This window comes from Primulina tabacum, chromosome 7 (genome assembly GCF_025594145.1).
Source record: "Primulina tabacum isolate GXHZ01 chromosome 7, ASM2559414v2, whole genome shotgun sequence".
NCBI lineage: Eukaryota > Viridiplantae > Streptophyta > Magnoliopsida > Lamiales > Gesneriaceae > Primulina > Primulina tabacum.
In genome coordinates, this window is record NC_134556.1 from 7341700 (window position 1) to 7485878 (window position 144179).

The 144179-nt window shown below is 37.1% G+C and overlaps 6 protein-coding genes and 3 long non-coding RNA genes across 13 annotated transcripts; 4 read left to right on the plus strand and 5 right to left on the minus strand.

Annotated features, from left to right (window-relative positions):
- The first annotated feature begins 43295 nt into the window (after window positions 1-43295).
- On the plus strand, window positions 43296-45655 carry LOC142551088 (mavicyanin-like). The gene is made up of 2 exons (XM_075660137.1): window positions 43296-43616; window positions 45137-45655. The coding sequence occupies exons 1-2, from the start codon at window positions 43433-43435 to the stop codon at window positions 45484-45486; spliced, it is 534 nt and encodes a 177-aa protein (XP_075516252.1). The 5' UTR covers window positions 43296-43432; the 3' UTR covers window positions 45487-45655.
- A 388-nt stretch (window positions 45656-46043) lies between these two features.
- LOC142551089 (chloride channel protein CLC-d-like) lies at window positions 46044-55659 on the minus strand. 2 transcript variants are annotated; one of them, XM_075660138.1, is made up of 7 exons: window positions 55580-55659; window positions 55456-55494; window positions 47060-47155; window positions 46825-46980; window positions 46616-46718; window positions 46488-46534; window positions 46044-46286 (listed from the first exon to the last, which is right to left on the minus strand). In XM_075660138.1, exons 4-7 carry the CDS (start codon window positions 46893-46895, stop codon window positions 46184-46186), a joined length of 324 nt encoding a protein of 107 aa, XP_075516253.1. In that variant the 5' UTR covers window positions 46896-46980; window positions 47060-47155; window positions 55456-55494; window positions 55580-55659; the 3' UTR covers window positions 46044-46183. The 2 variants fall into 2 exon arrangements, 1 of the variants encoding a protein (XP_075516253.1); XR_012821477.1 differs by lacking the exons at window positions 46044-46286; window positions 46488-46534; window positions 46616-46718; window positions 55456-55494; window positions 55580-55659 and adding an exon at window positions 47249-47288 and having other exon boundaries at window positions 46826-46980; window positions 47060-47139.
- LOC142550487 (uncharacterized) lies at window positions 47545-50943 on the plus strand. Of its 2 annotated transcripts, none has more exons than XM_075659569.1 (7): window positions 47545-47618; window positions 48103-48846; window positions 48927-49097; window positions 49198-49711; window positions 49788-50164; window positions 50241-50680; window positions 50765-50943. In XM_075659569.1, exons 4-7 carry the CDS (start codon window positions 49489-49491, stop codon window positions 50907-50909), a joined length of 1185 nt encoding a protein of 394 aa, XP_075515684.1. In that variant the 5' UTR covers window positions 47545-47618; window positions 48103-48846; window positions 48927-49097; window positions 49198-49488; the 3' UTR covers window positions 50910-50943. The 2 variants fall into 2 exon arrangements, with proteins under 2 accessions (XP_075515684.1, XP_075515685.1); XM_075659570.1 differs by having other exon boundaries at window positions 49794-50164.
- Window positions 55660-65758: 10099 nt separating the features above from the next.
- LOC142550531 (uncharacterized) lies at window positions 65759-68316 on the minus strand. The gene is made up of 4 exons (XM_075659606.1): window positions 67468-68316; window positions 67015-67255; window positions 66195-66885; window positions 65759-65939 (listed from the first exon to the last, which is right to left on the minus strand). The coding sequence occupies exons 1-4, from the start codon at window positions 68314-68316 to the stop codon at window positions 65759-65761; spliced, it is 1962 nt and encodes a 653-aa protein (XP_075515721.1).
- A 583-nt stretch (window positions 68317-68899) lies between these two features.
- On the minus strand, window positions 68900-69860 carry LOC142551092 (uncharacterized). The gene is made up of 3 exons (XR_012821480.1): window positions 69836-69860; window positions 69547-69602; window positions 68900-68991 (listed from the first exon to the last, which is right to left on the minus strand). It is a non-coding gene; the product is annotated as an uncharacterized LOC142551092 (long non-coding RNA).
- A 15643-nt stretch (window positions 69861-85503) lies between these two features.
- On the minus strand, window positions 85504-101868 carry LOC142551087 (chloride channel protein CLC-d-like). 3 transcript variants are annotated; one of them, XM_075660134.1, is made up of 9 exons: window positions 101721-101868; window positions 101521-101591; window positions 101355-101434; window positions 101133-101282; window positions 100977-101036; window positions 100817-100891; window positions 100403-100554; window positions 99824-99959; window positions 85504-85769 (listed from the first exon to the last, which is right to left on the minus strand). In XM_075660134.1, the coding sequence occupies exons 4-9, from the start codon at window positions 101265-101267 to the stop codon at window positions 85638-85640; spliced, it is 690 nt and encodes a 229-aa protein (XP_075516249.1). In that variant the 5' UTR covers window positions 101268-101282; window positions 101355-101434; window positions 101521-101591; window positions 101721-101868; the 3' UTR covers window positions 85504-85637. The 3 variants fall into 3 exon arrangements, with proteins under 3 accessions (XP_075516249.1, XP_075516250.1, XP_075516251.1); XM_075660136.1 differs by lacking the exon at window positions 99824-99959 and having other exon boundaries at window positions 85647-85769; XM_075660135.1 differs by lacking the exons at window positions 100977-101036; window positions 101355-101434; window positions 101521-101591; window positions 101721-101868 and having other exon boundaries at window positions 100817-100922; window positions 101133-101267.
- Window positions 98647-100506, plus strand: LOC142551090 (uncharacterized). Its single transcript, XR_012821478.1, has 2 exons — window positions 98647-99038; window positions 99069-100506. It is a non-coding gene; the product is annotated as an uncharacterized LOC142551090 (long non-coding RNA).
- A 4896-nt stretch (window positions 101869-106764) lies between the features above and the next one.
- Window positions 106765-108060, minus strand: LOC142551091 (uncharacterized). Its single transcript, XR_012821479.1, has 3 exons — window positions 107634-108060; window positions 107498-107529; window positions 106765-107042 (listed from the first exon to the last, which is right to left on the minus strand). It is a non-coding gene; the product is annotated as an uncharacterized LOC142551091 (long non-coding RNA).
- A 27933-nt stretch (window positions 108061-135993) lies between these two features.
- Window positions 135994-136527, plus strand: LOC142550532 (uncharacterized). Its single transcript, XM_075659607.1, has one exon. The coding sequence runs from the start codon at window positions 135994-135996 to the stop codon at window positions 136525-136527; it is 534 nt and encodes a 177-aa protein (XP_075515722.1).
- Window positions 136528-144179: the final 7652 nt, after the last annotated feature.

Consider the following 144179-nt stretch of genomic DNA (forward strand, 5'->3'; position numbering starts at 1 on the left):
TATTCTCACCGGAGTATCCGGCTGTTGTCTTGTTTTGTATGTGTGCATGACAACAGGTGGGACAGGATCGGGGTCAAGAAGATGGTGAGAGAAGACGAGTTTAGAGTGGTGATTCCGGACTTATTGTAGACTTGGTTTAATACTTGAAATTTAGTAGTTGAACCTTAGACTAGTTTGAATAATTGTTGTACATTATTGTACTTATATACTGAGATGTATATTAGTTACATTCCATTACGCTCCACACTTGTGTTTTAAAAGAAAAATTTTTAGACCCTGTTTAGTTTAATTGATAATTAAATCCCAAAGATGATTAAGAAGATGATTAGCATCCAGGTCCCCACACCAACAATGGCTTTTTCCATTACCTCATCCCAATACAGTGGTGATCGACATTTTCGTCCATACAGAGCTTCGTATGGTGCCATTCCAATACTACTGTGGTAACTATTATTGTATGCGAATTCGATTAAGGGCAGATGTTCGCTCCAATTACCACTGAAGTCTAGAGCACAAGCTCTCAGCATATCCTCAAGAGTTTGAATTGTTCTCTCTGTTTGACCATCGGTCTAAGGATGATAGGCCGTACTAAGAGTAACCTTTGTCCCCATAGCTTGTTGAAAGCTCTTCCGAAATCGAGACGTAAACCTAGGATCTCTGTCTGATAGTATGCTAGCTGGTACTCCATGTAATCGCACGATCTCATTCATGTACAAGGTGGCTAGCTTGTCCAAATTATAATTCATGCGGACAGGTAAGAAATGCGCAGATTTTGTGAGTCTATCTATGATTACCCATACTCCGTCATGACCTTGTCTCGTCTTTGGTAAACCCACTACGAAATCCATAGAAATATGCTCCTATTTCCATTCTGGAATTTCTAGAGGTTGCAGAAGTCCTCCAGGTCTTTGGACTTTCTGGCACACGTGACACTTGGAAACAAACATTGCCACGTCTTTCTTCATTCCACACCACCAAAACTTTTTCTTCAAATCTCTGTACATCTTGGTAGTGCCAGGATGGACTGAAAATTTCGACTTATGTGCCTCAGACATTACTTCTTGTCGAAGGTTATCGATGTCTGGTATGCACAATCGTCCTTTCATCCACAAGATTCCTTTGTGGTCCATAACGAAGTTTGGTGATTTCCCTTCTTTAGCTTGCTCTTTCAGTTTCACCAAAGTGGAATCTATATCTTGCCTTATCTTGATAGTCTCTCGAAGGCATGGTTGTGCTGAAAGTGACGCTAGGATTACTTACTCATATTCTTTCGACTTAAAGCATCTGCTACTTTGTTGTCTTTGCCTAGGTGGTAGCTTATCGTCAAGTCGTAATCCTTCATGAGTTCAATCAATCGCCTCTGCCTCATGTTTAACTCTTTCCGAGTGAACAAGTAATTGAGGCTTTGATGATCGGTGAATATTTCACATCTAGCACCATATAAACAGTGTTTCCAAATCTTGAGTGCAAATACCTTTGCTGCTAGCTCGAGGTCATGTGTTGGGTAATTCTGTTCATACGTCTTCAATTGTCTCGATGCGTATGCAATCACCCTTCCCTCTTGCATGAGTACACATCCTAAACCTCCTTTAGATGCATCACTGTAGATGGTGAAGTCTTTGCCTTCAATTGGCAATACTAACACCGGAGTTGAGATAGGCTTCTTATTCAAAGTCTCGAAGCTTTGCTCACAATCTTCACTCCATTGAAATTAGAGTTCTTCTGTGTGAGTTTGGTGAGAGGTATTGCTATTGAAGAGAATCCTTCAAAAATTTTCGATAATAGCCTGCTAGTCCCAAGAAACTTCTAATTTCTGTCACTGACTTTGGTCTCGGCCAATCTGAGATTGCTTTTACTTTCTTAGGGTCCACAGCTACTCCTGCTGCTGATACGATGTGACCCAAGAATGTGACGCTTTCTAGCCAAAATTCGCATTTCTTGAACTTGGCGTATAGCTCTTTTTCTCTCAGCGTCTGGAGGGTGAGACGAAGATGTTCCTTGTGGTCTTCTTCACTTGACGAATATACTAGAATATCGTCGATGAATACCACAGCAAACTTGTCAAGAAATGGCTTGAACACTCTGTTCATGAGATCCATGAATACTGCCGGATCGTTTGTTAACCCGAACGGCATCACTGTGAACTTATAGTGTCCATATCTTGTTCTGAAGGCTGTCTTCGGAATATCGTCTGATTTGACCTTGAGTTGGTGATAGCCTGACCTTAAGTCGAGCTTGGAAAAGACAGTAGCTCCCTTGAGTTGGTCATATAAGTCATCTATCCTTGGAAGCGGATACTTATTCTTGATTGTGATCTTATTCAGTTCTATGTAATCGATACACAATCTCATGCTTCCGTCCTTCTTCTATACGAACAGAACAGGAGCTCCCCACGGAGATGCGTTTGGTCGAATTTGCTTCCTTCTTATCCAACAATTGTTGAAGTTGTTCTTTGAGTTCTTTCAACTCAGCTGGAGCCATACGGTATGGTGCTTTTGAGATTGGTGTAGCCCTAGGAATCAAGTTCGGGGATTGTGCCAGGGAGTTCTTCGGGAAAGACGTCCGGAAATTCCTGAATAACTGGAATATCCTCTATCTTTAGAGTAACTTTTTTTTATTTACCTCGCTGATCGATCATTGCTAGTTAGACTTTCTAGGTCTGAGAAGTAGAAAGGAAGGATTTCTGTTCCTTATCTTTACCACGAAGTACGATTTCTTCTTGGATTGGGGTTTGGCATTCTTACTCCGACAATCTACCATTACATGATTCTTGTCCAACCAATCAATTCCCAAAGTACACTGTATAAGATCGGCACTGAATATATGCGTATCCATACTTATTTTATTCTATCTTAAAATTAACACGATTACTAACTCAAATCTTGAAACCAATATAGAATCTTAGAATATAACTCCTTATCAGCCGATTGCTTCAAGTCCCAATAGTTATAACTTAGTTAAAATTTCTTTCAACCTTGAACGGAAGAAACTAAATCCTCAGACAATTCTTCTTTTACTAAATCTTTCCTTAATCAAGACTATGAGTCTAGCATGTTTTAACAAGTTTCATTGGAGGTCCTTTACTTAGCATCCCAAATTTAATGTATATATCATTAATTATTGACACAAAATTTTTTTCTACATCTGAATTTCAAAGCTTATATAATCGTTATCTCATATTTTCATAAATAATATATTATCCGCGAGTCAAACAATTCATCTTAAGTCAGAAGCTTATCTTCGATAGGTAAATTCCCAAAAATGTAAGTCAACTTATATCAGATAGGTACATTCCCAATATGATTCAACTTATCTTGGTACATTTCCAAAGAATGTTACACTTCTTTCTTTTCGTATGATAATACCAATCTAGTCTACCTTATCATCTCTCCATTATCACTGTTCTTTTTCCACTACATCTATAGGTACTTTTTCTTCTCTAAGCTCTTAATGTAGCTACTCTGATTAGTCATAATCTTCATCTAAAACAGGAGAGTGAATGTTCAGAATTGATCTCAAGAGTACAGGTTGAGTTATAGACAATTACTGGAATAAACAAAATCAGTACTGTCTATGCATTCAATGAAAGAAAATAGCTCAAAATTTTTCGGTCTCAGAATTCCGTGAAAAATTTACTAAAAATCCTTCACATCAAGAACATGAATGGTACTAAGTTTGGTGTAAAAATGCTAAGCCGTTTGGAAATGAAAATTCCTCAAAGTTTCGAAAAGTTGGAAAATTTTACGGAAATGATGATATCACTATCTTAACGAAGGATTTTGGGGTTCGTCGGCGGTGCCAAACTAATTGAATCATTTAGGATTAGGTTCTCCTCGTCGAGAACTTTCCAATGCCTACTTTTAATAGTAAAAATTCCTCCTGGATCAAAAGTTATGGCCGTTTGAAGTTTGCGCAAAAAACACCTCAACTTCCATGCCATTTGCAAGGTCTACTGCATGCTCCTACTGGAATTCCCGGTCTACTCAATTCTGATGCTACTGCAATCAGTCTGCTGCTTTTCCAGCCCTGTTAGAACAAATCTGCTGCATTCCGAGTCTACTGACCCAGTCTTCTGCATTCAGATCTGCTGGTTTCCGTCTACTAGTTCTGATTTCGGGCTACTGGTTTTGGGTCTACTGGTTTCCATCTACTGGTTCTGGTTTCGGGCTACTGGTTTTGGGTCTACTGGTTTCCATCTACTGGTTCTGGTTTCGGGCTACTGGTTTCCTTTACTGATTTTTCCCAACTGTACGTAGTTAGTCTATATTTTCAGTAGTTTATTACAGTAGTAAATTTTCAGAAGTCTATTACAGTAGCTTATTTCAGTAACTTTCAGGAATTAATTTCAGAACTCTATCAAAACTTATTATTTCTAGTTCCTCCTCCCCAGATTATGAAACCTGGTTTGCTCTGATACCACTTCAATGTCACGCCCCGGGACGGGGGTTGGTTGACACCGGCGTTGCTCTCAAATTTACATTCGAAAACAACAAGCCTCAGAAGTAAAAAATTCAGAAACCAGTCTTTTATTCATAATAATCATTGTCTGATACAAATTCAATGATAAATGTTTTACAGCGGAAATGTAAAACCAAAATATACAATGTCTGAACAGATGCAGCGGAAAATAAATCAGAACTAAGAACAACGATCTTCACCACCAGCCCCAAAAATGAAGTTGCTTCTCTTCTTCTAACAACTCTTCATCGTTCTTATCTGAGATGAGTTTGGTGGGTGAGTGATATGATTGTCACTTAGTAAGCGGTTTTCATTTTCATAACAGAAATCAGAATTCAGTATTCGGAAATCAGTAATCGGTATTCAAAAATCAGGAATCAGAAGTTTAACAAGTAAGCACTGAGCACGTTCGTGAATTTCATGGCTAAACTGATATAAGTACCCTAGTACACTGTATAAGATCGGCACTGAATATATGCGTATCCATACTTATTTTATTCTATCTTAAAATTAACACGATTACTAACTCAAATCTTGAAACCAATATAGAATCTTAGAATATAACTCCTTATCAGCCGATTGCTTCAAGTCCCAATAATTATAACTTAGTTAAAATTTCTTTCAACCTTGAACGGAAGAAACTAAATCCTCATACAATTCTTCTTTTACTAAATCTTTGCTTAATCAAGACTATGAGTCTAGCATGTTTTAACAAGTTTCATTGGAGGTCCTTTACTTAGCATCCCAAATTTAATGTACATATCATTAATTATTGACACAAAATTTTTTTCTACATCAGAATTTCAAAGCTTATATAATCCTTATCTCATATTTTCATAAATAATATATTATCCGCGAGTCAAACAATTCATCTTAAGTCAGAAGCTTATCTTCGATAAGTAAATTCCCAAAAATGTAAGTCAACTTATATCAGATAGATACATTCCCAATATGATTCAATTTATCTTGGTACATTTCCAAAGAATGTTACACTTCTTTCTTTTCGTATGATAATACCAATCTAGTCTACCTTATTATCTCTCCATTATCACTGTTCTTTTTCCACTACATCTATAGGTACTTCTTCTTCTCTAAGCTCTTAATGTAGCTACTCTGATCAGTCATAATCTTCATCTAAAACAGGAGAGTGAATGTTCAGAATTGATCTCAAGAGTACAGGTTGAGTTATAGACAATTACTGGAATAAACAAAATCAGTACTGTCTATGCATTCAATGAAAGAAAATAGCTCAAAATTTTTCGGTCTCAGAATTCCGTGAAAAATTTACTAAAAATCCTTCACATCAAGAACATGAATGGTACTAAGTTTGGTGTAAAAATGCTAAGCCGTTTGGAAATGAAAATTTCTCAAAGTTTCGAAAAGTTGGAAAATTTTACGGAAATGATGATATCACTATCTTAACGAAGGATTTTGGGGTTCGTCGGCGGTGCCAAACTCATTGAATCATTTTAGGTTAGGTTCTCCTCGTCGAGAGCTTTCCAACGCCTACTTTTAATAGTAAAAATTCCTCCTGGAAGATCAAAAGTTATGGCCGTTTGAAGTTTGCGCAAAAAACACCTCAACTTCCATGCCATTTGCAAGGTCTACTGCATGCGCCTACTGGAATTCGCGGTCTACTGCAATTCTGATGCTACTGCAATCAGTCTGCTGCTTTTCCAGCACTGTTAGAACAAATCTGCTGCATTCCGAGTCTACTGACCCAGTCTTCTGCATTCAGATCTGCTGGTTTCCGTCTACTGGTTCTGATTTCGGGCTACTGGTTTTGGGTCTACTGGTTTCCATCTACTGGTTCTGGTTTCGGGCTATTGGTTTTGGGTCTACTGGTTTCCATCTACTGGTTCTGGTTTCGGGCTACTGGTTTCCTTTACTGATTTTTCCCAACTGTACGTAGTTAGTCTATATTTTCAGTAGTTTATTACAGTAGTAAATTTTCAGAAGTCTATTACAGTAGCTTATTTCAGTAACTTTCAGGAATTAATTTCAGAACTCTATCAGAACTTATTATTTCTAGTTCCTCCTCCCCAGAATATGAAACCTGGTTTGCTCTGATACCACTTCAATGTCACGCCCCGGGACGGGGGTTGGTTGACACCGGCGTTGCTCTCAAATTTACATTCGAAAACAACAAGCCTCAGAAGTACAAAATTCAGAAACCAGTCTTTTATTCATAATAATCATTGTCTGATACAAACTCAATGATAAATGTTTTACAGCGGAAATGTAAAACCAGAATATACAATGTCTGAATAGATGCATCGGAAAATAAATCAGAACTAAGAACAACGATCTTCACCACCAGCCCAAAAAATGAAGTTGCTTCTCTTCTTCTAACAACTCTTCATCGTTCTTATCTGAGATGAGTTTGGTGGGTGAGTGATATGATTGTCACTCAGTAAGCGGGGGCGGGAATAACTCCCAGTTTTCGAAATCATTTTCATACAGAAACAGTAATACGAATGATATACAGAAATTCTCATTTTCATAACAGAAATCAGTATTCAGTATTCGGAAATCAGTAATCAGAATTCAGAAATCAGGAATCAGAAGTTTAACAAGTAAGCACTGAGCACGTTCGTGAATTTCATGTCTAAACTGATATCAGTCCCCTATATGTTCTCTCCTCTAAGGGGTGAGGCCAGTAATCAGTAATCAGTAATGTTCAGAATATATATTCCTACCATTAGTTCACTAAGTTTCAGTGTTTCAAAATCAGATATCAGAAATCAAGAATATACTTTTGCTTTATAACAGAAATCATCAAACGGGTTTCAAGATATTTATACATAAGCCCACTTACAGTAATTTGCTAAAAGTGTTTCGGTTGAAGTCTGAAATCTGCTTCTTCTTGCTACTGGTTTCTGCTGCTCGAAAATCAGCACTCTCTTAGCTCGAAAATTCAAGTGATAATCTCAAGATTTATGTAACCCATTTCAAAAGGTTTGAGAGTGTTATATATAGGCAAAATTCTGACTGTTAGCCTCCCAATTAATGGCCATAATCTGCCATTAACAATCTTTATTCCGTTTTAAATGCTTCAGTTACAAGTCATGGCTGAATTAGTAACTGTCTGCTGGAATTTCGTGCTGCTGCTGCTGGATTCTAATCTGCTGGAAAAATACCAGCTTCTGAAATATTGGCTTCTGCTGGAATTTTTAGCTTCTGCTGAAATTTGCTAGCTGCTGGAATTTCAGGTTCTCACACTGAGCATATCTTCCGTGATAAGGAAATGATCTCGAAGATATCAACATAACTTTTTAATTCAAAATTTACCAAATATAAGATAAGATCGGTCCAAATCCATTATTCATGGTAACTTACCTTAGGAGAGTTCTTTCCATACAAGGCACCTAGTCCCACTCTACTCTATAAATATCAGGTACTCTACCTCATTATAGACATTCACTCATCGCTTTACACTAGCATTAGTGTATTCGCACGCTTTTATTCGGTTACAATACTGACTTAAGCATAGGAATACCAGGCTACACCAAAAATGTTTCCGGCGCCATCAAATGTTCATTCATCCTTTCAGATTCAGCTCGGACCGCAGGATAGCATTGGCTTTCAACACTGGCGCTTCCAAACAACAGCATTGTGGGTTTTTTGTTTATTTTCCTCTCAAGATTGAATCCTAAGTACGTGAAATTTAGGTCAACATCAATTAGTTGAGAGATATCACAAGTGGTTCTTAAAACATGGAATAAAATCGAGATATATTCAGAATAATTTGAACAAAAATAAAAAGATGATTCAAAATTTTACAATCAGACATGATGATATTTAAATAATTTTGCTCACAAAAAAAGAGTTATTTGGGTAATTAAAAAAAAGTTGTTTGATCATTATATATCGTATTATCTTGTTTGTGCTAAAGTTGAGACCCCTATACAGGAGTCTCAGTAGTAAGATCTACAACATCTGAACGGCCCGACCCAAGATTGTACAAAGGGTTGTGCACTTCAAATCTTGTAATTAATTATTTCCACTCGTAGAGAAGAACGAGAGACGTGGAAAGACTTAAACTTCGAACCACAAAAATTTTGGTTTTCATCAGTTCACACTAGCTATCATATTTGCCAATTGACTTTGATATTTACCGCAGTAGCTAAAAGATCCTTGCATTATTTCTGTAGTATAAAATTACAGAAAAATTAAGAATTTTTTAACTGGATACTCTTAACAAAAAAGGCCCAAAGTAATTAAGAATTTTTTAACTGCATTATCAGTATATGTACAATGCTTTCCAATTGAGCCCAAAATTGAGATATCACCAAGCTACTAATACTTGGTGCATTTGTTTTTTAAGCCTCATAAATTTATAGTTTATTTATTCTTTGACTGATAATATTTCAACTTCATCAAGTCAATAAGTTAATGTTTGCAAGAATTTATTTTAAGTACTTCATAATTTCTATCCAAATATTTCATCGGCTAGAATCTTGAAAGTTTTTAAAATAAAATCTTGCAAACACTATCTAAATTGGTCATACTTTTTTATTCTTTTCGCAAAGCACTCGAAATTCTAAGGTTGATTTTATAAAATCGACTTTTTTACAATCACACCAGGAAAAAAGTTATTTGTATCTTCTTACGTTAATTAAGAACAACGTCGAATCTTGGATGTGACGATTTTGCTTCTTCTTAAAAAGTAGATAACAAATTTTAATATTTCTTTCAATGTACAAAGTTGAAAGCATGTTTCTTTCGTGTACTAAGAAAAAGTTGTCTTATTTAGGACTTCATCCAATAAATTAATGAGGGTGTCTTACTCAGACATGCACCATCGAACGACCTTAAATTTGGCAAATGATTCTTTGCTTTCAAGTGATTCAAGAATTGCTGCCTTGTTAATTTATTAGTTGCACAGCCGTCAATAGCTACTTCAGATGTGAGATTTGTACTTCCATTAATGAAAAAAAGTCTACTAAATCTTTTTTTTTTTTGGAGTGATTGTTACGATCGGATCTTGAATATGAGATCTCGTTTCAAATTTAGAACCTTGATGTCAAATAGATTATATGTCATCGACAAATCGATCTAGTATTCATTTTTACATTACCGAAGGGCATATTGTCTCCATATATATTCTAACAACATTATATCTTGCTGTATAATAAAGCAAGAGGACCTTAGAGAAATCATACTTACTAACTATTCATAATTCAAACTTCCGAAACTAACTAAAACTAAATTCTAATTTTCCATATTCTTAAAACGTCCCATAACTTCCTTTGCATTAATATTTTATTTAATTATTTTAATCGCGCCATTAATTTTTTAGAACTTATTAAAATTTTATTACTGAATTTTTTCATACCTAAATATATTATGTACATGCATCGTGTGTGTGTTTTGCATGCTAGTATTTTATTAAATATTAGAAAGAAATCTTCATAAGAAAAAGAAAGAAATCTTTGATAAAAAAAATTAAATAAATAAATAAAATAAGAAGGCGATATTCATAGCCATTTTTAAGACCATCGCAATACAAAATCATCATTACGAGAAAATAAGAAACATGCGGCCTAGTTTCATGGGCTTTTTCAATCATATTATTATTTTAATTTATTTAATTATTTATTATGATTAAAAAAAATTATTTATCTTATGTTTTATAAAATCAAAGCTTATACATAAGCATAGAGAAATATTTTTGATAATTTAAGAATTCGATAAAGTGTAAATATGGGATTTGGTTGTTATACATGGATTAAAAATTTAATGAAATAGATTTATATGATAATTTTAATGAGATGAAATAATGTGGTAAAACCTTTTTAAATTAATATTCGATAAATTAATAACTTCTTTAAAATAATATTTTGAACTAGTATCGACTTAGGCCAATATGTTAAATAAATAAATTCTATAAATTAATAAGAAAATAATTTTTCGGAAGACCCTTATATAATTTTATGGTTCCATCAATACTATAAATTAATAATACTCTATAATTACAAACATAACTATGACAATTAGTAAAATATGACTCTATTTGTAGGAAATACTCGTTGTTTTACCAAAAGTTATAGATGTTAGTAACATTGTAATTCTAATCTTTTAAAATATATAACAGCTCAAGTACTACTGTTCGACCGCTGTCCTAACAGGGCAATTATTTCACCCAATACTATTGTTATTTATTTTAAAAAAATTAAATTTAGTATGATTTCATCTCCCACCTTTTTCATTGAACTTATAAATACAAGTAACTTGCATTCACATTATATAATGAATTTTATTTGATCAATCAATACAATGAATATTTTTTTATTATTTAAAAAATATTTTATTTAAAAAAAATTAACATCATTTAAGTTTTCTATAAATAAACAAATTATGAATTCAAGAAATATGATATAGACATTAGTGAAATATAATGATTTTTTATATAATTAAATCCATGTTCGTTGAATTGAAAAACTACTCTTTAAACTAATAATTTCTGAATTTATCCATTAATTAATACTTCTTTAAATTAATAAAATATCGACTCTGACATAATTAATTTATATAGATTTAACTCCACTTTTGTTTGTTTGCTTAAAGTAACATTTAACGCATTCATGCTTAATATATAGGATGACAATAATGTATAGCTCAAAATCAGTATACTTAAAACTTTTACATTTATTTAATCGTTAAATTATTTATTTAAGTTTAAAATGATTATATATATGCATGATTTAATTAAATGTGTTATTTTAAATTATTTATGTTTATGTGATGCACGATAAAATATTTTCTCGAGTTTCATGTTTCAGGCGATTATTCGATACGTGATCGAAGAAAAGAGACCGACGACGACTTTTGGCGATTTTAAAATACAGTATTTTATTTTAAGTTAGTATTGTGGCATTTTAAACTATTTATTAAGTTTTAAGCATTTTTTAAGCCTAATTTATTTAATTAGTGATTTTAGGATTTTAAAACTTTTAAAGTTTAGAAATTATACATTTTATTTTAAATTAGAGGATTTTAGTAAAGTGGGTATTAGTTTACCATTTTGATTAACTTGTTAATTGGGTTGGTAATTAGCTAATTAAGCAATTTCTATACTCTTAATTACACTAAAACTCACGCACACACACATATTTACACACACCTCACACACGAGACACACACACACATATTCATTTGCCTTGTTTTATTTTTTTGACAGAAGAAAACTTAGGGTTCATAGATCAAGAGCAGCCGCCTCCCTCCCTCTCTAATTTATCAGTAATCCTTCGTTGATTTTTAGGCTTAGAAATCGCGCCACGGTTTGTCCCGGATCAACCCTCGCACCATTTCCGCTTCGGTATCGCCGTATCGTGAGTTTTAAATATCAAAAGACATGTATAATCTATTGTTTCTGCATCGATCTCGTTATATTATGTGTTGTGATGTTTATTATACGTAAATATCTATGTATGTTATGAAAAGGTTTGAGCAAAAACGTTTGAAATGATTTTTAGATCAAATTTTTAGATCTAAAAACACTGTCTTCTGTCATTTCTATTTCTGAGAAAATTCGGTCGATTTTCTTGAAAACTTTCAACATATAAAACGTGGTATTTTTTTATATCTTCGATTTGACAATAAATTCGTAATTTTTGGATAAGAAACGCGTGAGTTATGTTAGTTTTCGTTGGGACTGCTCAAACTGCAATTTTCTGAAAAATGTGTTCTTGAAGTTTTATTGTTGCAGGCTTTGTTGGGAACCGATGGGCGATCGCTGCTGCGTTTAGGTATATTTAGTATGATGTTGGTTTGACTTTTAGTGCTTCGTTTCGTGTCGATAGGACACTTAGTTGCATTAGAAGTCGTATGAAGAGCTTTGATGTCAAAATATCGTGTTCACGGTTTGTGTTGCGTTGTTTGTGGTGCGACGTGGTTTTTGGGCGTTGTGTGAGTTTGAGTCATTGCCCTAGCATCCTAGGAAGAGTTTTGGTTGCATCGGTTTGAGCTGTTTGAGCCGTTTGAGCATGGCTTTGAAATTGCATCAAATGTGTTCATGGAGTTGGAATTGCGCAGGGTTAGTGCTGCAGCGCCCGATACTCGCAAATCTAGCGCTGCGGCGTTGCCTTTGTGGCGTCCGCAGCGCTAGAGCTGCGGCATTGCAGCGTCGCAGCGCTAGCTACTCAGCGCCTAGGCGATTTTCCCAAGATTTTTAAACACTGGTTTAGGCTCATGTCTTCCATGCTTGGGGGAAATGTTCACACCTCATATAGAGTTTTTTTTGGGGTTCGATGTCATGGTTTTGTACGATGACTTAAACGAGGTCAAGTCCCGAGTGATTTAGAACGTCATAAGTAAATTGTCATTTCGGGTGGTGAGCATGGCTATTACGTCTAAGTTATGAAAATTAAGTGCTTGAGTATGAGTTAATATGTGAAGCAATGGCCCGATGCGAGATCTGACGAATCCCTCAACGCCATGTAAGTATGTTCGACCTACAAAGGAAAAATGTCTTATTTTTTAGGTATGCTAAATGTCTTGTGATCAATTATGAACGGGTTTGGAAGCCGGTGAACGTGGCTGGTGACCTCTCCACCCCGATAAAGCATGACCGAGGATCTCATGTATGTGGTAGTGGACATCCCTGCCAGCCCAGTACTGTTCTTTAGTATAATAAAACGCATTTATGTATGGGTCACTTGCTTTGAAACATATCTCTACGCAGAATGATTAAGTTTATTCATGTACAAGTATGTATGATGCAAGTATATTTATGAAAAATTTTATGATGATGGCACGTCTATGTTAATGTTATTACGTTCAAGTTTCAAATATGTACGCTCTACTTTAAAGATACGTGTGATTTTATTACGTATTATTTGTTATCTCCAGTTTATGCATGTTGAGTCTTTAAACTCACTAGATTTGATCGATGCAGGTGAGGACGAGTATGGGGAGACGAGGGGTGAGGACCAATGAGTCGGCTTGGACTGTGCAGGAGGCTAAACCCGAGGACCGCCAATGTTTTAAGACTTTATGCATGACGGTTTTAATACTCTGACTTTTACGAGATTTCTTCACGTTGTTTGATATTTTTAGCAAACTCTATTTGTGATCTTTTTATTGCAAATATTTTGGATGAACATTTTATTTTAATTGAAATTTGAAGGTTTATTTCTTATCCAATAAAATTTTTATTTTTTCGCAAAATTTTAAATAGTTTTAAAGTATGGTACGTTACAGTTGGTATCAGAGCGGTGTTCTTGTAAAGGGTTATGCCTACTGCCAGTTGCGAGAAGCTCACGAAGTCACACATCAAGTCTGTAAGTTTTAAAGTTTTAAATTCCTTCATGTATTAAGCATCTAGTCATGATTTCAGCATGTTCATGTTTAAATTCAAATTACATGCATCTTATGATATTGATATTATGTTCATGCATGTTGGATTTACGTGTTGAGTAAATTTTGGAACAATATGCCTCCCAAACATAGGATTGTGCGTGAAGTAGGCGATGAGAATAGGGAAGCTCAGGATTGGGAGAGGGCCACTCCTCCTCGTCCATTGCCAGATTTTCAGGCTCAATGCTTGCATGGATGACCCAATTCTTTGAACAGTTTGCGGGGAACAATGCTGCAGTGTACGCAGGGGCGAGGCCCAGACCAAAGGCAGTCTACGAGAGATTTAGGAGGATGGATCCGAAGGAGTTCTCGGGGACTACTGACCCGATGATAACAGAAGGATGGATTAAGTCCATCGAGGTAATATTTGATTTTATGGAGCTGCAGGACGCAGACAGGGTCAGGTGTGCCACTTTCCTTCTGATAGGAGACGCCAGACTTTGGTGGGAGAGTGCATCAGTGTTAGTGAACTTGCAAACACTACTTTGGGATGGTTTCAAAGAAGTTTTATACTCCAATTACTTCACTGAGGAAGTACGATCCAGACGGACCAGAGAGTTCATGACGCTGCGACAGGGAGACAGTAGCGTTGCAGATTTTGTCAGAAAGTTTGAGAGGGGGTGTCACTTTGTGGCGCTAATTGCAAATGATGCTCGGGAGAAGTTGAGGCATTTTATGGATGGTTTGCGGCCGATCTTGTGCCGTGATGTGAGAGTTGCTGGTCCTACTACTTATGCCGTGGCTGTGCCTAGAGCCTTGGCAGCAGAGCAGGACCAGAGAGACATAGAGATTGATAGACAGGGCAAGAGGCCCTACCAGGCACCTCAGCAGCAGCAGTTGCAACAGCAGCGACCCCAGTTTAAGAGGCCTTTCCAGGGACAGCAGGGGAAGAGGCCATTTCAGGGACCGCCGAAGGGCAAGGGTCCTATCCCTCAGCAGAAGGCTCCTCAAAAGCCTGGTGAGTATCCAATATGCCCGAAATTCTATCGCCAGCATCCATGATAGTGTTTATGGGGATCAGGCAAATGCTTCAAATGCGGAGCCAATGTTCATATGTTGAAGGACTGCCCACAGTGGAGGCAGCCGACCCAGGGGAGAGTGTTCGCCATGCAGGCAGAGGAGGCGAACCCAGACACAACCCTGTTGACCGGTAACTTAATTAATTCAGCACATTATTATTTTTGCTATGCATGTTTAAAATTTTATTTGGGATTAGTAGTGTGCTAGTTAGTATTTTTGGTGACTTGTGTAGAGGTTTTCTACTATACATGAGGTTAAGATTAGAATTTTTGAGATATAAGTTTTTGTGTTGTGCTAATGTCTCTCAGGAAATATCTTTATAAAGAGAGTTGCCACAAACGCCTTGATAGATTCCGGGGCCACTCACTCTTTTATTTCGGAGACTTTAGCTATTAATTTGGACGTCAAGTCTATTGGATTCGACGTGAGCTATTCAGTGACAATCCCATCAGGGGAAGGGCTATCAGCTACTAGCGTGGTCAGAGACATTGACCTGGAGATACAGGGCCACCTGGTGTATACCGATCTAATCGTGTTGCTGATGCCAGAATTAGATATTATCTTGGTAATGGACTGGCTGACGAAGAACAGATTTCTTATTGATTTTCAGAAAAGATCAGTGTTGGTAAGGCCGTTTGGCATGGAGCAGTTTCTCTTTGAGCCGGATATATGGAGGAGTTTCCCTCGCATGATCTCTTGCATGCAGGCACGGAGACTTATTCGTAAGGGATGTCAGGCTTTTTTGGCCAGCATTTTTTCCGCACCTTACATACCCACTCCATCGATATCTGATGTACCAGTAGTCAGAGATTTTCCTGATGTTTTTTTTGATGACGTCACATGCCTTCCACAAGAGAGAAAGGTGGAGTTTGACATCGACCTTATGCCAGGCACTGTGCCAATCTCCAAGGCACCGTATCGTTTAGATCCAGCTAGATGTTAGAGCTCAAATAGCAGATTCAAAAGCTCCTAGACAAGGAATTCATCCGCCCTAGTTTCTCACCATGGGGCGCACCGGTGCTCTTTGTAAAGAAAAAAGATGGGAGCATGAGGCTGTGTATCGATTACCGAGAGCTGAACAAGGTAACGATCAAGAATAAATACCCAATTACGAGAATAGAGGACTTATTTTATCAGTTGCAGGGAGCTACAGTGTTCTCTAAGATAGATCTGCGATCAGGGTATCATCAGCTGAAGGTAAAAGATGCAGATGTTCATAAGACAGCCTTCAGGACCAGATATGGGCATCACGAGTTCTTGGTGATGCCGTTTGGACTGACGAATACTCCAACGATATTTATGGACCTTATGAACCGAATATTTCAGCCCTACCTAGATCAGTTCGTCATAGTGTTCATTGACGACATTCTCATCTACTCGAAGAGCCATGAGGAGCACAGTCGACATTTGGGATACAGTTTTGCAGGTCTTACAGAGTCGCAAGTTGTTTGCAAAATTCAGTAAGTGTGAATTCTGGTTGGAGAAAGTAGTGTTTCTGGGTCACATTATATCTAGCAGTGGCATGGAGGTGGATCCAGCTAAGGTGGCAGCAGTTAAGGAATGGGTTGGACCGAAGAATGTTTCAGAGATCCGCAGTTTCCTATGCCTAGAAGGCTACTACAGGAAATTTATTCAGGGATTTTCTTCGATTGCAGTGCCACTCATTTCGTTGACTAAAAAGAATGCTAAACTTGTATGGAGTGGAGAGTGCCAGAAGAGCTTTGATACTTTGAAGCAAGCTATTATTTCAGCGCCATTTTTAGCCATGCCAGAAGGGCAAAGCAATTTTGTACTATACACCGATGCTTCTAAGCTCGGTTTAGGCGCTAGTTTTGTTGCAGCATGGTCGGGTAATAGCTTATGCCTCCAGACAATTGAAAGTGCATGAGAAGAACTATCCGACTCATGATCTTGAGTTAGATGCCGTTGTCTTTGCATGGAAGATATGGAGACATTATTTGCACTGCGAGAAATGACAGATATTTACTGATCACAAGAGTCTCAAGCATTTCATCACGCATAAAGAGCTGAATATGAGACAAAGACGGTGGTTGGAGCTAGTGAAAGACTACGATTGTGAAATTAGCTACCATCCGGGGAAAGCTAATGTTGTGGCAGACGCTTTGAGCAGAAAATTTGCAGTCGTAGTACAGTTGTCAGTGCAGAGATCTCTTCAGTCAGAAATTCAGAGGTTTGGTTTAGAGGTTTATCCTAAGGATAGGGTTCCTAAGCTGTCTAATCTGACGGTCCAGTTTTCTTTGCTAGGCCGAATCCGTAGAGGTCAGCCTTCGGATGAACAGTTGCAGAAATGGGGACTGAATGATGAAGCCAAGGGCAGTGTACTCTACACAAGTGTCTGACTGGTATTGTGAGAAACAGAGAAAGGATGTGGGTGCCTAGTGTTAATTCGATCATAGAGGATATTTTGACAGAGGCACATGCATCTCCTATACTCTATCCATCCAGGAGGTACCAAGATGTACAGAGATTTGTAGATTTTGTATTGGTGGCCAGGGATGAAGCGAGACATTCGCCGATTTGTGTCTGAATGCCTTCACTTGTCAGCAAGTGAAAGCAGAGCATCAGAGACCATCGGGAATGCTAAAGCCACTCCCTATCCCCGAATGGAAATGGGAGAACATCACCATGGATATCGTTGTTGGTTTGCCGAGGTTAGTCAGAGGATCCAATGCCATTTGGGGTATAGTGGATTGACTTACTAAGTCAGCGCACTTCCTGCCAGTGAAGACGACTTTCTCCATGACTCAGTATGTAGAACTCTATATCAGGGAGATAGTATGATTGCACGGGATCCCAGTCTCTATTGTGTCCGACAGGGACCCGAGATTCACATCGTCTTTCTGGAAGAGCTTACATACAGCCATGGGGACGAAGTTGCTATTCAGTACAGCATTTCACCATCAGACAGATGACTAGTCTGAGCGAGTGATCTAGATTTTGGAGGATTTGTTGAGAGCTTGTGTGGTCGATTTCCATGGGAATTGAGAATCGAAGCTACCTCCAGTGGCGTTTACCTACCACAACAGCTTTCAATCACCTATAGGTATGGCTCCCTACGAGGCACTGTATGGAAGGAAGTGCAGATCGTTGATTCATTGGGATAAAGTCGAGGAAAGATCAGAACTTGGTCCAGAGATTGTTCAACAGACTGCAGCTGTGGTGGTCAAGATTCGAGACAAGATGAAGGCCGCCTAAAGTCGTCAAAAGAGTTATGCTGACAAGAGGAGGAGAGATATTGAGTTTGCAGTAGGTGATCATGTTTTCGTAAAGATAGCACCTATGAAGGGTGTTATGAGATTTGGGAAGAGAGGCAAGCTCAGTCCGAGATTTATTGGACCGTTCGAAATTCTTGACAGAGTTGGGACACTTGCTTATCGTGTAGCCCTACCGCTGAATTTGGCCGGTGTACAAAATGTATTCCATGTCTCGATGCTGAGGAAGTACCTAGCAAATCCTTCGCACGTTTTGAGCTTTTAGCCGTTGCAGCTTGCTCTGGATCTGTCGTATGAGGAAAGACCTGTTCAAATTATAGACAGACAGGAGCAGAGACTTCGGAACAAAATGACCAAGTTGGTCAAAGTCCGGTGGTTGAATCAATAAGTGGAGGAAGCCACTTGGGAGACCGAGGCAGATATAAGGAATCGCTAGTCGGAACTGTTTGGTAAGATTTAATTTCGAGGATGAAATTTAGTTAAGTGGGGAGGAATTGTAAAGTCCAAAATCAGTACACGTAAAACCCCTGCATTTATTTAATCGTTAAATTATTTATTTAAGTTTAAAATGATTATAGAGATGCATGATTTAATTAAATGTATTATTTTAAATTATTTATGTTTATGTGATGCACGTTAAAATGTTTCTCGAGTTTCATGTTTCAGGCGATTATTCGATGTGGGTTTTAAATGATCAACCCTCGCACCATTTCCGCTTCGGTATCGCCGTATGGTGACTTTTAAATATCAAAATGCATGTATAATCTATTGTTTCTGCATCAATCTCGTTATATTATGTGTTGTGATGTTTATTATGCATAAAAATCCATATGTTGTGAAAAGGTTTGAGCAAAAACGTTTGAAATGATTTTTGGATCAAAATTTTTAGATCTAAAAATGTGTCTACTGTCATTTCGACTTCTGCGAAAATTCGGTCGATTTTCTGGAACAACTTTCAACATATAAAACGTAGTACTTTTTGATACCATTGATTTGACAATAAATTCGTAATTTCTGGATAAGAAATGAGTGGGTTATGTTAGTTTTTGTGAGACTGCGCAAACTGCAATTTTCTGAAAATGTGTTCTTGACGTGTTCTTGAAGTTTTATTATTACAGGTTTTGTTGGGAAACGACGGGCGATCGTTGCTGCATTTAGGTATATTTAGTATGATGTTGGTTCGATTTTTAGTGCTTCGTTTCGTGTCGATAGGCACTTGATTGCATTAGAAGTCGTAGGAAGAGTTTTGATGTCAAAATATCGTGTTCACGGTTTGTGTTGCGTTGTTTGTGGTGCGTCATTGTTTTGGGGCGTTGTGTGAGTTTGGATCATTGCCTTAGCATCCTAGGAAGAGTTTTGGTTGCATCGGTTTGAGTTGTTTGAGCGTGGCTTTGAAATTGCATCCAATGTGTTCATGGAGTTGGAATTGCGCAGGGTTAGCGTCACAGCGCTCCATAGGGAGCGCCGCAGCGCCCGATCATCGTAACTCTAGCGCCGCGGCGCTGCCTTTGTGGCGCCGCAACGCTAGAGCTGTGGCATTGCAGCGCCGCGGCGCTAGCTGCTCAGCGCTAGGCGCTTGTCCCAAGATTTTCAAACACTAGTTTAGGCTCATTTCTTCCATGCTTGGGGGAAATGTTCACACCTCGTATAGAGTTTGTTTTGTGGTTCGATGTCATGGTTGTTTAAAATGATGATTAAACGAGGTCATAAGTAAATTGTCATTTCGGGTGGTGAGCATGGCTATTACGTCTAAGTTATGAAAATTAAGTGCTTGATTATGAGTTTGTATGTACAGCAGTGACCCCAAGCGAGATCCAACGAATCCCTCAACGCCATGTAAGTATGTTCGACATGCAAAGGAAAAATGTCTTATTTTTTAGGTATGCTAAATGTCTTGTGACCAGTTGTGAACGAGATTGGAAGCCGGTGAACGTGGCCGGTGACCTTTCCACCCCGGTAAAGCATGAGCGTGTTTAGATCAGGATTGGAAAGCGGCAAAGACTGACTAGGGACCAATCCACCCAGTAAAGCATGACCGGAGATCTCATGTATGTGGTAGTGGACGACTGTCAGCCCTGTAGAGCCCAAATTCAATACACGTAAAATACATGCATTTATTTAATTGTTAAATTATTTATTTAAGTTTAAAATGATTTATAATGATGCATGATCTATTAAATTTGTATTATTTTAAATTATTTATGTTTATGTGATGCACGTTAAATGTTTTCTTGAGTTTAATGTTTCAGGCGGACTAAGATAGATCTTCGGTCAGGGTATCATCAACTGAAGGTAAAAGATGCAGATGTTCATAAGACAGCCTTCACAACCAGATATGGGCAATACAAGTTCTTAGTGATGCCGTTTGGACTGACGAATGCTCCAGCGATTTTCATGGACCTCATGAATCGAGTATTTCAGCCCTACCTAGACCAGTTCGTCATAGTGTTCATTGATGACATTCTCATTTACTCGAAGATCCATGAGAGCAAGTTTAGCATTTGAGTACAATGTTGCAGGTTTTGCAGAGACACAAGTTATTTACAAAATTCAGTAAGTGTGAATTTTGGTTGGAGAATGTTGAATTTTTGGGTCATATAATATCTAGCAGTGGTATCGAGGTGGATCCAGCTAAGTTAGCAGTAGTTAAGGAATGGGTTGAATCGAAGAATGCTTCAGAAATCCACAGTTTTATAGGCCTAGCAGGCTACTATAGGAAATTTATTCAGGGATTTTCTTCGATAGCAGTACAACTCACTTCATTGACCAAGAAGAACGCTAAATTCATATGGAGTGATGAATTTCAGAAGAGCTTTGACACTTTGAAGCAAGCTCTTACTTCAGCGCCAGTTTTAGCCATGCTAGCAGGGCAAGGTAATTTCGTGTTGTACACCGATGCTTCTAAGCTCGGTTTAAGCGCAGTTTTGATGCATCATGGTCAGGTTATAGCTTATGCCTCAAGACAGTTGAAGGTGCATGAGAAGAAGTACCCGACTCATGATCTTGAGTTAGCTGCCTTCGTCTTTGCATTGAAAATATGGAGACACTATTTGTACGGTGAGAAATGCCAGATATTCACTGATCACAAGAGTCTCAAGTATTTCTTCACGCAGAAAGAGTTGAATATGAGACAAAGACGGTGGTTAGAGTTACTGAAAGACTACGATTGTAAGATTAGATACTATCAAGGGAAAGCTAATGTTGTGGCAGATGCTTTGAGCAGAAAATTTGCAGTCGTAGCACAGTTGTCAGTGCAGAAATCTCTTCAGTCAAAGGTTCAGAGATTTGGGTTAGAGGTTTATCCTAAGGACGGAGCTCCTAAACTGTCTAATCTGATAGTCCAGTCTTCTTTGTTTGATCGAATCCATAGAGGTCAGCTTTAAGATGAGCAGCTACAAAAATGGAGACTGAAGGATGAAGCCAAGGGCAGTGTACTCTATACAGTGTTTGATGGTATTATGAGGTACAAAGAAGGATGTGGGTGCTTAGTGTTGATTCTATCAGAGAGGATATTCTGACAGATGCACATACATCTCCGTATTCTCTCCATCCAGGAGGTACCAAGATTTGCAGATTTTGTATTGGTGGCCAGGGATGAAGAGGGATATCCGCCGATTTGTGTCTGAATGCCTCACTTGTCAGCAAGTGAAGGCAGAGCATCAGAGGCCAGTAGGAATACTTAAGCGACTCCCTATCCCCGAGTAAAAGTGGGAGAATATCACCATGGACTTTGTAGTTGGTTTGCCGAGGTTAGTTAGAGGATTTAATGCTATTTGGGTTATAGTGGATCGACTCACTAAGTCGGCACACTTCTTGCCAGTGAAGACGATTTTCTCCACGACGCAGTATGAGGAGCTCTATATTAGGGAGATAGTCCGATTGCATGGAATCGTAGTTTCTATTGTGTCCGACAGGGACCCAAGATTTACATCGTCCTTTTGGAAGAGTTTGCATGCAGCCATGGGGACGAAGTTGCTATTCAGTACAGCTTTCCACCCTCAGGAAGATGGCCAGTCTGAGCGAGTGATTCAGATTTTGGAGGATTTGTTGAGAGCTTGTGTGATCTATTTTCATGGGAATTGGGAATCAAAGCTACCTCTTGTGGAGTTTACATACAACAACAGTTTCCAATCATCTATAGGTATGGCTCCCTACGAGGCATTGTATGGGAGGAAGTGCAGATCGCCGATTCATTGGGATGAAGTCGGTGAGAGATCAGAACTTGGACCAGAGATTGTTCAGCAGACTGCAGATGTGGTGGTCAAGATCCGAGACAGGATGAAGACCGCCCAGAGTAGTCAAAAGAGTTATGCTGAAAAGAGGAGGAGAGATCTAGAGTTTGCCGTAGTTGATCACGTTTTTGTGAAGATAGTACCCATGAAGGGTGTTATGAGATTTGGGAAGAGATGCAAGCTTAGTCCGAGATTTATTGGACCGTTCGAAATTCTTGACAGAGTTGGGACACTAGCTTATCGTGTTGCCCTCCCGCCGAATCTGGCCGGGGTACACAATGTGTTCCATGTCTCGATGCTGAGGAGGTACCTAGCAAATCCTTCGCATGTTTTGAGTTATGAGCCGTTGCAGCTTGCTCCAAATATTTCGTATGAGGAAGACCTGTGCAAATCCTAGACAGACCAGAGCAGAAACTTCGGAACAAAGTAACCAAGATGGTCAAAGTCCATTGGCTGAATCAATCGGTGGAGGAAGCCACTTGGGAGACCGAGGCAGAGATGAGAATTCGCTACTGTGAGTTGTTTGGTAAGACTTAATTTTGAGGATATGATGCATGATCTATTTAATTTGTATTATTTTAAATTATTTATGTTTATGTGATGCACGTTAAATGTTTTCTTGAGTTTCATGTTTCAGACGATTATTCGATACGGGATCGAGGAAAATAGACCGGCGACGATTTTGGCAATTTTAAAACGTGGTAATTTATTTTAAGTTAGGGTTGGGGCATTTTAAAAGATTTATTCAATTTTTAGCATTTTAAAAGTCTAATTTAATTATTAGGTGATTTTATGACTTTAAAGTTTTTAAAGAAATGTCACTTGTACATTTTATTTTAAATTAAGCGATTCTATTTAAAGTTAGAGGAATGTTAGTATTTTAATTAGTTGTTAATTATCGATTAAGCATATAATTTCTCCTAATTACCTACACTAACTCACGCACACACCCACATTTACACATACACACTTACGTTTAACACACACACAATTCACTACCCTTCATTTCAGTTTTTTTTAAAACAAAACCCAAGGTTCTATAGCAAGAGCAACCGCCCCTTTCCTTCAGTTGTCCAGCAAGTTTTCATTCAGTTTCTTCAAGGAAATCGAGCCATAAATCGTTCCGGATCAACCTCGCATCTTTCCCGCTTTGGTATCGTCGGTTCGGTAATTTTAAATATCAAAAGGCATGTATAATCTTTTGTTTCTGCATCGATCTTGTTATATTTTATGTTCTTATGTTTATTATACGTAAAAATCCATGTATGTTGTAAAACGTTTGAGCAAAAATTTGTTGGATCGGTTTTGAAACGATTTTAGATCTGAAAACTCAAAATTTGCTGTCATTTTAAATACTGCGACTTGTCGGTCGATTTTCTGGAAGAAATTTCAACATATAAAACGTATAACTTTTTGATACCTTCGATTTGACAGTAAATTCAAAATATTTTTATAAGAATTGAGTGAGTTATGATTGTTTTCGTGGGACTGCTCAAACTGCGTTTTTCTGAAAAATGCATTTTTGATGTGTTCTTGAAGTTTTATTGTTGCAGGCTTCGTTCGGTATTGCTGGGCCAGTACTACTGCGTTTAGACATGTTGTGGGATGTGTTTAGGCACCTTATGATGTTTCGTTTTGAGACGGGGATGGCTTGGGAGGTATTAGGAGTCGTAGGAATTGATATGGTGTCGAATGTCGAGTTGTGTCGTTTTTTGTTGTGCTTGTCGATATTGGGGTCATTTGGATTGTTGGTACGGGTTGGGGTCAATACCATAGCGTCCTAGGGTGGGTCTCGAGGTATCGATTCTTAATCCATTCAATTGAGTTGGGATAAATAGCAACGTGTAAGAATTTCCGCAGGTTTGATTTTTACAGAGGCTAGATGGACCCGTACGCTGACCCTAGCACGGGGTCCGTCCCTTTGTTTTCCATCGTAGTGTTAACCTACAGTAGCTACACGGACGCCCAGACAGACCCTAGCACGGGGTCCGTGCCCTTACTTCTTTTCGGGTATATTTTTACAGAGACTACACGGACCCATAGCCGGACCCGGGCACGGGGTCCGTGTACTTCGTTTTTGGGAAAAAAATATGTTGGTTGCTTTAGGGTTCAATTTCTTGGTTTAGTACGATGATTAAACGAGGTCAAGTCCCGAGTGATCTCGAATGTCATAAGCTATTTATTTACTTCGGTGGTGTAATGCCCGAGATTTTATACCGTGTTAAATTACGATTATTGAATTTTAATCGAGATAATTATGAAAGGGCTAACCGAGACACGAAATGAGATCGCGTGTGAAAATTTATGTGCGAGGACAGTAGCATTGGCGCACATGCGCGACCGGATGCGCGCACATGCGCCAAACAGGCAAAAGACCTCGCGCATATGCGCGGCAGATGTCGCGCATATGCGCGAAGCCTATGCGAGGAACTCCAGAGAGTCTCGCGCATATGCGCGGAGATGGGTCGCGCATATGCGCAAGGCGATGTGCAGGATACGCGCGGAGACCGAGTGTCTCGCGCATATGCGCCGATTGGGGTCGCACATATGCGCGAGACGTGTGCTACAAACATTGAGCCACTCGTCTTTGTGCATGTTACGTGTATATATATATATATATATATACATGCAACTCTTTCCTCAGAAGAAAGGAGGAACGAAAGTTTAGGGGGAATTGCTCGATGATTTCAGAATTTGATTTGCGATCAATCCGTCTGTCCAAATTGGAATCCGAGTACGGCACCGTGTTCCTAGCAACGACAGCTACAACAGGACGTAAGTTTTGTTACATTTTGTTAAGATTTGAAATTATGCTATGTCCAGAATCAGATACGATTCATATATAGTGTTCATGACATAGTATACATCATAGAATCGAAGTCAGATTAAGAAACAGATTGATTATGGAATTTTTAGGAATTTCAGAGTTAAATTGACTGAGATGTGATGTCGGATTTGTACGGTGGTTGATTATAAATTATTGGAATTAGTAGATACTGGTGTGTTATCACCGGTATCGCAGAATTATACTGTTGTACCGTCAGAATTTGATAAGACAGAGATGTCTTGATTTGAATAGAATATTGATACAGTATATTGATATTGTCATTGCCAGATTGAACATTGACAGACTATGAGTCGAGACTTCGATTGTATCAGAGCGACAGAAAGAAAGGTATAAATAAATGTTGATTCGGGATTGCACAACTCGAGTTAGGTTCGACTTGAGTTTCCCAAAATCACATACTTTATTTTATTGCATTGATATTTGCAGATTATCGGATTGATATATTTAGCCTATTGAATTATAGCAGAGCCAGAGTTTGAGTCTAGGGCAGATCAGCCTAGCTAGGGCAGAACCGTCGAGTCTTTGTCAGAACCGCGTAGACTCTAGACTTACGGTGTATCGATGAGCTTAGATGTAGATCGACGTCTATTGTAGACATTCGATACAGCATACCAAAGTCTAAATTAGATCGGGATCCCTAGGTTAGAAATAAGTTGAGATAAGATAATAAGTCATTGACTTAAATACAGATTCGTATTGGTGCATGTAGTCAGATTGGATACATGTTTTAATGATTGCTTATGCTTTTATATATGTTTTATATGATTGCATTGATACATTGTTTATACTGGGATATTTATATCTCACCGGAGTTATCCGGCTGTTGTCTTGTCTGTATATGTGCATGGCAACAGGTGGGACAGGTTCAGGGTTACAGAGGTGAAGAAAGATCGAGTTAGAGTGGAGACTACGGACTTGGACTAGAGTTAGGGTTTAAACACTTGTTATATAGCTGTTAAACCTTAGTTGAAACTGATTGTATATAGTTCAAGATTTGTACTTTTAATACTGACGTGTATGTTAAGATGTATGCCATTACGTTCCGCATTTAAAAAAAAAATTTAGACCCTGTTTATTATAATTAATTAAATTAGTCCCATTGACGATTAATAAGATAATTAGCGTCCGGGTCCCCACAGGTGGTGAGCACGAGTACCTACGTCTAAGCTATGAAAGATAAGGGTTTGAACTCATGTTAGTATGTGCAGTAATGGCCCCAAGCGAGATCCAACAAATTTCTCAACGCCAAGTAAGTATGTTCGACGTGCAAAAGAAAATATTTTAAGTTTTTGAGGTATGCTAAGTGTCTTGTGAGCAAATTATGAACGGGTTTGGAAGTCGGTGAACGTGGCCGAGGACCTCTCCACCCCAGTAAAGCATGATCGGGTTTAGATCAGGATTGGAAAGCGGTAAAGCATGACCAGGGACCAATCCACCCGTTAAAGTATGAACGAGGATCTCATGTATGTGGTAGTAGACTTTTCCTGCCAGCCCAGTACTGTGGTTTAGTCTGATCAGGCACTTTTATGTATGGGTCACTTGCTTTGAAACATATCTCTACGCAAAATGATGTTATGTATGCTCAAGTATGTATGATGCAAGTATGTTTAAGAAAAGTTTTATGATGATGGCACGTCTACAGTTTATGCTACTACATTCATGTTTCAAGTATGTTTATGCTGTTACGTTCAAGTTTCAAGTTTGTACGCTCTATTTTAAATATGCATGTAGTTTTATTATGTAGTACTTGTTATTTTCAGTTTATACATGTTGAGTCTTTAGACTCACTAGACTTGATCGATGCAGGTGAGGATGACTTTGAGGAGACAAGGGATGGAGACCAATGAGCTGGCTTGGACTGAGCAGGAGGCTAAACCCGAGGACCGCCCATATTTTTAAGAAATTATGCAATGTTTCAAATACTCTGATTTCACGTTATTGTTTACGATATTTAATCAGGAATTTTTCTTTAGCAAACTTTATTAGTGACCTCTTTTATTACAAATATTTCGGATGAACAATTGACCGATGACCGAAATTTGAAATTTTATTTTGTATTTAAGAAAATTTTAATTTTCCGCAAATTTCAAGTAGTTCAAAATACGGTAAGTTACAAGCCCAGTACTATGGTTTAGTCTGATCAGGCGCATTTATGTATGAATCACTTGCTTTAAAATATATATCTACGCAAAATGATGAAGTTTATGCATGTTCAAGTATGTATGATGCAAGTATATTTATGAAAAATTTTATGATGATGGCACGTCTATGTTATGTTATTACGTTCAAGTTTCAAGTATGTGCTCTACTTTAAAGATGCATGTTGTTTTATTACGTATTATTTTTTATCTCCAGTTTATACGTGTTGAGTCTTTAGACTCACTAAACTTGATCGATGCAGGTGAAGACGAGTATGGGGAGACGAGGCGTGAGGACCAATGAGCCGGCTTGGACTGCGCAGGAGGCTAAACCCGATGACCGCCAATGTTTTAAAATTTATGCATGACGATTTTAATACTCTGACTTTTACGAGAATTATTCACGTTGTTTGAACAAGTATTTTTAGCAAACTATATTTGTGATATTTTTATTGCAAATATTTTGGATGAACAGTTTATTTTAATCAAAATTTGAAGGTTTATTTCATATCCAATAAAAATTTTATTTTTCCGCAAAATTTTAAATAGTTTTAAAGTACGGTACGTTTCAAATAATGTTGTGATCCCACATCACCTGTAATTATATATCATCTCAACATCTCATCATACAAGAGATATTTGAGAGAAAATTAGAGGATTCAATTTTTTTTATGATTAATAAAAAATAGAATTATTTAATTCTAGAGATATTTGAGAGAGAAATAAAGGACTATATATGAAAAAATATTTTAACATACTAAATATCATGAGAATTTTGTGTTTCTGATGTAGGTGTTATGTGTAGTGTTGTAATACCTAATACAATATGTAGCGGAATAAATAAATTAGTACGCAAATACTTTATGTAAATAAATTAAGACAACTAATTATACAGCAGTAAGTCATGGCAAAAAAATCACCAGAAGATGTATTTAGTTTACATACAAAAGAAATACTAGTGAATAACTAAAATCTAACTCCCTTGACACAGCGAGGGAGTAGAGTACATCATGAATTTCTATCAACAAAAATAATCAAATAACAATAGACACAAACTCTGTGAACTGAAATCCAATTTAATAAAAAACACTCTAGCAACATTTTGTTTAGGTGTTGTATTCGAAAGTCTTCAATACTTCACAGAAACACAACATAGCGAGACTCAACTCATTGATTTCTTAAGAGCAGCATACAATTTTCTTATTCTCTCGCACCCTTTGCAACATCTATTCTTTGATATATAGTCCTTTTGACCTTGAGGATTTCTTGAATAGGTAAATACAAAATAGAGTTTATTAGGAAATAAAAAAATTAAATCCGAGAAATCCTCAGTTAAATCACAAATAAAACCCTGAGATTCATGGATCTCATAGATTAAAGAAGGGGTGAACTTCAATCCACCATGAACAAACTGCATTACTGTTTTGAATACAAGCTTTCCAAAATTAAATGTGCTCTTATTACCAATGAAAAAAGAACATATTCATGTGTTCTTGTAACCAACGTGGTGTTCATGGAGGGAATCCACTTTCGAATAGTAGTCTTGTGCAACACATAATAAAAAGATGTCATGTTTGAGGCTGACAATATTTTTGGATGGTTTGGAAAACGTTGAATCAAACCTCTCGTGATAATAACGGTTACTTCATGAATGTCCGGGAGCGAACCTTCCTCTTCACCAGCCGGTGTGTTATAGAATTCATTGATCAGAGTAGGGTTAAATTTACACATACGATCGTGAACAAACACTCATTCATAATTCCAAGGCCTATTCGCAACTATTCATATGCATGTGTTTAACTCTTGTTTGTGGATTCAAAATCATGTTTATATGATGTTTAAGGGGCTTCCATGAATTAGGATATGAATAAGCATGTATTTCAACAAGTTTAAAGGTCTAGAATAGCACACAAAAGCAACAAAACGCTGCACGACATGAAAGTTTAAAGCTGGAAACCCAATTACGTGATTGTGTCTTGGGGGCTTGGTTAAGGGGAAAGGTGATGCATGGCTCGGTTTGGCTGGATCAAGGCTAAGCTAGGGTCGTGCTTGGGTCAAGGGAAGAGTCCTAGCCACGCTAGGACTCGATACAAGAGGCTGGGAAGGAGTCCTAGCAAGCTAGGACTCCAACCCGTGAGTTCCAAGGAAGTGGCGCAGATGTGCAGCAGCTTGTGCAGGAGAGATGGCTCGGCTTGGGGGCTCTGGGCTGGGCTAGGTCGACTCTTTAGGGTCATAGGATGATCCTAGTTCGGGTGGTTTAGGGTCTGATGTGCTGGATAGAAGGCTGGAACCAGAAACGTGTGTTGTACAGAAGTGGGTCTCATGGAGGGGCTGTAGGTGTTCGGCCTTAGGGTGTCAATCAGGGGCTGGACCAGGGCTCTTGACTATGGTTTGGGACATGTATTAGGGTCCTAGGATGAGTCTTGATGTGTTGGTTTATGGGCTGGATGGTCGGGTAGAGCGCTGGAACCAGAAACTCGAAAGCTGCACAGAAATTGGCCTCATAAGAGGTCTGTCAAGTTTCTGATTTTTTGGGGGCTTAGGCGCTGATTCTGAGTAAAAGGGGGCTTAACCATGGTCTTAATTTGTGTCTAAGGGTAACGTCTAGGGGCTGGTTCGGGTCCGGTTCGAGTCGGTTTAAGCATGAAGTGGTTAGAAGCATGTATGTCTCGTTTGCTCAAGGGGCCTAGGTGGATTTTGGGGCTGTATCTGCAGCTCGGTTGTAACTTCGGTTTTTGGAGCTTAGGGTCAGGTCCAATGGGTCCTAATGGTTCAGGAGGGTCCCTAGATGGGTTGGCTAGGTTTTGGCTCAAGGTGGCTTGGGCGTGGCTCGAGTAAATTAGGAGATGGCTCGGTGCGTTCTGTAGGGTGTCAAAAACGAATATTAAAAGGCTAAAATTAAATCCAAGGGTCCACGGGGGTGGCTCATGACATGGAAGGGTAGAATAAACAATAAAAAGGCTATGTTAAAAATTTGGGGTCAAAATAATGAGTTTTGGATTTAATCGGGATTTAATCGCCGCACGAAACGCTAATTAACGAGTTAATTGAAACACCTAGTTTTAAGCTTTATAAAATTATGAAAAATTAGATTTAAGCTTAAATAATTATTATAAGTCTGAGTTTTTAATTTGGGAATTTTATAGTAAGGTTTGGTTTAATTCGAGATTAAAACACATTAATACGTCATATTTAAAGAATAAATTAAAAGTACTTGATTTAAGCTAAATAAAAATATGAGAAAATTCATGTGAGCTTAAATAATTATTTGGGACATGTTAGAGTCAATGGAATTAAGAAAAAATCAAAAATGTGAAATTTTACGTCCAGGGGTAAAACGGTCTTTTTACACCTAAAAAATTAGTAAACGTCACGGCAGTGCCCTAAATGCTATTTTATATGCTAATATGATTATTTTTATGATTATGGATGTTTATTAATTTTTATGATTTAAATTGGACATTTAAAAGATATGTTGCATGCTTGGTTTTCAAAATAAAAATGATATTATATGCATGTTTTTATTAAGTAATGATAACGTGTTGAAGGATGTGAAGGGATTGTGACTACTGAATATGTTGGAAATATCGTGAGGGTTATGGTCCCAGTGGGAGCCCGACGATCGTGTTTCCTTGGATACGGATACGAATACGTGATACGAATACGAATAGGAATATGTTAATACGTTGGCCAAGGCCCAGTTGACGGGTGAGAGTATCGCTGGTGTCCCCGCCGCCCAGTACTGTGGTTACATGTAGATGGATCCATCGCCCAATACGTTTAAGAATACGAGTCACAATCACGATCTGAATTCAACAAACACGAACATGAACATGAATACGAATATGAATATGGATACGAATATGGATATGCATATGAATATGAATACGAATATGAATATGAGTATGTTTATGTTTTTATGAAAATATTTTTATGCTTCATGAAAATGTTTACGAAAATGTTTAAGTTTAAGTTTATGCATCTTCATGAAAATGATATTTTAAGTACAAGTATTTTCACTGTTATATGTTAACTGTATTACGTATTACTTGTTATCAAAGATATGACGTGTTGAGTCTTTAGACTCACTAGGTGTGATTGATGCAGGTGATTATGATAATATGTTAATGGAGGTCTTGATGGTTGATTTGACTGGACTGGAGGTGCACATAACCCGAGGACCGAGGCTAGTTTTCCGCACTAGTTATGATTTATGATTTTAAGTAATGTTAAAGATATTTTATGACTTTTTTATTTATGTTTTGAGAGGTTTTTGAGAGGTTATAGTATGGGCTATACTTTTCAAATAATGTTTTTAGGTTGGTAAAATGTTTGACGATTTTATGCTTTAAAATATTTTCATTTGGATTTTTAAATGGCAGTTGGATGTTTATTTTTAAAATGATGTCAAAAATATTTTATGATTCGGCCGAATGCTACGTGAGGTTTAGGAAAAAAAATTTCTAGTACTTTTTAAGAAAACGAATAAGCAGATGTTTCAGTTGGTATCAGAGCAAAGGTCCTGTAAAAGATCAAGAAAAACTCGATTGATTAAATTAAAATCTGGTAAATTTTCAACATCAATTTCATTGTTCGGTCGTCCAGGGGAAATTGACTCAACGTGTATTTGTTCTTCATCATAGACTGCAACGAATTCAAGTGGTGAGACTTTTTTGAAGATGGAAGATTATCAACCAGTGTTGCCACACTCTGTAGAACACCCATCTCACTTCCGATATCTTGAGGATCATATCGATACCTGCAATTTTAAGATAAAATTGACGATTACAAAGGGAATTTGTATAGAAAATGCAAGGGAGTAAAAAGATAACACATTCGTCCAATGATAAAAAATTAAAAATCCGAGAAATTGTTCATCTCCTCACAAATTTACATCTAACACGCATGAAGAAAAACGATGCAATTTACATTCAAAGTAGCCAACCAGATTTAAACTCTTCTTAAACTTAACATCAATAATTAATAAAAAAACACGAATATTCGAACTTTGGCAAATGAGGTTTTCTCCATATGTGATTGATTAAAAACTGATAACACCTTGACAAAGAGAGATTCACAAAGTCATTTATATTCATGTCCTAGGTTATGCCTAAATATAAGATGTAATAACAAAGAAGAAAAAAATAATGACATGTGATCAAATTGTGAAGTGTTTGTACTTGATATTGGCAACATTTCCCAGCAACACTTCAAATTTTAAGTTATTTTCTCCTACATACTTAGAGGCCGCTCAAATTTCATTTTGACTCAGAAGTGGTAGTTCTCACACTAGAAGAACAGTTTTTTATTATAATCTTTAGGTAGAATTTTTTATTTTCTTCTTTTTTTTTCACTTGTAAGCTTGATATTTTTGACCGATTAGTCAACAAGCTTCCTACGCCAGATTTAACTCAAATTTTTTAAGTCACTTTTCACATGAGACAAGATCATAGAAACGCAAACATCCCTCAAATACTTTGTGACTTAGTCAAAACATATACAATGGTTAAGTGTGTTCATTGAGGTTAAACAGAAAACTTAATCTATGGAAGGAGATGTCCACCATAGTAAAAACATCACCCAAGACAAGATGAATGGATAAATGCTCAATGTCTAATTTCTTACAAATGCATATGTATGTTAGGTGTTGTCATGGACGCTCCAACATCCAAGATAGCATTGATGAGTGATTATTATGCACAAAAACTAAGAGACTTCATAAGATTAAAAAACCTCTCAAAATCTAATGCGCGCTTTGTGAAAATATCTGCCAATTGTTTATCAGTTCTAACAAATTCCATGTGGATTATTCTCTTCTCAACCAAGTCTCGAATAAATGATGCCTAATGTCAATGTGCTTTGTGCAAGAGTGTTGTAGTAGGTTCTTTGAAATATCAGTCGCACTCGAATTGTCAAAATATACAATGAGAGTCTCATTATAGAAGTCGTAGTCCTCTACCATTTGGTTTCATCCACAGGAGTTGTGAACAGCAACTCTCAGCTACCACATACTCCAATTCAGCAGTTGAGAGAAACACATAGTTCTGTTTTCTATTGTACTATGACACCAAGTTATTTTCTAAGTAGAATCATCCTCCAATGATGTTTTTCCTATCATCTAAATCTCTGGCCCAATCAACATCACTAAACCCTAATAAGTTGATCTTTATTTCTTGAGTGTACCATAATATTTTATATCTAATTCCTGCTATGTACTTCAATATTCGATCAACAAACTTCAGGTAAGCGATCTTAAGATTTGCTTGATACATTGCACAAAAACATAAACTAAACATCATTTCAGTATGAATCGAAGTTAAATAGATAAGACTGTCAATGATGTTGCGATACAAGGTGTTGGCAACACCTTCAGCAGTATCATCCTTACACAATTTTTCATTAGACCCTCAGAGAGTTTCATGTGCTTAGTGTCTTTATTACATAATTTTTGTATTAGACTTTTTGCATATTTACTTTGGCACAGAAAAATTCCATCATGCAAGTGTTTGATTTGTAGCCCAAGAAAGAAACTTAATTCCCCTATGATACTCATTTCAAATGTTGAAGACATACATTCAACAAAGTTATCAACATGTACTACAAAGAGGCACCAAAAATGTTATCATCTACTTAGATTTGACATACCACGCACATGGGTCCTGTTTCAGTCTGTACACTGTTTTCTTTAGCATGTAGACATGGTCCGATTGAAGTGGATCTTCAAATTTTTTTGATTGTTTCACATACACTTCCTCATTGAAAAGACCATTTAAAAATACACTTTTTACATCCATGTGATAAATATTAATTTCCATGTGACATGCAATGGATATTAACTATTGAAATGACTCAACTGAAAGCTACAGGAACGAAGGTTTCATCAAAATCAACCCCCTAAACCTTTGTATACCCTTGTGCAACCAACCAGGCTTTATTTCTAACAATATTCCCAGACTCATTGATTTTGTTCTTAAAAATCGATTTGGTTCCAATAACATTACCATGTTGAGGTCATGAAACTAAATACCATACATCACTCTGGACAAATTGTTCGAGTTCATCATGCATAACATTAATCCAGAATTTATTTTTTAAGGCTTCATTAAGGGTTTTGGTCCAATATTGGAAACAAAGCATGAAAGTCTTACCCAAAAGTATATGGAAGTCATGTATACTAACTCAATCATCTTCCGGCAATCCATTTTCTCCTTTTGTCGAGTTTGCATGTCTCCGTGCACGTTTCCTATGATTTGGGAAGGAGGGTTGCTTCTTCTGGATTTTGTTGGGAATTTCCTTCCCATTATTGTTCACACAATCATCATCATTCAGTGATTTATTACTTTTTTTGATCATCCTCACATTCTGTCAATATCAGTGGAGGTGTTGTCATGGGTGTGACAACATCATATAAAACATCTATATTTACCAGTAGCATAGATGCTTCCAATGAATCATCAATGTCATCCTCAATCGTCATTCTAGTCAGATCGAAAGGTAATAAAAAACAATTTTAATCCATAGTCGTGTTATTTCTTAGATTAAACATCCAATAGGCACGACTATTAGTTGTACCAAAGTTTTGCAACACTTGAGGTGGCACCCGAGTTTGCTTGTCTTCCACAAGCATACAATATTCCTGAGGTCAGATTAGGAATACATCGCACAATATCATATCTTCCCAGATTCTTCAATATCTTGAAGTTGACATGTCCCAAATTTTGTAAGCAACAATTCTAGTTTACTTACTTTCATATGTTTGCAGTCGTGTTCCTCTGCTAGTTGATAACAGTTGTCGGCATATCTCATAGGTTTCATAACACATGCATTAGCTTTATCAAATAGTGCACAAGTATTTTTGTCAAACTTAACATGCAAGTGATCATAATATAATTGACTAAATCTTATTAAGTTAGAGTTGAGTCCCTCGACATGAAGAACATTGTAAAGCTTAGGAAGTCCATCCACGTACAATATCCCATTACAAACAATCATTCTATTCGCACCCTCTCCATAATTCACTCAGCCACTTTTTTGTTCTACGTAGTCGGTGAGGTGTTCCTTTGAAACTTTCATGTCATGTAACCACTCACTATCAAAATAACAAAGACCTGTAAAGAGGTATAGATAACAGTGCAATAAAATTCAGCTTTAGGTACCGAAATTTTCTTTACTAAATTTCTCTTGTTGGAGGTGTTATCGTTGGTGTTGTATGACACTTTGTGCAACATCCGATTAGCCTTCCAGCTCATGTAGCATTCTCTCAGCTTGAAGAAGTAAGTTTGATGTGACCAGGTCTAAAACAACATTGACATACAAAGCGACATCTCCTTCGTTTCGAATTTTGTGCTGAATATTGCCTCTCTTTCTCTTGACCGTAGGGGCGGTGTTGGTGAGATAGATGAATCAATATCCTCTTTCACAAATACAACTGGTTGTGATATAGAGTTGGATGATTCTCCAATTTCAAACACATTGTTGCTGAATCCCATACCATCTTTGCTATCTTTTCCGATAATCTGTAACGTCCGAAAAATCAACCTACATAAACCGCATACATGCCATTATTTTAATTGCTTAATTATTTTATTTAATTTTTTTTAAATGCTTGCATGATATTTATTACATGATTAAATGATAATATGACATATTTTCATGAAATTAAGAATTTTACCCGAATATTCGATAATAGGTATGGGAAATGAGACCGGGGACGACCAAGACAAGAATATGTATTTATAATTAAATAATGGCACGGCTTCCTAATATGATTAAGAATGATTTAATTTTTTCTAAAAATGTTGGAGTTCGAATTATTTTACGAGTTGAGCTCAATTTCTCCCGGGAAGTCAGTTTTGGGCAAACAAGGAGTTTTAAAAGATCAAAAATATTATTTTATGCAAACTGATTTTATAAAATTTTATTATTTAATTAATTAAGTGTTATTGGACCCAATTTAATCAATTAAAGTATCCCAATTACCCTTAAGTTGCAAGTCCAAAAACAAAGCCCATTTAATTTGCAAATTAAATTATAAATATGCTACTTAGGTCCTTGAAACCTCATAATTCACCTACATCCAGCCGAAAAACACACAGCACACACCTACAAAATTCGAAAATAAAGTTGGGAAAGAAAAGTTTGTGTTCTTCGTCGACCGTTCGTCCTTCCTCGCCGACGATTGAAAATTCGAGCATTATAAACGCAAAGGCACGTTTTTCTAAACCCTTTCAAACATCATACAAATCATAATATGTGTATTTTAATTAATTGTCTGCACTATCACTGTTAATATCCCCATCTTCCAATTCTTCATAATTATGTTGTATTTCAACAAATTGATCAATATCCAAAACATGATTTGACACCCCTCTTCCTTCAACATCCAAACAATGCACAATATTTTCAATCCCAGAATTTTGTAATGTATCATTATTACAAGGAGAAGAATGATTACCAACAGTAATTGGTTCAACATCTGGAGTTAAATCAATTGATGTTTTCTCTTCAAGAGATATACCAAGAGGAACTTGTTCATGAATAGAAATAAACCATTGTAGATCATCATCTGATAAGATTTCAACTGGAGAAACTAGAACGTGTATCATACCCGGGACAACAAATTACGACACGATTTTATGAGTTAAACAATTAACATTCAGAAAATTTTGAACCTTATCGTACAACTATGTGTATGAAATTGTAGTTGTTACCAGCAAAGACTTTGTATCTTTTCCATTCCAAATCCAACTACAAGTCGCATTTTTTGTAAATTTTCAAAATAAGAAATAATGAGTCTTTTGACTGAATCCATACCTACACAATTTTGTGAAAATTTTATACAATAAAACATAAATCACATCTTTTTATTCCTCAAAAAAAAATTATATCTTTATATATATAAATATTATTTTATTAAAAGACATAAAAATAAACATTTTAATGTATAAAAAAATCACTTATATTCGTAATTATACTTCCTCAACTGCAATGAATCACAAATCATCCACTTATTTCAACTTCAAAATATTCATGATAAAAAAAATTAAACCTACAAATTATCAAAAAATCATGACAATAATCAAGTCAAATATAAAAAAATTTAAAAAATCAAAATTAGAGCAATCAATTCTAGGCAATATATTCTAATGATTTCACATAAACAAAATTGGTAACAGAATTGATTTGACATAGCCCATATATCTACGCACACAGTAATATCAATATAAAATCAATTTTTTTCGTAAAATTAAGTGGAAAAAAAAAAGGAAATTCATAATTGTTTAAAGAAATAGGATTGATGTGTTTCACGGCCGCCTCTGTACGCACGGAATTGATGAGATAATAAAATACAGAGTTTGAGATGAAGAAATTGATGGTGAATAGTGTTTAAAGGATATGTGATATCTTTGTAATTTGATATGATAAAAAGATTATATTTGGTAAATTAATTTAACTGAAGACTAAAATTTATTATAGTTGATACTCACGAGAAATTTAGTGTCCGATTCCAGCAAGTGTCACTAGTCCAGACGCAGATTTTGGAATTGTCCTGAGCCTGAAATCACGAAGAATACCGTTAGAAGGGGGCCAGAAGGGTGTCCTGACGTATCCCATCCGATGCTCAAGTCAGTGACTGAGGATATATGGGGGGAGCAACTAAGGGTGCTGCTGAAAACAATATAGTGAATGAATGAATTAACACTCAAACCTGGTATTTATAAGAGAATACATGGGCCCTTGTTGGGCCTGTCTTCCATTTGGGCTAGGGATGAGCCATAGATAATGGGCTCATCCATGGGATATCACCAGTCTCCCCCTCCCGAGTCGAACTGAATCGTAGGTTCGAAGTTTGATTAATTGTGTTGTCCTTGGTTCACCGGGTGTGAGTTGTGTATTTTCTCCCTGCCGCTCGTCAGTCTCCAAAAATTTGGAAACAAATCACTCGCAATCCTGTTCTGAAGAGAAAGATTTGGTCTGGGCTCACTTTACAAATAGAGGCCCTTCCTCACTTCATTCTCATTTCTCCTATACAGAATTTCCTCTTCAATTCATTCATCAGCTCTCCAGCGCCTGGCAACCGCCCTCCCCCCTTCGAACGCTCGCCCCACATCCCAGCCTCGTCCACCGCCCCTCCTCGCCTCGTCTACGCGCCCGTGCACCCTCGCGCAGGTCCCTGCCGAGCCTAGAGCTTCGCCTCTCGCCCCATCCCGCTACCACCTTATCCTCGCCTATCCCCCGCCATCTCCCCCTAGCCCTCTCAAGCTTTTACCAACCTCGCTGCCAACGCATCCCTCGTCGCAGGCCCTCGCCCCTCGCCCTGCACTCCTGCTTTCGTCGCACATGCTTGCCTCTCCCTCTCGCCTAAGCGTCCACGCTCGCCCAGCTCTCTTCGTCTGCTCGCCTCATCGAGCGCACGCTCGCCCAGCACGCCTGCCCCGCGCTCGTCCCAATCTCTTCGCTTGCTCGCCTCGCCGAGCTCATGCTCGCCCAGCGCGCTTACCGCACGCTCGCCCTTCAAGCTATGCGTGCGCTCGCCCTCCTACCATCGCCTCGTGAAAGCCTTCGCCCTAGCCCTTCGCCCCGTCACCTCACTCTCGCCCCTACACGCATCACCCTCGCCCAAGGCTCACTACCTACTCGCTCTCTTGGCCAAGCACGCCCTCGCCCAAGCACACCCTCGCCTCGCACCTCGCCCAAGCACCTCTACTAAAATAGTCCTTAGCAGGAAAAATAAAACTTCGACCTCCTCACCATCTAACTCTACTGCTAGGCGATGCCTAAGTAGGAAAATAAAACTCTCATCTCATCATCTCGTAACTTCTCTGCTAAGCCGGGCCTTAGCAGGAAAATAAAAATTCTTCACCCTCACAATCTAACTCCTCTGTTAGGCAACGCCATAGCAGAAAAATAACATTTTTCTTTTCCCAATCTCTGCTCCTCTGCTAGGCGATACTTTAGCAGAAAAATAAAATTTTTCTCCTCCCCAACTCTGCTCCTCTGCTAGGCGATGCCTTAGCAGGAAAATAAAATTTTTCTCCTCCTCAACTCTGCTCCTCTGCTAGGCGATGCTTTAGCAGGAAAATAGAATTTTTCTTCTTCCTCACTCTGCTCCTCTGCTAGGCGATGCCATAGCAGGAAAATAAAATTTTTCTCCTCCCCAACTCTGCTCCTCCGCTAGGCGGTGCCTTATTTTCTCCTCCCTAACTCTGCTCCTCTGCTAGGCGGTGCCTTAGCAAGAAAATAAAATTTTTCTCCTTCCCAACTCTGCTCTTCTGCTAGGCGGTGCGCCTTAGCAGGAAAAATAAAATTTAATTCTCCTCCTCCACTCTGCTCCTCTGCTAGGCGATGCCTTAGCAGGAAAATAAAATTCTTCTCCTCCACTCTGCTCCTCTGCTAGGCGACGCCTTAGCAGGAAAATTTAATTTTTCTCCGGCCAAACTCTGCTCCTCTGCTAGGCGATGCCGTAGCAGAAAAATTTAATTCTCCTCCACCACTCTGCTCCTCTGCCAGGGGATGCCTTAGCATGAAAATTTAATTCTCCTCCTCCACTCTGCTCTTCTGCTAGGGGATGCCTTAGCAGGAAAATAGATTTTTTATTCTCCTAAACTCTGCTCATCTGCTAGGCGATGCCTTAGCAGGAAAATTTAATTCATTTCATCCTCACAATACAACAACATCCACGAACTTAATATAAGAACTTGGCTTTATTAAATTTCAACTGATAACATAAGACAAATTCAGAAATGAAATACAGCAAAATTCAAGTCAAGATTAATATTCTCTAAGGTGGTAAGCGTTCCCGAGCCTCTTTAGAGCCTTGCCCGACGCATTCTCCAACTTTCATCTCTGCTCCTCTTGTACCTCCACAGGACAAAGTTACTCACTTCTTCCTTTCCTAATCATGTTAAGCTCCACACGCGCTCTTTTTCCCTCCTCCCTCACTATCCCTTCATAACACCGACGCACGACTTTTTGGTCCACGCACAAGACTCCAACTCCTTTTCCCACAGGAAACTTAAGCTTCTGATGATAAGTGGAAGCTACGGCTCTGAAATCCTTCAGGGCTGGCCGTCCTAGAATTCCATTATACGCTGAAAGGGTATCCACCACGGTGAAAGCTATCATTTTTGTTACCCGCCGAGGATCAGTCCCCAAGGATAGGGGAAGCACAATCTGACCTAAAGGCAGGATGACGTGTCCTGCAAACCCATACAGCGGGGTGGAGACCGGCTCAAACTCAAATCCTTCTACTTTCATTTGATCCAACGTGCTCTTGAACAAGACGTTTATGGAACTTCCATTATCAATAAATATACTTGCCACATCATAATTGGCAATGGTGGCCGTCACCACCAAGGCATCGTTATGTGGAGTCACAACACCTCGGAAGTCTTCCGGCCCAAAGCTGATGATGGGGTCTTGTGGCAAGTCTGCACCCCTAGATATCTCAAAGTTCTCTCACCTTCTCCCATGTGCTTTCTGAGCTCGCCCAGAGTCTCCATCAGTAGCACCGCTTGAGATCATATGAATCATTCCTCTCGTAGGGTGGTTATCCTCATTCGTTCCCCTCCTCGGTTCGACGGGCTCCTGAAGGACATCTTGACCTCGACCTTCCCCTCTCTGCTCCCCAACCCCCTGATTTATCCATGGAGGGCCTTGACCACGTCTAGGAGACGGGCGAGACCTCGGTCGACTCCCTGAATGCGGATCCTTCTCGTCTGTCCCGCGAAGGCAATCTAGCACTGCACTCAACCATTCGTGACTTCTCCCACCTCCCCGCGGGCTCCCTCACCTCCATCACCTCGTCACGACTCCTATCCAGGGGAACATGTGATGAGAATTTTCCTATACTTCTAGTTCTGTCCTCCTCTCTTTCCCCCGCACTCCTCTTCCTTCCTCCTTTCTCCGTTCCCTCAACTCTACTTCCTCCGGGCCGGTTCTCCATCCTTCTGTACCGTTGGGTATCTCCCAAGTTTACATATTTCATAGCTCGAGCCAACAGATCATCATAGCTCGACGGAGGCTTCTTGACCAGCGACTTGAAAAACTCTCCTCCCCTCAGTCCTTGTGTGAAGGCACTTATCATGATGTCAGGGGTAGCCGCTGGTATTTCCAGCGCTGCACTGTTGAAACGCTGGAAAATTCTCGCAAAGTTTCATTCTTTTGCTGTTTCATCACGAACATGCTCAAATAATTTTTCTGGTGCCTCTTGCTGCTAGCAAATCAGTGCAAGAAGGCAGCTGAGAAGTCCTCAAAAGAACATATAGAGTTGGGCTGCAAGGTGTTAAACCACTGCTGGGCCGACCTCATCAACGTGCCCAGAAACACCCTGCACTTGACTCCATCCGAATATTGGTGCAACAGAGCCGCATTGTCAAATCTCCCCAAGTGTTCTTCAGGGTCAGTATATCCGTCATATTCTCCCACGTTTGACTGTCGGAAATTTGGAGGAAGTCCTTCTTCCAAGATGGCCAATGAAAAAGGACTTTCTCTCTTGCGTACCGGCGCTCGGCTTCCTACCTGGTGCCTCAACATCCGTATCTCCTTCCACATCTCCCATATCTCACTAACTTCCCCACTTTGAAGGGAATGCGTCTCTTCAACCCGGCTCTGGTGGCCCTCCACATTCTCCTCTTGCTCCTGGCGAGCGGCCTGCTCTTCTGCAAAGATAGATTCTTGATTCCTTTTCATGGCTTCATCCATTGTCGGGTGATAAATTGGACCAACTTGTTCTAGGGTCAAGTTCCCCACGTTCTCATTAGGACGGGTTTTCTCGACCCTTGTCTTGTGAAGGGGCTGCTCGGCTCTTGCCTCTTCACGAGGTTGTTCCTGTCTCGTCTCAAGATGCGGTTGTTCCTGTCTTGTCTCAACATGATATTGTTCGGGTCCCCTCTGAGGACGCGATGATACTGAGGTAGCTCTTCTACTACCTCTCTTGCCTACCATCTCTACGTCTCAACTCAAAGTTCCCACAGAAGGCTCCAAGTGATGCTCACGGAAAATTTAGGGTCCGATCCCAGGGAGTGTCACTAGTACAGACGCAGGGTTTTGGAATTGTCCTGAGCCTGAAATCACGAAGAAGACTGTTAGAAGGGGGCCAAGAGGGTGTCCTGACGTAGCCCCTCCGACGCTCAAGTCAGTGACTGAGGATATATGGGGGGAGCAGCTAAGGGTGCTGCTGAAAACAATATAGTGAATGAATGAATTAACACTCAAACCTGGTATTTATAAGAGAATACATGGGCCCTTGATGGGCCTGTCTTCCATTTGGGCTAGAGATGGGCCATGGATAATGGGCCCATCTATGGGGTATCACCGAAGATCGTTAGGAGGGGGCCAGGAAGATGTCCTGGCGTAACCCTTCCGACGCTCAAGTCAGTGACTGAGGATATATGGGGGGAGCAGCTAAGGGTGCTGCTGAAAACAATATAGTGAATGAATGAATTAACACTCAAATCTGGTATTTATAAGAGAATATATAGGCCCTTGATGGGTCTGTCTTCCATTTGTGCTAGGGATGAGCCATGGATAATGGGCTCATCCATGGGGTATCACCAATAATAGTTGTTTGAAGTCTATTTAAGAAATTCTCTATTATTAATGATTCAATATATATTTTTTTATAACGATTTTCATGTAATGAATTTCAAATTATTGGCATCTAACAAATCATGTGAGAAAAAAACTTAAATTTATTCGAGGTGGTGAGACGTTAGTTTTCCACATTGGTTACCTCTCCACTCGTTGCATCACAAATGGTGAAGAGAATTGAATGTGGGAAAAGGGCTTCTTTCCTTTTCTTTTGTTTTTTTAAAACAAAAAGAGCTTCTTTCCTAAAGCCACTTTATCTGAAAATTTTATCAAAATTATATGATACAAAGTTATCAAATAATATAATAATTTATAACCTTAATCATTTGGAAAATTTGAGTCAATTTAATATTTTAATCTTAATACTGAACAGCGTCCGGTTGGCAGAATTAGGAAAGAAGGATCCATATTGAAAGGCTCCAAATCAACCTAAAAACATCCATCCCCACAATCTCTATAAAAACCCACAAAACAAAATAAAACAAAGTGTCCTCTCACTTCTCGCAACTTCAATCATCCTCAAAAAAGTAACAAACTTTACCAATTAATATCATGGCATTAAATCTTGAGAAAAGTGCTGTGGGATTTTTGTTTTTGATTTTTTCTGCTTCAGTGATTCATCTGTCAACTGGGGCTGTTCATTCCGTTGGAGGCTCGGCAGGCTGGACTACCATTGGGAATGTGGATTACAAGCAATGGGCAGCTACAAAAAACTTTCAAGTTGGTGACGTTATAGGCATGTCTTCTAATCTTTCTATCATTAAAATTTTGTTTCTTTTGTTATTCGTACGACTGATGGATGGTTTGTCGATTCTGTTGTTTCAAGGAAGACACACAAAAAAATCTAGTGTGTATTATTTCGAAAGGAAAAATTGTAATTTTGGCTCTATGTATTTTGTTTTTTGTGATTCTAGTCGCGTATACCGTCAAATCTCAGTCCCCGTCAAGTGTCTTTTAATTTTTAATAATTTTAGTCTTTTTTATTGACACTAGAGATATGAAACTTCGTAAAAAAAAAAAAACTAAAATTACAAACAAAACAAAGATTTTAAAAACCTCATTGATAATCTAGAAGGTTTTATACCTTTTTTAAGTTTTCAATGGGTGTTAGATCTAATTTGCCTCCATAACTTGGCACCATTCATGGAGGGGTCTCGGGAGAATTGAATTGAGTTTGAATCCTCTTTTTTGGTAAGATCTGGATAGAAAATATGTCATTGATGCTTTTTTGTACCCCGTGTTAGGCCGATGACTTTAGTAGAGAAAGTTTATTCTTATCCTTCCATTTCAACGTGAAAGTCTATGAACATTCCCTACATGCTCGTTCTCAAGATTTAAGGCTTTCCGTTTATGAATCTGGCATGGAATGGTTGAGCTTCCATTCCGAGATTGATGAGTTGAATAAGAATAAACACTAGATTTTGTATTCAACCCTTTTTGGAGAAATGAGCTTTTCGTATAAAATAGGCTATATTGGTCTTTTGTCGACGTTCATTTTGGCTTGTTGAAATACCGATTAATCAACATTTGGGACATCGATTGTCTACCTATCCATCTAAAGTTTACGACCTTAACCACGCGATTAAGAGAGTATTTGGCTAAAGCGAGTGTATTTTAGTAGTGTATGGAGACATTTTACGTTCTTAAAAATTCAACTACTTCGTAGCCTACCGACTGTTAGTACAAGTTGCCAAAGATTAAAAAATTGCACGCCATAAATGATGATGCCCAAACTTTCACTTTTAGATGTCCCTATTGTTCGTAGTGCCTCTTTATACATTGCTAGGGAAATTTTTTTTAATACACACTCATGAGAGAGTGAAGAAACTAGAACGTGTAAAATCTTGTCCCAATGAGAATAAATAAAGTTTTTGGGCAATAAATTCGGAGTTTTTTGAGAAAACAAGGTTATATCATGAATAGAAAATGTACATAGATGTTTCATCAGAAATACTTGGAATAACTCTACCACTTCTATCAGGAGTAGCCGTTTTAGTGTTAATGGAGTGAAAAGTAATGGGTTTTGTGCAACATTGAAAGGTCCTAATGCAGTGAGTTTGTTTGGATTATCACAACCTCTAGCAGATGGTTTCACGCAATTTTAAGTCGAATTTTTTTACGACTCGAGTGAAGAGCACGTTTGGAGTAAAAATGCAGAAGGCATATACATAGTACAGCATAGATTTAATAGAACCATGATTCTCTTTTACACCAATATTATCGTTTTTAAATCTAAACAAGGCTTGGATATTTCAGTTTTCATGTACAACCCACAGTTTCACAACGTGATGCGAGTGACACATGCTGGCTACAAGGCATGCAATGCGTCGTCCCCTATCTCGACTCATACAACTGGAAACGATACCATAACCATTGATTCTCATGGCCACCACTTCTTCCTATGTGGAGTACCAGGTCATTGTCAAGCAGGACAGAAAGTCGATATCAATGTACTACGTGCCACTTCAATCGTACCTGGACCCTCTGATATGGTTCCTGAAGTCAAAGTACCCGCACCTTCTCCCAGTGATGCAGCTGCTGCGCAGTCCACTCTATGCCTCAAAGCTTGGATTACCATTGCCATTATTTCTCATATTCTAAGTTAGAAACACACAAAAAGAATATATTCTATGAAAGAATGACCTCTGCTTTGATTAATGTTCCATTTCCCAAAGAAACATTCTGTCAATTTTTTTCATTATGGCTGTGGATAATGCCAGAGCAATTATTTCTTTTATCAATATATGTAAAACACCTCAGCTATTGAATACACCAGCTTTTGTTTCTACATGGTTATGACATTTGCATCTTACACGAATAAATAACTTTACAAGCACCTGGACATCGGTTTCATTATTCAAAATCGGCTACAAGGACCTATCTTACCTATTGTGCTATTGGTTCTGAATCATAATTTTTCAGGAGAAATTGTCTCTATTTTCCCTTTTAAGGATTATGGGGAAATAATTAAATACAGTATACAATATGCATATAACCAAGAAAATTTGAGGAAGGGAAATTAATCTCGAGTTTAAAAGAATGGAGGAAACTGAAGAAATGGGAAGCAACATCAATCCAACTTCAAACTAGACGACCAAGTAGTGGTTGCTCAGCATCCGATCTCCTCCTAAAAACTCGTTGCCATCTTGTTGATCCTGCCAAAAGGAACAATGTAAATACTTCGGACGAAATAACAATATGAACACAACATATTGGAATACAAAAAATAATCAAGAGACAAAGTTGGGAGTGTAATTTCTGAAGCAAATAAACGATTTTCAAGATTTTGTTAAAATATATCCATCACTTAAGAAGTACCCTAATGAAGGTCCGAACTTTTTCCCCAAAACATGGATCTGAGCTGAAATCTTGATTTAATTGGAGCACTACTTTCAAAATGTAAAACCTACAGTATCGAAAGAAATTTACACTTGACAATCACATAGCAAGGATTAAAATTAAAAAAACGGAAGCTAACAAACTTGCATCACAGTAACACGACTGTCCTCAATGAGAAAGAAATACAAAGTTTCACCATACGACACTAGTTAGCAACAAAAGAGTATGCCATTTGACACAAGTTAACATGGATAAGAAGCATCAATACCTTACACTAGGGGATTGAAGCTCTACGCCAGCCGAGCCTTCGGTATCCTGCAAAGTAAAGAACACATATTTCCAATTACCATGGGACAAAATCACACTAATTAACAGAGGATGGTGAAAATTAAGTACCTCAATTAACAGATCCTTCCAGGTGATCATTCCAACAACATGAGATGTGCGTGGAACAACAAGTAAATGCCTTAATCCCAGTTGACGAAATAGATGATATACCTGAATTATCAGCAACATGTCCAATAGCATATATTATTATTTGAACCCTACTTTATATGCAATGGAGTAAATGAAAAATAATGGTAAAAAAACAGGGTCCATCTATTTTGGTCAATGACATATCTTCAGGAACAACATAAGGGGAGGGATTCAAAAATGGAGAAAGATCAATGAACATCTCTAAATCATCTGGAGGCAGGTAAATGTCATCAATAGTTATTCCCTTACTGGAGACGGGCTTCACAAATTCGGAAAGATTGTGCCTGGATGGGCAACCATCTATTAGCCCTTTCTGAGACCTTAAATGAACAGCGCTGATGAAAATATTTAGTTCTAGTTCACCTGATTGGCAGAGGCCACTTTCAGAAGGTAATGGACTATGTTGAAAATCCTGCTTCGACTGCAGAAGTACCAGTATGTGACTGCAAGACATAATGTCTCTCAGTTAAAAAATTTCAATTTCCCTTACAAATCACAAAATACTAAAATCAAGCCACTCAATGTTTCCTGAAGCTAACAAGAAGTTATAACTGAGTTCATTGTCCAACCTCCGCAGTATGAGTACAATAACAGGGGAAATGAGGAAAACGGGAGTCACGGAAGTGTTTATTTAAAAAAAGGGAGTGAATGTAAATTTACTTTTTTATTCTTTATTTTAAATTTGTTTAAAAATTAATTTTTCATTTAGTGTATTTAAATTTTTATTTTAATTTTATATATAATAAAATTTTTAATGTAATTAAATAAAAAAAGCTTACATCAATCCTCTTTCCCGACTCAACTCAACCCTGGTTTCATTTCCTCTTCACAAAAAATCTTCTCCTGCGTACATTGCTAACAATTAATCATGAGTCTAGAAGGAATTCCTCTGCAACAAATCCCACGAAAAAACCATGTATTGGTAAGAAATTTAATTTGAGATAAGAAATTTATTTTGAGATAGGAAATTTACTCGATCTCGCGAGGACCCAGTGTGGGTGGAGGGTGGTGAAACCACTTCGCGCTTCACGACCGACAGGGTCGCGGCTTCGCGACCCCTGTGTCGTGATCGATCGCGAAGGGGTCAGGCTTCAGGGGGAAGCTTCGCGACCCACGCAGGTGGGTCTCGATGATCGGTCGCGAAGGGGTCGCGAAGCTTCGCGAGACCCACGCTTCGCGACCTACACGCTTCGCGACCCAGGGGTCGTGATGGGTCGCGAAGTCCCAGGGGTCGCGCTTACCCAAGCTTCGCGACCCAGGGGTCGTGATGGGTCGCGAAGCTTCGCGACCCACACGTCTTGTGGGTCGCGAAGACGGGTAGCTTCGCGACCCATGAACACAACTGTCTAATTTTAAATTTTTACTAAATAACCTTTTGTGTTTGTTTTTTTTTTTTTTTTTTGCAGATTTACTTTCCAGCTAAACTTGGAAGGAATCAATTTTTTGAATGCAAAATAACTTTAGGATCAAGATACACTGAAATATGTAAGAAAATTGTAGCATTTTTAAATGAGAAAGAGATGGAGTATTTGGTGCAGTATACTCAATTTGGTAATTTAATTTTATGTGCTAAGGATTATAACAATTCCAATCAATTGTTATAGTTTTTGATTAGTAGGCAAAGTTATGACAGTGGAAGTGATGAATTTTGGATGATATATCGTAAACGACCTTTACGATTTTCATTATTAGAGTATTGTTTGTTAACTGGCTTAAATTGTTCAAATGTTTATCCTATGATACCCGAAGAAGATGAATTTAGGGAGAGACATTTTGGTGTGAGTTACTCTATACGTTTGGGGGATTTGATAGATAGAATTGATGAATATGATAATGATTTTGGAGAAGAAATAGACATTGAAAAAGTGAAATTGGCCTGTCTTTTGTTTGTGGTAGGTGTATTAGGGAGACAAAGAAAAAATAAAAATGATACCGTGGATTTAGAATGGATTAGATTAGTAAATAATTTTGATAGTTTTATAAACTATCCCTGGGGTAGAATAGCTTTTGAAGAAGTAGTTTATGGACTTAGAAAAGATCTTGAAACTAAGTTCAGAAGCTACGAAAATTTGGTAGCACGCCGTAGGAATGATCCAGATTTCAGCGGGTTCGGCAGCTTCCATATAAGTGGATTTATTCATCCTTTACAGGTAACTAAATATTGTTTATTAAATGAAATATCCTTGTTATTTTATATCATACTAATAATGTGTTTATTTTTCGGGGCTAGATTTTGGCCTATGAATATTTTCCAGCAATTGCTCAAGTGTTCGCCAGACATCGAAAAGGTCCCAATGTACCGATACCTCGGATGTGTCATTGGTTGACTAGAAAATGGAGTAAAAATCATTCACCTTCCATGGATGATATGAACAAAGCATTTAAAAATGTATATAACAAGGTAAATACAAAAAATTCATTTTATTTATTTTTCTTATTATCTAATATATTTTTTGTTAACCGTTAACTAATTTCATGTTTATTGTTAATGATTAATATAGGATATTTTGGGGATGCTCATTCCCACCTCAGAGGAGCTGGGGTCTGTACATTATATGACTGGAAATTTTGTTGATTCTAATAATGTGATAATCAATCGCATTACGGAGTTAATTTGCCAAGGTATCAAAGTAGTTTGTACTTAAGATCCATTGGGTGATCTAGAGGATGTAGTGGGTGTCCAGACTGAGACTGAGGCTCGACCGTTTCTCCAGCCATTCACATATACATACTCCAGATCATCTCGAGATAAAGTCGGAAAATCTTCTCGGCCATCTCGTAGTCCTTCACACATGAATCCACCGTCTCCTCCATTGTCTCCTCCATTGACTCACATGAGAGATCATACATCTTTTGCAGACATGTATGAACTTCGTTTCATAAGTTTGGAGGATAAAGTTGAGACGATACTAAAGGACCAAGCCGATATCAAAAATCAATTGAAAAATGTGCATGACGATATATCGAGTTTGAAGGATATAATTGGGAGATTACCTTTGATGAATGTCAATGTTGGTAAGTTTTATCAATATTTATATGATTTTTAATTTTGAGTATGAAAAATGACAAATTGTATGTATTATTCTCTCAGATCAAGGCGAGACATCAAGGCATAGATTTGAAGATATTCCATTTATGAGAGTAGATGAGGTGGATCCAAATATTCGACTTGTGAGCGATCCGTCTTTGACTCGAGCTTTTGAAAACACTTCGGGCGATAAGTTAAGATTGTTCACAGTTGAGGAAGAGCCTATAACAGACGAGGAACTGCGTCATCTTGTTATGAATGATACGATGTCTTTGACTTTTGAGAAAAGAGCTAGAATGTTCGCTAATAGATCGTGGCCACGAGTAAGTACTGAGATTCATTCTTGTATGGAAAATACGAGGATATGTGGGATGTGTTCATCCTATGATAGCTCGTGGTTTCGTGTATTGGGGGCACCTGCTTCTTGGCTGACTGAGACCGTAAGTTTGTTCTTTTTTTGTTTTTTGTTTTTTACGTTGAGTTAGTAATTAACATATTTCACTTTATCACTTTCAGCATATTCAAGAATGTTGTCGAGGGTTGCTCCAACTACAAAGGACATACTCACATTTAATGTCACAAGAGGTGTCATTGATGGATGTCGATTTTCATCAGCTGGTTTCGAGTGTTTTCAATGAGGGCGGAGAGAATAATATAGAATGTTTGATGCCCTATGTGAGAGCAGAAATTAGTGAGTGGCCGGCTATTCCATGGAACAAAGCCAAAATAATTTTGATACCCTTTCATCTTCCTGGACATTGGGTTTTGTTAAAAGTTTTGCATAACCGTAAGAATATCACAATCATGGATTCAGACCGTAGCGTAGATAGGTCGGGCAAGACATTGCTTAAACTTATTAACCCTTTGTCTCTTATGCTTCCACATATGTTGGGTGTTGATGCTTCAGAAAGATGGAGCATAGTTAGGCAAGAAAATTTTCCTACTCAAAAGACCAGGTTAAATTTTTTTATTTTAAAAATTATTATTTCATTATTGTTTAATGTATATCAATGTATTTAATGTTTGTTTTTTCATTGCAGCGGTGAATGTGGAGTATATTGTTTAGCGGCAGCAGCTTATACGATGTTTAGAGAAAATGCCTATCAACTTAACGATGAGAAGATTGAGGAATTTAGGCATTATTGTTGTTGTTGTATTTGGGATAAATTCTGGTCATTGGATTAAAACATTTATGTGATACATTATATTGATTTTTAGTTACATTATATTCATTTTAGTTAATGTATGTGATCCATATACTCAATCTATTTCAAACAATGAAAATTGATTCTATTCATTGGGTCGTGTAGGTATCTATTTTAAACAATGAAACATGAAACCAATTTTCATTGTTTAAAATGTATATGCAAAATGAAATCACTAAGGAAATGAAAAAATACTAACGCATGATATAATGTGTATGCAAAATGAAATCATCAAACAATACTAAGGAAGTAAAAAAATACCAGATAAATCCGAAGAGAAACGAAAAAACGTGAAGGGACACGTGCAGCGCCCGCGCTGCCGAGCGCTCTCTGCGGTGCTCGGCGGCGCCTGCCGAGAGATCTCGGCGGTGCTCGGCGGCGCCTGCCGAGAGATCTCGGCAGCGCCTTCCGATCACTCTCGGCGGCTCTCGGCAGCGCCTGCCGAGAGCTCTCGGCAGGCACGCGCACCTGCACGGACGGTGTGCGCGTAGGTGAGCGGATACAGTTCACGACCCACGAGACCATATTATGGGTCGTGATTACACTCGACCCACGAGACCGAAATTTGGTGGGTCGAGTTGGTCGAGTTTAGGTCGAGAAACATATAAATGAACAATAAACGTTAATTTCATATACTTTAAATAATTTTAGTAAATTAAAATGTTAGTTAATGTTTATATACAATAAATATTAATTTCATATATTTATATATACATTCATTAAAGTTAATTTCATATCCTTAGATGTAAATTTCATATCCTTAGATATAATTCATTAAAGTGAATATGTAATGAATTTTTTAGTTATGTTATGTTATTATAAAAAAATTGTTAAGAATTTTAGTGGAATTATAAAATTTGTTAAGAATTTTATTCTAGTATAAATTCAACCCACATATTGTTAGAATAAGAGATACATTGTTATACTTACTGTTAATTTTTTAACTAACATACTTAAATTATAATATATAACTCATATTAAAATTTTTACACAAATAATTTTTTATATATATTTACATTATAATCATATAAAAGTGAATTATATATTATAAAATGATCAAAAATCAAAATCTCTTACCTACTCGACCCATGGAGACCCAAACTCGACCCAAACCCTAAACCTAGACAAAACCCTAAACCAAACCCCTAACATTATTACTCGACCCACGCGACCCAAAATTTAAACAATTTACAAGCCTACGCGACCCAAACTTAAAAATCTGCCGATTACTCGACCTATTGACCACCCTCGAACAAAATTAGAAATTCGCCACAAACACATTACAATTAATAAAATCAAATCGATTGTCTTTAAATTCAAACAAATTACAAATCATTCAATCCTATCTTCTACCAAATTCTCCTATGGATGGAAATCTGTTTTGTTTCTTCCTTCCACGTCTTCTCTTGATCACAGGTGGCAATACTAACATATCATCAAGAGGCCACTTGTTCTGATTCAGAACAGGATAAATTGGCTCAGAATAGGCTAAAGACCATATCATAACAGAATAATACTCTGAGCAGAAGGAATATAAATTAACATCACGAAAATAACTCGCTGCAATTGCATGTGAACATGGAATCTTGTCAATATCAAATTCTCTACAGGTACATCTCTTTGATTCCAAATCCACAATGTTACTATTAGTTGCACTTCGAACATCAAACTCAAGACGGCCCAGCTCATAAACTTGATATGCCCGAGCAATATTAAACCTTTCACGTATAATCGACTCAACAGTTGAAGTGAAATTTGTTGTTGATGCGATGGATGCATTTCGATACCTTGAAAACCAAGATATAGTCAAAGTCTGCAAAGAATTTAGTAGTGCAATGATTGGAAGTTGTCTTTCTTCACGCAATCTTGCATTTATTGATTCAACACCATTACTTGTCATAATATTATACCGAGATCTTGGGCTATATGCTCGAGTCCATCGATCCAATGATCACTTTCACTCAAAAACTTTGCAGCATCGGGATATATTTTCTTAAACTTCTCGTACTCCAAGTCAAAGTCGATTTGCTTGTAAATTTTTGCTAACCGCATAAACATTTCGGTACAACCCTTCTTTTTGCAACGAATTTTCATATTTTGTGACAAGTGCCATATACAATGACCATGATGTGCATTTTTGTAAACGTTGGCAACTGCGACAATGATGCCCGGATGTCTGTCTGAGATAATCACCAACTCTTCCTCATCAACCACTACTTCCAAGAGCTTCGTCAAAAACCAACTCCACGAAGCAATGGATTCTACATCAACAACAGCCCAAGCCAAAGGATATTGATGAAAATCTCCATCTTGTGCTGAGGCCACAAGTAAAGTACCGTCGTACTTTCCTTTCAACCATGTACCATCAATAGATACGACTTTTCTCATGCATCTATATCCTCTTGCACATGCACCATATGCTAAAAACAAATACTTGAATCTATTATGCTCATCTACTACTGAATCTATTATACTACCAGGATTCATTTTCTCGACCATTTTCAAATACGAAGGTAGAAGATCAAAACTTCTTTCAGGATCACCTGTGAATATATCATGAGCAAGTTGTTTGCCTTTCAAGGCTTTGTAATAGGTAATGTCAACCCCCTTATTCCGCATCATTGTCATAATAGATTTTGGTTGAGGTGTTTTCTGTTGTCCTCGAAAGTTCTCTACCAACATATCACAAACGATAGATGAGGTGGCTTGTCGATGCTTTTTACGCATTCCAGTCATGTCACAATTGTGTGTGTTGCAATATGTACGAATCACAAAATATGTTGAGTTATCGTGTTTTGAAGTCCAAATTCTCCAGCTGCAACCTTTATTCACACAACGAACTGAATAGATATTTCGAGAAGATTTGACACTTTCAAACTCAAAAGACGAGTTCAAAGCAATTTTGGATAGCACTTTCTTCACTTCGGTCTTGCTTGAAAATCTTTGACCAATAAATAAGCTTGAACCATCGGTAAATGAATATGTATCAGCTTGAACATTAGTCTCAGTATCATGAGCTACACCAATGTGGTGGATGTTAACATCGTTATCATCGACGTGTATATCATCTATATCCTCCACATCATTTTCTGTACTCCTCACATCATTCTCTTGCATATTTTCAGTTGATGTATTTATATCTTCTAATACATCATTATTGGTACTATGGTCATTTGAGACAAAAATTCTATCAAAATAGTGATCGTACATATTTGTTTCATCATCAACATACTCATCATCCAAATGAGTCAAATTTAAATCCGGTGACATGATATTTTCACTTTCAACAATATCAAGAGAAACAACACTTAGTTCAAATTCTACGTGAAGTACTGGTCTTTCTTTTGCACATCCAAAATATAAGTATGCTTTCAAATCATTATCGTCCTCGATATAAATTGGACGAATATTGCAATGCTTCACGTCAGGAAGATAACTTAATTTCAATTTTTCTGTACCACCTAGATTCATAATTCTGTATATCTCACTTTCTATATATTCCATTGAACAAATATCAGAATCCAAAGGAATAGCTGCCCACTTACCACTCGACCATGAATGCCATTTAAATATATTATATTCATTAATTTCCCATTCGCCGTTGTACTCAAAGAGAATAACTGTTGGCATAACCTACAAAAACATAAATAAGAATATTAAATTATAGACAATATTATTTATTTAAAAAAATATGTTAAAGAATTACAACATCCAACATATTTACAACCTCGACCAACACATCACTAAACACATCACTCGACCCACACATATGAACGTGTGAAGAGCTCGAACGAGTGTGACGTGCAGCCAGAGGTTTCAAGAAACGTAGGTCGCGGAGAGGTTTCAAGAAACATGCACACACCGCGACCCACGTGTGGGTCGAGGTAGGTCGAGGTCACCTCGACCCACCGCGACCCACTGGGGTCGAGGGTAGAGGTACCTCGACCTATGGGTCGAGTCAGTCCTCGACCCACGTGTGGTTCGAGGTGGGTGCACCTCGACCAATCTGTGCATACCTCCACCCACACACCTCCACCCACACGTGAACCCCGATCCATCACTATCACATACTATCATAGTAACATTCCATTCACCTACTCGAACCACACAATCAACACGTTGCTACACTGTAAATACTCATCGAACTCTACTAACAAAAATTCTAACAAAATACAACAAGAACTAAACTGAACAACATTTGAGTAAGGAAAACAGTCGAGTAAAGAAAACAGTCGAGTATATGCTTACTTCTATAGGAATCTTCAAATTTTCAAATGATTTTTGATTAGTTTATCGTGAAGAACACAAAAATAACATGAATAAATGAAACCTCAGACAAGGAAGGTTCCGATATATCAATTAAAAAAATATTTTTTAAAAAAGTAAAATCTAACTAACTAATTAATCATTTATTAATGAACTCACCTAACTAACAGCAGTCAACTCCCTTTTCTCGATTTAAAAAAGTCAAAATCCCTTTTATTTAATTAAATTTAAAATGGGTCATATATTTTTTATCGTCCCACAATAACGAGTGTTTCTCCGCTGATTGCAAGATCAATGACCTAGATGACGGGGATGAAGAAAATATTAATCAGAACCCCAACACCTTAAAAATACGAAAAATAACAACATAAAACTTCTGCTCACAGGAAAGCCATTGTGATTGTTGCTGCTTAAAATAGAGAGCACATCCTCCACCTTTACAACACGAGGGAGGTAGACAACCTACAAAAGGTATGCAGAACATTCAGTGAGCTGAAAACTTCAAAGGAAATGAGGTAAAAATATGACATAAAAAAGGAGCATAACTATGAAAAACAAAAAAATATATAATAAACTATTTAGTCATATGAGAATGTGTAACAAAATCTGTTAGAGTAGATGCCCTGCAAGCCAACAGTTGACTAGGGAATTTATTGACCCAAGTGAAATAAACAATCTTTATTTTAATATAATTTAACTTTTAATGGTTTCGTTATACTTTATCTGTATACCCATGCAATCAGCATAGATAAAGTCCTGGATTATGCTTTAATACAAATGAATCGTAATTCGATGTTGAAACTCATTTGTAAACACTGCATATTCTAAATTCGTTCCTAGTCGATTCAGCCGCTTAAAACATGGATAAATGTCGCTTGACCTCGAGACTAGCATCTATGATGTTGTGTACTGCGTTTCTTGGTAAGGGCATGGAGATGTCCAAACATGCAGATGGGTAGTCATATGATGATTATACCGAACAACCCTCCCTCGGACTTTTTCAAGTGGTTATCATTCATCGAGAGGATAAGTCTGTGGTTATGATTGTACACCATTACTTCTTAAGACCCGGGACAACATTGAGGCTCTATATGCTAGGGCTCTGCTTTGACTCGTTTATCGGCTCCAGGAGAGTCATCAGGTGGCGAGGTTGGGTACAGTTGCGACACATATAGGAGCCAGTGCATTGTAGTCGGGGATTCACCGCTCGCCCGCGGGTGTGGATATCCTATGTGATCTGATGTAATAATAGTGCATGGAATCTCTGGCCAGAGTACGAGATGTACGTCGGAGAATGAGTTCTCCATTAGTACACGCTATGCCACTACTATAGTTATCACATAGTTATCGAATTAATATGCAACCCTCAATGAACCAATGGTTGCAGATTCGATCGGGATATATGAGATGAAGGGGCCGTACTATACGTTAATCATAATCGACTGGTTCTTGCAGGCACTATCAGTGATACCTAGGGGATCATGGGGCGATGCTACTAGACGCTCTTACCATTATCCGATGGGTACAATCAGAAATGAGTTCTGGCATTCTTGATCAAGGTGTTGATGAAAAGAATGGGGCTAACTAGGGTAAGCCCGAATAAAGGATTATGTCCTGAATCACAAAGAGTTGTGAACCCACGGCTAACTGTATCCCTGAACCATTGAGGGTCACACAAGCACTAGATCGTTTCTTCCCGTTGAGAAAATAAATTCAAGAAGTTGAATTTATGTTATATAGTAAATTCAAGGAGTTGAATTTATGATAATTAAATTTTGAGATAATAAATTCAAGGAGTTGAATTTATAAAATTTGAGAATTTAATTTATTAAACTCAAATGTTGGGTTTATTAAATATTAAATTTTGGAGGTGATAAAATTCAAGAAGTTGAATATATAATTTAAATAATAAATTCAAATGTTGAATTTATAATGGAATTAATTCATTAAACTCAAAAATTGGGTTTATTAAATATTAAATTTTGGAGGTGATAAAATTCAAGGAGTTGAATATATAATTTAAATAATAAATTCAAATGTTGAATTTATAATGGATTTAATTTATTAAACTCAAAAGTTGGGTTTATTAAATATTAAATTTTGGAGGTGATATAAATTCAAGGAATTGAATTTACAATTTAAATAATAAATTCAAATGTTGAATTTATAATGTATTTAATTTATTAAACTCAAGAGTTGAGTTGATTAATTAATAAATTAAATATGGTGGACAATATATTTAATGGGCTTGTAGAAGTACAAGTCCAACATATTAAATAATTAAAGTTATTAATGAGCCTTGATTAATGGATTAAACTAGTGTGACTAGCCCAATTAATTAATCAAGCCAATTAATGTTAATTAAAAGGCTCAATTATTATACTATGATAATTAGGTCATTGGTTACTTATAAATAAGAGTTGAGAAGAAAAACCCTAGAGACCACCATAATATTTTTTCGAAAATCAGCCTCCATCCTCCAAGCAAAAATCGACCACCTCTCTTGAGAAAAAAAATTGAGCCGTCTCTCAATTTTTCTCTCTTCTACGCAAAATCTCTTCCATATTTAGTAGTGCAATTTGGAAGAGGAACATACAATATAGTCGTGGACTTGATAGGAAGATTTCAACGAAGAAAGTTCGTAAGGAATCAACAAGAGCTAATCAATTAATACCGGATCAGTTGGTGTCCAGTGATTTATTCACTAAAGGTATAACGATTCTAACATCCTATGTATATTTTTTGTTAAAATCATACGAGCGTCCAAAGCAAAATATATTTTGATTGTCAAAATAAACAAAATTTTTAAAACTTCCGCTGCGTTTGGACGTGTAGAAACCAGATCCAACAGTGGTATCAGAGCCAAGGTTTTTCTAAATCGTATGGTTTTAATATTGAATAATTTATTTCTAACCACACAAGAAAATTTTTCAGAAAATTATAGCACCATGAAAAGTTTATTTTTTCCAGAAAGCAAAAAATAAAAAATAAAAAATCGGGGCTGCTCGGAACTGTTCTGGGCAGTGCGTTGTGCGCGCCTGCGCGCGCGCAGCGGCGGTGCGCGGGCGGCGTGCGGAACGTCCGCACGCTGAGCGCACGGCGTGCCGCCGCGCCTTTGCGCGCACAGTGCCCTTGCGGCTGCCCGAAACGTTCGGGCAGCAGGGGCGGCTGCCCGGGATTGTCTCGGGATGCAGTGCTGGATGATGGGCTTGAATTGTTTGGTACTAGGGTGCAATTTTCTGATTTTTCAAATTTTTCGGTAAAATTGATATTTTTGAAAATTGGTTCAATTTTTATTTTTTTTTAAATTAATAATTTTCTTGTGAAATAAATAATTAGAATATGATTTTAATTATTTATGGTAAAAATTAGCTTTTACAAGAAATCAATTATTACTGATTTAATGGGAATTAAATAAAGGGGTTTATTTAATTTATTAAATTCTTTAATAATTGTGGTGGTTAGTGATAAATTATTAGATATATGATTGATCAGTTAATTAAATTTGTTTAATTAATTGATGTTAATATTTGATATTAAATGCATGAAGGATGATCGAGAGCCTTGACCAATGTGTTAGATGTATGTTAGGATATTTTACTGTTTTGTTCATTTTGTTAGTGTTTGATATTATTAAAGTGGTCCTGGTTTATGGCCCGTTCCCACCCCATGAGATGTATCCCTTATATGCCATGACTATTTAAATGTAGTTATTAGAAATAGTGGGAGATCAAGACTGAAAGATGGTGGGCCCGATGATCAAGATGAAGACATGTAAAATATTGGAAGCTCTTGTGATATACATAAAAATTGTACATTAATTAAACGGTTTATAATATAAATATATAGTTTTTATTTTATTAAATGTTTAAATATTATATGTTTTATAATAAATTGTATAAAATATAAGTTGTGTAATTACAAGTTTTTACTATTTTTACAGGTACGATAAAACAAGAATAAACTTGGCGTTGCAAATGGATTAAGATGATTCTTGGACCTGTAGAAAGTTGATGTTAATATCTATAATATTGATGGCAAGCATGAGATAAAAATCCTCTCACAATTGGGATCAAATTAAGCAACAAATAAAGTTACCAAAGCAGTGGCAGTTTTACCATGCTCTAGTATTTTGACCATATCTCTCAAATTGCTTGGTCAAATGGTTTGAAAAAAATACCACAACTAGACAACTCAATTATCCACATGTTTCTTTTTTTGTGAAGAAGCAAATTCGGAGAAGAAGATTTTCAAAAGTGATGTGTAATATAATATAATATCTTGGAATACCAATGAAGACTTATGTGTAAAAAAATAATATTTTATTTGTGGTTGTCTCCCCAAATTTGACTATAAATAGGGGTGCATTGTAATGTATTGAGATATCCCTAATTCTATGAACAAACCTTTGAGTTCATAATATTTCTCTCTATATTTTTCCTTTATTTCTTCATTTAAATATAATTAGCATGAGAATTTCATATTCAAAGTTTTACACTTTGAATAATGAATAGCTAACTTCCTAAAGTTGATATGAAAAGGTGAAACTCTTGGCATGATAATAAGGTTACTAAAAGTTAAGAATCTATGTTTTATATTATTTAATCATTATTTATTGTTTATGTTATATTTATTTCTTTAAGTATTTTTATACACTACTTATAAGTGGGAGTTTTGATTTATTGTTCCTATATGATACACTGAATTCTTGGAACCTTTTAAATGTTAGTTTGGTAACCAACCATTTAAAGTGGATGCCTTGATTTATTATATATGAATATATCATAATATTAATTTCTTGATACCATTTAAATGTTAGTTTGGTTTTACCAACCATTTAAAATGGGAACCTTGATTTAGTGTTTACAAATATATATAGCACAATAAATACTTGACCACATTTATAAGTTCTAGTATATATTATATACTTATAAGATAATAATATATAATATAATATAAATATGATTATTTAATATATTGGAACCATTTTATTAAGTGGATTTCAATATTGTTCGTTAATGTTAACTTTATTAAAATACCAAGAGTGGATCCTTTAATCTCAACTACTTAAATTAAAATTTGAACAATTAAAATTTATCCATTAAAGATTCAAACAATTAAAATTAAAAAGAAACAAAAACAAAAACAAAACAAAAAGACATTGTAGTGGACTTGTAATTACCTTAACTTCCCTGTGGATACGATATCGGACTCACCGAATTATACTACTTGTGGACAACCTGCTCTTGGGAGTGCAACAATCAGAGTCGCAACAAGTTTTTGGCGCCGTTGCCGGGGAAGTATAATTTAATTTCAAGTCTATTTAATTTCCTTTATAGTTTATTTTTCTTTATTTGAATTTTTATTGCTTTTGTGTGTTTTTATTCTTTTGCATTTGTATTTGCATGAGCATTTGGTCACGTACACTTAGCGGTCGACTCATTCGAAATAACCCTTTATTTTTACAAAACATGGCGGAAGAACCCATCCAAGAAAATGAAGATGAAATTCAATCTCAACATGATCATGATAGAAGAAGAACACTTAGAGATCACATGAATCCTACACGTACTAGTGCACCTTCATGTCTAGTTTTTCCCCCTGATGCATCTCATTTCAATTTTAAGCCTGGTATTATCCAACTTTTACCCAATTTTCATGGCTTAGATTCTGAAAATCCATACATGCATTTACGAGAGTTTGAAGAAGTGTTCAACACATATAATGATCTAAAATGTGGCATGAACACCATTCGACTTAAGCTTTTTCCTTTTTCTTTAAAAGATAAAGCTAAAACTTGGCTACAAAATCTTAGATCGGGATCCATTCGAACTTGGGATGAATTGCAACAACAATTTTTGAAAAAAATTTTTCCATTGCATAGAACAAATTCTTTCAAAAGGCAAATCATCACTTTCACTCAAAATCAAGAAGAAACTTTTTATCAGTGTTGGGATAGATACAAAGAATTGCTTAATCTTTGTCCACATCATGGTTTTGAAATTTGGAGGGTTGTTTCTCAATTTTATGAAGGCTTAACACCTAAAGATAGACAAATAGTTGAATTTATGTGTAATGGAACATTTGAAGATAAAGATCCAAACTAGGCAATTGAGTATCTCGATTCATTAGCTGAAAATGCTCAAAATTGGGACACTATAGGTACAATCGAACCATCAAACAAGATTCAATCTCCTACATCTGGTGGAGGTATGTACACTCTCAAAGATGAACATGATCTTCAAGCTAGATTTACCTCTTTGGCAAGAAAAGTTGAGGCACTTGAATTGAAAAAGAATGGTCAATTAAAATCTGTTCAAGAAATTGCGTGTCACATCTGTGATACAAGTGATCATTTTACAAAAGATTGTCCCGCTTTTCCCTCTTTTAAAGAATGTCTCCATGAACAAGTCAATGTTTTGAACAATTTCAAAAGGTCAAATTTTGAACCATTTTCTCAAAATTACAATCCAGGTTGGCGAAATCATCCAAATTTTAGCTGGAGGAATGATAATGCTGCACAATTTCTGTGGGGGCCCGTGCTCCTGATTATTATTTAATGATCAAACAACCAGGATTTATTAATGTAAACAGCGAAAGCGATTGAAATTTTCCTTTTGGGCCAATAGAAATTTCGACATGACCTTCCCGTAAGTAGGACATCCCAAAAATTTTCAAACAACACAAACAACATTTATATACTCGAAATAAAGTCATAACATCAATTCACAACCCTATAGCCGCACTGGCCAGGACTAAACACATATAGAGCCGGCAAGGCTCGATCACACAACTATCAATACAAAACATCATAACAATAACAGTACAGCTACACGGGGCATCTCCCCGGTAAATGTATAACTCCATAATATAGTATATATATATCTGGGAACTCTCAACCATGACTTGACGATTGGGCACCACTACCTGACGCTCCACCAGACGCGTCAAATCCTCCTGGATAACCTGCTATGGCATCAAAAACAACCACAGCATAAAAAAAACGAGGGGTCGGGCCCCACTACGACGAACCAGTAATATTACGACAAATATAACTGACATGAAATAAAATCAAGTAAAATGCAATGAAATGCAATGCAATGCGTGTCGGTAACAACAAAATAATAGATACCAAAGCGGAGTCCAAATGAAACGCATCAGCAACAAGAACAGTGGCCACCCGTGCCAGGACTGCAGCAACGTAATATCATGCCGCCGCTCATCCATGCACGTAGCATCGAGGGTACGGGAGCGACCCGCTCAGTCATCATGCAAGTCATCACGAGTCCTAATCCTACCCACCCACTCCATCGATTACGCAACAACTCGATAGATCAATATCAATAGCAATCAAAGGAGTCAAGGCTCGAAATGCTATGCCACAATAGTATCAACTCAAATAAATGCGTGAATGCAATCACGTATTCACAGAAACACATAAGGCACGCCACAACTCATTACAAAGTACTTAACGTCATTTCACATCATATAGACGTCATAATAAAACAGTTCATGCGTACCTCAACTGACTTTAATTTACCACAAAATATCTTAAATATTTCTCGAAACTCCAATCCTGTGGCAAAATTATTTATTGCACATCAATTCCTATCTTAGTTAAATAATCAAGGAATTTATCGAAAGTAATTCCAAAATTCACACTAAATTTTCAGAACTTATAATTTCAATTTACAACATCTTAATGGTGTCCGACTAGCGCATGTACAGCTCAAAAGTCGAAATATCCCAATTTATAAATATGAAAATTCAAAACTCAGCAAACTAAATTCTGAAAAAGTCGATAAATACCTCGAATCGACTGAATAATTCACCTACAATCAATAATACAACAAATATCAATATTGGTACCAAATTTAACCCAAAAATACAACAACCTTGCTGGAATCATGATTTGTACCTCAATATATATACCAAAATGAAGCCTACGACATAGGGAACAAAACCTCTCAATCAATTTCCGAATTCCGACGACGTACGGGCGGCAATTTGACGGAGAAATGGAAGACGGGTTTTCGAAAAGTGTCGAGAAACACTTCAATATGGGTACCAAAACGTAGCTCTCGTCGAGAGGATTCCAAAACTATGCTTACTTTCGAAAATCGCCGACCGACGATGGAGTTACGGGCGGTCAAAGGCAGAAGAAATCGTTTGACTTTTATTACGGGAGAGAGAACGAGATTCTCGTTTCTTCTTTTCTTTTTTTTTTCTTTTTTTTATTTTTTAAATTATTTAATTAATTAATAAAACAAGTGGGCTGGGCTTTAGGGAAAATTTGGGTTGGGCTCTCACATTCTCCCCTACTAATAAAAGATTTCGTCCTCGAAATCTAGCATACACAACATTTATACAAAAGTGGTTTACAAACATTTACCACTGATAGTACATAGGGAAATCAGAATACATGGAATAATTTATTATATTTTCAAACAAGTGAGGCCATTATTGACGCATCTTAGCCTCTAATTCCCATGTAGCTTCTTCTCTCCCATGTCTACTCCATTGCACCATAACCAGTGGAATCGTCTTATTCCTGAGTTGCTTTTCTTTACGATCAAGAATTTGCACTGGATGCTCAACATAGCTAAGGGAACTATCCAACTCCACCTCATCAGTCCTCAAGACATGAGAAGGATCTGGCTCGTACTTTCGTAACATAGATACATGAAACACATCATGTATAGCAGACAAATTATGCGGCAAGTCCAAACGATAAGCCAAAGTGCCAATCCTCTCAACAATCGCATATGGACCAATATAACGCGGAGCTAGTTTCCCTTTGCGCCCAAATCTCATAGTACCACGAAACGGTGATACTTTCAAGAAAACCTGATAGCCAACCTGAAATTCTAAAGGCCTACGACTTTTATTAGCATAGCTGGCTTGACGATCCTGTGCTGCTTTCATTCTTTTCCTAATCATTTCAACCTTCTCTTTCATTTCTTGTATAAATTCTGGCTTTGACATCTGTCTTTCTCCTACATCTTCCCAGCATATCGGAGATCTATATTTTCTACCGTACAAGGCTTCAAATGGTGCCATTCCGATGGTTGCTTGGAAGCTGTTATTGTAAGAGAACTCAACAAGTGACAATGATTCCTGCCAACCACTCCTGAAATCCATCACAACTGCTCGCAACATGTCCTCTAGTGTCTGAATGGTCCTCTCAGACTGACCATCTGTCTGTGGGTGATATGCAGTACTCATCGCCAACTTTGAAGCCAATGCTGATTGCAAACTACCCCACAACTTCGAAGCAAACCTGGGATCACGATCTGATACTATGGTTACAGGCACACCATGCAATCTCACTACATGATCGATGTACATTTTTGCCATTTTCTTATAAGTACAAGTACGATCATAAGGAATAAAATGGGCTGATTTAGACAATCAATCAACAATCACCCAAATCGCATCACAACCACGATTAGAACGAGGTAGGTGTGTCACAAAATCCATAGCAATGTGCTCCCAATTCCACTGTGGCACTTCAAGACTATGTAACATACCACCAGGTCTCATTCTCTCAGCTTTAACCTGTTGGCACGTCAAACATTTAGCCACAAAGTCAGAAATCTCTTTCTTCATACCTTCCCACCAGTAATGAGATTTCAAAATATGATACATCTTTCTGATTCCAGGATGAACACTGTGCCGACTACAATGAACTTCACGAAGTATAGATTCTTTCAAATCTATCAAATTCGGAACCACAAGTCTACCATTATAACACAGACATCCATCTAAAGCAACACTGAACTTATCTGAGTGACCTGTCTGAGTCAATTCTTTCAATCTATGAACATGTGGATCAGTTCTCTGTGCCGCTTTGATTTTAGAAACAATCTGTGGTTCAACTTGTATAGATGAAACTATAAAGTAGTCGCCCTTAGACTGATAAGTCCATCCTGAAGTTCCCAAATGCTCATGAACCTTTGAAATAGTCAAAGATGCCAACATTTTAGGCTGAACCTTTCTGCTCAAAGCACCTACAACTTGATTCATTCGCCCTGGTTGGTACTGAATCTCACAATCAAAGTCCTTAAGTAATTCCAACCATCGACGCTGTCTCATATTCAAGTCGGACTGTGTGAAAAGATACTTCAGACTCTTGTGATCAGAATAAATCACAAACTGTTCTCCGTACAGATAATGACGTCATATCTTCAATGCAAACACAATGGCAGCTAACTCCAAATCATGAACTGGATATCGAGTCTCATGTGGCTTCAACTGACGAGATGCATACGCAATCACTCGCCCATTTTGCATCAAAACACAACCCAGTCCATTTAGAGAAGCATCTGTACAGACAACAAATCCACCTGAGCCTGAAGGCAAAGCTAACACTGGAGATGTGGTCAACTTTTCTTTCAAAGTCCGAAAACTAGACTCACATTCTGCAGTCCATACAAAACTTCGATCTTTCTGTGTCAACTGGGTCATAGGCCTAGCTATTCTAGAAAATCCTTCAATGAAACGCCTATAGTACCCAGCTAATCCCAAAAAGCTTCGAATCTCAGACACATTGGTTGGTTTAGGTCAATTGATAACAGCTTCAACTTTACTAGGATCAACAGATACTCCTTGTGCAGATATAACATGGCCTAAAAATAAAACCCTGTCCAACCAAAACTCACACTTAGAAAATTTGGCATACAATTGCGCTTCTTTGAGTGTTTGGAGAACTAATTTCAAATGTTCTTCGTGTTGTTTCTTTGATCTGGAATAAATCAAGATGTCATCAATAAAGACGATAACAAATTTATCTATGAATTCCCTGAACACACGATTCATTAAATCCATAAAAACCGCTGGAGCATTAGTCAAACCAAACGGCACGACAAGGAATTCATAGTGTCCATAACGTGTCCGAAATGCTGTCTTAGGAACATCTTCCTCTCGGACTCTAAGCTGATGGTATCCGGAACGAAGATCAATCTTGGAATACACATAACTACCCTGCAACTGATCAAACAAGTCGTCAATACGCGGCAAGGGATACTTATTCTTCACAGTAGCCCGGTTTAACTCCCGATAATCGACGCACATTCTCATCGTTCCGTCTTTCTTCTTTACAAACAATACTGGAGCTCCCCAGGGCGACATACTGGGTCTGATATAGCCTTTCTCCAGTAAATCCTGTAGCTGTTCCTTGAGTTCTTTCAACTCTGTTGGAGCTAAACGATACGGTGCTCTAGAAATAGGATTTGTCCCTGGCATTAATTCAATGCTAAGATCTATTTCCCTTTGAGGCGGAAAGCCTGGAATCTCATCAGGAAATACATCTGAAAAATCCTTGACAACGGGAATGTCTGAAACTTTCAATCGTTCTTCCCGTGTTGCATCAAGAGCATAGATCAAAAATCCTTCATTGCCGATTGACAACAACCTGAACATTTCCATTGCAGATACTAATGGAATTCGAGACTGTGAATCATAACCATAAAAATTCCATTTGCTGCCATAATACGGTCTAAATCTTACAACTCCATGAAAACAATCCACAGTGGCTCGATAATTCGTCAACACATCCATACCCAGAATACAGTCAAAATCAGTCATGGCTAATTTGATTAGATTTGTTATCATAATATTACCCTCAAATCTAATCACACAGTTCAAAACTATCTCACGGGACATCAAATATACACCGGAAGGAGTAGCAACTGACACAGTATCCAACAAAGGAATAGTAGAAATCTCATGCTCATCAACAAATACAGCAGATAAAAATGAATGAGATGCTCCTGTGTCTATCAATATGCGTGCAGGATAGTCAAAAACATAACAAATACCTGCAATCACTCCTTCTGGTGCATCCTGAGCCTGGTCCTGAGTCAAAGCATGGACTTGGGCTTGCTGTGGCCCTGAAAATGGCTGCTGAGTAGGACCTCTGGGAGGTGGATAACTAGACTGCTGAAATGATGGAGTAGGAGCATATGGTCTAAAGACTGGTCCACAGGGAACTTGACCAAACTGTTGTGGCTGGAACTGCTGTCTCCCTGCATTAGGACATACTCTGGCGTAATGTCCAACCTGACCACAATTATGACAAGTCCCCTGAACTCCTACACATTGGGAACTAAAATGTCGACCACCACATCGATCACAATGCACAGTGCTAGACGACCCAACAGAATCTCCCCTCGTGCACTGCCTGAACTGGAAGAGCTGGATTGAGACTTCTTTTTGAATTGCTTTCCTTTTACTTTGTACCTCTACTGTTTGGGTTGTTGGTATGACTGTACAGGCTGATATGGAGGTAAATCCCTTGGCATTGACATACTACTCCCAGATCCCTGAGAAACAGATGATGGACCTGGCTGTGGGTCTCCTCTGAGCAAACTTGCTTCAATTTTCTTCTCCTTTTCCACTGCTTGAATATACGTATTAGGCGATCCTGTCATTACCAAAGTATGAACAGTCCGCTGCAACCCGTGCAGAAAACGTGATAGTTTAGCCTGATCATTCCTGGCAACATGTGGAACATAGGGCAAAAGAGCAGAAAACTGTGAAGCATATTCCACCACTGATTTGTTGCCCTGCACCAACTGATTGAACTCTTCTTCTTTAGCAGCATAATATGATGGTGGTGCATATTCTTGGGTAAAGTGGGCACAAAAAGCATCCCAAGTAATAATTTCACCAGAGTCCTTCATTGCTTCCTCTGTGGCTTCCCACCAAAGTTGTGCTCGGTCTTTAAGTTGGTAGATGGCAAGCTTCAATTTAATATCTTGGGAATACTCCAACAAATTAAATAGATGATTTATACTTTTCAGCCAACCTGCTGCTTTTTCTCCGCTCTCGTTGCCAAAGAATTTTGGAGGACGTAATTCTTGGAACTGAGAAATTATTAACTGCATTCCTCCAACTTTCTGTGTCAGCTGTTCCACTTCTTGCTCAATCGCTACCTCTCTAGTTCTAGGTCTTTCAGGTCGATGAGGTTCTTGGTTCACTTCTTCTTCAACATTTTGAGCAACTTGTCCTCGAGGTCGACCACGTCTACCTCTAATGATATCTGCAAGTCCTCGAACATTTTGTGCCTCAGATTCTTGCGCTATTTCTTTTCCTTTTCTACCTCTTCCTCCAGGTGCCATTCTACGAGACACAAGGATTAAATCCACAGGTAGATAACAGGTAAAAGAAAGTTATAGGCAATTTCTAAATTACATACCATGCCTAATCAGATAGTCGTTCTAACGTAGGTAAATTCAAGCAATTCACACCAAATAATTCAAATAAGAGCAAATAGTCAAACACACGCACAATCATGTTATTTGTGTCTAGACTCAAGTGCCCTAGACTCTAATTCGAGCATATCCCAGTTACGCTCTGATACCAACTGTGGGGGCCCGTGCTCCTGATTATTATTTAATGATCAAACAACAAGGATTTATTAATGTAAACAGCGAAAGCGAATAAAAATTTTCCTTTTGGGCCAATAGAAATTTCGACATGACTTCCCGTAAGTAGGACATCCCAAAAATTTTCAAACAACATTTATATACTCGAAATAAAGTCATAACATCAATTCACAATCCTATAGCCGCACTGGCCAGGACTAAACACATATAGAGCCGGCAAGGCTCGATCACACAACTATCAATACAAAACATCATAACAATAACAGTACAGCTACACGGGGCATCTGCCCGGTAAATGTATAACTCCATAATATAGTATATATATATCTGGGAACTCTCAACCATGACTTGACGATTGGGCACCACTACCTGACGCTCCACCAGACGCGTCAAATCCTCCTGGATAACCTGCTATGGCATCAAAAACAACAACAACATAAAAAAAAACGAGGGGTCGGGCCCCGGTACGACGAACCAGTAATATTACGACAAATATAACTGACATGAAATAAAATCAAGTAAAATGCAATGAAATGCAATGCAATGCGTGTCGGTAACAACAAAATAATGGATACCAAAGCGGAGTCCAAATGAAACGCATCAGCAACAAGAACAATGGCCACCCGTGCCAGGACTACAGCAACGTAATATCATGCCGCCGCTCATCCATGCACGTAGCATCGAGGGTACGGGAGCAACCCGCTCAGTCCTCATGCAAGTCATCAGGAGTGCTAATCCTACCCACCCACTCCATCGATGACGCAACAACTCGATAGATCAATATCAATAGCAATCAAAGGAGTCAAGGCTCGAAATGCTATGCCACAATAGTATCAACTCAAATAAATGCGTGAATGCAATCACGTATTCACAGAAACACATAAGGCACGCCACAACTCATTACAAAGTACTTAACGTCATTTCACATCATATAGACGTCATAATAAAACAGTTCATGCGTACCTCAACTGACTTTAATTTACCACAAAATATCTTAAATATTTCTCGAAACTCCAATCCTGTGGCAAAATTATTTATTGTACATCAATTCCTATCTTAGTTAAATAATCAAGGAATTTATCGAAAGTAATTCCAAAATTCACACTAAATTTTCAGAACTTATAATTTCAATTTACAACATCTTAACGGTGTCCGACTAGCGCATGTACAGCTCAAAAGTCGAAATATCCCAATTTATAAATCTGAAAATTCAAAACTCAGCAAACTAAATTCTGAAAAAGTCGATAAATACCTCGAATCGACTCAATAATTCACCTACAATCAATAATACAACAAATATCAATATTGGTACCAAATTTAACCCAAAAATACAACAACCTTGCTGGAATCATGATTTGTACCTCAATATATATACCAAAATGAAGCCTACGACATAGGGAACAAAACCTCTCAATCAATTTCCGAATTCGGACGACGTACGGGCGGCAATTTGACGGAGAAATGGAAGACGGGTTTTCGAAAAGTGTCGAGAAACACTTCAATATGGGTACCAAAACGTAGCTCTCGTCGAGAGGATTCTAAAACTATGCTTACTTTCGAAAATCGCCGACCGACGATGGAGTTACGGGCGGTCAAAGGCAGAAGAAATCGTTTGACTTTTATTACGGGAGAGAGAGAACGAGATTCTCGTTTCTTCTTTTCTTTTTTTTTCTTTTTTTTTATTTTTTAAATTATTTAATTAATTAATAAAACAAGTGGGCTGGGCTTTAGGGAAAATTTGGGTTGGGCTCTCACAATTTCCGCAACCACATTTTCAAAATCAACAAAATTTTCAAAATTATGCACCTTATGTTCCTCCAGCGAAAAGGAATTTGGAAGATTTATTGAATTCTTTCATTGCAAAGCAAGAGTCTATCAATACTCAAACTGCTCAAACCATGACAAATTTAAAAGATACTCTTGCTAAATTTGCATCTGCACTTAATGCTCATGAAAAAGGTAAATTTCCTTCACAACCTCTGCCTAATCCCAAGGATCATCATTCACAAACTGGAACTTCTGGAACTCAACCGATGGATCGGGTAAAATCTATTATTACCCTTCGAAGTGGTAAGGTTGTGGAAAAATCCATTCTTGAATCTTGTGAAGATGATGATAAATCAACTTCAAATGGTAAGGAAGTGGAACCCATAACTTGCGAAGAGGAGGTTCAACAGACAGTGTCACCACCATTCCCTCATGCATTGAAAAATACAAAAAAATCAAATTTGAATTCTGATATATATGATATTTTTAAACAAGTAAAAGTTAATATTCCTTTATTAGATGCAATAAAACAGGTACCATCATATGCCAAATTTTTGAAAGACTTGTGCACTGTGAAAAGAAAATTGAATGTGAAAAAGAAAGCATTTTTAACCGAACAAGTAAGTGCAATAATTCAAAATAATAATACTTTGAAATACAAAGACCCAGGTTGTCCTACTGTTTCTTGTATTATTGGAGAACGAAAAATTAAAAAAGCATTGCTTGACCTTAGAGCTAGTGTGAATTTACTTCCATATTCAGTTTATCAAGAACTCAATCTAGGCGAGTTAAAACCTACTTCGGTAACACTTTTACTTGATGATAGATCTGTTAAAGTGCCAAGAGGTATAGTAGAAGACGTGTTGGTCCAAGTTGATAACTTTGTATATCCTGTCGATTTCATAGTTTTAGATACACAACCTATTGAAGCTTGTAATGCAATTCCTATAATTTTAGGTCGTCCATTTTTAGCAACTTCTAATGCTCTTATAAATTGCAGGAATGTAATAATGAATTTGTCATTTGGAAACATGACCTTGGAGCTTAATGTGTTTAATCTTTGTAAGCAACCACATGACAAAGGAGATGAAAGTGAAGATGAAAATCTTATTGAAACTCTTGTGGAAGAAAACATTCAAAAAGGGAGTACTCGTGATCAATTAGATATTTGTTCAATTGAAACTGTTAAAGAAAATGCTGAAATTGATCTTGATGATTTTATCAGGTATCACTCGTTACCAGGATCAGAGAAAGAATTCGATGCAAAATATGAGAACAAAGACGAACCACCCATATTGGAGTTAAAACCCTTGCCATAAGAATTGAAGTATGCATTTCTTGGAGAAGATGAAACATATCCGGTGGTAATTTCTTCCAAACTATCAAGTAATCAAGAAGGTAAATTAGTTGATATGCTTAAAAAACATAAAAATGCAATTGATTGGACACTAAAAGATCTTAAGGGCATTAATCCACTAATTTGCACTCAAAAAATTCACTTAGAAGAAAATGCTAAAACATCTCAACAACCACAAAGGAGATTAAATCCACACATGAAAGATGTTGTGAAAACTGAAGTTCTCAAACTACTCGATGTTGGGATTATCTACCCTATTTTTGATAGTAAGTGGGTAAGCCCAACACAAGTAGTTCCAAAAAAATCTGGCATCACAGTGATAAAAAATGAAAAAGGTGAATTGTTAACAAGTCGAGTCCCATCTAGTTGGCGGATGTGTATTGATTATAGAAAATTAAATGACGCCACTAGAAAAGATCATTTTCCATTGCCATTTTTGGATCAAATTTTAGAAGAGTAGCAGGTCATCCATACTACTGTTTTCTTGATGGATATTCAGGTTATTATCAAATTCCCATTGCACTCGAAGATCAAGAAAAAACTACATTCACATGTTCTTTTGGAACATTTGCATTTAGAAGGATGCCATTTGGATTATGCAATGCCCTAGCAACATTTCAAAGATGTATGCTAAGCATTTTTTGCGACATGGTTGAAAATTGTTTGGAAATTTTCATGGATGATTTAACTGTTTTTGGGAATACATTTGATAATTGTCTTGAAAATTTGGAAAAAGTTTTAAAAAGATGCGAGGAAAAAGGTCTTATTTTAAATTGGGAAAAATGTCATTACATGATTACTTCTGGAATTGTTTTGGGACATGTCGTGTCATCTCATGGAATTGAAGTTGATAAAGCAAAAGTTGATGTCATTGCCAATTTACCCCCTCCAAAAACCATTAAAGAAATTCGCTCATTTTTGGGACATGCTGGATTTTATAGGAGGTTTATAAAGGACTTTAGTTTAATCTCTAAACCTATTTGTAACCTCTTAACAAAAGACACTGCATTTGAGTGGACTCAAGAATGTCAAAATGCTTTTGATAAAATCATTCGACATTTAACATCACCTCCTATCATGCAACCTCCTGACTGGTCTTTACCATTTGAAATCATGTGCGATGCGAGTGATTATGCAGTCGGTGCAGTACTGGGTCAAAGAAGAAACGGTAAGCCTTATGTGATATATTATGCAAGTAGAACTTTAAACAATGCTCAAATGAATTACTCCACAACTGAAAAAGAACTACTTGCTGTAATATTTGCATTAGATAAATTTCGTTCTTAGTTGATTAGATCAACGACTATTGTGTTTACTGATCATTTTGCTATTAGATATTTGTTGACCAAACAGGATGCAAAGCCACGACTGATACGATGGATTTTGTTGCTCCAAGAATTTGACATTGTGATCAAATATAAAAAAGGAACCTAGAATGTCGTAGCCGATCATTTATCGAGACTAGTAACAGGATCACCTTGTGAAATGACACCAATTAACGATAATTTTCCTGAGAACATCTATTTTCAGTTACTACTACACCTTGGTTTGCTAACATAGTAAATTTTCTTGTGACAGGAAAAATGCCACCGCAATGGAGTTCCCAAGATAAAAGAAAATTTTTGAATGAGGTAAAAAACTTTTATTGGGATGATCCGTATCTGTTCAAGTATTGTCCAGATCAAATTTTTCGACGTTGCATACCCGACAATGAGGTAAGTAGTGTCATTAAATTTTGTCATTCAGAAGCATGCGGAGGACATTTTTTTTCAAAGAAAACGGCTGCAAAAATCTTGCAGTGTGGATTTTAATGGCCCACTTTGTTTAAAGACACCCACGAAATCTGCAAAATCTGTGAAAATTGTCAAAAATTGGGTGCGATTTCAAAAAGAAACATGATGCCTTTGAATCCTATCATTGAAATTGAAATCTTTGACTGTTGGGGAATTGATTTTATGGGACCTTTTCCACCGTCGTTTGGATACTTGTATATTTTAGTTGCAGTTGATTATGTTTCCAAATGGATAGAGGCAATTCCATGTCGAACAAATGATCATAAAATCGTCATCAAATTTTTAAAAGAAAATATTTTTAGTAGATTTGGAATTCCTCGAGCCATGATAAGTGATGGGGGAACTCACTTTGTTAATAAACCATTTGCTTCATTAATGAAAAAATATGGTATTACTCATAAAGTAACTACTCCTTATCATCCTCAAACAAATGGACAAGTTGAATTAGCTAATAGGGAGATAAAGCAAATTTTGAAAAAAACTGTTAACTCAAATAGAAAAGATTGGTCTCTGCGACTTAGTGATGCACTTTGGGCATATCGAACAGCTTTTAAAACATCATTGAATATGTCTCCCTATAGGTTGGTTTATGGAAAACATTGTCATTTGCCTGTGGAATTGGAACATAAAGCTTATTGGGTGATCAAAACTTTAAATTCAAGCATGGATGATGCCAACAAATTGCGTATATTGCAACTTAATGAACTTGATGAACTCAGAAATGACGCGTATGAGAATTCAAGGATTTATAAAGCAAAAATCAAGTCATTTCATGATAAAACAATTCTTAGAAAATCTTTTGAGATTGGTAAAAAAGTTTTGCTTTATAATTCTCGACTTCACATATTCCCAGGAAAATTACGATCAAGATGGACATGCCCATATGTTGTAAAGCATGTATATCCTTATGGAGCTGTGGATATTGAAAATCCTAAAAATGGTGATGTTTTTAAAGTGAATGGACAAAGGCTTAAACCATTTTTGGAAAATGAAATCTTTCAAGAAGAGTTTATTTCCCTTTCTGATCCTTAAATTTTTATGTTGCATTTAATTTTGTTTGTTTTTATTTCAGGTTTCTTTAATCTTTTTATTTTTCGGTTAAATGGCGGATAACGGTACTCCGTGACTCTCATAGTCGGTTAAATCAGTTTCCCACAATTGCTGATACAAAAATAAAAAAAATCATTTCTTTTCTTTTTAAAAATGGATGAAATTCTCTCAAAAATTTGTAAATATTTTCCCTCTGTTTCTGAAAATGTTCTAAGAAAAATTAATGCAGGAAGGTGTGAAAGATTGAGATTGCTAATGCAAATAGAAATTCCAGAAGATATTCGTCTTCTAATAGAAGCTAAGGTCCGATTAGGAGGAGAAGTTCCACAATCATTGCTCATTCGGTATTTTCCTGGATTAGGAAAAAGCACTTATGCGAAAAAACGAAGGGCCAAAAGTTTAGGGGTTTGTCATAAGTGTGCAAGATGGACTTGTGACAAACGATGCAGATCTTTGGGATGTGTTTCCAATAACAGAGAAGATAAAATTGGTTTCATTAAGAATGGGCTGAGTAAGGAGTCTTTAGATAACATCTTATTGACTCTTGAGACGCATTCTAGTGGACATGTGCATATTGAACTTCTCCGTTTATGGAAATAATTCCAAGATGAGCGTCATAGTCTTGGGAATCCGACTAAAAAAGACCATGTTTGCCAATTTATAAGAAAATTGGAAGGGAAGAATATCCTCGACTCATAGAAGGTGTTGAAGCCGTTTCTGGACGTAAAACCAGAGGAAAATTGTGAGCCACAATCACAATACTGTTTATATGCATGTGTGTCATTATTGTTTTTACTATTTATTCTGTTTACAGCTATGGCCCATAGTTTTGTTATGATAACATATTACACCTATAAAATCTCTCATCTTTCTCTCTATTTTCGCAGACCAAAAAAGAAAGTAAAAACATGGCTGGATTCTCTACACAAACATTGAAAAATATTTGTGTATTTTTTTGGGTCGAGTCTTGGAAAAAATGAAGTGTTTGTAGAAGCAGCGAATAATCTTGGAAAGATATTGGCTGAGAGAAAAATTCACTTGGTATATGGGGGAGGTAATATTGGGTTAATGGGATCTGTTTCAACATCTGCTCATCTTGGAGGTAGTCAGGTTTTGGGTATTATTCCTACAGCTTTAGCTGAAAGAAATATTACAGGTGCTACGATTGGGGAGGAATTAAAATTTTTTTCTATGTATGAAAGAATCACTCAAATGATTGAAAATTATGATGTTTTTATCGCACTACCAGGTGGTTTTGGTACATTAGAACAAATTTTTCACACTGTTTCTTGGGCACAACTTAATATCCATAATAAACCTGTGGGCTTGTTGAATATCAATAATTAGTATGACAGTTTGTTGACATTTCTTGATAAAGCTGTGGAACAGAATTTCATTTCAGAAAATTCACGACGGATGCTCATCTGTGCTTCGACTGCCGACCAATTAATTAATTATTTGGAAGCTTTTGTTCATAAGCCTGATCCGATGATAACAAAGATCAATTGGTCGCAATCAAGCAGTAAGAAAAGAAAGTTGGATCATTGATTCAAAAGTCGTGGATTGGTTTGCGTTTGTTTCAGTTTGTTATCTTCAATAAAATTCCAGGTGATATCTCTTTCATTATGTACTCTTTATTAATAGTTATTTCGACATTAGGGACAATGTCATATTGTGATTGGGGGGAGAAAAAATTTAAAAAAAATTATATATATATATTTTATAATAAAATCATGTTTATTGCTTGTATCTTTGTAATTTTTGCAAAAATATCATACATTACATATTTGAAAGGTTTAAATTAGAAAATGTATTAATCTATCTAAGGATGTTTAATTTTTATTTGGAAAAAAAAGTCAATTTTTATATTCTGATCACTATACAAATATGATTTATGAAATCTTTTTGAGTGATTAACCATTATGATAAAATCAGGTATTAAAGTATATGGCCCAAGATATACCTTATAAGAGTGCCTAAAATTTTAAACCCACACATATTTTGTGAGTGAGTGGAGAGGACTGAGAAAATAGCTTTCGAGCCTTTATTGATCATGAGAGAGACTATCTATTGTTTAGATCTTGAATTCTTATTTTGAAAAAAAAATTGATATTTCCTGAAAAAAAAAAGAAAAATACAAAAAGAAAGATATTGAAGATCTATGTAATTTTTAAGTTATATGCTACGACCTATATATCTCTCATAAAAATAAATAAAAAAAAAGAAAGAGAGAAATTTATTGTACAAATTAAATAAATATGTGGTCAAGAAGCATAAACTTAGTCTGATTCCATGATGTTACGAAAAAAAAAGAAAAAAAATATATAATAAGAAGAACTAGATTTTGAATCAATGGATTTTCTATCTTTTGATTAGTTTTGCTCGTTTGTCTGTCTGCATTCTGTAAACCATTTTTCTGAGCATTTATCTGTATTCCAACTCCATGAGAGAAATCGTTGCCATAAATTCAAACATTTATTAACCTGTGAGGATATGGAGTTGAGACTCTTACTAGAAATTTCTGAAGGCCGTGTACATTTAACTACCTGAAATAAGCTTTGAATTAATCATCTCAAATTATTTCATAAATTATAATTATGATGATCTTGATATAACTTTGACAGTTTTCAAATTTAATTTAAACACTTAGATAGTTCTGATTACATTTCTATTTAAATTAATCAATATGTTTTGTATTGCTATTAACGCTTAAATTGCTAGGGACTAGCAATAAGCTGGTTGGGAGGTGTGATATACATAAAAATTGTACATTAATTAAATGTTTTATAATATAAATATATAGTTTTTGTTTTATTAAATGTTTAAATATTAGATGTTTTATAATAAATTGTATAAAATATAAGTTGTTGTGTAATTACAAGTTTTTACTATTTTTACAGGTACGATAAAACAAGAATAAACTTGACGTTGCAAATGGGATTAAGATGATTCTTGGACCTGTAGAAAGTTGATGTTAATATCTACAATATTGATGGCAAGCATGAGATAAAAATCCTCTCACAATTGGGATCAAATTAAGCAACAAATAAAGTTACCAAAGCAGTGGCAGTTTTACCATGCTCTAGTATTTTGACCATATCTCTCAAATTACTTAGTCAAATGGTTTGAAAAAAAATACCACATCTAGACAACTCAATTATCCACATGTTTCTTTTTATGTGAAGAAGCAAATTCGGAGAAGAAGATTTTCAAAAGTGATGTGTAATATAATATAATATCTTGGAACACCAATGAAGACTTATGTGTAAAAAACTAATATTTTATTTGTGGTTGTCTCTCCAAATTTGACTATAAATATGGGTGCATTGCAATGTATTGAGATATCCCTCATTCTATGAACAAACCTTTGAGTTCATAATATTTCTCTCTATATTTTTCCTTTATTTCTTCATTTAAATATAATTAGCATGATAATTTCATATTCAAAGTTTTACACTTTGAATAATGAATAGCTAACTTCCTAAAGTTGAGATGAAAAGGTGAAACTCTTGGCATGATAATAAGGATACTAAAAGGTAAGAATCTATGTTTTATATTATTTAATCATTATTTATTGTTTATGTTATATTTATTTCTTTAAGTATTTTTATACCCTACTTATAAGTGGGAGTTTTGATTTATTGTTGCTATATGTTACCATAAATTATTGGAACCATTTAAATGTTAGTTTAGTATTGCCAACCATTTAAAGTGGATGCCTTGATTTATTATATATGAATATATTATAATATTAATTTCTTGGTACCATTTAAATGTTAGTTTGGTTTTACCAACCATTTAAAGTGGGAACCTTGATTTACTATACATAAATATATCATAATATTAATTTCTTGGTACCATTTAAATATTAGTTTGGTTTTACCCACCATTTAAAGTGGGAACCTTGATTTAGTGTTTACAAATATATATAGCACAATAAATACTTGACCACATTTATAAGTTCTAGTATATATTATATAATTATAAGATAATAATATATAACATAATATAAATATGATTATTTAATATATTGGAACCATTTTATTAAGTGGATTTCAATATTGTTCGTTAATGTTAACTTTATTAAAATACCAAGAGTGGATCCTTTAATCTCAACTACTTAAATTAAAATTTGAACAATTAAAATTTACCCATTAAAGATTCAAACAATTAAAATTAAAAAGAAACAAAAACAAAAACAAAACAAAAAGACATTGTAGTGGACTTGTAATTACCTTAGCTTCCCTGTGTATACGATATCGGACTCACCGAATTATACTACTTGTGGACAACCTGCTCTTGGGAGTGCAACAATCAGAGTCGCAACATCTTGTAATTGTTGCATTTGCATCCCTGCATTCACCTAGATTTTGGACCTGGATCCATGTTTGGCTCACATGGATCTAATATTGTTGGCAATCGATCATCCTTGTTTATTGTTGAATGTCATATTATGATATATGCGATATATAGTAGTATGCATGTATTTATATTATTAAATAATATAGTTGCATGAATCCGGCAAACTCGTGGCACACGATTTTAAATTAAAATGATGAGAAATTTTTAAAATTAAAATCCCACATTTTGAATATGATTCAAAATTTATATCAAACCGGAAAAGTAAAAATTAAAAGAGTTTAATTTTTCCTTGCCTTCCATCAACCGTGGTTGCATGTGGATCGCTACCCGCGGACAGTGTCTGGGTCATATTATTGGGAAGGCCTGGACGCCGGAAAGCTGTGACTTCCACCGGACATATGATGTGAATTGAGTGGAACTCCCATGACTTCGGCTCATATTATTGGGAGAACTCATGGCGACCGTCTACTACAATTCAACATTGATGGGTCGGTTTGACACGCGAAAATAAACGACGTCATATTATTGGGTCCTTATTAAACGTGAGGCAAACACGCGGAGGTTGCATAGGGATGCAATTGGATTCTACCTTTTAAAAATTATAATTGGCTTATATTATTCGGGATTATAATTGGCTAATTGGACTCTACAAGCCCACTAAGGAAATACGATTTCCCTTTTTCATCAGAGGGTGGTGGAAATGTCAAAATAGTGGGAGGGAGATTTATAAAATAAAATCCATATTTTATATATTAAAATTATTTTAAAATAATCAGCAACAATTATTCTGTTTCCATATCAGTATATTTTTCGATTTCGTCACATAATCATATTTTGTTATTAACAAGCTAACTAAATCTAATTTTCAAGATTGGTTGGGAAAATTGTTCTGAATTCGAAGAAAATGGCATACACACTAATGTCAGTCCTGCTGAACTGACAAAGCATGCAAGATGGTAGGATCATAGTATGCAAGCTAAAGTGTAACATGCTCGCTTTTATGTCAAATGAACTGTGGGGGCAGTTTGAGGAAATGTTGAATGCTGCTGACATTCGAATACACATGCAAGAGTTGCATGGTACATGAAACTCGTACAGTGATGCACACCAATTTTAAAAGCTCATGAATACACGAATGCAAGATGAGGCTTTGGTCCATGAGCGTAGTGTACGTATGACTGGGCTTATTGAGGATGTGGTGGGCCTGGAATATGTGATTCCTAACGAGTTACTAGGTAACATGAATTTGTTGTCTTTCTCTTCCTCATTTGACGGGGTTATAGTGAATTCAATTTGAATAAGATAGATGATAGCCTTGAAGAGCTAGTCAATACGCTTATAACTTATGAGATCACCATAAAACAGGGAATTGTTGTTTTTCTAATGGGCCTCTCGTCAGACGAAAAAATAGCCCACAAGGTAAGGGAAAGAAATGTTCCGCCCCTCACAAGAAAAACAATCCAAATAAGAGGCAAACTCTGAAAGACACTTAAAAGACCTACAAAGCCCGATAAGTTAGAACATATTTATTTCACTGCAAGAAGTCCGGACTTAAGAAATTATATGAAATGTTCTGGAAATTATAAGTGAATGTCCAAGTAAACATGATTTCAACAAAAACCAAAAGAAAGTTAGATGATCCAAATTCCACACAAATATGACACGCTAGACTAGGTCATATTTCCCAAAGAAGGATGCACAAGCTAGTGGGAGAAAACATGTTTGACTTGTCAGACATAAATTCTCTACCTACTTGTAAGTCCTGTCTAAAAGAAAAATTGACCAAGACTCCATTCAATGAAAACGTGGAACGTGCACATGGTCTACTTGATTTGATCCACACAGACGTTTGTGGCCCGCTAAGTATTAGCACAAAATATGGGCAATCCTACTTCATTACTTTTACTAATGACCATTCGAGGTATTGGTAGGTTTATATGATGAAACACAAATCAGAAGCATTTGAAAGGTTCAAAGAGTTCAGATCTGAAGTAGAAAACCAGCTAGAAAGAAGTATTAAGGCATTTCGATCTGATCGAAGTGGAGAATACTTGAGTGCTGAATTTTTGGGTTATCTAAAAGAGAATGTGATTCTCACAGTGAACTCCACCAGCAACACCACAATTGAACGAAGTTTCTGAACATTATAAGCGAACTTTGTTGGACTTGGTTCGATCAATGATGAGATTCACTGAATTGCTTACATCGTTTTGGGGCTTTGCGCTTGAAACTGCGGCAATGTTGTTGAATAATGTCTATACTAAAGTAGTGGATAAAACACCATATGAGATATGGATGAGAAAAAATCCCAAATATTCTTACATGAGAATATGAAGATATCTTGCTTACGTGAAGCAGATAGTGGGAGACAAATTGGATAGTAGATCCACTTTATGCTACTTTGTAGGATATCCAAAGAATTCAGTTGGATATTATTTCTATCTTCCTAATGAAGCAAAATTGTTTGTTTCAAGAAATGCCACCTTTATGGAAAGGGAATTTCTATTAGATTGAAAAAGGCAAGATGATAGAACTTGAAGAAATTCAAGATACTCCCTCAACTCTAGTAGTTGAACCTAATTTCCAACAACCAGTAGTTGAAGTACAACCTCCTGGAAGGTCTTATAGGGTTTTCAGACCGCCTGCAAGATATACGCTTCTTCATGGACAAAGCCATGATGAGCATTGTGTTGGATGTGATCCAATGAATTTCAAAGAAGCAATATCTGACACTGATTCAACTAAATGGCTTGAAGCCATGCAGTCAGAAATGGACTCTATGTATTCAAACCAAGTCTGGACATTGGTGGATCAACCTGAGGGAATCGTTTCCATAAGGTGCAAATGGATCTACAAAATAAAGCTTGGGGCGAATGGGAAGGTAGTGACTTTCAAAGCAAGGCTGGTTGCAAAAGATTATACTCAAAGGCAAGAAGTTGATTGTGAGGAAACTTTTTCACCAGTTGCTCTGTTTAAGTCCATTAGATTACTACTAGCCATAGCATCATGGTATGACTATGAGATATGGCAAATGGATGTAAAGACTGCATTCCTCAATGGAGACATCAAAGAAGAAATTTATATGTCTCAACCTGAGGGATACACATCAGTAGGAAGCGAACATAAGGTATGCAAACTTCAGAGATCAATATATGGTCTCAAGCAGGAGTCAAGGAGTTGGAACCTCAGATTTGATAGCACTATCAAAGAGTTTGGTTTTGCTAAGAATCCTGAGGAACCATGTGTGTACAAGAAAGTTAGTGGGAGTGCAGTGACATTTCTAGTACTTTACATTGATGATATCCTGCTCATTGGGAATGATGTAGATTACTGCGATCAACTAAAGTATGGTTAGCCAGTAAATTCTCCATGAAAGACATGGGTGAAACATCCTACGTATTGGGAATACAAATCTATAGAGATAGATCAAAGAGGATGCTCGGACTAACCCAAGCCACCTATATCGATACCATTATAAAACGATTCTCTATGGAAGAGTCCAAGAGAAGATACTTACCAATGTGTCATGGTATTACTTTATCTAAAGCTATGTGTCCCAAAACTGATGAAGAGATAGAGATGATGACACGTATTCCATATACGTCAGCTATTGGTATTATCATGTATGGTGTGATATCGACACGTCCTGATGTTGCTTATGCTTTGAATGTTACAAGCAAATATCAGGCAAACACTGGTCCAATGCATTGGAAGGCCGTGAAAGATAGTCTTAAGTACTTGAGAAGGACTAACAACTTGTTCATGGTCTATGTGGGTGGAGAACTGAAATTGGAAGGCTGCACGGATTCTAGCTTCCAATGTGACGTAGATGATTCAAAATCGACCTCTGATTTTGTATCCATGCTATATGGTGCGGCTGTCTCTTGGAAAGGTTCCAAGCAAGACACCTTTGCGGATTCCACCACTGAAGCTGAATACATTGTTGCATCTGATACAGCAAAAGAGGTGGTTTGGATGAGAAATTTTGTCCAAGAGTTGAGCGTTATTCCTAATAGAGTTGATCCAGTCCCGTCGTACTGTGACAAAACTGGTGCCATTGCGCAAGCAAAGGAACCAAGGTCTCATCAGTGATCCAAACATGTACTGAGGAAGTTCCACATCATACGGAAGATTGTGGGAAGAGGAGACATATCAGTCGAAAGACTCCCCTCTGCAGATAATGTTGCTGATCCACTTACATAGCCCTTGCCAAGACCATTGTTTAAGAAGCATCGCGATGCAATGTGATTAAAGTTAAGGGTAGTTGGCTCTAGGGCAAGTGGGAGATTGTTAGAGTAGATGCCCTGCAAGCCAACGGTTGGCTAAGGAATTTATTGACTCAAGTGAAATAAACAATCTTTATTTTAATATAATTTAACTTTTAATGGTTTCGTTATACTTTATCTGTATACCAATGTAATCAGCATAGATAAAGTCCTGGATTATGCTTTAATACAAATGAATCGTAATTCGATGTTGAAACTCATTTGTAAACACTGCATATTCTAAATTCATTTATAGTCGATTCAGCCGCCTAAAACATGGATAAAGGTCGCTTGAGCTCGAGACTAGCATCTGTGATGTTGTGTACTGCGTTTCTTGATAAGGGCATGGAGATGTCCAAACATGCAGATGGGTAGTCATATGATGATTATACCGAACAACCCTCCCTCGGACTTTTCCAAGTGGTTATCATTCATCGAGAGGATAAGTCCGTGGTTATAATTGTACACCATTAGTCTTTACGACCCGGGACAACATTGATGCTCTATATGCTAGGGCTGTGCTTTGACTCGTTTACCGGCTCCAGGAGAGTCATCAGGTGGCGAGGTTGGGTACAGTTGCGACACATATAGGAGCCAGTGCATTGTAGTCGGGGATTCACCGCTCACCCGCGGGTGTGGATATCCTATGTGATCTGATGTAATGATAGTGCATGAAATATCTTGCCAGAGTAGGAGATGTACGTTGGAGAAGGAGTTCTCCATTAGTACACGCGATGCCACTATTATAGTTATCACATAGTTATCGAATTAATATGCAACCTTCGATGCAGATTCGACCGGGATATATGAGATGAAGGGGCCGTACTGCACGTTAATCATAATCGACTGGTTCTTGCAGGCAGTATCAGTGATACCTAGGGGATCATGGGGCGATGCTACTAGAAGCTCTTACCTTGATCCCATGGGTACAATTAGAAATGAGTTCTGACATTCTTGATCAAGGTGTTGATGAAAAGAATAGGGCTAACTAGGGTAAGCCCGAATAAAGGATTATGTCCTGAATCACAAAGAGTTGTGAACCCACGGCTAGCTGTATCCCTGAACCATTGACGGTCAAACAAGCACTGGATCATTTGTTCCCGTTGAGAAAATAAATTCAAGAAGTTGAATTTATATTATATAGTAAATTCAAGGAGTTGAATTTATGATAATTAAATTTTGAGATAATAAATTCAAGGAGTTGAATTTATAAAATTCGAGAATTTAATTTATTAAACTCAAATGTTGGGTTTATTAAATATTAAATTTCGGAGGTGATAAAATTCAAGGAGTTGAATATATAATTTAAATAATAAATTCAAATCTTGAATTTATAATGGATTTAATTTATTAAACTTAAAAGTTGGGTTTATTAAATATTAAATTTTGGAGGTGATATAAATTCAAGGAGTTGAATTTACAATTTAAATAATAAATTCAAATGTTGAATTTATAATGTATTTAATTTATTAAACTCAAGAGTTGAGTTGATTAATTAATAAATTAAATATGGTGGACAATATATTTAATGGGCTTGTAGGAGTAAAAGTCCAACATATTAAATAATTAAAGTTATTAATGAGCCTTGATTAATGGATTAAACTAGTGTGACTAGCCCAATTAATTAATCAAGCCAATTAATGTTAATTAAATGGCCCAATTATTATACTATGATAATTAGGTCATGAGTTACTTATAAATAAGAGTTGAGAAGAAAAACCCTAGCTACCACCATAATATTTTTTCGAAAATCAGCCTCCATCCTCCAAGAAAAAATCGGCCACCTCTCTTGAGAAAAAAAATTGAGCCGTCCCTCAATTTTTCTCTCTTCTACGCAAAATCTCTTTCATATTTACTATTGCAATTTGGAAGAGGAACATACAATCTAGTCGTGGACTTGATTGGAGGATTTCATCAAAGAAAGTTCGTAGGGAATCAACAAGAGCTAATCCGTTAATACCAGATCAGTTGGTGTCCAGTGATTTATTCACCAAAGGTATAACGATTCTAACATCCTATGTATGTATTTTGTTAAAATCATACGAGCGCCCAAAGCAAAACATATTTTGATTGTCAAAATAAACAAAATTTTTAAAACTTCCGCTGCGTTTTGGCGTGTAGAAAACCAGATCCAACAAAATCATCATATGAACCAGTCTTACATCCATAGCAAAATCAAGGTATGAAGCAGTCTTGCATCTATAGCAAAATCATCCAATGAACCAGTCAAAATTTTAAATTTCTAGAATGATATAAGCACAGATTTTTCTAGATGAGAATCATCGATAAATGACATAAAATATCTCGAGCAACAATGATGACAAAAACTAGAAGTTGACGAATTAGCTACTCCGTCAAATCCATCATGGGAAAAGTATTGATATTTCAGTTTTTCGTCACACCGCCAATCGGAAAACTTTGGTACTGATGGAAAATAAAGCAATGGAATCACAACCACCTTTAGTCAAATCTACAAGCCTCGTTCACTATCATATTCCGCATTTGATATTTTGCTCTAGATTCAAGGAAAGGAATGCCGCTTAATCGAGATTGCTCTTCATACAGGCCTTCGTAGAAAGCATCACCAACAGCCTGCAAAGGAAACATAAAATTGAAAGTCAACACATAGAGCTTAGTTACAACAACCTAGCACAACACAAAACCTTTAAGGCTTAATTACAACAACCACCTGTATTCAGGAAAATTAAGTCTTCAAACCTTCAGCTCTAAGCAGCTAGCTGTGAGCTTTGTTTCTCGAAGGCCTTTAAGGCGAGTTTAGATCTTTCCAAAATTTAGATAGGTAAACCACTGTTTATAAACAGTATTGATCTCTGGATCTTTTAACTGATTTTGAAGAACTTTAATTCGAGTTTTCGTTAATTTAATCTTATGTTTTAATTTTACAAGATAATTGGTAGAAGGCATGATATAATCAAACGGTGGATCATATATGTAATGAAATTCATAAAATTCATAAGACATATACTTACATAATTTTGAATGCAGAAGAATGAAATTAGAACTCTGGAGAGATTGCACGAATTATCAAATTCATATTCAGAGAGAAGGAGTAGTTTTTTCGGTGTGTGGAGCACACAGAGCATCCACTTCTTAAATATAATACAATATTAAACAGTACAACCATTATCTACAGTACTCATACTAATAAAAACTTGACACGTTCATACAAACTGATAAGGATACAATCATATCAATAATTCATACAAAAGAATTTTAGTCATGGTATCCAGGTCATAAGGGTCTTGAGCATCCTGCTCTTGATCATCTTGATCTGTCATGGGAGTATTTTCTTCAATTTTTTCTTTTCTTTTTGAAGAAGTTGATGCTTGAGTAGATAAATTAGATTTTTTCACCAAATACTTCAGTAAACATGGAAGTAATAGTGTCTTTGTTCAAATGTTGGAATGATTCTTTAAGCAATGTAGCCTGAGTAGGCGTATATTTATTTAGATTTCTCATGGTTTTTTGGCTGGTCCAAGGGCAATAACTCCTTGCCGACATAAACTTTTCTCTCGGCAAAAAAGTCTTCTTTTCCCCACCATTTTATTAAAATGGTATCAGAGCCATTAATCTTGAGGAAATTCTTCAATAAAGTTTTATTCTTGTAATATATCTTATTCTTTTATCTTATAAAGAAGAAGGTAGCTCTACCCAGGAGAAATCCTTAAGTCGGGTTCCGTAAAACCTGTAAAGCCAAAAGGTAAGGTAGGAGTAAATTCTTGACAGTATCTACTTAATTCTTATATGGATAAAATAATATGATCTTTTACTAAGAATAAATGTTCAAGTAATACTAAGAACAAAGAATTAATTATTTCCGAGAATTTCGAGAAAAATATTCAAAACTGGAAATTACCAGTATCTTCCAATATGAAGATTTATAGATCTATTGGATTTAATTTTAAATCCGATTACATAATAAAAACAATTGAAGAAGAAATTACTTTAAAAAGAGGATATGATTCATTTAGTTTATTATCTCGAAGACTTGTTGATATTCACAAGCAATCTTACAAATTTATGCATCTAGGGATGATTCAAGTAGGTTTAAAACTTCTTACAAGATTATGATTAAATACTTCAGCCTTAATTATTGTACGTTATCAAAGGCATAATAAATTTGATGATTCCTTATTAGGATTAATAGAGTCCTCATTATGCGAATGACCAATACATTTTAGTTATTTTCCTAATTTTCTAATCTCTCTTTCTGATCCAAATATCATAAAAGCACTCACTTTGAACATAAATACTGAAGGTTTTGATATGATAGACGGAACATAAAATATTTTTCTATTATATAGAATTTGTTATTAGGCAATGAATTCAACTATTTATAATTTTAGAATTAATACTAATCAAATTAGTTCAAAAAGAGGAGAAACTACTCTTTTTATAACTGATATTAATAAAAGTAATATTATGATTCCTAAAACAATTAATTGGAGTCAAGTTACTCTGCCAGAAATCTGGAAAATGGAGAATATTGCTCATTCTCTTAAAGAAGAATCTAGAAAACTAGAAATTATAGTTCAATATGTTGACGGTGATGTTGAAATAAAATTCTCATCCCAAAGACATTTACGAATTAAACTTCCTGAAGAAAGTAGAAATTTTACTTCTTCTATATCTGATTTTGAAAAAATTAGTATATCTGGTCTTTAAAAGACTAATGATAATATATCTCAACCTGAATACAAGGTTGATCTTCCTGAATCCAGTACTTCTCGATTTCAAAGAAGTTATTCTGTTAATAATAGAACTTCTAATCCCCTACTTTTTCTGAGATGAGTTATAATTTTATGGTTATTAATAATAATAAATTATTCAGAAAAGTTTAGATAAGATTAAAAATCTTAATAAGAAAAAATGTTTTTTAAGTTTTTTAAACCCAAAACAACAAACTCTATATTCCTTAAGATATACCGAATGGTGTGAAGAAACTAAATTAAATTGAGATTTTTTCAAATGGATGGAAAACTTATATTTTCCAGCAAGAAATAAAATATTTCCAAATTTTCCAGATGATTCTTTTATAAATACTCTTCAATCAACATATAAATTATATGTTCATGAAATTGGAGAAAATATTTTGAAATTCATCCTCCATTCACTACTTTACAAATTAAAAAGTGTAATAAAGAGATATACGATGCTCCTATAAAATCTGAATTAGGAAATGGTAAATTTGATCATATAATTCAGCAAAATAATTTTACCAATCTTACTTTACATTCTTTAAGAAATCAAACTACTAGAGTAGAAGAGATTTTATCAAAATCTAAACAAGAAAACTTCTAGTGGTGAAAGTTCAAGAACTTTAATGATAAAACTTTCTCCTAATCTTAAAAGAGAAATTTCTTTTAAGTTCCAAAAAGGATGAAGGTTTTATGGAAGGTCTAATAGACAGATTACAAAAAATCAATATAAAAGAAAAAGATTCTATTCGGTAATTATCAAAGCTGAACAACTTGAAAATTTTCAAGTTCATGAAGATGAAATGCAAATTAATAAAATGCATAAAGTGTCAATTGTAAAACCTTTTTATAAAAAGGCAAGACCAATTGATCTTCAAATAGAAGAAAAGAAAGATTACGTTTAGTTTAATAGAGAAGTCATTACTGAATGAAATATATATGGAAAATCTGAATATCAGATAAAAAATGTTATTAAACAAATGTTAATATACTCTTCTGTCGCAAAAATAAAAGGTAATAATGATAGGCAAATTGCTCGAACTATTTATAATGGCCCGAAAATTCGTGTTTGAAAATTTGCGGAAAAATTTAAAATTTTTTTTTAAAATAATCAAAATGCCTCATTTATAAAATAAACTGATAAATCAAGTTTAATGTTCAAAATAGCAGCGAAAGAATTTATTGTTCGCAAAATAACAAGTTAAAGTAATCCAACAACTGATAAAAGTATTTGAGCATAAAAATGGTAAATGCTGTAAAGGAGGTCCTCGGGTTCCACTACTGCCGACCCAAGCTAGCTCACTGGTCCCCGCCCTCGGTCCCGACCTCATCAGTACCTACAACAATCAAGTCAAGTGAGTTTAAAGACTCAGCATGCATATATCATAAATAACGAGTAAATAATATAATAAAATTGCATGTGAGTAAAAATATCATGTCATGAGGCATAACGTGAAAATAACTTATCATGAGCAATTATAATACGTGCATAACTGAACTGAGAATAATAGTGAAAATGTTTGCTCCTTGGAGCCCTGTAATGAAATAGCATGTAATAATTTTCTGGTGAGATTATGGTCTACGCAAGTGGCCCCTGCACTGAACTGAACTGACCGGTAAGTGACCACCGGGTGAAGTAATGTTTGTCTGATCAGACTAATGCCACAGTATACTGGGTGGAACTGAACTGAACCGGTAGTGACCAGCGGGTGATACAATAATCCCATGATAGTGAAATGGCCACAAGCAATATCGCATAAATCTCAAAAATGAATATTTTATATTTTTATGCACGTAATATAATTAAATGACATAATTAAATATCCTGTATTATTTTACCACATGGGTTGAATCGTTCCTAGGCTCGCTGCGACCTAAATTTAACATGAAAAATATGCAAATGATTTTCTTGACCAAATTTTGTAATTGAATCCAAAAACGAGACAATTACGCCCAACGACTTCGTATTTAATCATGACTCCGTGCCAACCCGAACCAACACCGAACCATCATATAGTCATGATTAAAATACGTCTAAAATGATGAAACAATGCTCCTAAATTTACAGTACTCGAAATTTAGTGAATGGAGGCCAAAAACGTGAAACGCTCTTTCGAGAGTCATTTTGGCACATTGCACCGTAAATTCTCGTACGACCTCTAAAATGATCCGAATCACGAACGGCCAAAAACATGACCTTCCTAACTTGATGAGGCACTCTCTAGTCCAAGGCCATAGGCTAAAAGCCAAACAAGAACCCGGAACACGCCTCTGAACCGCGACGTCACTTGCTGTCAAAATACAGCAGCAGCGCCTTTGATTACTTGCGTCGTTTTCGAGACTACCGACCATTGGGACTTGAAACACCAACCAGAGCCTCTTACCAACATCCTAAGGAATGATTTGAACCATGGCTAAGGGCCCTAGGCCAGCCACCATTCGAACCACACCATGAAACCGACCGAAAAGTCCCACCCGAAAGCACTTCTGCGCGCGTGGGGTTATTGGCTTCGCTTGCTCCCACGGACCATTCCAGTGGCCATTTGATTGACCATGGCACGATATAGATGTCAAGGGATATGGAGCGAACTAGGGCTAAGGGCTAGAGGCCAACCGAGATTCACCCCAACCCACAAAATCGAAACTACATGCAGAATAAAAATGGGGATCGAAGGGGCTGTTTCTTGTTTTTGATTTGAAAAACGATTCCACCATGGACCAAGCCTTGAAATGGCGACTTGGTCACGTCTTAGACATTATAAGGAGATGTTCTAACCATGGCTATAGCCCATAGGGCAGCCAAGATCAGAACCATCAACCTTTGACAGCAACCATAAGAAAATCGAACACAAATGGCAATAGGGACGTGTTGCTGTCGTTCTAGACTTCCAGCAGGTATGTGGCTGGAACCAATGTTCTTTCATGAACCTAACATGTCCTAGTAAATTTCTATATGCAGCCTCGAGCCCTTGGAACGAGCCACCCCTGAAATCGAAATGAAACATACCCAACATGAAGCATGAATAGAAACGAAATCTGTGCAGAAATTATTTCTTGTTCTTGTTGCTGAAAATTTCGGTTTTCTCCTTCATGATTGATGCACACATGATGTTTTAAAATATTAATATGACTTGATTGAAGAGTCAATAAAAATATAAACATGCCTTGGTTCGTTTTGAAAGAAAAACGAACGAAACGACGACGCGGCGCGGAGGAGACGGAGTGATATTCTTGTTCTTGCTTCTACTCAATTTTCTCTCTTGTGTTTCTTAGGCTTTCTCACAATTTTTAGCTCTGAATCCTCTCTGAATTTCGGTGGTGAGGAGGGGGAATAATGGTTAGGAGAGATGGAGGGGAGTTGCAATATAAAAGGGATTCAAATGGCATGACCAAGTCTTGCTCCCTTTTCAATTTGAAATGGTTTGATATCAAATATTCTTGGAGGGATAATGGAGGTGTAAAGGACCGATTCTTCATGTCAACCAAGGCTAGGATAATGATGGATTAATAATTAAATGATGATTAAAAAAAAAAGATTATCATGCCAAGAAATAATAAAGAAAGGGTCAAAGGTGGTGAGTTGTCAAAGAAATGTTATATCACTTAAGTGGTGGCCGAAATTAAGCTATTAAGTGGAGGGGAAATATTGCTTAGTTAGTGTATTTTAAATCTTTAGAGCCTTACCTATCCTTTAAATAATTTAGTGAATTAACACATTAATTATGAAACCTAAATGAATTTATTTCCTACTTACCTCAAGTTACTTAAATAATTCCTTAAACATTCTTTTAACTTAAATTAACTTATTAGTTAGCTAAAATAAATTCTAGGTATGTTTTCTTAATATTAAATTTTATCTCAAAACTCTAACTCCAGTCCGGCCTCACTTAATTAACTGAAAAGGTAACAATTAAACTACTTCGTAAAATAATTAAGTTTAAAGGAAAGAATTTAATACTCAAGCAATAATAAAAATCATTTTACTTTAAATGCTATAAATTATGCATGGTTTATACTTAGTCTAATTTACGGGTTCTACACTATTATTACTGGTTTTACTAGCCAACTTCAAGGTTGATGGGATTTTTATCTTTCAAAAGATGCAAAGAATAAAATTCTTAACTCCTCTATCATTGATCTTAATGGAAGAGAAGAGTCAGATGCGGTTAATACACTTATTTATACTATCATATATAATTTTATTGGAGCTAATGAGTTTTAATTAGATAGATCTCAGGAACAATTAATGAACTTGAGATGTCCAACACTATCTGAATTCAAATGGTATAAAGATGTTTTTATGACGAAATTTTTAACCAGAAATGATTGCAATGCAAATTTTTGGAAAGAAAAATTTATTTCTGGACTTCCAGTTCTTTTCGCTGAAAGAGATAAAAAGATATTAAAATCTAAATCTCCAACAAACTCTATAGATTGGAGTTTACTTATGGAGATTTATCTGCAGAAATAACTGCAGAAGGAATAACTCTTTTTAATGATATCAAGTTAAAAAGACAACTTGATACGCAAAAGGACGAAAATCGAAATATTATCGGTGATTTTTGTGAACAAATTGGTTTTCAGCCAATACAATATCCTAAAAGGGATAAGAAAAGAAAAATATTTCCTTTTAAAAAGAAAAAACATTATATAAAAAATATAAATAATTTAGAAACTATTTTAAGAAAAGGTCTAAACAGACTACAAATAAAGTTCCAGCATGCTGGAAATGTGAAAAATTTGGACATAAAACTAATAAGTGTTATGTCAAGAAAAAGATAAATAATCTTAACATAAATAATTATTTAAAAGAATCATTAATAAATATTCTTCTTAATAAAAAAAAATCTAAAGCAGAAAGATTTCTATATTAACATTATTGATGAAGAAATATTTGAATACTCTAATAGTAGTTCAGATAATGATTCTGAAATATCAGAAAATAAATCTGTGATCCAGATTGTGATTGTGACACATGTCTCATAAATGTTATGGGATTATAAATAAATGTTATATCAAATGAAGAAACTTTCATTTTAGATCTTATAGATAAAATAAAAGACCCTATAAAAAAAAGAAAAACTATAGAACATTATCTAAATATGGCAAATCATAAGCCTACTAAACTTGTACAGAATATGGTACAAGAAAATGAATTATATTCTTATAATAAAATACTAGAAAAATCAAAACAAAAGGAAAGAGAACCCACTATCTCCGAATTAAAAAGAGAAATAGATCAGATAAAATCTGAAATAAAATATTTAAAAGAAAGAGTAAATACTCTTAGTATTAATAACAATCATAGTTGGGATAAGATTCCACTTCCGATGAAGAAGAAGATGAAAGTATTTTACCTCAAGACAATAATGAAATAAATCAAATGATATGGATCAATAAAAGTGATCAAATTATTTCTCAAAAGTGGTACTCAAAAGTAACACTTATTGTTAATAAAAAAAATTAAAATTATATTGAAACACTTTTAGATAGATGAGCTGATGTAAATTGCATCAGTGAAGGAATTGTTCCTTATAATTATTATAAAAAGCCTACTCAATTTATAACAGCTGCTAATAAGCAACATCTTATATTTAATTATAAATTGTCTGATGTGGCAATATGTAATTCTGGAGTTTGTATTAATACTACATTCATTCTTATTAAAAATATTTCTACTCATGTTAAATTAGGAACACTTTTTTTCCAAATGTTGTTTCCAAAATTAATGAAAAAAGATTATATACCAATATTAAAGGAAATGATTTATTTTTTCCTTTCACAACTATACCAGTATCAAAATCTATTAATATTTTACAAAAAATAGTAATTAATAAAGAAAATTTTGTTACTTCATTAAAAGATGAAATTCTTTTTAAAAATATTAAAGAAAAAATAAATTCTGAGAAAATTCAAGAAAAAATAAAAATTATTTCAGAAATTATATTCAAAGAAATATGTGCAGATGTTCCTAATGCCTTTTGGAATAGGAAAAAACATCAACTAAGTTTACCTTATATAGACAATTTTACTGAAGATAAAATTCCTACAAAAGTAAGGCCTATTGCTATGGGGCCTAGACTTTTAAACTATTGTAAAGAAGAAATTGATAGTCTTCTTAAAAAAGAATTGATCAGACCAATTAATAGTCAATGGAGTTGTCCAGCATTTTATGTAGAAAATGCCGCCGAGATAGAAAGAGGAGATCCTAGACTTGTTAATAATTATAAACCGCTTAATAAAGCATTAAAATGAATAAAATATCCATTATTAAATAAAAAAGATCTATTAAATAGATTATTTAAAGGAAAAATATTTTATTCTTTTTTATCAAATTCTTCTAAAAGAAGAAGATAAATATAAAACAATTTTTATTGTACCATTTGGACATTACGAATGGAATGTAATGTCATTTGGATTAAAAAATGCTCCAATGGAATTTCAAAATATAATGAATGAAATTTATAATTTATATATAGATATTATATTCTATATAGATGATGTCCTTTTTTATTCTGATAATATTGATCAACATTTTAAACATCTTAATATATTTATGCAAGCCACTAAAAAAGCTTGTTTAGCAGTAAATCAGAAAAAGGTAAAACTTTTTCAAACTAAGATAAAATTCTTAGGACATTACATTGAAAATGGGATAATGATTCCTATAGAAAGAGCAACTAGTTTTTCTGACAAATTTCCTGATAAAATCACTGATATAAATCAGTTACAAAGATTTCTTGGTAGTCTTAATTACATAGGAGATTTTTATAAAGATCTCGCTCAAGACTGTAAATTATTGTTTCAAAGGTTAAAGAAAAACCCTCAACCATGGACTAATAATCATACTTTAGCAATACAAAAAATAAAAGAAAGAGTTAAAGAACTCCCTTGTTTATCTATTGCTAATCCAGAAGCATTTAAAATTGTCGAGACAGACACCTCTGATATTGGATACGGAGGAATACTTAAACAAAAATAGATAATAAATCTAGAGAAATTCTTGTCAGATTCACCTCTGGAACTTGGAATAATACACAAAAGAATTATTCTACAATAAAGAAAGAAATTCTTTCAATTGTTAAATGTATTACAAAATTTGAAAGTGATCTTTTAAATAAAAAGTTTTTATTGAGAGTTGATTGCAAATCTGCTAGAGATATTCTTCTAAAAGATGTTAAAATAATAGCATCTAAACAAATATTTGCTAGATGACAAGCTATATTAGCATGTTTGATATTTAACACATCTCTAGAAAATCTAATTCTTTACCAGAATTTCTAACCAGAGAATTTTTGCAGGGATCAACCTTGGAAGACAGTCCTAAAGAGGCCAGCAACAGGCAAAAAGCCAATGAATAAACTACCTTTTAAATAAGGCACAAATATTCCTCAATCTAACATAATACTAAAGAGCAAAATTTTGATCCTATTAAAGAATTTGCAGAGGATCTTACTGCATATGATATTCATTATTATAATAATGCAATATTTGCATTTAAAGGATCTAAGGAAGAATTAAAATATCCTCACTTATTTTCAGGATATCTTAATTGTTGTCTTGTAGATAAAGACTTAAAAGGTCTATCACCTATCCATATAGCTCAAAGCTATTTGATTAAAGATCTACAACCCATATTGGGAAAAAAAACTGGAGACTATTTTTAAACAATTTTAGTTGAAACTGGTTATGTTGAAATTCAACATATGGATCGCAATCGCGATTTTGCCTTTTCTAAAATGATTATTAAGAAAATTATTCCAGCAGCTAATTGGGGATTACCTCTCGAATTGAACACTTTTCAGGCAATGCTGAATATGTTCAATTATCATGATTATATCATGGCCTGGGATACTATTCTTATATATGAGAATTCCCAAAGAAAACATTCTTGGTGGATAAAATTCCAACTTGATGATATTCATCAATTTATACCAACTTGGTTTAAACCTTCTTTTTTTCATGGGGGGTAATGCCATCTATTCTTAATCGAAATGTTAAAAATATATGGATCAAATTCCAACAGGCCAATTCACAATTTGATGGATTAACAGCTATGATCCAATTTGCTATCAATTATAATATTCCTTGGATAATCAGATGGGAATATGGGTTACAAGACCAAGCCAAAGAAAAATTGGAAATAAAATTTACTCCTACTATCTTGTTCAGGAAAATTTTATAAAATGGTGGGGAAAAGAAGACATTTTTGCTGAGGGAAAAGTTTGTGATTGGCAAAGAGTTATTGCCCTTGGACCAGCCAGAGAAACCATGAGAAATCTAAATAAAGATACGCCTACTCAGGCTACATTGCTTAAAGAATTATTCCAACATTTGGACAAAGACACTATTACTTTCATGTTTACTGAAGTATTTAATGAAAAATCTAATTTATCTACTCAAGAATCAACTTCTTCAAAAGGAAAAGAAAAAATTGAAGAAGATACTCCAATGACAGATCAAGATGATAAAGAGCAGGATGCTCAAGACCCTTATGACGGAGACGATATTTTTGCATTATTAAATGCATACATGGGAAATGACCTGGATACCATGACTAAAAGTCTTTTGTATGAATTATTGATATGATTGTATCCTTATCGGTTTGTATGAACGTGTGGGGACCCGGGCTCTAACTCATTTGCTTTGGGATTAATTGGATCTTTGCTAGAAAATGTGGGTCAAAATTTTGTTTTTAATATAAAAAACAATTGTATATAAATCATACATCAACATTATCTCTATTTTATTTCAACAAACATCGGTACATGTCTTGTTCCATTACAATCATACAAACTAGCGTTATTAACACACTACATATCACATGTAGAACATCTAGTTTTCTTCTACGCCCGAAATCACCACGCTATCCAATCTCAGTCACGCTCTCCTTGACCCTGATCCTGTCCCACCTGTTGTCATGCACACATACAGACACAACAACAGCCGGATACTCCGGTGAGAACAAATCCCAGTATAAAACATGTATACATGCATGTCATGCAATTACATACAATATCATAACACATAAATCAGTATTTATGACGCATTAGTGAATACAGATAAAACTCTTCGACTCTTACTCTTTGACTCGACTCATATCTAAATCTAGGGATCCCGGTATGAATAAGACGCAACAATCTCCCACCTACTCTCCCAATCGGGGTAGCGGTACGTCTTATTCCCGGACTTCGGCCCGCTCTGTATCGAATATCTACAATAATAGTCGATTTTCTCCTACGTACATCGATATCATCGAACATCCGGTATCTTGGCATATCTGCCAACGACTCACCTATCTCATGTGCATTGCTATAATTCTATAAACAAGGCATAACCATATCAAATTATAAACAATCTAGTATGTGATTTTGGGAAACTCAAATAGAATCTAATTTGAGTTGTGTCTTCCAGAATCAACATTGAATTATACCCTTCTTGTCGTAGTCTCGGTCTGAACAAGTCGAAGTCTTGAAATCTCGATATCAAATCTATCAATACCAATCTGAATTAACATATAAATAATGTATCATATCAACCTCTAACTCAAAAGAATACATATACGGATCAATATTCAATCTCGGTACATTTCGACGGCATAACGGCGTAATCTCGCGATACCGGTCAACTCAAACATCAATAATCATAACAATAACTCATAATCATCACCAATATGTTCCACAATCTCAAAATCTGTATAATCTCATTCATATATGTGCTTGAAAATAATAACAATATCACACGATGTCCGTTCTTCGATCCGATTGCGAATATACGTTGCTTATAATCTCAAGAATATCTAATAGTAATCATATCTGATTTCTCCCAACATCTCAACTTCAAAACATGTTGAAATGTAGAAATACTTACATCTTTTTGTAGCTGGTAACAAGAGGAGTACGGAACCGAAGTCAGATCGAAATTCGGGTGGTTAGATCTTGTACAAGCTAATTTCTAAGCTATGAAGAGACTTGAAGGAATTCTGGAGCTTTTCTGGTTTTCTCTCGTCCATATCAAGCTGAAGAATGAAGACAACACATGATATATGCATGGCAAGGACAATTCTTCATTCTGCACGCCGCGGGTGCGCTACACATTGCATCGCGGGTGCGCTGAGCATACTGTAACACTTCAAAAATTTCAGAAGAACGACCGCGGGTGCGCTGGCTCTTTTACCGCGGCTGCGCTGCCCTCACTGTCCCAACACCGCGGGTGCGGTAGCTTTTCTGGCGCAGGTGTACTGGTCTTTCTACTCCAACACTATACTTTGCAACTAAACTCAAATTTCAACGTCGCTTCTCCGTGTCTGTTCTTCCATTCCCTTATTCATAATACATAGTAAACTCAAAAGTATTAAACTAAAATCTTGGGCGTTACAGAACGTGTCAAGTTTTTATTAGTATGAGTACTGTAGATAATGGTTGTACTGTTTAATATTGTATTCTATTTAAGAAGTGGATGCTCTTTGTGCTCCACGCATCGAAAAAACTACTCCTTCTCTCTTCTCTCTGAATATGAATTTGATAATTCGTGCAATCTCTCCAGAGTTCTAATTTCATTCTTCTGCATTCAAAATTATGCATATGTCTTATGAATTTTATGAATTTCATTACATATATGATCCATTGTTTGATTATATCATACCTTCTATCAATTATCTTGTAAAATTAAAAAAGAAGATTAAATTAACGAAAACTCGAATTAAAGTTCTTCAAAATCATTAAAACATCAAGAGATCAATCTTGTTTATAAACTAGTGGTTTACCTATTCAAATTTGGAAAGATCTAAACTCGCCTTAAAGGCCTTCGAGAGACAAAGGGTTTGAAGACTTAATTTTCCTGAATACAGGTGGTTGTTGTAATCAAGCCATAAAGGTTTTGTGTTGTAATATATAAGTTCAAAGTATATAAAATCTCAATTCTAGAACTAGAAAACATAATCTAAAATTCATTTCATCTTCTTCATCCAAATAGAGACCATCTTCTTAATTTGAAATTGCATAGTGCTCGGCATCATTCTCTTTTTCACTTTCTTCATCAAAGTCGAATTCATCATCTTCATCTACACAATTAAATGTAGTAGATGTTCCTATTGGTCTTTTTCGTCTAGACTTAGATGTGGCAGCCTTCGAGCTTCCTGTAGGTGTAGATGCCGCCTTCGAGCTTCCTGTAGGTGTAAATGTGTAGATGTTCCTATTTACCGATAACGACGTGATGTAAGTCCGGCGGCCGACAGCATAATGTTCGGCGAGCCACAAGCAACAAAAGAGGAGAAATAGTGGAGAATGGTAGGGTTTACATAAGGGTTGATTGGGAGAAATGGAGAAGATTGAATTAGAAGAGGATAAGAAGAGTTGATTTCATATATTATTGGATCTAAAAATTATGCAAATTGCACCTAAAAAAATCTGCATTATTTAGAAAAAATGTCCTACAGCTTTTCTTCTACAGCGACGTTATCGACGCTGTCGCCTCAAATGCTATCGCGATGATAGCGCTCGCTATCTCTAAGTGTAGTGCGGGTAGCGCCCTGTATCCACGGGGCTTCGCTTTGCTTCGCCTCCCTACGGGCAATAGCGAGTGCTATGCTCGCTATTGACAACTATGGTCAGAGACAAGTCTTTTGCACACATCCTCCAGCTGTAGATGAATTTTTCACGTTATTTCTAAAGATGTTTTATGGGAAAAAACTGGAAGGAGAGTCTTATTCACAAAAAATTATATGCAAGTGAGGGGCAGGAGGAAAAACAAAAGGCCATAAAAGAGAATAGACAATATGTTTTATAAATTAGAAATTAGCTAGCGTTTCTTTCCATCCGTATCCTTTTTATCCCTCTAATCTTTTGTTGACATGGAATTGGTCAAGATAATGCCAAAGGACCGTTGTATTTCTCTGAGTACTAAACAAGAAGGAATAAGGAAAAAAACCTTTGATATGAGAAGAACCAGCATGATTAGAGGTAGTAGCTTCAGGTTATTCGTGATTTCAACCATAATAACACAAAGAGACACCGTCATCCGCATTGAGCCCCATAGGAATGATGCAGCCCCTGATAGAGCATATCTGAAATTCCAGTACTAGCATCACTAGCATTTCAGATTCGGCAACAGGAGATACAGAAATCATAATCACTGCAAATATACACCCCTCTCTGCAACGACGACCAAACAGAGATTCAGGTATATATTTTGTTATGTTAAAATTAAATATATATTTAATATTTTAACTTAAAAATTTAAAAACAAGTGAAGAGGAAGATTCACACCTTTGTTTTTGTTAAAGAAACATATCTACAATATTTTATCTTAGCATTACATATGTCACGACATGAACCGAAAGCAGAACAAAAATTGCAACAAGCGATACATCCAAGTCGATAGGAGGTGACAAAAATGAAAAAGAAACTATAAATCAATTTAATGTAAAAAAATGCTCAAGTTCCTTCTTCATAGGAGGTGACAATAACGTAAAAAGAGAGACAAATGAATTTAACGAAACGAACTCACGTTCCTTCTTCAATATTCAGTCTTCTGTAAAAACTGACAACAAACATCCCAACCAGACGTCCGTTGGTTGAACCAATCATTATGCCAGGAACAAACTGACCAGCTGCAACAGCAGTACCAAAAGTGACTACTGCTAGGCTATAAAACATAACCTGAATAAGAAATCACAACAGAACAATCTCATGAAAAATGGCATAACATAATAAATAATGGTTCGTGTTGCATAGAGACAGACTGGACAAATTAATAGTTAAGTTCCAAAAGTTTCTCTGCCAGATCAAACTTGCTATTGAATTCCACGCTGTTTGTGCCTAAATTTAACCTCGAATAGAACAGCATATAGCAATATAAATGGAATATGGCACCAAGTATTCATGGACAAACAAACAATAATATGAGATATTAATTAAATACCAAAAATGTCAGCAGGCTCTGCGCGCTATATTCATGAATGGTTTTTGCACTGAACAAATTTCTGGTGGTGTCATCCTGCATTCGTACATATATAGGGTGATAATTCCTGCAAAACAAACACCAAAAGAATTACCAAAAATTGGAGGAAACTTCTGCTAACCTGAGTGTTGAAGAATATGGTTGCAAGATTGTTATAGTCCTTGTCCTTACCAAAATAAAACTGTAATACCATAGAATGCAAAAAATGTAGCACAAAACCAAACCCGTCTACATAGAGGTAGGGACAGGAAAAGAGTAAGGTTGTGAACTTTCTTACATTGACATAATTTCCATACATCCCTGGTCGGCGAGGACATTCAATGCCAGAATTAGCATCTCTTTCGGGGCACAGGATGCATTTTGTGGAAAGTGGTAAACCAAATGAAATAACCGAAGTTATCACAGATACCATACACACTTCAATAACCTGTAAGAACGCTAGGTGTCAAACGTGTATCATTGAGCTATCAAATCGTTGTAACTCACTTCAGGAACATACTTTGACGTGATTCCCTCTTTCATGCAAGTGATTTCAACGCCATCGAGTCATGTAAAGAGTAAGCTGATTAAAAAGAGCTCCTGTGCAGCAAAACATGCATAAATATCGAGAACCAAAAAGGCAAAAATCACTTAAAAAAAATTATATAGTTGGGCTATCCATATACCACGAAGTCCCCCGATAACGCCAATAATAGCCATTGGCAACAATTCTTGAAAAGAGTAATCCTCTTGCCCACTAGAAACAAAGATGAATTATTAAGCACATTGTGGAGTAAATATGTAACATTGAAGATATATGACAATAAAAGAAAAAAATGAAAGACTACGAAAGACTAGGGGATGGAGTAAAAGTTCCATTCCTCACACTGAGATGTCCCATATAATGAAACCTCCAGAGCCAAAATGTCCACAGTTTCCACTTTTACACCATCCAATAACTGTACGTACCATGACAGCTACAACAGCAGATGTAAAAAAGACATGCCACAGTAGCTGACTCCTCCACCTTTAAACAAAAACTGACAAAGCAGTATATTCTCAGGAATTATTTAACTAGGCTGATACAGATGAAAAACCTCAAGTTATTTAGGATATAATGTAATGCAATAGTTCAAAAATCTTTATTTGTTGGTATAGCTTTATTATAATGATTCCAGTCACCAGATGCATTTCAGATTACAGAAAAAATGCAAATAATAATTTCCACTGATTCAGGCAATGCAGCTCACAGGATGTATTAAGATACATGTTCTTTCTCTATATCTTGTTTTTCTCTCCAACATAATAGTCTCCTGGTCATCCTAGGTTTGATAAGTCACTAATTTGTATTGCAGACAATTTGGTTCACACTAAATATATTATCTAGGAGGTCCCCAAGAGGTAGTATTAAGACCATTCCGCTGTATTCGGTTGCTGTGATAAGGTGGGTTTATTAATTTTAACCTACCTTATCGCTCGTTTGATACACGTGATTATTTAACCAAATCAATACCTCCTATAAATGATTAGGTTATATTAGGTGGGTTAAAATAATATCTCCTCACCCCCTAGAATTATTTATCCAACTCATAATCCTTCATATTTTTCCAATTTTACCCTCCTATATCCAAACTCACCACCACTTCCCACCACAACCGCCGTATTGCACCTTAGTACAAACAAGAAAGTTGTTCATTGTATGTCATACTTCTCATTCATGTCTTTGGTTTCCCGGAATCGGCCTCGAAAATAATGTTTTCCGACATCCGAAATCAGGGTGTGAGTTTTACTAGTTTTTCTTTTTCTGGCACGTTTCGGCTGGGAATTTCAGAAAGCTTATAACATATAGTTGTAGGAAATCATATTTTAAGTTTGATGCAAAACAATTGGCCGCGCGTGGTGGTCGGACGCTGGCCACCTGCCGCGGGAATCGGCGCGTGTGTTACACGCTTCGACAAAAAATAAAAGTTAAATTTTTCGAAGCATGCTCTATATTATTCTAGGCTGTTGTGCAAGTTTCGTAAATTTTGGATGAGTATTTCATTTACTATAAATTTTTAAATGTTAAAACTATGATTTTCAGATATTATATGATACTTGTATGATCGTTAGGTTTGGTTTCAAACCTCGGTTCGAACAGGAGGTGTGGGGACCCGGACGCTAATTCATTCCTTATTTGTCTTTAGGAATATTTAATCATTTCTAATAAACAAGGTCTAATTTTTTTTTAAAATGCAAAGCGGAAACGTAATGTAATTAAATTCAAATTACATAATAGACATAAATATACAATTATTGTATTATCTACAATAATCTAATTAGGTTCAACTACATATCCGTGCTGAATCCTAAGTTGCTTCTGAGTCCGAATCTCCACGCTATCTAGTCCAGCCTCGTTCTTGTCCTGACCCCGCTTCTATCCCACCTGTTGCCATGCACACATACAAACAAGACAACAGCCGGATAACTCCGGTGAGAATTATATTCTCAGTATAAACCATGTATACATGCAGTCATATAAATCATATAAAAGCATATAACAAACATTTCTAACATGTAACAGAATCAGAAACATGAGTTAATATCAAGAATAATTCCTATTCTAAACATGTACCAAAATCAGGAACATAAATCGACATGTACCATATTCAGGAACCTAAATCAACATCAATAAATATAAATCAATATAACTGTCACTCAGACTCGTAACTCTACGTTTTAGACTAGACTCAATCCTAGCCTAGGGATCCCTAATTCCAAATGTTGGCATTCCATATCGATCACCAGTAATAGAAGAAATTCCGATTCTATCCACATCGATATAGTATCGATCACCAGTAATAGAAAAAGCTCTGATTCTATCCACATCGAGATAGTATCGATCACCAGTAATAGAAGAAGCTCTGATTCTATCCACATCGATATAACATCGATTACCAGTAATAGAAGAAGCTCCGATTATCCACATCGATACAGGTATCGATTACCAGTAATAGAAAAAGCTCTAATTCTATCCACATCGATAGCCAAACATTCGGTGACAGACTTTGGCACCATCGCCAATACACTATCTTGTGACATCGTGCAATGTGTCCGTGGCGATCCCGCCACTACCAGGCACTTCTGTCACAAGATTACTCGTCTAATACCTGCTATCTATCAATCAAGAAAACAAGCATCTCAATTCATTTATTGCAAATATCTATGCGATAAAATAAAGTATGTGATTTAGGGAAACTCGAGCCAAACCTCACTCGAGTTGTGCAATCCCAACTCAACATTAATTTATACCTTTATCTTCTCGCTCAAAAGAAGAAGAAGTAGTCCCGAGTCCAACTCTGTCCATTCCCAATCTGGTAATAACAATACCAAACAGATACAATATCAATACATATAACTCAATTCGGAACCTGTTCTGATCAATACTCAAATCAAAATACTCTGATCAATGTCAATCGACATACGGTATACCAATACAATCTCAACCAATACCGAATCTGATCAATACCAATTTACGGATGTTTCGAACGCATAACAATACAGTCACGATAACCCCGTCAGTTCAAACATCACAGATATAATACCATAATTCATAATCAATATCGATACAACTCATACTCTAAACGATAATACAAATCTGATTTGAAATCTTCGTCAAATTGATTCCGAAAATCATAAGAATTACATACACAGTCTGTTCTTCAGTCTGACTTCACTTATACGATGTCTACTATGTCAAGAACATCATATATGACTCCTATTCAGTTTTGACAATAGTATAATTTCAAAACATATCAAAACGTAGCAAAACTTACGTTCAGTTGTTGCCTGCGTTGATAGAAACTCAGTACCGAAGTCGGATTACAAATCTGACGGACGGATTTCTCAGAATCACAAATCTAAAAGGCGTAAGGATTTTTCTCTCCAAAGCTTCGACCCTTTTCTGAATTTTCTGAGAAAATTACGTGTAATTCATATATATATATTATTTGTTGCATGTAAATCAACGTGTCAACTTTTCCTCCATTTTTGCTCGGCGCTCGGGCGGTAATAAATTTCCGCCCGGGCGCTTGCTCGGCGCTCGGGCGGTTATAACATACCGCCCGGGCGCGAGGTGTTCTGCCTTCACGATGTATCATTGGCGCTCGGGCGGTAACTTTCTACCGCTCGGGCGCCACATGTTCTGTCCCAATCCTACTCTTGTGGGACACTGGCGCTCGGGCGATTCTTTTCTACCGCTCGGGCGCCAGAAGTTCTCCCCAAAGTCTTGGCTTGTTGTACACCAATGTCCGGCTTCTTCATTTAAGTTCTTATTACCTCAATTTTGTCAATTAATCACCGTCTGATTACAGTAGTCAAATATTGGGCATTACAGGAGGAGTCGTTAACTTCTTTTCCCGAGAAGAAGCAATGACGGTGTATTTAGTGCAGTCATTTGATTTGATAATAAAAATAAAATAGAAGGAATAGAAAAAAATAATGGTTTGTTCGTCTATCTACGGCCGATCTATGTATGGTAGAAGAAAAGGTTCCATCAGAACAATTAATCATTTGAATCTTTTTATACCTGTTTCTAGTCTTCAATACTTTAAAAATATATCACTAGAAGTAGCTTTGAAGTTTATAATTTTTGGACTTACAAACTATTTTTTTTATATGTTTATGAGTAATATATTCGTATTTATATAAATAAAATATGAAGTAAATAAATAAATAAAAATTATGATGTTATTTTTGGTATAATATTTTGTAAATTATTATGAACATTGAAATTACATACTCTTATTAAGACATAAGACGAGTCCAAAGATTTTCTATATGCTTATTACTCTAGTATTTTATGTCACCAAATAAAGTATAAAGTTATGAGCTAATTTTGAGGATAGTCTATATTAAAAATGAATTAGGAAGTATTATACTATACTAATGTTAATCACATTGGTCAATAGGATTAGCTTGAAATTTGGATTCTCACACTCATCTATAGTAAGTTACTAAGGTGAGGAAATTACTTTTACTGTTCTTCCTATATTTGGCAGTTGGCCTGGAAATTATGGTATGATATTTTATTAAATGATATTTGTCATGTTTTATTGATTTCTTGTGCTTGTGCATAATTATTGTATCTCTTAATTTCGTTGATGCATCACTTCGATGACCACTCCTTCTATCATAATAAATCATCAATCATGTCTATATTCTTCTTACCGATCGAATCTATCATCTTGATCGCATCATAGTCAAATTTATTCTACTTAATTTACTCATTGTTGTTGTTACATAATGATGGAATGCTTCACTGAAAAGTTCTAATTATAATAGCATCACACTAAGTGATTCTTATCGAACTTTCACCAAATAAGGTCTTGGTTAATCAATGAATGAATGAACGAATGATTGACCAAAACGGAGCCCTGGACAATGGACTTTGGTCTGGAAATTGAGTCCATTGAACAACGTGACTTTGGTCCGGGTATATTAGTTCACTTGGCTCGATATTCTTGCTAATCATATTTTCTATCTTGTGCATTCATATAGTCGGATACTCGCTCTATTGTTTATTATATCATTCTGTTAAATTTAACATCATATTGATTATTATTTAATTCTCACCGAGTCCTTAAAGACTTAACCTATCTATTTTCTTTATCTATTGTAATTTCTAGAGGCAGGTATACCGGAATTGGATAAAGAAGGAAATGTTGGTGAATGATCTAGCAGTGGTTGTCTGAAATATTTATAATAAATCTTTTTTTTTTTTATGTTTTAGTTTGGTCTTGTAATAACTCCATCGAAATTTACTGGTGCTTTGTTCGTTTCGCTTCCGCTAATAAAGTTTAGTAGATTTTTTTTACTGTCTAAAATAATTCAAACGACTATTTCCCCACGAGATATACTTAGGTAAGGTGGCATTTCTCGAGGGCTAAGTTGTAGCGCCCTTACCCGAGCCACTACTAAACAGACTAATAAACATACGACATTAAAGCTTAATAACAACAATTAAACTGCGGAAACCAAATACTTAATCATCTTACAACCCAAACAAAAACAGAACAATAACATCAGTCTTAAACATTAATACAACCATAACGAAAACATAATTCTGAACGAGAAAACGATAAACCACAGAAAACCTCCACTGGATCACCACCGAAAACCCAACTGCTCTAGCCACTGCCCTGGTCGTCCGAACCGTCCAACCTAAGACCTGTCCCGTGGAATGGGGTGCCCAAGATGAAAACAAGGACGTGATCGACAATCGCCCTGATATGATGCATGCGAAATGCAATATGCTCGGATATCAAGGATCAAGTCAAGAATCTCATGCTCAGTCTAAAGACGCCTGAGTGTGTAGTATCTGATATGCCCTAGGCATGTTTTGGCTCCCACACTCATCATCAAGACGTGTACCTACAATGTCCAGGTCATCAGAGCCCGTGGGTCCAGTCGGACAATGTAGCTCTCGATGCCCCATCGTCCACAATACAGAATAGGGCTGAGCGGCCCCAAAAAACGAGGTATATCTCAAAAGATATTAGGCTCAACATGATATGTCATGCATAATATGACATAGCAGTAAAACATGTATCATGCAATAGATAAATATGCAGTATATAAGTGTGTATACTACGCTTGGATATCTCAGTCAGTACATCACGTAACTCACTAAAGCAATCTGACAGAAAGCTCTGAACCTAGATAATACCAACATAATGAAATTACTATCAAACCAGATCAAACATTCTACAAGTTCTCCCTAATGATCCTTAAATCACTATCTAAGGATTTAGCATTATACCTGCATCTGTCGTCAGCCCGCTGATGATGTCTCGATCTCAGTTCACCGACCCTCCTCGAGTCGACACTAGCTCCGAAACTTCCCAACACCAAAGTGCCCTAGAAACTGGCTAGAAAACCTAAGATACAACTAGAACTCTCTCTGAAGAATGCGGTGAAGGAAACAAAAGAACCGGCTTCCATTTATAGGCTTCATTCGCACTATTTCAGAAAATCCGAATCAATCTTATCTGCCACTTGTCAGCATCTCATTTTTCTAGTTGGATTTCTCGAGATAATGTAATCTGAAGTAGATTGGGTTATCCCTTTTTAAATTCGGTAGGTCCCAACAGCTTGATTCCGATTTATCAATTCCTTAATAATACTTAATTAACAACTCATTAATTATCTCTTAATTAATACTTCATTCAACACAAGGATTCGGGTCATTACATAAGTCCTGAGTTGAGGTGTCACAGAGGTGGTATCAGAGCCAAACATGCTAGGATAGGTTACCTAGAAATGTAAAATACAATTAATTATAATTTTTCTAATATCTGCTCATCACTAATAATTGTTTCCATAATTTTATTTATTTATCACAGGATGTCTGACTCTACCAGTAGCCAGGGAGGTCATTTAGACACTATCTATGTTTGTACAGATTCCCCGACCCTGAATTTCACCCCTGGACCTTAGCGTTTAGCCCATTATCCTGACCATGTCACCCTTCAGATTGCTGAGGATCTAGATAGGGTCAGAGCCGACAGAGTGACTGACTGAGCTCTTTTTGAAGAGGAGATTTTTCGTTTGACCCGGGAGAATTAAGACTTACAAAACCAGCTGGCCATTTACAGGTGGCACAATGACACGCTAGGGGCTCCTGATTTTTGTCCCTTATACTTAGAGGATGCCTGGGAGAGACAGATTCCAGCCTATAGGGGAGTCATGGGGCAAGAAGTATACGAGAGAGATAGGATGTTCATGAGTCTATCTGAGATGCATGGGTTTTTTGATCGAGAGCCGAGGCCCTTCATAGAGCATAGTATTTTTCCGAGATTCATTTTGATTACTTACTTACACAGGGTCATGCCATGTTCGAATACGCCATCTATGGGTTAGAGTATGTGTTAGCAGACCTCACAAGCCTTTGACATGGCGCATGACCTAGTACCATTTCTACCCAGCACCTAGCAGCTGACCCACCAGATATCGCATTAGCTGAGCCACCAGTCATTCCATTAGTTGATCCATCAGCTGACCTAGTCATTGATCTACAAGTTGATCCACCCGTTATTCCACCTATGGAGCCGCTAGTCTTGGAGCCCGAGTTGCCTCCCTTGCCATCAGCTTTAGAGGAGGATGCTTGGCTGACAGACCTTGAGTATGAGTCCGACCCAGAGGAGTTTCCTGATGAGCCACTATTGATAGCACAGTTAGAGCCTTTTTGGAGAGAGGACCCTTTACCTCTATTTGGAAATGTTGGTGACGAAGTTATCATAGAGATATCAGACGATGAGGACGCATTCGAAGCCGAGTCGACTGTTACCGCTGAGTAGTAGTACCAGACTATGGCTATTAGTAATATTGTTTTTAATTCTAGAAAAAAAAATTATCCCATTTTGTTTTGCACAATTGATGATATCTCGTTTGAATAGGTCGTAGTAGAAAGATTTGATGTGGTATAACTTTTGTGGCTTGATGATTATTTCTCTATTAGTTATCAGTTTTCTCTATAAATGATGACTACTTCTATGGTATGATAATTACAAGATTGTATGTGTAATTAATTAGCTTAGAAGTTTTATTGCACAAGTTCTTATATTCTTAGAATATTCCTATTATAGCAAATCGATCGCATCTTCAAATGGAAGCAACCAAGCAAGGAGCAAAGAATATCAAAATCATCAGCATAGAGAGGAACACATAGCACAAGAAGAACCTAATCCTCGCCACATGCTCGAGATGATGCAACAATTCTTTCAATATTGCCAGAATCCACAAAGAAACCAGGATGCGGGTGATCAGATCTTCGAACGTTTCCTTCGATTCAATCCTCCTAGGTTCCAAGGGACCCCAGATGCAACCCAAGCTGAGTATTGGCTAACGAAGATCAAGAAGATATTTTTGTTCATAAATACTCTGATGAACAAAAAATAAATTATCTACTTACCAATTCGAGGATACTGCATACAACTGGTGGAGAGTGTTGAAAAACTAAATTTCAGTGATTTGACAAACTAAGCTTCGAAACGTATTTGAATAACTGATCAAAAGCAACGTTCTTAACTGACTCAAATATTTACAACTGTTAGTTGTCTCTAGCTGAAGATTAATGCGAACCAACTAAATATTATACACGTCATCAGTTGAAGCAGAAATCTAACTGACTAATCAATTGGGAACTGATCAGTTGAAACAAATCATTTATGAGTTTTCCAGCAAAGTATCTTTGATCTGATCCCTCAGCTGTACACGTCATCAGTTGAGAACGACAACCGAAAAATAGTACAATAGACTGCAACTAGTAGTGGAACGCCGCATTTCAGAGATTGTAGTGTACGAATGTCAGAGAATATCGACGTGGCAATCAACGGATATAAAGTTTCAAATGATATTTAATATTACCGTTGAGAGTGAAGCCTATAAATAGGTGAAGAGAGCAGATGAGAAAAAAACACGCGAACTACTATTCTATTCAAGCTTGTTGTTACTCTGCTAAAATCACAACTCACATTCAGATATCAAAGCTCACTCTTATCAGATTTATCAGTAGCAATCAAGGCTACCTTTACGAGCTTGTTAGCACCTTGAAATCTTTGTTAGATTTATACTCAAGTTGTGTTATATTCAGTCGCACTGTAAAAGCTTTTATGAACTAAGAGTTTCAGTTTGGCAGTGTTAAGTCCAAACTGAAGTGGGCCAGTACAATGTTTGTATTCGATCAAAGTCTTTTAGTGATAATCCTATCATCGTGATAGAAGGGGTGACGTAGGAGTTATTATATTCTCCGAACATCCAGAAACATATCGTGTGTTTTTCATTTCAGTTACTTTCAGTTATTCTATCTTTCAGTCAGTTTACTTCCGCAATTGTTTTTTATTTAAATTGATTGTTATCGACTGACGAGATACCGAGTATCAGTTTGTCACTAAACTGAACCCATTATTCGAAAAGAATACATAATCAGTTTGTGTTTATTCAACCCCCCTTCTAAACACTTATCACCTACTAACCGATCCTTTCAAGTGGTATCAGAGCGGTTATATCTTGTCTAAAGAATATTTCTACTAAAACTACCCATCATGTCTTCCTTCAACAAGTTCCCAATGTTTTCCAGAGAGGACTTCGATGATTGGAAAATCAGGATGCAGGCTCACTTAGCTGCACAAGACAATGATATGTGGTACGTCATCACTGACGGAACAATGAAGATTCTGAAAGCCAACACAGCAGTTGCAATCACAGATGGGACACCTCATAGAATTGAAAAGCCCAGAGATGAGTGGACTGCTGAGGACAAAAGAAAAGCAAATCTGGACAATGTAGCAAATGACATACTGTACAAAACACTGGACAAAGTAACGTTCAGTAAAATCAAGATGTGTAAGACAACCAAAGAGATTTGGGAAAAGCTGATCCAGCTTTGTGAAGGGAATGAACAAACCAAAGAAAATAAACTTTCTGTTGTTGTTCAGAAGTTTGACAATATCAAAATGAGAGCTGGAGAAACGATGCATGAATATGATGAAAGAACCAGCTGTATCATCAATGAACTAAATGCACTTGGAAAAGTGTATACCAACAAAGAAGTTGCATTAAAAGTGATCAGAGGTCTTCCCAAGGAGTGGGACGTAAAGACCATGGCAATGAGGGAATCCAAGGATCTAAACAAGGTTGAGCTTCATGACCTATTTGCTGATCTGAAGGCCTATGAGTTTGAGCTGCAAACTCAAGAAGGAGAACCCTCTGCTCCAGCAGTCACAACTGCCTTTGCTGCTGTTAGAACAGAACCAACTGGTAGTTGGTTCAGTCGAGAAGGTTGCTGATCAGCTAAGCAATGATGCCATGTCATTGTTCATCAAAAAATTCAGAAGATTTATAAGGAAAAATCAGATGAACTTCCAGAGGCATTATCAGAAAAACAATTCTAAAGAGGAATCAAATGCTTGCTACAACTGTGGCAAACCCGGCCACTTCATAGCTGATTGTACCAAACCCAAGAAGGACAGTCAAGGCTCGACTGAAAGAAAGAAGAAGTCATATGAGCACAAGAGGAGACCAAGGATGATAAGAAATCTTTCAGGAAGAAGCATGAGGTATTCTTAGTTGAAGAGAGTAAATCAAAATGGGCAGAAACTGACAGCGAAGAGTCAGTGGCAGAAACCTCATGCAGTTCCAGTGATAGTGAAGAGGAAGTGAAGTGTCTAATGGCTGGTATACAGATGTGGAGTCAAGCAGTCAACAGGTATTTGACTTCACCTCAACTGATTTCACTAGAGAAGAACTCATTTCAACTCTTCATGACATGGTTAACGAGTACCACAAGCTTGCCTTATCTTTTGAAAAGGCCAGAGCAAAGCAAAATGATTCCATAGACAATAAAACTACAACTGATGCATCAGTTGATGTGTTGAGTCTTAAAGGGGAAAATGCTGAGCTCAATGCTGAAAGAAGCAGGAATCAATCAATTATTCAAAAGTTGATGCTTGAAAATTCAAAGCAAACTGAGCTTATTCAGGTTTGGAACAAATCATCTGTTGCATTAACTGATATACAGAACTCACAGAAATCAGTTACTGATAAAACTGGTTTAGGATTCAGTAACGAAGATGAAATGTCTTCCAATGATACTCGACCAAAGCTGAATATGGATAAAAAGAAATACATTCACTTTTTCAAATCAGCTATGGTACAAGAACAAACATAGCCAAGTAAACTGGTTGAACAGCCTACTGAAAGTACAAACAAGGCTAAAAGATATGGTATTGGTTATAGCCCAAAAGTTTTAACTGACTCACGCAGTCAGTCGTCAAAAAGATTCAGCAGGAATTATTCAAATGGCTACTCCAATTACTATAACAACAAGCCAGTTCAGAAAAGATATCGGCCGAACAATCAGTTGAACAGAGCCAAATCACATGTTGTCTCATTTGCACACTACACACCAAGCACACACAAATCAAGAAAGACCATCTGGAATACAACAACTGGACAGTCAGTTAGACTAATCCAAGTCTGGATTCTTAAAGGACTAATCAATTTTGGACCCAAATAGAAAAGTGTACCAATATTATATTTTGTGTGTGATTGCAGGTAACAAGTACAAGCAAGGAATCTATCTGGTACTTGGATAGTGGATGCTCACGACATATGACAGGAGATGCAAATTTGCTATCTCAACTGATCAAGTACACTGGTCCAAACATCAGTTTCGAAGATAATTCCACAGATAAAACTGTGGGTAAGGGTAAGCTTATCCATGGTAACTTCCTTATTAATGATGATTTATTAGTTGAGAATCTTAAGTATAATCTGATTAGCATTAGTCAGTCATGCGATAATGGATTCTCAGTTCAGTTTGACAAACACTCTTGTTCAGTCAAAGATTCAACTGATGAGGTCATACTAACTGGAAAACGGTGTGGAAACACTTACAAAGTCAGTTGGAATGATGAACCTTATGCACCAGTATGTTTTATCGCTTCAAAATCTTCTAAAAACTGGTTGTGGCATAAGAGATTAAACCACCTGAACTTCAAATCTATTGCATATTTGAGTAATCACGATCTTGTCACTGGTTTGCCCAAAATGGACTTTACCAAAGATAAAAAGTTTCTCAGCATGTCAGTTTGGTAAACAAGTTAAATCTTGTTTTAAAAACAAGGGTCGCAAATCTTCTTCCCGATGCTTAGAGCTGTTACATATGGATCTATTTGGTCCAATACCAATCATGAGCTTAGGGGGAATGAAATACACCTTGGTGGTTGTAGATGATTTTTCAAGATTTACTTGGGTTATTTTTCTCAAATCTAAAGACCAAACTGCTGCTCAACTGATCAAGTTTTTCAAAAGAATATTAAATTAGAAATCAGTTGGAATTGATAGAATCAGATCCGATCGAGGAACTGAATTCATCAATCAAATTCTTTCAAATTTTTTAGAAAATGTTGGAATTAAGCATGAGCTCTCAGCAGCTAGAACTCCTCAGTAAAATGGTGTAGCTAAGAGGAGAAATCGAACGCTTAAAGAAGCTGCTATAACAATGCTTGCTGATTCTGGTGTTTCTCAAAGGTTTTGGGCAGAGGCAGTAAACACTGCGTTTTATACTCAGAACAGATCAATTATTAATAAAAATCATTTGAAAACACCTTATGAGATCTGGCATGGACGAAAAAGTGTGGTTTCCTACTTCAAAATATTCTGCTGCAGATGTTTTATTCTTGACAATGACAAAAATCATTTAAAAGCCTTTGATGCTAAATCTGCAGAAGGAATATTTTTAGGATATTCTTCAGTTATCAAAGCTTATAGAGTCTTTAACAAGAGCACTCTAAATGTTGAAGAGTCTATACATGTTTTCGATGAAACTGTACTAATTGATAAGCCAACTGATCTAGTTGAGCGATTTACAGATATCAGTTTGGAGGATGATCATGAAGAAGAAAATCATATCAATCGAAACATCCTTCAAACACTGAACCTGAAATTGTGGATCAATCAGTTGAACATGAAGTTGTTCCTAATAATCAGTTGGAAGAGCCTATTGAGAATAATAAATTACCAACTGATGCAGCAACTGAAACTGAAAACATTCAGTTGCCTACTGAAGAAATTGCTGATACAGAAGCAACAAAAGCTGAACTCAGATGGAAGAAATCACATCCTCTAGAATTGGTGATAGGTAATCCATCTGACCCGATAAGAACAAGAAATCAAATGCTCAATCTATTTATTCATTCAGCTTTTGTATCGCAAATGGAACCAAAGAAAACTGATGAAGCTCTTGCTGATCCAAACTGGACAAATGCAATGCAAGAAGAGCTAAAACAGTTTACCCATAACAATGTCTGGAACTTAGTTCCAAGACCAGTTTCAAAAACTGTTATAGTTACAAAATGGATGTACAGGAATAAACTGAATGAAGATGGTTCAGTTGTGCGCAACAAGGCGAGACTGGTAGAACAAGGATATAGGCAAGAATAAGGAATTGATTACGATGAAACATATGCAAAAGTTGCAAGACGGGAAGCTATCAGAATATTCCTTGCCTATGCATCATTCAAGAACTTCAAAGTCTACCAGATGGATGTAATGAGTGCATTCCTAAATGGCCAGTTGCAAGAGGAAGTCTATGTTGAACAACCTCCAGGTTTTGTCAGTCATCATTTTCCTGATCATGTCTACCATTTGAACAAAGCCTTATATGGTCTTAAACAAGCTCCAAGAGCTTGGTATGAAACTCTTTCAAAATTTCTAACTGATCACGATTTTTCTGTTGGATCAGTTGATAAGACATTGTTCAAATTTTCAAAGAATGATCATATTTTACTCATTCAAATTTATGTTGATGATATCATATTTGGGTCAACTAACCCCAAATTATGCGAGAAATTTTCTAAGTTGATGCAGGAAAAATTTGAAATGAGCATTATGGGTGAACTGACATTCTTTCTTGGACTACAAGTGAAGTAACTGGAGACATGCACTTTTATTAGTCAAACAAAATACACGAAGGAGTTGCTGAAGAAATTTGGCATGGAATCGTGTTCAGCTGCAAGTACTCCTATGAGCTCATCAGTAAAACTGGACACTGATCAAGGGGCAATATCAGTTGAGACGACACTTTACAGAGGTCTAATAGGTTCATTATTGTACCTAACAGCTAGTCGTCCTGATATTGTATTTGCTGTATGTATGTGTGCTAGATTTCAGGCAAATCCTATGCAATCACATTTTTCAGCTGCCAAGCGTATCTTAAAATATCTTAAGGGCACACAAAATGTTGGGTTATGGTATTCTAAAGTCTCATCTTTCAATTTAGTTGGATATTCAGATGCAGAATATGCAGGATGTAAGCTTGATCGTAAAAGTACAAGTGGATCATGTCAGTTTCTAGGAGACAGACTGATCTATTGGTTCAGCAAGAAGCAAACATCCATATCAACTTCCACAACTGAAGCAGAATATCTTACTGCTGGAAGCTGCTGTGCACAAATGCTCTGGGTTTAGCAACAACTGAGAGATTATGGAGTTGACGCTAAAGAATCGTCCATATTTTGTCGCTAAAGAATCGTCCATATTTTGTGACAATACAAGCACAATTGCTATTACCTACAATCCAGTTCTTCACTCCAAGACCAAGCACATAGATGTCAAACATCACTTCATCAGAGATCATGCCTTGAAGAAGGACATACGACTGGAATATGTCTCAACTGAACAGCAAGCAGCTGATATCTTCACCAAACCATTGCCCGAAACTAAGTTTTCTCACTTTCGCAATATACTTGGATTAATTGATTTATCCTAATCAGTTTTACTGTTGATATCAATTGTTAATCAATTTGTGTCATCTGTCAGTTCTATTGTCATTTACTATTCATTCAGTTTGTTTTTCATCCATGTGAATTTCAACTGATGTCAGTTAACTTTTTGGCAGTTATTATGTTCAATTTGTTTTATCCATTTAAATTTCAACTGATGTCAGTTAATCATTTGTCAGTTAATTTTTTATCAGTTATTTTTTCAGTTCGTGATTTACTTGTCAACTAATGAAGTTAAATAATGCATGAAAACAAAAGACAAAGATAAACTGAAATAATCATTTTATTCACTTGAAGAAATTGGTGCGAATTACATCGTACTACTCTTCCTGAACAAAAGACATCCACTTGGTCATCCAATGGTTTAAATCACCGTTGGAAGTCTTCAGGAAGCTATTGGAGTCAGCTATACGCTCAAGGATTCTCATTTCCTTGTAGAGAATCATCTGGTAGACATTATCACCTTCGAAGATTTCCACTATACCAGCAACGTGAAAACCTTCCCAATATTTCTCCAGTTTTTCCACCAGTTTGGGGGTGGTAGCCATCTCATTCTCCCAGAGAAACTGGAGTCCTTGCAGCTCTTCGCTTAAGCGAAGGGTTTTATGGAAGACTTCATCTTCCATCTCAGCCTTTCGTTTTTCCACAGCTGCGCTCATGAAGTCTTCTGTCATATCTGGAGTCTTTGAGCTACCTGTACCTGCCATCTTAGCTGCTGAATATTACTTGCTGATATGTTTAAGACTAACTGAGCTACTCTTATTTATAGCACAGGGACGAGGAAGATGAAAGGACAAAGTCATTACAGCAGACGATTGACCTTCTAAACATAAGATTTTATTTAATTCGTCTTGCTTCAACTTCTCGTAATCTTTATATGCATTTATTACGGGGGAATATTGGTTTAAATGTTAACTGAGAAGACAACATTTAGTAAATTCTCAACTGAAAAGACACAGTTTCACAACTGATCGTTCAGCTGATTATTTTACTAATCTTCTCACATAAGTTAACAAATTAACCATTTTTATTCCAAATTCAGTGATGTGACTGATTATCAAGCATTAAATGCTATCTTTCAGCAAATGATAAGTTTAAACCTGGACCCCTTTTAATCCATGTATTTTTTTAACACGATTTCAACAAACGTACACACGTACACACGTCTTTTATTCAGAATTTCTTGGACTCACACGTGTCCAATAATTTGAACAGTGACATACATTAGTACTTTACCCGCTCCATTTCAGTTCTTCTTCCTTACGCTTACTAAAAATTCTCAGAGCAAAAGCAAATTCAAGTTTTCTTTTTCGTAGGAAATCATTCACTTCAAATGGCAAATCAAATTCCCGCTCACATGTTGAATGCAATGGCTATCAACTTTGGATCAGTTCTATCAGTTGGAGAAGCCGATGTCAAAAATGTATTTCTGAAGCTAGAATCAGCTGGACTGAGGACATTTTTGGGGCAATCTTCACAAGAGATCTACCCGAAGGAACTTCAAGACTTCTACTCCAATGGAAAGATCAATTCTGATGGAAGCATCGTTTCTACTATCAATGGTCAGTTGTTGATCATCTCTGAAGATTCTTTTGGAGAAATGTTCTTGTTACCTTCTGATGGACTGGCACATCTTGCTGAGGTCAAAGCATCTGACGTTGAAGAGATGCAAACCATCCTCTCTGCTGATGGAAGGAAAATCAAGGTTTTCGATCCAAAGAAGGAACTAAAGCATGAAGTTCAGTTGCTGGCCGATATAGTAGCCAAGGGGCTATTGGCGAAGGCAGGATCTTTTGCTGCACTTACTTTGGAGAAATTTCAAGCCATCACTGTTATCATGGCTGGACGAAGACTTAAATGGAAACACCTTATCTTCAACATTCTGAAGAACATGTTTCAATCCTCCAAGCAATCCAAAGGATTTGCTATTCAACTGAGCTACTTGATGAAAGTCAAAGGGTTGGTGGCTGATGATTCAGAGAGATCATCAAAGTTCAAAGTTTTCAATGCCAAAAATGTTCAGCCACCAAAGACTAAGCTGGAAATCTCTCCTGATCAGTTTGTGAAGATCAAGAAGGAGATTTGGACTCAGCAGGATGCTCCCAAGTCAGTTAAAAAGGCCAAGACTCTGGCACAACTGAAGACTACCAAGAGAAAACTGATCGTCAGTGGATCAGATTTTGAGGAAACACCCTTTCAACTGATTACTAAGAAGCAAAGGACTCAGAAGACAAAACTAGTGCCTACGTTGGCATCTATCCCATCTGAGAGATTGAAGCCATCAGATGCTCAACAGCCTATTCAGGCTATTCCTTGAAAGATATTCCAGCTGATAAGAGGAAGGAGTCAGCAAAAGCTTCAGCTCCTTTGATCCAAATCAAACGACCTTCAATTCTTGCTCCTGCTCTACACAAGGGAATTGAAATTCAGGAACGAGTGGACACTACTAACTCTGGACTAAACATTCCACATATTCTTACTGATGAGAAAGGAAAAGTCAAGTTGATTGAAGAGCCAAGGCCATCCAATGCTATTCAGACTCATATTGACCTTATATGGGAACAAGTCAATCCTTTTGTTGAATCAAAACTGAACGTTTTTGAAGCTTGGAAGAGATTCAGAAAGCACACATTTGCCAAACAGCTGAAAAAGAAGTCAAAGTTGAATACATTTATCAAGCTGGAGGCAACTGTTCTTAGAATGGTCAAGGCTGCTACAATAGTTCAGGCTTTGGGGCAAAAAAACTAATTCTTTGATCAAATCAGAGCCAAGAAGTTGGGCCAACTGATTGAAAAGCTCAAAGCCAACCATATTCCCACAAGTCCAACTGCCTACAATGATCGAGCTGTGCTCACGCAGCTGGACAATGATCTTATTGCTCTGCAATCGCAGAAAATTTTTTAGGAAATGGACCAAGAGCTAATCAATCATGAAGGCACTTCAGAAGATGATTCGCCTTCTCAGCACAGAGAGCCATCCCCTGTACAAGCTGTTGCTACAACTGAAGAGCCAGTTCAGGAAGTGCCACCGTCTTCTGCTGCTGATCATCAAATATATTTAGAAGCTGACTTGACACTCGCAAATATTGATGAAATCATTCAGTCAGTGGTAGAATAATTTCAAGCAAATGTGCCTTCCAAAAAATCAATTGATCTCCCAACTGATCAAGCAGCTACAGATGCTCTTATCCCTATCTTTGCAGAACAAGAGGTTCAAAATGATGTGCCTATTCAATCAAATGTTGAGCCAACTGAAGAAAATTTTGTCACTGAGGAAGCTCAGTTGCATGATGAAAAACCGCAGCAAGATTCAGTTGACCAACAGTCAGAACCATCAGTCACTGACCCTTCAACTGAAACTACCGCAGATCCGCAACTGAATCAGCAGGGAAGTCCATCTACTGCTCCTAATCAATCTTCTTCTTCTCCAGTTCAACAAGAAGTCAATGTGGAAGACGTGCCAGAGATGACACATGAGGTAACAGAGGTTTCTGGCCAAACTTTGGTGATATTTGATTGATCTACCAAGGAATAGGAACCAGGGCCGTCTGGACCAGTATCTCCTCATCCATCATCAGACATGGATTTGGTCCTTGAAGAAATTCAGGACATTCAACTCAACATGTCCAAAATAATGCAAGAAATCAAGGAGATTCAAAGCACTCAGCATTCTCATTCTCTGAAGTTGAACTCCTCCAGTGAATTTAATTCAGGCAAACTGAAATCCATTCAAACAGCTGTGACTTCCATCTCCTTTGCAATCGACGAGCTCAAAAAGAACAGAGGCCTAGCTGAAAGTCTTTCTGTTACTCAAGATTCAATCAGCAAGAGAGTTGAATCCATGGAACTATCTGTTTCAAAGAAAATTGATTTGCTGCCGACTACCGTATTGACTGCTGTCAAAGACATTGCAGCTGATGTTAGAGTTCTATCTCTCAAGGTTGACGTTCTTGACAAAAAGGGGAATCAGCTAGGTTAATGAAAGAATAAGAGAGGATACAGCTGAAGAGACATTCTTTTGTCAGTTATTAGTTGAAGATTATTTTTTTTCTTTGTACAAATATGTACATTAGAAATTATTTTATCTACAATGATGCAAAAAATTATTTTACTTCAAATGATCAGCTTATTTTATTCTGAGTTTTGTCAATCACCAAAAAGGGGGAAATGTTGGAAACTAAATTTCAGTGGTTTGACAAACTAAGCTTCGAAACGTATTTGAATAACTGATCAAAGGCAACGAGCTTAACTGACTCAAATAATTACAACTATTAGTTGTCTCTAGCTGAAGATTAATGCGTACCAGCTAAATATTATACACGTCATCAGTTGAAGCAGGAATCTAACTGACTGATCAGTTGGGAACTGATCAGTTGAAACAAATCAGTTATGAGTTTTCCAGGAAAGTATCTTTCAGCTGATCCCTCAGCTGTACACGTCATCAGTTGAGAATGAAAACAGAAAAATAGTACAACAGACTGCAACTAGTAGTGGAACGCCGCATTTCAGAGATTGTAGTGTACGAATGTCAGAGGATATCGACGTGGCAATCAACGGATATAAAGTTTCAAATGAAATTTAATATTACTGTTGAGAGGGAAGCCTATAAATAGGTGAAGAGAACAGCTGAGAAAAAAACACGAGAACTACTATTCTATTCAAGCTTGCTGTTACTCTGCTAAAATCACAAATGACATTCAGATATCAAAGCTCACTCTTATCAGATTTATCAGTAGCAGTCAAGGCTAACTTTACGAGCTTGTTAGCACCTTGAAATCTTTGTTTGATTTATACTCAAGTTGTGTTATATTCAGTCGCAATGTAAAAGCTTTTGTGAACTAAGAGTTTCAGTTTGGCAGTGTTAAGTCCAAATTGAAGTGGGTCAATACAACGTTTGTATTCGATCAAAGTCTTTTAGTGATAATCATATCTTCGTGATAAAAGGGGTGACGTAGGAGTTATTCTATTCTCCGAACATCCAGAAACATATAGTGTGTTTTTCATTTCAGTTACTTTCAGTTATTCTATCTTTCAGTCAGTTTACTTCCACAACTGTTTTTCAGTTAAACTGATTGTTATCGAATGACGAGATACCTAGTGTCAGTTTGTCACTAAACTGAACCCATTATTCGAAAAGAATACATAATTAGTAAGTGTTTATTCAACCCCCCCTTCTAAACACTTATCACCTACTAACCGATCCTTTCAGAGAGTCATAGATCAATCAGTAGAGCTGAAATAATACTCTCAGGACATGGGAGAACTTCACAAGAGAATTCGAAGGAAAATATATCACCCAAGTTGTGTGAAACACTCGAGAAAGGGAGTTTATGGACCTGGTTCAAGGATCTATGACAGTAGCGCAGTACGATGCTGAGTTTCACCGCTTAATCCACTATGCCCCTCAATTCATGGAAGACAAACCAAGGAAGACGAGAAAGTTCGTAGAAGGGTTAAAATCTAGAGATCCGCTGGTCAACGCTATTCTCTGAAGTAAAATATTATAATATCGCAGTCAACCAGGCTCTACGAGTGGAATTAGAAATCAAAACACTCCTTAAGAGAGAAGAAGAAGAAAAAAGATCTCGTAACCCCAATTTCCCCGAAAAGAACCAAAAGAAGAGGAGATATTGAACGAGATTCAGCATGGCAAGAAAGAAAGACCATCAAAACAAAATTTTCGAGAAGGAACAAACAAGCAAAGATGCGGATACTGTGGGTTAGCTAATCACAATGAAGACAAATGCTGGAGAAAGAATGTGAAATGCTTGGTTTGTGGAAGTGATCAACACCGTATTCAAGAATGTCCATAAAAACATCGGCCTTTACCAGCTCCAACTGCTCAAAAACGGAAAATTCCAGCCATAGTTTTTGCACTCACAGGAAATGAAGACGATATTGATCCCACTGCTGTAGTTGAAGGTACAATTCTTCTGTTTTCAAAAACTGGAAAATTTTAATTTATTTGATCTTGGTGCGACACACTCCTTTGTTTCTAGCACTTTTGTTCACCATCTAGAGACACCATCTGTAAAGCTACCATATATTCTGGAAGTTAGTTCGCCAATGGGAGATTAAGTTACTTAGTGAAGTTCTTTACAAAGACTGTCCTCTAGAAATTGATGGGGAAACATATATGGCTGATTTAATTGAGCTCCCTATACAAGGTTACGATGTCATTTTAGGGATGGACTAGTTGTTTAGACACCTAGCGCAATTAGTTTGTTATTCCAAAAAAGTAACACTCTCAAATTTGGGGGAAACGCGAAATTTGGAAACCACAAGGTGGAGTCTTTTTCCGTAACACCAAAAGTTGCCAAGAAGCTCAGGCTATCATTAAAATAGGAGGGAAGGGAATTCTAGCGTATCTAATCAATAAGCCACATGATCAACTTAAGGCAGTGTTCTAAATGGCGGTCTAGGCGGTAGGCGACCCTCGACCGCACCGCCTATGCATGAGGCGGGTGTTTTAGGCGGCCTAAGCTATACGGCTTCGAGGCGGCGAATAGGCGGGTCTAGGCGGTGAGCAGGCGGGTGAGGCGGCGAGCAGGCAGGCGAGACAGTAGTCAACAATTTTAAAAACCTAGTCAACAATTTTAAAACCAAGTCAATTTGAAGGGGTAAATATTGAGAACTAATTCATAAATTATGTTATCTATCATTTTTTCTGACAATGGTTTTAAATTTTTAGATACATACTAAGAAGAGGAATAGGCTTGAGACATCAAGATTGAATGATCTTGTATGTCAAATTCAATGCTAATCTTTTGAAGAAGAAGAGTAAAAGAGAAATGGGCGGAGATTTGCTTCTATCCTCTCAAGGTAGTGAAGCTCAAGGTTGGCTTGTCGATGATGGTGATGAAGATGAGGTTGAGCCGGGTTCAGGACCTACTTGGAGAATGGTAGCGGAGGCCTTGGGAGCGGATAAAGTGCTAAATCCAAGGAGGAGTGCAAGGAACATCCCCATTAGAGAACTTGATGAAGATATAGAAACATCAGAGGAGGAGAATGAAGAAAATGTTGATTTTGAGTCTGATGGTGAGAGGATCATGGATGTAGTAGATGGTGCATATGTATATGATTTGGAAAATTAGTTATGTTTAGTATACTACTTGTTCTAATGATGGATAATTGATTGAAACTTTGAAATTTTTAAATTTACTTTTTTGTTATAAAAAAATTATATTACTTCGTTAGCATAATAGCATCAATATGATGATGAATATTTATTAATTGCACATTATCTAGATGATATTATATTTTGTGCTTAAACATTATTTAATTGCACATTTTACATAAAAATGATTATATTGCATGATTATCTATAAAAAAAATTATTTAAAAAATTCAACTTCCTGGGCACCGCCTAGGCGGCCGAGGCGGTAGGCGGTCACCGACCGCCCTGCCACTACCTCCCGCCATTTACAACCTTGACTTAAGGTATCTGTAATCTCTGTTGTTGAAAACTTTCCCGAGGTTTTTCCGGAATAAATAAATTCCTTGCCTCCACAAAGAGAGATTGAGTTCTCCATCGAGCTATCACCCGGAGCTATGCCCAAGTCCAAGACCCCATACCGAATGGCACCTGCAAAATTAAAAGAATTAAAGATCCAATTACAAGAGCTTGTTGACAGAAAATACATACAACCTAGCTCATCACCTAGGGGAGCCCCAGTGTTATTTGTGATAAAGAAAGATGGCATCTTAAGACTATGCATTGATTATCGAGATCTAAATAATGTCACTATAAAGAACAAGTATCCACTACCACGTATTGAAGAACTGTTCGATGCTGCTTCAAGGATCCAAAGTTTATTCGAAGTTGGACCTAAGGCAAGGATACTACCAGCTACGGATCCGACAAGAGGATATACCCAAGACTGCTTTTAACTCTCGGTATGGTCACTACGAATTTTTAGTGATGCCGTTTGGATTGACAAATGCGCCAGCTACTTTCATGGATCTGATGCATCGAGTTTTCCAACCCTATTTAGAAAAATTCGTAGTAATTTTCATGGAAGACATCCTTGTTTACTCCAAAAGCAAGGAAGAGCATGCACATCATCTTAGGACAGTTCTCCAAACACTAAAGGAAAATCAATTGTATGCTAAGCTCAGCAAATGTGAGTTCTGGTTGGATAAGGTGACGTTCTTGGCCACATAATTTCCGGGAATGGTCTTGAAGTAGATCCTACTAAGATAGATGCAATAATGCAGTGGAAGCTACCATGCAATGTAACTAAAGTTCAAAGATTTCTTGGCCTAACAGGATACTATCGAAGATTCATCCAAGACTTTGCAAATATTTCAACTCCACTAACCCAACTTACTCGCAAAGATAATATGTTCCAATGGAACCAAAGGTGTGAAGAAATCTTTCATGTACTAAAAATAAATGCTTACTAGCGCCCCAGTCTTAACCCTACCAGAAGGAACAGAAGGGTTCACGGTTTACACTAATGCTTCCAATGAGGGATTGGGCTGTGTATTGATGAAAAATGGGAAGGTCGTTCCCTATGCTTCAAGGAAGTTAAAGATTCATGAGAATAGCTATCCGCATGATTTGGAGTTGGGTGCAATAGTATTTGCTCTAGCAAAATGGCGGCATTATTTATACGGTGCGACCTTTGACATTTATACCGACCACAATAGTTTGAAATACTTATTTACTCAAAAGGAGTTAAATATGAGGCAACGTCGATGGATGGAATTCCTAGAAGATTATGATTTCTCTATACTATACCATCTAGGAAGGCCAACGTGGTGGCAGATGCTTTGAGTAAAGCCAGTATAGCCCATCTTGGAGGAAGAGAAACTAACCAAGTCAAGTCAAAAAACTTGTTACACATATTTTCACGTGGTCATCTAGCAGGACTAAGAGTCGAACCAGAATTCAACACCAGAATCAAGCAAAGTCAGGACATTGATCCTGATGTAATTCAGCTGAAAGAGACCAAAGGAGGGCAAGATTCTGATTTCACCACCAACCCTCAGGGTATATTTTGCTATCGTAAACGGATTTATGTACCCGTCTCATTAAAAGAGAAGTTTTGGAAGAAGCTCATAGATCTTGATTCATCAACCATCCTGGAGGAGCCAAAATGTACCAACACCTAAAACAAAACTTTTGGCAGAAAGGCATTAAATGTAATTGTCTGAATCCTTGTTTTGAATGAAGTATTAATTAAGATATAATTAATGAGTTGTTAAAGTATTATTAAGGAATTGATAAATCGGGATCAAGCTGTTGGGATCTACCGAATTTAAAAAGGGATAACCTGATCTACTTCAAATTACATTATCTCGAGAAATCCAACTAGACAAATGAGATTTTGACACGTGGCAGATAAGATTGATTCGAATTTTATGAAATAGTGCGGATGCAACCTATAATGGAAGCCGATTCTTTTGTTTCCTTCACCGCATTCTTCAGAGAGAGTTCTAGTTGTATCTTAGGTTTTCTAGCCAGTTTCTAGGGCACTTTGGTGTTAGGAAGTTTTGGAGCTAATGTCGACTCGAGGAGGGTCGGTGAACTGAGATCGAGACATCATCAGCAGGCTGACGACGGACGCAGGTATAATTCTAAATCCTTAGATAGTGATTTAAGGATCATTAGGGAGAACTTGTAGCATGTTTGATCTAGTTTGATAGTAATTTCATTATGTTGGTATTGTCTAGGTTCAGAGCTTTCTGTCAAATTGTTTTAGTGAGGTACGTGATGTACTGACTGAGATATCCAAACGTATTATACACACTTATATGCTGCATATTTATCTGTTGCATGATACATGTTTTACTGCTTTGGCATATTATTCATGACATATCATGTTGAGCCTGATATCTTTTGAGATATACCTCGTTTGTTGGGGCCGCTCAGCCCTATTCTGTATTGTGGACGATGGGGCATCGAGGGCTACAGTGTCTGACGGGACCCGTGGGCTTCTGATGACCTGGACATTGTAGGTCCACATCTTGATTATGAGTGTGGGAGCCAAAATATGCCTAGGGCTGATCAGAGACTACACACTCAGGTGCCTCTAGACTGAGCATGAGATTCTTGACTTGATCCTTGATGATATTCGAGCATATTTCATTTCGCATGCATCATATCAGTTTGTATACTCGTACATTCTCGTATTGGGCGATTGTTGCTCACGTCCTTGTTTTCATCTTGGGCACCCCATTCCACGGGGCAGGTCCTAGGTTTGACGGCTCTAACGACCAGGGCAGTGTCTAGAGCAATTGGGTTTTCGATGGTGATCCAGTGGAGGTTTTCTGTGGTTTATCGTTTTTTCGTTCAAAATTATGTTTTCGTTATGGTTGTATTGATGTTTAAGACTTCCGCTATTGTTTTGTTTTCGTTTGGGTTGTAAGATGATTAAGTATTTGGTTTTTGCTGTTTAATTGTTGTTATTAAGTTTAATGCTGCATGTTTATTAGTCTGTTTAGTAGTGGCTCGGGTAAGGGCGCTACATTTGATGGTATCAGAGCATGCAAAGATTTTTGGGACATTAGTAATTCTGTTTTGAGAATTTAGAAGTTGATTTTGGTTTTCTTTCAGATGTCAGGAGATGGAAGCAGTAACGGAAGTGTGGGACATGGCCGTTATGGCGACGATGAGGCTGGCCGACAGCATCGTTGTAGAGATCGTGACGGAAGGCGTCACCAAGATCATGATGAAAGGAGACGTAGGAACCGTGTCAACATTATGGATTTCATGAAGATTGGACCTCCATCGTTGAGCGGGGACGAGAATGCTGATGTTGCTGAAGCTTGGGATCGATATCATGGAGCAGTGTTTCCGAATGTTGCACTATGACGAAGATGAGAAGATGGAGGTAGCCAATTTCATAATCCAAGGAAAAGCTCGGAAATGGTGGAAACCTGTTTCTGCCATTCTAGTTCAGCAGCATGGACGGATTCGTTGGGAACATTTCCGTCAGGCCTTCATCAATCATCACTTTCCACCAGCTCTTCGTCAGGCGAAGGAGATGGAACTGTTGACCATTAAGAAAGGAGATTCGAACATTGAGGATTACCAAAAGGGTTTTACGGATCTGTTGCCGTCCTCACATTCAGTGAGTATTCTGCAGCAAAATATTCTCACTTTTTGAATGGTTTGAACCAGGAGATTTTTGACCAGGTTTCTGTCTGTGATGATCCTACTTCATACGAAGGATTAGTGAATCGTTGTCGTCAAGCCGAGATCAATATTTCTAGGAGGAAGGCTATGCAAGCCAGCAAAAGTTCTAGTTCGTTGGGACCAAGGGGTCAGTCTTTCAAGAAGTCTGTATCTTCTTCTTCTTCCGGTTCTGGAGGGGTGCACAGCTTTGGTAGGAAAAAGCTGCAATTTGTCCACTGCGGAGGCAATCACCAGATGGAGAATTGTCGAAGAGCAACGGGTGCATGTTTCAATTGTGGTGGTTTTGGTCACATGAAGAGGGATTGCCCTAATTTTGAGAATCAGAGTCGAGGCGGAGGTTCTATGACAGGGTCTTACAGTGGAAAACAGTCTGAGTCCAATGTGCAACAAAAAGGTTTTCCTGCTCAAGGTTCTCGTCGTGGAGGAATATCACAAGGATCTCAGCAACGCCCATGAGTTCAGGGGCAAGTGTTTGCCCTAAACCAAGAACAAGCTGAGGAGCAAAACGAGAGAGTCATTGCAGGTAATTTTCTTTTATGTGGTATTCCTGCATATGTTTTAATTAACACTGGGGCATCGCATTCATTCATAGCATCAATGTTTGTTAAGAAGCATAAACTACCCTACGTGTCATTAGATGTTTTGATGTCGGTGTCTACACCGAAGGGGGAGAGGTTTTAGCCAAGCGACTTGTAGTAGACTGTTTGTTAGAGTTTGAAGGAAAATACTTATCTGCAAATTTGATGATATTGGCTATGGAAGATTTCGATTGTATTATGGGAATCGACCTATTGACTAATTATAGAGCGACTGTAGATTGTTATAAACGTCTCGTTCAGTTTCGTCCAGAAGGAGACGAGAATTGGTTCTTCTTCGGTGAAGGAGCTTGACCTCCAATGCCAGTAGTGTCTGTTGTAAAGGCACAATGGGCTTTAGCGAAAGGACGAGAAGGATACCTCATTTATGCTGTTGGTGTATCGAAGGATGTAATCGACGTGAAGAACATATCAGTTGTCGATGAATTTTCTGATGTTTTCCCCGATGAAATTCCTGGATTTCCTCCGGAGAGGGAAGTAGAAGCGGAGATAGAGTTGGTACCAGGAACCGCACCTATCTCCAGAGCTCCTTATAGATTGGCACCAATAGAGATGAAAGAGTTGAAACAACAGTTACAAGAAATTCTTGACAAGGGGTACATTAGACCCAGTGTGTCTCCTTGGGGAGGAACAGTGTTGTTCGTTAAAAAGAAGGATGGGTCTATGCGACTTTGCATAAATTATCGACAGTTGAACAGAGTAACAGTCAAGAATAAATATCCATTACCACAGATTGATGATTTGTTTGATCAACTGCAAGGGACTTCAGTGTACTCGAAGATCGATTTACGGTCTGGGTATCATCAACTTTGAGTTCATCGACGTGATATCCCTAAGACTGCATTTCGAACAAGGTATGGGCATTACGAGTTTCTAGTGATGCCGTTTGGTTTGACGAATGCTCCAGCAGTATTTATGGATTTGATGAACCGAGTATTCCAAGAGTATCTTGACAAGTTTTTAATTGTCTTTATTGATGACATACTGGTATACTCTCGTAGCCGTAAAGAGCATGCAAAACATTTAAGGATTGTGTTGCTAACCTTAAGGAATCACCAACTGTATGCTAAGTTGAACAAGTGCGAGTTTTGGCTCGACAGATTTGTCTTCTTGGGACATGTTATATCCAAAGATGGGATATCAGTAGATCGTAGCAAGATCGAAGCAGTGTTGAGTTGGGCACGACCGGAATCAGCTCAAGAGATAAGAAATTTTCTAGGTTTGGCAGGTTATTACCGAAGATTCATCTCAGGATTTTCTCAGATTGCCAAACCATTGACACAACTGAAGTGTAAGAATGTGCAGTTTGAATGGACACATGATTGTGAAAATAGTTTCAATGAACTGCGTCAACGTTTGACAACTGCACCAGTTTTAGCTCTGCCACCTGGATCAGGAGGGTACATTTTGTACACTGATGAATCACTTCAAGGACTTGAGTGCGTTTTAACCCAGAATGGTCATGTGATTGCATATTCATCCAGACAGCTGAAGAAGCATGAAGAGAATTATCCAATTCATGATTTGGAATTGGCAGCGATTGTGTTTGCTTTGAAGATCTGGCGAAATTATCTCTACGGAGAGAGATTTGAGATCTTTACAGATCACAAGAGTTTGAAGTATATATTCACTCAAGCAGAGTTGAATATGCGCCAAAGAAGATTGATGGATTTGTTAAAGGATTATGATTGCGAAATCAAGTATCATCCAGGATCAGCGAATCTTACAGCTGATGCTCTTAGTCGCAAGGTGAGATTATCTGCATCTTCAGACAAGATTCATATCAAGTGTAATCCAAGATTGTTGTTCTCTTGGATTTCACTTCCGTCATAAGAAAGGAATGGAGCACATTCGAGTAACGAGCATTTTATATGAACCGACGTTGTATGCCAAAATCAGACAAGCTCAGTTTTCTGATCCGAAGGTGAAAAAGTTAGCAAGGTTAGCTAACGGAGACAACACATACGGCTTTGCGTTCCAAACAGATGGAAACTCGTGTCTGTCAAGAAGAATCGTAGTTCCAGAAGATTCTAAATTCAGAGACGAGATTTTATCTCAAGCTCATAGGAGTAAGTTGAGTATCCACCCTGGAAGCATGAAAATGTATAAGGATTTGAAGACCAAGTTTTGGTGGAAAGGTATGAAGAGAAGTATTTATCAGTTTGTAGCCATGTGTTTGGTTTGTCAGCAAGTGAAAGCTGAACATCGACGACCAGGAGAATTACTTCAGAATCTTCCTATCCCTAAGTGGAAGTGGGAGCATGTAACGATGGATTTTGTCACCCACTTGCCACTATCTTCTAAGAATTGTGATGCAATTTGGGTTGTTGTGCACCGATTGACTAAGTCAGCACATTTCATTCCGTATAGTCGGGAATATAGTTTCGATCGCATGGCAAGACTATACATCCAAGAGATTCTTAAATATCATGGTGTGCCAACATGTATAGTTAGTGACAGAGATACACGCTTTACCCCAAGGTTCTGGGGAAGTTTTCAAAAGCCGTTGGGAATGACATTGAGTCTGAGCACTGACTGTCATCCTGAGACCGATGGTCAGTCTGAGAGGACTATTCAGACATTTGAGGACATGTTGTGTGCTTGTGATTTGGATTTTGGACCAGCATGGCATGATTATCTGCCGCTTGTGGAGTTTGCATATAACAATAGCTACCACAACAACATTTGTATGGCTCCGTTCAGAGCATTATATGGTAGACATTGTCGTACTCCATTGTTTTGGGACGAAGTAGGAGAACGACAAGTGCAAGGGCCTGAATTAGTGCAACAGGCGATTGATGTAGTGGAATTGATCAAGAAGAGAATTAAAACTGCACAAGATCGTTAATCGAGTTACGCGAATACCAAGCATAGACCTCTACAGTTTCAGTCAGGGAAAAAAGTTTTCCTTAAAGTTTCACCATTCCTCATGGTGATGAGATTTGGACTCAAGGGAAAATTAGCCCCAAGATTCATCAGACCTTTTGAGATCTTGGAATGTGTTGGAAATTTGGCGTATCGATTGGCTTTACCGTCGTATCTGTCCTGCATTCATAATGTATTTCATGTATCGTTGTTACGACGGTATGTAGCAGATGAATCGCACGTTCTTGGTCCGACAGATGTTCAACTTGAAGAAGACTTGACTTATGTCGAGCAGCCGCTTTTAATCCTGGGTAGGAAAGAGGAAAAGCTCAGAAACAAGACCATTCCACTTGTTCTAGTGCAATGGCAACGCCGAGGTACTGCAGAAGCGACTTGGGAGTTAGAGAGTCATATGCGCTCAGAGTATCCACATTTGTTTTGAGTTGTATTTTATTTAGTTGTATTGTACTTCAGTTTTGATTTCGAGGACGAAATCTTTGTAAGGAGGGGATGATATAATGACCCGAATCCTTGTTTTGAATGAATTATTAATTAAAAGATAATTAATGAGTTGTTAGTTAAGTATTATTAAGGAATTAATAAATCGGGATCAAGCTGTTGGGATCTACCGAATTTAAAAAGGGATAACCCGATCTACTTAAGATTACATTATCACGAGAAATCCAACTAGACAAATGAGATTCTGACACGTGGCAGATAAGATTGATTCGGATTTTCTGAAATAGTGCGGATGCAGCCTATAAATGGAAGCCGATTCTTTTGTTTCCTTCACCGCATTCTTCAGAGAGAGTTCTAGTTGTATCTTAGGTTTTCTAGCCAGTTTCTAGGGCACTTTGGTGTTGGGAAGTTTCGGAGCTAGTGTCGACTCGAGGAGGGTCGGTGAACTGAGATCGAGACATCATCAGCAGGCTGACGACAGATGCAGGTATAATCCTAAATCCTTAGATAGTGATTTAAGGATCATTAGGGAGAACTTGTAGCATGTTTGATCTGGTTTGATATGGATTTCATTATGTTGGTATTGTCTAGGTTCAGAGCTTTCTGTCAGATTGTTTTAGTGAAGTACGTGATGTAGTGACTGAGATATCCAAGCGTAGTATACACACTTATATGTTGCATATTTATCTGTTGCATGATACATGTTTTACTGCTTTGGCATATTATTCATGACATATCATGTTGAGCCTGATATCTTTTGAGATATACCTCGTTTGTTGGGGCCGCTCAGCCCTATTCTGTATTGTGGAGGATGGGGCATAGAGAGCTACAGTGTCCGACGGGACCCGCGGGCTCTGATGATCTGGACATTGTAGGTCCACATCTTGATGATGAGTGTGGGAGCCAAAACATGCCTAGGGCAGATCAGAGACTACACACTCAGGCGCCTCTAGACTGAGCATGAGATACTTGACTTGATCCTTGATATCCGAGCATATTGCATTTCGCATGCATCATATCAGTTTGTATACTCGTACATTCTCGTATTGGGGGATTGTCGCTCACATCCTTGTTTTCATCTTGGGCACCCCATTCCACGGGGCAAGTCTTAGGTTGGGCGGCTCGGATGACAAGGGCAGTGGCTAGAGCAATTGGGTTTTCGATGGTGATCCAGAGGAGGTTTTCTGTGGTTTATCGTTTTCTCGTTCAGAATTATGTTTTCGTTATGGTTGTATTGATGTTTAAGACTGCCGCTATTGTTTTGTTATCGTTTGGGTTGTAAGATGATTAAGTATTTGGTTTCCGCTGTTTAATTGTTGTTATTAAGTTTAATGTTGTATGTTTATTAGTCTGTTTAGTAGTGGCTAGGATAAGAGCGCTACATGAAACGAGATGTTGTAGATTTCGTAAGGAAATGCCTTACATGTCAAATGGTGAAGGCAGAACATCAAAGACCATCAGGGCTTTCACAACCTCTCCCTATTCCTGAGTGGAAATGGGATCATGTAACCATGGATTTTGTGTTAGGGTTACCTCTTATGAATGGAGGCTTTGATAGTATCTGGGTTGTGGTGGACCGTTTAACAAAATCCGCTCACTTCATTCCAGTGATTCGTAAATATGGAGTGGACAAACTAGCTGGTCTATACTAAAAAAAAATCATTCGTTTGCACGGGATACCCTCAACAATTGTTTCAGATCGAGATCCAAAATTTACACCCAGATTATGGAAGAAGCTTCAGGAATGCCTTGGGACAAAGTTGAATTTCAGCACATCATCTCACCCTGAGACAGACGGACAATCTGAAAGAACTATCCAGACCTTGGAAGATATGCTCCGCACCTGTGTTTTAGATTTTGGAGACAGCTGGGGAATCATCTACCCCTTATAGAATTTGCATATAATAATAGCTATCAAGCTACAATTCAAATGGCTCCTTATGAAGCTTTATATGGACGAAAATGTCATTCCCCTCTGAACTGGTATCTTGAAGAATGGCGGTGCACCAAAATATCTTTCCCCTCTGAACTCGAGCATGTGGCGAGGATTAGGTTCTTCTCGTGGTATGTGTTCCTCTCTATGCTGATTATTTTGATATTCTTGGCTCCTTGCTTGGTTGTTTCCATTTGAAGATGCCATCGATTTGCTATAATGGGAATATTCTCAGAATATAAGAACCTGTGCAATAAAACTTCTAAGCTAATTAATAACACATACAATCTTGTAATTATCACAGCACAGAAGTAGTCATCATTTATCGAGAAAACTGATAACTACTAGGGAAATTATCATCAAGTCATAAAGTTATACCACATCAAATCTTTCTACTACGACCTATTCAAACGAGATATCATCAATTGTGCAAAACAAAATGGGATGATTTTTTTTTCTAGAATTAAAAACAATATTACTAATAGTCATAGTCTGGTACTACTACTCAGCGGTAACAGTTGACTCAGCTTCGGATGCGTCCTCATCGTCTGATATCTCTATGATTACTTCGTCACCAACATTTCCAAACAGAGGTAAAGGGTCCTCTCTCCAAAAAGGCCCGTAACTGTGCTATCAATAGTGGCTCATCAGGAAATTCCTCTGGGTCGGACTCATACTCAAGGTCTGTCAGCCAAGCATGCTCCTCTAAAGCTGATGGCAAGGGAGGCAACTCGGGCTCCAAGACTAGCGGCTCCATAGGTGGAATAACGGGTGGATCAACTGGTAGATCAATGACTAGGTCAATTGATGGATCAACTAATGGAATGACTGGTGGCTCAGCTAATGTGATATCCGGTAGGTCAGCTGCTATGTCCTGGGTAAGAATGGTATTAGGTCCTGCGCCATCTCGAAGGCTGGTGAGGTCTACTAACACGTACTCTAACTCATAGATGGCGTATTCGAACATGGTACGGCCCTGTGTAAGTAAATAATTAAATGTATCTCGGAAAAATACTCTGCTCTCTGAAGGATCCTCGGCTCTCGATCAAAAAACCCATGCATCTCAAATAGACTCATGATCATCCTCTCTCGGTCGTATACTGCTTGCCCCATGACTCCCCTATAGGCTGGAATCTGTCTCTCCCAGGCATCCTCTAAGTATGAAGGACAAAAATCAGTAGCCCCTAGCGTGTCATTGTGCCCCTAGCTGGTTTCGTAAGTCTTGATTCTCCCGGGTCAAACGAAAAATCTCCTCTTCAAAAAGAGCTCGGTCAGTCACTCTGGCGGCTCTCACCCTATCTCGATCCTCAGCAATCTGTAGGGTGACATGATCAGGATAATGGGCTAAATGATGAGGTCCAGGAGTGAAAGTCAGGGTCGGGGAATCTGTACGAACATAGATAGTGTCTAAACGATCTCCCTGGCTATTGGTAGAGTCATACATCCTGTGATAAATAAATAAAATTATGGAAACAATTATTAGTGATGAGCAGATATTAGAAAAATTATAACTAATTGTATTTTACATTTCTAGGTAATCTATCCTAGCATGTTTGGCTCTGATACCACCTCTGTGACACCTCAACTCAGGACTTATCCCTCGAGAAATGCCACCTTACCTAAGTATATCTCGTGCGGAAATAGTCCTTTGAAGTATTATAGACAGTAAAAAAAAAATCTACTAAACTTTATTAGCGGAAGCGAAACGAACAAAGCACCAGTAAATTTTGATGGAGTTATTACAAGACCAAACTAAAACATAAAAAAAAATATTTATTATAAATATTTCAGAAAAACTGCTAGATCATTCACCGAAATTTCCTTCTTTATCCAATTTCGGTAAACTGCCTCTGGAAATTTACAATAGATAAAGAAAATAGAGAGGTTAAGTCTTTAAGGACTCAGTGAGAATTAAATAATAATCAATATAATGTTAAATTTAAAAGAATGATATAATAGACAGTAGGGCGAGTATCCGACCATATGAATGCACAAGATAGAAAATATGATTAGCAAGAATATCGAGCCAAGTGAACTAATATACCCTGTCGAATTATTAAAAGTTAGGAGAGATATACGTAATATTTAGTTTCTTTTTATTAAGATTAGAATCCTAGATTTAGTTCTGATTTGATTTGATTCTTATTTATTTCCTAGTTTTAGGATATTTCCTGATTTCTTTTCCTTGTCTCTGTTCCTTGTATTTATACTCTGTTTGACATTAATAAAATTCAAGAATTCAGTTTATCAAATTCTTCATGGTATCAAAGCTCAGGTTTCACCGTTATGTGTTGGACTGCCCATAGTTAGGTCATCCGTTCTGTCCATAATTGGGTCATTTGTAAACTTCACGCTTCAGATATTAATTCCTTGGCGTGAGAGGGGTGTATTAGTTGTCTCACATTGGTTGGATAAAATACCTGGATGTTGTATATATGGTCTTGGGCAATACTCCCCCATTGAGCTAGCTTTTGGGGATGAGTTAGGTCCAAGTTCCAATCTTAACATGGTATCAGAGTAACCGTGGTAAAACATGGTCTCGCCACAGGAACCTCTTCGGAGGAAAAATCCGATATCCTTGAGCCGAATCCCAACCCTTCCAATAACTCTCTCCTTATCAATCCTCACCGCCTTACAGGTCCAAACTACTTGCAATGGTCCCAATCCGTAAGAATGTTCATCTGTGGACGCGGCAAAGAAGAGTACCTCACCGTACAAATTGAAGCCCCAACAAAGACTGATGCCGGCTATAAGAAGTGGAAGACGGAGAATCACTTAATCATGTCATGGCTCAGAGTTTGGAAGTAGGTGAGAATTTCCTTCTCTACGAGACTGCTAAAGATGTTTGGGAGGCAGTCCGTGAGACGTATTCAAGTTTCCGATAACACCTCAGAACAGTCGGCTATTGAATCAGCCCTTCACGACCTCCGGCGGGGAGAACTCAGTGTCACCCAGTACTATAATGCCCTCACCAAACACTGGCAGCAACTTGATGTTTTTGAAACCCACGCTTGGAAGTGTCCGGAAGATAGACAGTGCTGTCGCAAGATTGTGGAGCAGAAGCGCACCTTCAAGTTTCTAATTGATCTCAACAAAGAACTAGATGATGTTCGAGGCAGAGTAATGAGTGCCAAGCCATTCTTGGGTCTTCGAGAAGCTTTTGCTGAGATTCTCCGCGAAGAAAGCTGCAAGAATGTCATGATGGGCCCACCTTCTACCTCGGTTCATGGTTCTGCCCTGCTCGGGTCTTCACTCGGTGCTACTGGAGCAACTCAACAAGAGAGGCGTAAGTCACAGCCAACATGTGAGAAATGTTCCAAACCAGGGCACATGAAGAACACTTGCTGGGTTTTCCATGGCAAACCTTCTGATTGAAAATCCTCCTGTCCTCCGACTGCCAAGACCAACCGCGGCCTCTCAGTTCAGCCCTCAGGCGACCAAGCCAACGACAATCCGTTCTCTCTGCAACAGATTGAAGCACTGCAACAAATCATGTTTGAAACCTTAGCGCAACATGCTACTGGATCTAAATCCACCAGCCTTCACTCTACCAAAGGTACAGACGTTCTTGCTTTGATTTCCGCTCAGCAGTTCTCGTGCTCTTGGATTGTCGACTCGGGTGCCTCCGACCATATGACCGGCAACCGGAATCTCTTTACAACATACCAACCCAATACCGACTCTCTCCATGTTCGGATTGCGGATGGTACCAAGACCCGGATTGCTAGGTTTCGGATCCATACAGATTTCCTCCGACCTTACTCTTAAATCTGTGCTGCATGTTCCTTCTTTGGATTGCAATTTATTGTCCATTAGTAAATTGACAACCGATGAACAGTGCTCGGCTAATTTTTCCAATAACGTGTATTTTTTCCAGGAGTTGGGATCGATGAAGACGATTGGCAGTGCTAAGATGTGCTCAGGCCTCTATCTCCTCAATACAAGTCTATCTAGCCTCGAGTCTCGCTCCCATTCCCATTCAAATGCTAGTTTTGGTTTTCATATAGAGTCCGGAAGTAATGTTATGCGCTTCACTTTCAGTTAGGTCATCCAAGTTTCTTTTATCTTGAAAAATTGTATCCGAATTTATTCGTTAAAAAAATCGAGGTTTTTTCATTGTAATATCTTTCAACTTGCAAAACACACTCGGGTCTCATATAATCCTATCCCATACAAACCTTCTCAACCAAAAATAGGTGGCGCTCGGGCGGTAGAAAATTACTGCTCGAGCGCCATTGGCTCTTCGGAATATAAATCTTGCGCCCGGGCGGTAGAAAATTACCGCCCGAGCGCCATACTTTCTGGACATCATCTTAGCTAGTCACCTCTCGCGCCCGGGCGGTAATTTTCTACCGCTCGGGCGCTAGCCTTTCTGTCATTTTCTTCTTGGCTTGCGCACTTTGCTCCAGATTCGGTTCTCCGGTCATTTTTCCTGCAAATTTGTCACACACAAGTGAGACATGATCAAATGCAAATGTTTACTCTAAAATGAACAAAATGTAAATGAAATGTACGCATGCACAATGCAAACACACACAAACTAATGCAATAAAACATGTAAAAACCACGTCTATCAACCCCCTCATACTAACCTTTTGCTTGTCCTCAAGCAAAATAGGTTACAGACTAAAACTAAAACATGAGACAAACACAAAGTGAACGTATTAAAATAACTAGATTGATGGCGAAGTAGCAAACTGACATCTCCTGCCTCAGCGGGTTTGTGAACCACATCCAATTAGTCAAAACACACATCTATTAATAGCCCTTTCAAAACATCACAAAACATTTGTATTTTTCCGCAAAGTATGGTCGTTTTATCTGTAGATTTTTCTAGCTTGTGTTTCAGACAGTATTATTCGCAAATCATGTGGGCCGTCGAATCAACAAGTCAACACAAGTTTCTCTCTCCTGAGTTCTGTTTCTATTCGGGACCAACCAGTAATCACACAAAGCGGTAGAGTTTCATAATTGAACAACAAAATTTAGGGAGTCAATAGCCATAAGTGCTCAAGTGGTTTAGAAAGATTGGGAGTACGTAGATCATTTTCACTATGCACTTGTCAGAAATTTTCTCTGACATTCCTCAACGCCTTACATCTCCATCTTTTTAGCCTTGGGATAGGATTTCATCCCTTTTTGGCTCCCCCATACCTTACATTCCCCTTTTTCTTTATTATTTTATTTTTTGTTTTTTTTTTTTTGCATAGTTTTCTCATGCGTACTCCCTAGGCTTAGGATATAGGGTATTTTCATTTATCTGACCTAGAGATTAATTTTTAGGTCCTATGCACGATTGGGATGAAGGGATTTGAGGTGAACTTTTGTTTTTCTACTCGAGTTCATGCTACTGGTTAGTCACTTATTTCAACAGAAATTCATTCAAGTTCTACTAGCATCTTATGTTTCTCCAGTTCCCCTCACAGATTATTTAGAACTTAACTGTCATCGACACCACTATTAAAATCCACTATGTGTGCATAAAAAATTTTCAATTCACCTGGGGATTCCTAACAAGTGATAAGACTAAGCAACATGCAGTTAATTTAGCCCACAATCATCATTGGCTACCAATTTACTAGTGTCACCATCATCTGAAACTCATGCAAGAAAAATACGAAAAACAACCCCCTCATACTAAAGGTGTGCAATGTCCCTATTGCACAAAAAAGCAAAACACAGAAGTACACACACGAATGCAAACACAGAATAAAATTTCAAACTAAATGCTAGACGGAAATAATGGTACAAAATAAAAACATAAAGCAATAAAAGAAATGAAAATGCAAAGAAAGGGGAAACAGTGAACTCCCCTGATCAAGGCTCCTCCTCGTCGTGCTCCGGTGGTGGCACTCCGATTGCATTCCCCTGCTGAAGATAGTCATACTGAAACTGGTAGAGGGGAATGAACGGCGGACGTGGTGGTATGGTCCCCAGATCTACGCCTCCGTGGATGAGCATAGTGTGCATCATGGAGTCGAGATGGGCAAGATGTGACGTGACGTTGGTGTTTACCTGCTCCTGGTGAGCCATGAAGGCAAGACTCTCGTCCATTTTTTCTTTCTCAGTGCGCCTATGGGGCTGTGGGCGATGAGGGACGGTGGCGCTTGATCCTCCTCCTGAGTGGGGAAGTCTATCTGTTGTTTCGCCCTCTTCCGCCGCCAGTCTCAGTTCGGATTGTCTTGGAACCGGGTGATCCCAAGTTGTGGCTCAATTGTGCCACCTATGTAGTGCTTCAGTCGCTGGGCATTGACTGTAAATGTCCCATCCTTTCCATCTTTCAATTCTACCACCCCAGATGGGTACACTTTAGAAATCACGAATGGACCGGACCATCGCGACTTCAATTTTCCGGGAAATAATCGCAACCGGGAGTTGCAGAGTAGGACATTTTCGCCCTCTTTGAATTCTCTTTCGATGATTCGCCTGTCGTGAGCCCTCTTTGTCTTTTCCTTGTATGACAGTGCGAGATCATATGCCAGATTCCAGAATTCCTCCAACGGGTCATATTTTTCTTTAAAAATTTTAGGACCACTTGAGCATCATTAGTGGCATATGTTTCTGCCTCTACCCACTTAGAAACATAGTCGACCGCCACCAAAATATATTTTTTTGTGAATGAGATGGGAAACTGTCCCATGAAGTCTATCCCCCACACATCAAAAACCTCACATTCAATGATATTATTCAAAGGCATTTCATGACGGTTGGAGATGTTACCTGTCCGCTGGCATTTATCATAGGCTACCACATAAGAACGAGCATCTTTAAAGAGGGTTGGTCAATAAAAGCCACATTCAAGTACCTTCGATGTCGTCCTTGTTGGTCCAAAATGACCACCTACCTCACGGTCATGGCAGTGGTTGAGAATTTGACCAAACTCTTTCTCCGCAACACACCTTCTGATCATAGAATCTGCACATATTTTGAACAAGAAGGGTTCCTCCCAAAAATAATATTTCAGGTCCGAAAAGTTTCTTTCTTTCGTGAAATGTTAAATTTTGGGAGGGGGGTGGGGGGGGGGGGGGTGAGCCTGTAAAAAGAAAGTTAGCAAAATTTTCATACCAAGGACAATGTTTCACCTCAAACAGTTGCTCATCAGGAAACCAATCATTGATAGCATGATCTACATAGTCCTTACTAATAAGCTCCAGTCTAGACAAGTGATCTACTACGAGATTCTCAACACCCTTCTTATCTTTTATTTCTAAGTCAAATTCTTGCAACAATAAAATCCACCGAAGTAAGCGTGGTTTTGCATCTTTTTTAGCAAGTAAATATTTCAATGCCGAGTGATCTGTGTAAACAATTACTTTGGACAAAACAAGGTACAAATGAAATTTGTCAAGCCTTAATACTACTGCAAGTAATTCTTTTTCAGTTGTTGCATAATTCAACTAAGCCTCCTCAAGGGTCTTACTTGCGTAGTAAATTGTATGAAATACCTTGTTTTGACGCTGGCCAAGCACAGCCCCCACTGCAGTATCACTGGCATCGCACATGATCTCGAAGGGCAGATCCCAATCTGGTGCCATCAAGACAGGAGCCGTCACCAAGCGCTCCTTCAAATCCTCGTACGCCTATAAACAATCAGCATTGAAATCAAAAGGCACATATTTCATAAGTAAGGAAGATAGAGGTTTAGCAATTTTTGAAAAATCTTTGAAAAACAGCCTATAAAAACCGGTGTGGCCTAGAAAATTTCTAACTCCCTTTACTGAGGCTGGTGGTGGTAGGTTCTTTATGACTTCTATTTTAGCTTTGTCCACCTCAATCCCTTGTTCCGAAACCTTGTGCCCTAAAACAATTCCCTCTTGTCCCATGAAATGGCACTTTTACTAATTCAACATCAAATTCGTCTCCTCGCACCTCCTCAACACGGTTCTCAAATTCTGCAAACACTCATCAAACGTTGCACCCAAGATAGAAAAGTCATCCATAAATATTTCAAGAAAGGTTTCAATCATATCATGGAATATAGCAGTCATGCAACGTTGAAACGTAGCAGGGGCATTACAAAGGCCAAAAGGCATACGGTGGAAAGCAAAAGTTCCATAAGGACAAGTGAAAGTGGTTTTCTCTTGGTCCTCAGGTGCAATAGTGATTTGATTATACCCCGAATATCCATCTAGAAAACAGTAAAACTCATGCCCCGCTAGTCTCTCCAATATTTGATCAATAAAGGGAAGGGGAAAGTGGTCCTTACGGGTGGCATCATTCAACTTCCTATAGTCAATACACACTCGCCATCCCGTAACTTTCCTAGTGGGTATTAATTCATTTTTTTCATTTGTGATCACAGTACTCCCACCTTTTTTCGGCACATACTGAACATGACTTACCCATGCACTATCAGATATAGGATAGATAATACCTACATCAAGGAGTTTTATAGTCTCTGCTTTTACTACTTCTTGCATCTTTGGATTTAATCTTCTCTAAGGTTGCACAAGAGGTGAGTACTCATCTTCCATCAAGATCTTGTGCATGCAGTGTAGAACCCGTAAATCAGTAGACGTATAAGCCATGCATAATTCTAGATTTTTAAATTTAATTGACTTCATTGCATGATTATTTTAAATGCATTTGTTTGAAGTTAATTATTTCATTATTTCAGTTCAGTAGATTGATTTTTAGCATTTCAGTATTTTCAGTGAGGCCAGACCGGAGTTGGAGTTTTGAGATAGAATTTAAGATTCGAGAAATATTTCCAGAAGTTAATTTAGCTAGCAAGTAAGTTCATTTAAGTTAGAAAGGGAGGTTTGAGGATTAAATTTAATTATTTGAGGTGATTAAGAAATGAACTCATTTAAGCTATTTAATTAAGGGGTTAGCTCACTAAATTATTTAAAGGATTAGTAAGGCTTTCAAGGATTATTAGTTGACTAGATAATCAACATTCCCCTTTATTTTATTATGCATTTTTCGGCCACCCTTAGTGCTAGAAGATTCATTTTCCAACTCATCAACTTTGACCAATTCTTTGCATGTAATTAGTAGGATAATTCTAGGATTTTTGGGAGCACAATTTAATTAATTAATGGACATATCCTAGACTAGAAAATAAGCAAAATTTCGGCCACTACCTCCTAGAAGCATCCACCAACTCATTTGATATCAATTCAAAATTTAAAATTCAAAGGGGAGTGGACTTGGTCTTGATTCTTCCTTATATTGTGCACCCTTCTCCTCACCCCTCATAACCACTCCATCACACTCCCTTCCCACTGAAATCAGACCCATTTTCAGTAGAAAAAACGTGAATAACAGCTAGGGAGAAAGAGATAAAAATCGAGAACTAGAAAGAACAAGAGAAGCGCTCCACCTCCTCCGTGCCGCGTCGTCGTTGTTTCGTTCGTTTTCTTTCAAAACGAAACCAGGCATGTCTAGATTTCTTTCAAACCTCAATCAAGTCATATTATCATTTATTTTTCAGTACATGATCATGTTTATTCAAGTAAAAATCGAGATCCATGTCAAAATATTTTGAAACCACACATGCAGAATTTTCGAATTCCTTGGCAAGCTTCACGATTTCTTTTGGTTTGTGAGTTTCAGGTATTGGATCGACTCCATGCTCCCAAGGCGGCTTGTATACATGTAGTAGGATGCATTAGGACCATGTTGGTCCATTCAAACCAGCCCCATGCTTGCTGGAAATTCAGAATGACAGCAAGTTCCCATAGGTGCAGAAATGTTGTTCGAAAAATTCAGTTTGTTGTCATGGAGGAAGGATCTGATCTTGGCTGCCCCAAGGGCCTATAGCCATGGTTGGATCACTTCCCTAGCATGTCTAAGACGTGACTAAGTTGCCCTTTTGGTGGCTTGGTCCATGGTTCATCGGTTTTTAATAAAAACATCACAACAGCCCCTATACCCCTTCGGCTACTTCGGTTGGACAGCTTTTGGTTTCGGTTTGTGTTTGCTTGGTGTGGATCTTGGTTGGCCTATGGCCCTTAGCCACGGTTCATATCATGCTCCTAGATGTCTAGATCGTGCCATGGTCAATCAAATGGCCACTGGAATGACGCAAGACATCGATCATAGCATAAACACTACACACGCATGCACGTTGCTTTCGGTTGGACCCTTCGGTTGAGTTTTGGTGTGATGCGGATTGTGGCTGGCCTAGGGCCCTTAGCCATGGTTCAAATCATTCCTTGGGATGTTGGTAAGAGTCTCTGGTCGGTGGTTCACGCCCATAATGGCCGATAGTCTCGAAACCAACGCAAGTCTTGTAGTTGCGCAGCTGCTGGAAATTACAGCAAGTTGCTGTGTCGTTTAGAAGGCTTGTTTGAGTTCTTGGTTGGCTTTTAGCCCATGGCCTTGGACTGGACAGTGCCTCATTGAGTTGGGAAGGTCATGTTTTCAACCGTTCGTCATTTGGATCATTTTTGAGGTCGTACGAGAATTTACGGTGCAATGTGCCAAATTGACTCTCGAAAGAGCGTTTCGTGTTTTGGCCTCCATTTCACCTAGATTTCGACCCTATCATTTTAGGAGCATTATTTTATGATTTTTCAGCGTATTTTAATCATGACTATACGTCGGTTAAGTGTCGGTTCAAGTTGGCTCGGAGTCATGATTAAATGCGAAGTCATTAGGCGTCATAGTCGCATCTTTTGAACGTAAATTGCATAGTTGGTCAAGTTTAAGCTATTGCATATTTTTCATGGCACAGTTAGGTTGTAGCGAGCCTGGGAACGATCCAATCCAATCCAGTTGGTAAAATTACAGGAATTTTCATTACGCCAGTTAATTATTTTACGTGCATTAAATAGAAAATGATTATTTTTGAGATTTATGCGATATGACTTGTGGTTCATTCACTATGTGGGAGTGTTATTTTATACGGTCGCCAGTGACCGATCAGTTCAGTATGGTACCACCCGGTCGCCAGTGACCGGCCAGCTCAGTTCAGTTTCAGCCTCCCCGGTAGCCAGTTACCGATCAGTTCAGCTTAGTGCAGTGGCCATAGGCGTAAAACATAATCTCAACAGAAAATTTTACCAGATATTTCAGTACAG

Excerpts from the sequence above, each read along its gene's own strand:
- LOC142551088 (XM_075660137.1), top strand. The coding sequence starts at position 43,433 with ATGGCATTAAATCTTGAGAAAAGTGCTGTGGGATTTTTGTTTTTGATT. Across the intron at positions 43,617-45,136 it reads TCAAGTTGGTGACGTTATAG|TTTTCATGTACAACCCACAG; the intron begins GCATGTCTTCTA and ends TGGATATTTCAG.
- LOC142551089 (XM_075660138.1), bottom strand. The coding sequence starts at position 46,895 with ATGTTCATTGATCTTTCTCCATTTTTGAATCCCTCCCCTTATGTTGTT. Across the intron at positions 46,535-46,615 it reads GGAAGGATCTGTTAATTGAG|GATACCGAAGGCTCGGCTGG; the intron begins GTACTTAATTTT and ends TTTACTTTGCAG. Across the intron at positions 46,287-46,487 it reads CTTCAATCCCCTAGTGTAAG|GTTTTACATTTTGAAAGTAG; the intron begins GTATTGATGCTT and ends TCGATACTGTAG.
- LOC142550487 (XM_075659569.1), top strand. The coding sequence starts at position 49,489 with ATGAATCCACCGTCTCCTCCATTGTCTCCTCCATTGACTCACATGAGA. Across the intron at positions 50,165-50,240 it reads CTTCTTGGCTGACTGAGACC|CATATTCAAGAATGTTGTCG; the intron begins GTAAGTTTGTTC and ends TATCACTTTCAG. Across the intron at positions 50,681-50,764 it reads TTTCCTACTCAAAAGACCAG|CGGTGAATGTGGAGTATATT; the intron begins GTTAAATTTTTT and ends TTTTCATTGCAG.
- LOC142550531 (XM_075659606.1), bottom strand. The coding sequence starts at position 68,316 with ATGGCACCTGGAGGAAGAGGTAGAAAAGGAAAAGAAATAGCGCAAGAA. Across the intron at positions 67,256-67,467 it reads ATTTACCTCCATATCAGCCT|GTTGGACATTACGCCAGAGT; the intron begins GTACAGTCATAC and ends AATTGTGGTCAG. Across the intron at positions 66,886-67,014 it reads ACCAGAAGGAGTGATTGCAG|TTGCTACTCCTTCCGGTGTA; the intron begins GTATTTGTTATG and ends ATACTGTGTCAG.
- LOC142551087 (XM_075660134.1), bottom strand. The coding sequence starts at position 101,267 with ATGGTATCTGTGATAACTTCGGTTATTTCATTTGGTTTACCACTTTCC. Across the intron at positions 100,892-100,976 it reads CCATATTCTTCAACACTCAG|GATGACACCACCAGAAATTT; the intron begins GTTAGCAGAAGT and ends GTACGAATGCAG. Across the intron at positions 99,960-100,402 it reads CTGAATATTGAAGAAGGAAC|ATATGCTCTATCAGGGGCTG; the intron begins GTGAGTTCGTTT and ends CTGGAATTTCAG.
- LOC142550532 (XM_075659607.1), top strand. The coding sequence starts at position 135,994 with ATGTTTGGGAGGCAGTCCGTGAGACGTATTCAAGTTTCCGATAACACC.